We start from the raw sequence: 144,179 nt of genomic DNA, 5'->3' as shown, positions 1-144,179 counted from the left end.
TGTTCTGCAGAAGCAGACTTGTCCCACGCCGCCCGGAGTTCCAGCAGGTTGAATGGGAGCCGCTCCTGTTCCCTCCCCAGAAACTATTCCCTGGGGAGGTTGCAGGGGCTCAACCAGGACCCTGCGATCTCTCTTCAAAAATCCTAAAGATTTTTGAAGTTTTCGAGCCGCTTCTTAGTCGCGAAGCGGCTCTACAAGCGGCGGGGCTGGCGGAGCTTCAAAAGGCACCGCCGCCGCCGAAGACACGGAAACCGGAAGTGGTTCTTTAACTTGTTCTTCTTCCAGTTTCATCCCTAATAAATATCCATGTAGTTTTTTAATTACATGGTCCTCAGAACCCATTAAAATCTTATCTAAATTAGTCAAAACGTTATAAAAACCTTGTTTAGAGTCTTCTTCATATGTAGAACGTATTTGCATGTAAGAAAACTAATTCATCTTATATCCCTGATCTTCTAATTCTTGCTTTAGCTTAAGTTCACCCTTTTCATCTAGTAATTCACTGTATCTAACAATTTGTTCCCTTTTCAATACTACCGAGTAAGTGAAAGCTTCAATTGTTGATACCCAGACTGGAATTTTCAAATAATAATGTTTTTTAACCTTCTCCCAATTCAATAGTAAAGCTTCCCGTATTTGATGTCTTCTAAAATATCCCTGTATTTTTGCTCCTTTATACCACAAAAAAGCATGCCATCCCATTAGCAGATCGTGACCCTCCAAATTCAATAATCTAGTATTTCTCAAAGTTATCCACTCTTTAATCCACATTAAACATGTCGCTTGATAATATAATTCGAAATTGGGCGAGCCGAAGCCACCCCCTCATTTTAGCATCTTGTAACAGTTTTAATTTTATCCTTGCCTTTTTTCCCTGCCAAATGTATTTCCGTATCATTTTATTCAATTCTTCAAAAAATTTCTTGCCCAACTTAATTGGAATTGTCTGAAATAAATAACAACAATCTAGGCAAAACATTCATCTTAATAGTTGAGATCCTACCAATCAAAGATAACTGCAAGTTTCCCCATTTCACTAAATCCTGCCCAATCTGTTGCTTCAACTTATTGTAATTATTTTCTTTAAGTGCACTACATCTTGTCAAATGTATCCCCAAATATTTTACCTTATTTGTGACCTGTATCTTTGAAATCTCCATCAATTCCTCTTTTTGCCTTTTCAACATATTTAGTCATTATCTTTGTTTTATCTTTGTTAATTTTCAGGCCAGCTACTGTCCCAATCTCATCAATAGATTCTATCAATTTCTTTATTGTTGTTAATGATTCTTCAATAATAAAGACAAGGTCATCTGCGAAGGCTTGCAATTTAGATTCTTCTTTCCGAATTTTCATGCCTTTTATCTCTTTATCTTCTCTAATATTTCTATTTAGAACTTCCAATGTCAGAATGAACAACAATGGCGACAACGGGCATCCTTGTCTAGTACCTTTTTCTCTCTCAATCGGATCAGTCAATTCTCCATTTATTATTACTTTTGCAGTCTGTTTACAATATATAGTTTCAATTGCCTGGATAAATTTTCTACCAAAGCCCATCTCTTCCATTTGAAGTATCATAAATCGCCAATTCACATTGTCGAAAGCTTTTTGAGCATCTAAAAATATCAACGCCATCTGTTTTTCAGGATGTGCTTCGTAGTATTCTAAAGTGTCCAGAATTATTATTATATTGTCTCTAATTTGTCTTTTTGGAAGAAAGCCATTTTGATCTATATGTATAAAGTTATTCAAATATCTCTTAAGCCTTTCTGCCAATATTGATGCAAAAATTTTATAGTCTGAGTTTAGCAGAGAAATAGGCCTATAATTTTTAATTTGTTGTGAGTCTGTATCTTCTTTATGGATCATTGTGATATATGCCTCAGTCCATGATTTGAGTATTTTCTTCTTTGTCATCACTTTGTTCATAACATCCAGTAGTGGGAGACTTAAATGTTCTTAAATGTAGTGTCCTATAATATTCAACAGGTAGGCCTTATGGCCCTGTTGCCTTTCCATTCTTTTGTTTCTTAATTGCTTCTGTTAATTCCATCATCGTAATATTCCCCTCCAACATCTCCTCCACATCTTTAGAGAGCTGAGGTAATTTAGCATCATGCAAATATTTCATCACATTTTCATCTTCTATCATCTCTCTCTTATAAAGTTGCCAATAATATTCTTGTATTATTTTTCCCATTTCTTTATTTCCAAATTTCCTGTGCCCGTGGTCATCGATTAATTGCGTTATTTTCCTTGATTCTCTTTCTTTTTTCAGTTTGTATGTTAATCACCTTCCTGGTTTATTCGCATTTTCAAAATAGTTCTGTTTAGCCCTTCTTATTTTTTGGGCTAGTTCTTCCTTCTCCAATAAGTCCTTTTTATGCTTTATTATATCCATTTTTATTTTTATATCTTTCTTACATGGATCTTTCTGGAGTTCCATTTCAAATCTCTTATGTTCATCAATTAACATTTTAGCAGTTTGTCTTTTCTTCGAGTTTCTTTTTCTTATATAGTCCATTATTAGACCTCTAGCATAAGCCTTCATTGTATCCCATACATTTTGAGCCGATGTGTCTTCTTTCTTGTTTTCTTTAAAAAAGAAAGTCAATTCTCTCTCCATTTTCTGCATGAACTCTTTCTCTTTTAATATTGTATTATTTAAAGTCCATCTAGATTTCCTTTTCCGACCTTTCCAGGTAGCAGTCACAGGATTGTGGTCAGCCCACAAGTTTGTTTCTATTTCCACATATTCTATCTTCAAAGTCAAGTCCATTGTTGTCCAAATCATATCCAATCTAGACCAAGATGAGTGTATCAGAGTAAAAAGTATATTGTCTATTTTTCCCATTTCTGTCTCTCCATAGGTCTTTCAAATTAATTTCCTCTATCATCTTAAAGAAGGTTTTTGGTAATATCTTTCTGGTACGTCTTACTGGTTTAAGTGTATTATAATCAGGTTTTCGTCTACCACTCCATGAAAATCACCCATCATACATATATTTTCATATCCCATTTCAATTATTTTCATATGCAACTTTCTATAAAAATCACTTTGATTATTATTTGGAGCATATATTGCAACCAACAAAATTTTCATATTATTGTCCATTATTTCCACCATCAGCATTCTGCCCTCTGAGTCTGTATATATTTGTTTCGCGGGCAATGAATTTCTAATATATAAAACAACTCCTCTCTTTTTACTTTGTGGCAACGATAAAAAAGTTCTATCTAGTTTGGGCCATATCAATAGTTGTTCATATTGCTTTTTAATATGAACTTCTTGCAAGCATATTGTATCCAATTTTAATTTCTCTAATTTGTGAAACACTTTATTTCTTTTAGCTACTGAATTGAGTCCATTTATGTTTATTGAAATTAATTTCATTTCTTCCATGTTGATAACTTATATGTAGGTTTTGTTGTTCTAGTAGATCTTACTTCACATTGTTCCTTATGCTCTACCACTTCACCAACAGCGCCTTCTGTTGATTCAATCATAGTCAATTCTTCTTCTGTGAATTTTACTGGCACCATTGTAGTTGAAAATTCCATTTCGATTTCCACTTCTTTTCCTTTAAAAAAGTCTTCATAAAAGGCTCTCGCTTTATCAATTGTATCCAACCTGTATCTTTGAAGTTGCCATGTTAAGATTAACCCTTCTGGAATCGGCCATCTATAATTAATTCCTTTTTGTATTAAGATTTTGGTCAGGAACTGGCATTCTCAAGTCTCTCACCTTTCTTGGTATTTGTCTCAAAATCATCACTTCTTTCTCCTTATGTTTCAGGGTTTTTTCTCTGGCCACCTGTAGAATTTGTGCTTTAAGCGATTTCTTAGTAAATCTTATATGTACTTCTCGTGGCAATTTATTACGCATTGCATATCTGGTGTAGACTCGATATATCTTATCCACCCCTTCCATCACCTTCTCTTTAGAAATTTTTAGTGCCTCAGCCAGCATCCCAATCATAACGTCTGGCAAATTTTCTCCCTTTTCTTCTTCCATGTTTAGAAATCTAAGATAGATACTTTATCCATTTCCAACTCAATTACATTGCTTCCTTCTCGCTGAATCTCTCCCAATTTATGCTCTATATCTCTCATTTTCTCCTCTTTTTGCTCCTCCCTTTTCTCCAGTTTCAACAGCCTTTCTTCATATTTCAACATTGCTTGCTGAATATTGACCACTTTTTCATCCGTCTTAAGTAATTGCTTTTCCGTCCTCTGTACTTTCTCATCTGTCTTCAACTACTGTTGTTCCATCCTTAAAACTGTTTGTAAAATCGTTTGTATCGGTAAATCTTTCTCTTTCTCTTTTTCTCTTTCTTTATCTTGTTGCAGCATTGTCTGGATGGATTGTTGTCCTCCGGATGGTGCCGAAGAAAGTGTAGTTGCAGCCGATCCCACAGTCGCAATTTTCCTGCTCATTTTATTCCATAATAGGAGATTTTAAAAAAAGAGAAAGAAAAAGAAAAAAGGAGAAGGGAAAATTTTAAAATTTATCCAATTTTAAAAAAGGAAAAGGGAGAAGTAAAAAGAAACAAAAAAAAAGAGAGAAAAAAAGCAGATAAAATACCACCACTCTTCAGGTTCTTCTAAACCCTAATCCAATAGGTATAGAAAAGTCAACAATAATAATAAAAATAAAAATAGAAGTAAAAATAAAAATAAATCTTCGGGCTCTTGATTGCCTTAATCCAATTTTATATAGTTTCAGGCCGAGATGAAAAGCCACAAAAAAGGAAGGAAGATAAAAAAAAGAAGGGTCCATCAAATATAATTGTATCCAGAAAGCATACGGAGAGTTGTCTTTTAAGCAAGCCACAACGATAGAGAGAAAAGCAAAAAATCTTCTATAGTATTTCCAGACTCTTAGTTCAGCTAAATCCAACAAGAACACCTTTGAAAACAGTACAGATAGTTCCACTTCCTCTGGTGTTCTCACACACACTTATCAGCTCAAGATTCAGAGTCTCAGTTAGTTATGTCTACAATGTTTCCTCTGGTAATTGCTTAGAAAAAAACACAGCAACAAAGTATCTCCTCCAGCAGATGGCAGCAATACACACTCTCCTGTCTTTCCTGTGCTTTAAAATCTTTAAGATCCAAGTCTTCCTTATTAAAAGTTTACAAAGAATTTCAATAGAAGAAAAAAGAAAAAGAAAAAATAGAGAGGGTTCAATCACCAAAAACAAACAAACAAACAAAAAAAAACCCCCAAACCAAAGTCAAACATTCATTTTAAAAAGGCAAGCTCAACCAAATGTTAATGACTTTTTTTTCAATCCAGTCCCGGTCAGCAAAACAAAAAGGCTAATTTAAAAGTCTTCCAAATTAACTAATAGGGTATTAAAATCAATTCCAATTTAAGGTCGCTTATTTCATCTCCATCTTAAATTCAAAGTTTCTAGTTCCTCAGGATGTTCTTTTTATCAATTAAAAAATAAGATTCTCTCACTGCTCTAGTTCGCTGTCTTTCTCCTTTCTTCTCCTGAAGCTGTCCCAGCCTTGGCAGCCGATGGCTGCGACCCCGTTGCTGGAAAAAAGGGCTTTCCTGGATCGACCAGGGACTTTGCGATGTCCCTGGGATCGACAGGAGATGCCCTCCACTACCACAGTCAAAACTAGACTGTGGGGTCCCAGAAGGACCGTCCTGCAATGGGGCTATTGGCGGAGATTTCGGAGTTTCGAAATCTTCTGTCCGTTTCGCTCCGACTCCAACTTCCGGTCTCCCCCCTTTATTTTTCATTATTAGAGCTTACAGAATTTTTTTTGTTCAGTATCAGAACAGGTCATAGTGCAGATTATTGATGTTCTTTCCTGTAGTTTAAAATCAATCTTGTCATCTTCCAACCTACCTGTCAGGTTCCAGAACAATAATAAAGAACACAAACAAAACAAACCTGGTTTGCTGCTGTCACCTTTTATTTCTGGCACGTACTGACCATTCAAATGAAAATATTGTTAGGGCTATCTGCCCGGACTTCCCATCACCATTTATACATTTCACCCATGCATCCAACCCTCATTACCCAATCCCGAATGGCCAGCCCTCCCATGTGACCCGGAAATGTTGTGCTAATGTGGGTGCGCCTGGAATTCAGTCTATGCCTTGCCCCTCAGGGTAGGGTTGCCTGGGGACGAGGGCTCAGTTCATGCTTTAGCAATAGCCAGAGCTTGACATTGACAAAGAGTGATGTAGAGACGAAAGAGGGAGGCAGGGGGCGACTCTTATCAGCTTCTATTACTCCGCTGGTGATGTCATCACCGCGTGACCGCCTCCCAGCTGTATGGGATGACAGGAAGCCTTGTCGCAGTCCATCTCGGTCTCCAGCAGATCAGTGAAACAGCATGCAGCCTCCCCTCCTCTGTGGTTGTCTCTGAGGTGTCCCCCCCACCCCCCGGAATGGCAGGTCCAGGCTGGTTGGCATGCCGGAGCTGACATGCGGCCCCTCTACCATGGAGCGTCTTTCTTATTTATTTTATTTATTATTTATTATTTATTAATTTTATTTCTATACCGCCCTTCTCCCGAAGGACTCAGGGCGGTGTACAGCCTAATTAAAAACACAAAGACAGATAAAATTTAAAAATAATTAAAATTATTAAATAATAGGCCCAATTTGTAAAACCCCAAATTTAAAATCCCATTTAAAACCAATTAAAATCTTTACATTGATAGCCCAGCCTGGCGGAACAACATGGTTTTGAGGGCACAGCGAAACACACGGAGATCAGAGATTTTACGAATTTCTAGGGGCAGATCATTCCAAAGGGCAGGGGCTCCCACAGAGAAGGCCCTCCCCCTGGGTGTCGCCAGCTGACATAATTTGTCCGATGGCACCCTGAGGAGACCCTCTCTGGGAGCGAACTGGCCGGTGGGAGGCTACTGGTGGCAGAAGATGGTCTCGAAGGTATCCAGGTCCAATGCCATGGAGCGCTTTAAAGGTGGTAACCAACACCTTGAATCACACCTGGAAGACCACTGGGAACCAGTGCAGCTCGCGCAGGAGGGCGCAACTCGTAACCACCCGCGCGGCCGCATTCTGGACCAGTTGAAGCCTCCGGGTGCTTTTCAAGGGGAGTCCCATGTAGAGAGCATTGCAGTAGTTCAGTCGGGAGGTGACAAGGGCGTGAGTGACTGTGTGTAAGGCATCGCGGTCCAGAAAGGGCCGCAACTGGCGGATCAGGCGAACCTGATAAAAAGCCCCCCTGGCCACGGCCGTCATATGTTCTTCTAAAGACAGCCGTGCATCCAGGAGGATGCCCAGATTGCAGGCCCTCTCTGTGGGGGGTAAAGACTCACCCCCAATAGTCAGCGATGGCACCAGCTGACTATATCGCGACGCCGGGAACCATAGCCACTCGGTCTTGGAGGGGTTGAGTCTGAGCCTATTTCTCCCCATCCAGACCCGCACGGCCTCCAGGCAGCGAGACATCACATCAAGGGCATCGTTGGGGTGGTCTGGGGTGGAGATGTACAGCTGAGTATCATCAGTGTACAGATGGACTCTCACCCCAAAACCACGGATGATCTCACCCAGCGGCTTCACATAAAGGTTGAACAGAAGGGGCGAGAGGACCGACCCCTGCGGCACTCCCCATGCAAGGCACCTCGAAGTTGACCTCTGTCCCCCTGTCAACACGAACTGCGAGCGGTCGGAGAGGAAGGAGGAGAACCATTGCAAAATGGTTCCCCCTATTCCTAAACCCCTCAACCGCTGCAGCATGATATCATGGTCGATGGTATCAAAAGCCGCTGAGAGATCTAACAGGACCAGGACAGAGGAGCAACCCCATCAACCAATGCGACCAATGCCGTTTCCGTGCTGTGCCCTGGCCTGAAGCCCGACTGGAACGTGTCTAGATAATCGGCTTCATCCAGGTACTGGGGCAGTTGTCGCGCCACCACACTCTCGACAACCTTCACCACAAAACGAAGGTTGGAGACCGGATGGTAGTTGGCTAATTCAGCCAGGTCCAGGGAAGGCTTCTTGAGGAGGGGCCTCTCCACTGCCTCTTTCAAGGCAGCGGGAAAGGCACCCTCAGAGAAGCACTTATAATCCCCTGGAGCCAGCCTCGTGTAACCTCCTGGGAGGCCAGTACCAACTAGGAGGGACATGAGTCCAATAAACGTGGCGGCACTAATCCTACCCAGAACCCTGTCCACATCCTCGGGAGCACAGGATCAAACTCCTCCCAGATAATATTCTCAAGACCTACCCTCGTCTCCTCCCCTGGACTCATCCAGTTGGAGTCCAAGCCTTCCCGAATCCGAGCGACTTTATCATGCAGGAATTGCACAAAATCCTCAGCTTGACCCTGCAAGGGATCTTCCCGCACTACCCCCCGAAGAAGGGAGTGGGTCACCCTAAACAAGGCGGCTGGGCGGTTCTCTGCAGATGCTATAAGAGCAGAAAAATAGTTAGATTTTGCCGCTTTTATCGCCACTAGGTAGGTCTTGATATAAGACTTCACCAGTGTCCGGTCGGAATCTGATTGACTAGTCCTCCAAATGCTCTCTAGGCGTCTTTTCGAATGCTTCATCTCTCTCAGCTCCTCGGAGAACCAAGGAGCCAATTGAGGTCGGCATTGGGTCAGAGGCCGCAAAGGCATGATGCGGTCCAAAGCCCTGGTGGCCGACCTCTCCCAGGCGGCCCTCTCCCAGGCAGCCACCAGGTCTTCAGTCGAGTCGTGTGACAGGGTCTCAGGAAATGGCCCAAGCTCCGTCAGGAACCTTTCGGGATCCATCAGGCGCCTGGGACGGAACCATTTAATCGGTTCCGTCTCCCTGCGGTGGGGGGAAACGGCAGGAAAGTCCAAGCGAAGAAGAGAACGATCTGTCCATGACAAGGGTTTAATGTCTAAATCCCCTCTACCAAGATCATTCAACCACTGACCAGAGACGAAAATCAAGTCCAGAGTGTGTCCCCCTGTGTGAGTGGGGCCCTGAACTAATTGGGTCAGGTCCATGGCCGCCATGGAAGCCATGAACTCCCGAGCCACCTCTGACGCCTCACCTGCAGATGGCAGGTTGAAATCCCCCATGACAATAAGTCTGGGGGTATCAACCGCCACCCCGGCAATAACGTCGAGCAGCTCAGGCAGGGTCGCCGCCACATGGCAGGGAGCCAGGTACGTAGTCAGCAAACCCATCTGCCTCCCACGGCCCCACTTCACGAGGAGGGACTCACATCCAGCTATCTGAGGAACAGTGGTCTCTCTCGGACCACTGTTCCTCAGATAACAGTGACTATTGTCTTTCTGTAACAGAAAGACAATAGTGAGACAAAGGTTGAGTCATTGGTCCCCCCGGTTTCTCTGGATGCTTTCTATGGAATCGAGCAACCAATTTAGGAGCAGCTACATCTTTTTCAGGGACCTACACAGCTTCAGCAAGGGAATAGCACTTCCACAATAGTAGGTATTGGAGTTTTCCCCTGTGCCATCTCGTATCTAGCACTTTCTCCACCTCATAATGCTGCTCACCATCAACCAGTATCAGCGGTGGGGCCATGGTTCTCATCCCTCTGAGTGTGGAGGACATGGCAGGATGTAATAGACTGCAATGGAAGACAGGGTATATCTTCCCTAATAATTTGGGTAGCTGGAATTGTACAGTCACCAGGTTGATCACCCGTATTATTGGGAACGGACCAATGTATTTGGGTCTGAGTTTTTTACTTGGTTAAGGGTAGTTTCAGATATTTAGTAGATAGAAACACTCGTTGACTGATATAGAAGGGGGTTTCGGGATGCCGAGTTTTATCTGCCTGGTGTTTATACCTATCAGCTGCCTGTTTTAACGCGTCCATGGAGCCTTCCCACACCTGTTTTATTTGATTCACCCAATCTTTTATATTCGTATCCTCTGTGTCATATGGTGGATACTCAGGTATAGGTACGAATTCTTTTCCTTTGGTTGTTGGATGGAAAGCTGAGCTGAGCCCCTATTGGACTCCACCCTTTTTAGGAATTTCCTCCAAAACCTGGCAGTAAACTGTTCACCCCATCGGATATTATTTTCTGAGGTAGTCTGTTGTATGTATGGTCTTCCTAGCAGGCCCGCGTTTTGTACTACTTGGAGCAGGTGTTACTTTGATGAGTCCACCATCCGTACACTCCGCAGCCCTGTGTCCTGGTCTCCCACACCAAAAGCCCGTTATGACGGCTCTAGTTAGCTCTAATAGCTGTAGGAGGTATTGGCCGCAGGGATGGGCTCACCGCCGGAGTCGGACTAACCGTTCAAGGTGATTCGCTGGTCTCTGGCCACTCCTGTCTCTGGTCTCCGCCACTCTCTTCTCTGCTGAGTTTCTCTGAATTCAATGTCCAATTCCGTTGCCGCCTGAAACCAGGCTGCTAATCTGGGTGCAATACCCCTGCAGACACAGGCCTGCCGCCATGTCTTATCCAAACCACCTCAGAAATGGTGAATTACTAATCTTTCCGGCCAACCTCGCACCTTCCCTACCAATCTCCTAAATTCCTGGATATAATCTTTTATGGGTTTTCTTCTTTTTAAAAATTTTAACAAGTCCCCTTCCACTTGCTGTACCCAAGTATTATCCTCAAACCTCTCCTGTAAAGCAGATAGAAAATAACCTACGTCCCCCAACTCCGGGGCATGGTCACCGTATAAGTCATCTACCCACTCTGCGCGGTCTCCCCGTCCATGACTGTCGTCACTGCCACCACTATATCCCATTGGGAAGTGTATAATCTTTCATATCTATCAAAATGATTGAGAACTTGCCCAAAGAACAACACTTTCTCTGGGCTGCCATCAAATGATGCTCTTATGGCAGGCGGATCCCATCTTCCCATGACCACAGGGCCCGGTCCGGTCCCCAACCCCCTCGGAATGGACGCCGTCCTGTCACCAACCATTTGGGACCTCTCTTCACTGTGTTGTTCATGGGAACCCCTGGTTGGCCTATGGTCTTCCTGGGTATCCCTTTGTGAAGCCCTGGTAAGTTAACTCTGGATACCTGGCCTCCTTAGCAGCTGAGATCCCCTGTCCGGGCCCTCCATGCCCTTATCCCCAGGCAACGAAGGTCCGGGCCTCTGCCAAACATTGCCATAACCAGGGTCCCTGAACCCAACCATCCCATACAGTTCTTGGAGCACCTCGATGGTTTGGTTGCCAACCCCTGTTGAATAGCTCCAGTTGTCATCTTTGGAAATCCGACATTCTCTCCATTGAGTAAAATGCTCCCCCAAAGGGGTTAGCACGGGTCCTGGGCCCGGACACTTCCTTAATTCTGCAGGCCTAGCATTCCCCAACCACCAATCTCCAGAGTCACCCAGTCCAGTCTCTAGCAGTTGTAACTGGGCTGTCAATTCAGCCTGGTTGCCTGGCTGCTCCTTTGGTCGAACATCCATTTGTGCCTCCTCCACCTGGGGTGGCACCTCCAACAAAGTGGCTTCGGGGTTAGTTGTGTCACAAGTGTTTCCAGGATTGCTGTGGCTATCTGCCTACTCACAAACAGTATGGTTTCAATCAAGCCATCTACTGTTGCAAATTACCTGCAAGCCTTCCCCGCCCTAGTTAATTGCAGGTTAACTCCCTATATAAGCAAGGAACTTTTGCTTGCTACTCGGGCCTAGTCTTCTAGGCCTAAATGCACAGCTCCTGCAGGAAGCTTGGTGCAACGCCGCAGATGGGAGAAGAATGCAGATAAGGACTCCAGACGTCGTTACAGAGAGACTCCCACGGATGCTTGCCTTTTGCTGTTTTGTAGCACGCAAGCTATCATCGGGACTGCTGTTGCTGGACCTTCTTCCTCCCACAAGCTTCAAGCAATGTTTGCTGTTTGAACTGTTTTTACTTCAGGTGACTTTCAGCTGTGAAGCTCGTGCTGCTCCCATTATGATTGCCTTGATGATGTATCGACGCCGAAGCTGCTTACCTTCATGCTAGCTTTATTCTTTTGTGAACTGTTTCGGTATTGTGGAGAGGGATCTAGGGAGATAGCCTTGCTTCACATACCCAGATAAGACTTTGTTTTTAATGTGTTTTCTTAAAGACATAGTGCTTTTTAAATGTTTTAAAGTAAATTATATTTTTACACAAGACGCCTCTGTCAGAATTATTTCAGTCTCAGTGTGTTTACTCATGAGCTGGTTCACGGTCCGGGGTACCCCTCAACCCCATTTCGTCACAAGTTGGAATCCTCAAAGTCAGCTGCCTCCAACTCAGGAACCTTGCCTTCAGCCATGGGTAGTTTAAAGAGAGCCCTAACAATTCTGTCAGGTTCCAGAACAATAATAAAGGACACAAACAAAACAAACCTGGTTTGCTGCTGTTGCCTTTTATTTCTGGCACGTACTGACCATTCAAACGAACCATTCAAACGAACGGACTTCCCATTACCATTTATACATTTCACCCATGCATCCAACCCTTGTTACCCAATCCTGAACGGCCAGCCCTCCCATGTGATCCGGAAGTGTTGTGCTAATGTGGGTGCACCTGGAATTCAGTCTATGCCTTGCCCCTCAGGGTAGGGTTGCCTGGGGACAAGGGCTCAGTTCATGCTTTAGCAATAGCCAGAGGTTGGCATCGACAAAGGGTGATGTAGAGACGAAAGAAGGAGGCAGGGGGCGACTCTTATCAGCTTCTATTGCTCCGCTGGTGATGTCATCACCGTGTGACCGCCTCCCAGCTGTATGGGACGACAGGAAGCCTTGTCGCAGTCCATCTCAGTCTCCAGCAGGTCAGTGAAACAGCGTGCAGCCTCCACTCCTCTGTGGTTGTCTCTGAGGTCCGTCCCCCGTCCCCCACCCCCCGAATGGCAGGTCCAGGCTGGTTGGCACACCGGAGCTGACACTACTTTCTTTCAAGTTATTTTCAGCAAGCATTTCAAGACAGCCTTATAACCAGACACAAAGATGGTTTCCCCCCCATGTCATCACTCTGCTGAACACTTAATTCAGCATTGTCTCCTCATCTCATCTTTCCTACTATCAACTACTGTTGGTTTATTATGATTTATCAATTGTTGTTTGCAACTTAAAATGAATTATTGTAACTATGATTTAAGATCTATGATCTATTGCTGTTTATACGTACACTGTGAGCTTATGCACCAGAAACAAATAAAAGTATTCCATTTCATTCCATTCCATTCTCCCCTCCCCTCCCAGCTCTGGCTCAACCCTAGCAAAGTGGACTGGCTTTGTTTTTTTTTGTTTTTTTTTTCTGTACATGTCCTGATGTGTTAATTTTTGATTCTTGACTCTAACCACTTCCCTGGCTAAAGCAGGTTCACAATTTGATGATTTTCCTGGATTCATGATTCTTGCTCAAGGAGCAGGTGGCAGCTATGGCTAATGTGAACCTTTTTACAGGTTCATCTTGTACACCAGTTGTATCTATTCCTTGCTTTTTGATGCCTTTGTTGCTTCCCAATCAGACTACTATAAGGTGATCCAAATTAGATTGCCCTTGAAGAGCATTTGAAGTTATATCAGGTCCAGAATGTAGAGGTGTGCAGTGTTGAGTGCCTCCTTGTACTTTATGTCTGCATTGCACCACTGTTGCACATGCCATATTGGCTCTTAGTTTTTTTCTGGGTGCAATTCTACGTGCTGTTTTTTACCCTTAAAGCCTTTAACTTTAAACAGTCACTAAATGAATAGCTGTATATCAGGGACTATCCATGTTACTATTTGCTATAAATAAAAAGTTGATTGTCAGGCTCCAGATAATGCACCCATCATAAATCGTACTCCAAGGCATAAACTATTCCTCAAAGATCAAATTTATTTAGATACATCATGTTGGTACTACTGGTGAAAAGCCAGTACTAAAGTTCCTGGGCTTTTCACTTCAATATAAGTTTTCAGTTTCTCAAGTTTCCAAAACATTGGTCACATTGTCCAACCAAGATGGGAGCTGGTTGGTCAGCGACATCTCTCCTCCTTCTCCTCCAATCAGTAGATGGTGGAATGTGGCAGACTCATCATCTAGGAATGATGTTTTGACTGAAGGCTCCATCCCCTCTAGCTCCAAGCTGTGTCAAGCTGAATTCGTGCTAGGATGTCCAAAGAAACAGACAATCCCACACCCTAATCAAATTCACTGATGCTATAACTGCAATACTGCATCCTACTGCATGGAAAGATGTTGGAAGCTATTGCTTTTGGGGTTTATTCTTTTCTTTTTTCTCTTCCATATGTAAAAGGTTACATATATCCAGTGGTGGGTTGCTACTGATTCACTCTGGATTGGGCGAACTGATAGCGGTGGCGGTGGGAGGCTTCCCCCACCTGCCCGGACGCTTCTGCGCATGCACAGAAGTGGTTGCGCATGCACAGAAGTGTTGCGTGCACACACGAGCGAACCGGTAGCAACGGGTTTTGAAACCTGCCCCTGCATATATCCTATTTTCATGCACATAAAAGTTCTAGACAGAGTGTGTACATTTCTTGAGTATTTGGCATGTGACAAATGTGATTAAAAATATTATTCCAAGGTTCCCAAATGTATTGCAATTTTTAATTTTTTAAAATTTTATTGAAAATATTAAAATACAAACTCAAAAAAAGATACAAAAAACAAAGCTAAACAAGACTACACCAAAAAGTACATAAACAAACATACTAATTGTCCCCCGTAGTTGAATACTTATATATTTATTTCAAAGATAATTCCCCCCATCTTGCGAAGAAGGCATACAACTTTTAAATTACTACAATACTATTTACTCATTTAACCTGACATCTGTCTACTACATGAAAACATACCATAGTCAGCAGGTAAAAGTAACAGCTAAATTAAACATCTAAACCCTTTGTTAACAATCTATTTATTGTATTTCACTTGTAGAAAAGTCCACAACAGCTTCTGGTTTATCATAAGTCACAACAATAATTGTCTCTGGTCTGCCCAGGATCACATATCCTTGATTGAATTAATAAGGCTTTTTCTTAAAATATTAACAGGATCTTTTTTAACAATTATATTTTATTTCCCCAAAGCAGAAGTCTTTGTTTTCTGTATTTCCATAGTATTTGTTGTCCAAAAACTTACAATTATAGTATAAATTGTAAAATAAAATAAAAGTATAAATTATAAGATAACATCTCTTAACATTTGTTCTCCATAGTGGTGGAGATAGCATCCAGGAATGTGTTATCCTTATCTGTCCAGTTGAAGGACTGAGTCTGTCAAAGCTGTTAAGCTATGCCCTTGTTGCTAGGGCTTCCCAGCTTTTAACTCAGTCCTTCAGCCTGGACGGACGTGTCTTAGTTTTTTCTTGTAACTTTATTCCTGGATGCTTCTTCATTCCTAGAGTGAATTATTTCTGGAATTTCTTCTATTGGATGTTTATTCTGCTCATTTAACTTCATGAGTTTAACACCTGACTCCCATTCGAGTAGAGTCACTGTGTGGATTCCCAATGGGGGAGCTTCGGCTCTAGCTGTTGGAAGGGTTTCCTGTGGTCAGGCTAGTCACTCAGCCAAATCGCCTTCTCTTGAGCTGCAGGCGCTCCGGACAGGCTGTGGAGTCTAGCGCTCCCATTGTTACTGCAGTGATCACCGGACAGAAGAGCTTCGTGCTCCTGCTTTGGGCAAATCGGGTGGCCATTTCAAAACTCTTGCCACGCTGCCTGACAATTCAAAGGACTACTGGTGGAGTTTCACGCTCCCATCTGCCAGCCTGCATCTCTGGCAGTCACACAATCATCCTCCCACATTAGGCAACGGCTGAGGGGATAAGCCTTGCCAGCACTAGCCATTTGCCTTGGCAGGAGCCTCGTGTTCTAGAGACTGCAGTGCCGGAGCCTCGTGCTCCAAAGATTAAAAAACGTGCTGCTGCTGACAGGAGCTTCACGCTCCAAACTTTAAAATTAATGGTTGGGCGAAGCAGAGAGGCTCGGAGCACAATCTTATGGTCGTTACCGCCGCTGTCACCTTCTCCAGGAGCTTTGTGTTCCACTAACAACCACGTGGCCACCTTCCACTGGGACATAAAATTAGTGGCTGTGAATGGCGCATAGGGCTTGGAGCCCCTTTATTGCACTTGACCCTGCCATTTCAGGCACACTTAACCTAACATGAGATTTAAACTGTCACAGCCCTGATGCCCAAAGCCTTGCAAAAGACTAAAAAGGGCGGGAAAAGTGTGACAGCCAATATGGCTGATGCTGAGGCAGTTGGCAGTGGTCCTGGCTGGAACCCAGGCTGGAACCATTACTGATAAAGCCATGGCTCCCAAGTCTAAGACTCACAGCAAAGCTCCTAGCCATTCCCAGACCTCTAAAGCATCCCAAAGGGATGAAAGGTGCAGGGATCAGGTCCTACAGAAGCTCTGTGACAGGGCCAGTAAAGGAAAAAGCTCTGCTTCAGATAAAAACAGCAAAACCGGTGCATCTGACAGATTGCAATGCAGGGAATTGTCACCAGAGGGAGCTCCAGACTAATACTTTATCAGAAGCTTCCCTCTGACCATCTCCAGTGCAGAGCTATGGGGCTCTGCATCAGAATGGCCTAGATCAGTGGTCCCCAACCCCCGGTCCGCGGACCGGTGCCGGGCCGTGAAGTACCTGGCACCGGGCCGCGCAGCGGCCGGGGGACAGGAACGCTTCAGCACAAAGGCTCCTGGGCCGTGCGCAATGGGCCTGCGCAAAGGCTCAGGCTCCTGGGCCGTGCGCAATGGGCCTGCGCAAAGGCTCCTGGGCCGTGCGCAATGGGCCTGCGCAAAGGCTCCTGGGCCGTGGCCCCACCCCTGCGCGCGCTCAGCGGGCCGCGGCCCCACCCCTGCGCGCGCTCAGCGGGCCGCGGCCCCACCCCTGCGCGCGCTCAGCGGGCCGCGGCGATAAAAAGGTTGGGGACCACTGGCCTAGATCATCACAAGGCATTGTAGATACAAGTCTGAGTTCCAGACAGATTCCTTCAGCCATGTTCACCCCCATGGCCGCAGACCTGCACCCAGAGTTAAACAAGGAACTTGCATTGCCTGATAATATACAGGACATTATTGCAACAGCCATCAGGGATGGCATTGCTCGGGGTTTACAACAGCCCAAAGAGGCATATTCCGAGGTCTCTGGATCTGAATAGGAGGGCTTTCCTCCTTTTCAGGACCCTGGTTCCCTTGCTCCTTCTCATGAAACGTAGCCATCGATGTCTGAAGAAATAGAGCAAAGAGAGTTGGACCTGTCAGACGACAAAGATCTGCTATCTGAACAGCCCGCATTTACGGGGCTGTTTTCTCTGAATATTTTTAAATCCCTTCTTTTCAAGGCGACCAATGTGGCCCGCCTAGAGTTGTCATCTGAAGGGGCAGACACTCCAGCTGCCCAGGACTGTGCTTATCCACTTTTCTCAGAGCCTGGCAAAGTGACAGATTCCATCCCTTCTTCTTGCCTATTTGTGGACATTGTCCAACGACAGTGGACGTCTCCAGGAAGACCCCCATGCCTTCCTCGACCGACAAATGCTTTTTTAATGTTGGTTCTGAATTGGCGAAGGTGCTCCAAACACCATTTATGGATGCACCTGTGGCTGCCTTGATGTCATCCTCCAATATACCTGGAGAACCAGAGGAGGGCCTCAGATCAGAGGTCAGGCGATCAGATCAGTCACTACAAAGGGCTCACCAAGGGACTGCCTGGGCAATCCGCTTAGCCACTACTGCATCCTTCTTTAACAGAGCCACTCTTATCTAGAACCGCCAAGTTCAAGAAAAGATCCCGGTGTCAGATGTACGGATGCAGCAAGATGTCAACAAGATTGTGGCAGTGGTGCAGTTTTCAGCTGACGCAAGCCTAAACTCAGCCCATTTTGTATCCAAAGCCATGACCTATTCTGTGGCTGCCCAATGCCTCCTCTGGCTGAGGCATTGGCAGGCTGATGCTCACCACAAATGGCGCCTTGCCTCCGCCTTCCTTTACAGGGGAAAAGTTATTTGGGGAGGCGCTGGAACTCTTGCTAGTAGAAACTAGGGGCAAGTGCAAGGTTCTGCCATTTTCCCAGTGCTGGGGAGAATTTCGTTCCTCTCCCTTTGTCTGTCACCCGCCCTTTCGGGGATCTGACCTGGGTGTGGGACCTTCCCAATCACAGGGATTTTTTGGCCTGAGGCAAAGAGGCTTACAGAACAGACCAGCGAGTGGTAAACCATTTCAGGCCAAATGGCCCTTTCGAGGGTGACGAAGTCGTTCATTCCACTGCTGCGAGTAACTGCACGTCCATCCCTCCCATCGGGGGCTGCTTGGCCATCTTTGCCGAGGAGATTACATCGGACGCTTGGGTCAGGGAGATTGTAACATCTGGCCTCTCCCTAGAATTCCTCTCCACCACCTACCCCCCTGAGGTTTTTTCTACGCTGCCCAGTGTCGAGAGACGCTACTAGACGGGCCCTCATGGATTTGGCCATAAAACACCTACTGGCCATTTGGGCTATCTAAAGGGTGCCTGAAGACCAACTAGGGCAGGGATTCTACTCACTTCTTTTTGTCGTTCCCAAAGCCTCGAGTGGGTGGAGACCTATTCTGGACCTCAAAAATCTGAATCGCTACCTTATCTATAAGCGATTCAAAATGCAGACACTTCAATTGATTCTTGCTGGATTAGAGAAGGGCAACTTCCTCATTTCAATTGATTTAACAGAGGCCTACCTGCATATTCTGATTCTACACTTGCATCGGAAATACCTCAGATTTTGCTATGCAGGTGTTAACTATCAATATAGGGTGTTGCCCTTCGGCCTTTCATCAGTGCCTCGGGCGTTTACCAAAGTGCTAGCTGCCTTGGTGGCTCACCTCGGGGCCATATCCATGCGTGTCCAATGTTACCTGGCTGACATTTTAATCCGGTCCTTCTATCCATCAGTCAAGGGAGGACCTCCGTCCACCCGCCTGCTCCATATAGGAGCAGTTATATATTCCATTGCAGATAGGGTGTATTTGTCCCAGGAGCGACAGGACAGTATCAGGGACCTAGCACTTAGGATCCAAAGAGAGCGCAAAGTGCCTTTAGTACTACTTTCACAGCTCCTGGCCAAGATGGTGTCCAGCATTGCCATCACACCATGGGCACGCCTACATGCCAGAGACCTTCAATGGTTTCTTTTACCTTTCCAGAGGGCAGGCAAAAGCAACTCGCCAGTCAAGGTCCAGGTTCCTAAGGAGGTCCTTCATTCCCTCAACTGGTGGGGATCACCAGCCATCTCCAAGGGATGCCTCTTCCACGAGCCCCAGTGCCAGGTGGTAACAATGGACGCCAGTCTCTTCGGCTGAGGGTGTGCATTTCCAATCACAAGTGGCTCAGGGCAGATGGAGCCATTTGGCTCTACACCTGAACATCAACTGGCTGGAACTGTGAGCTGTACATCTGACCCTCCTCCAGTTTCGACAGTTGGTTGTGAATCAGCACATTTTGGTGCTTATCGACAATGTGGGCACAGAGGTGCACATAAACCGTCAGGAGGGCACCAGATCTAAACCCCTGATGTTGGAGGCCAGGAGGCCGGACCTCTGGGCAGAGCGACATCTGCAATCCTTGACAGCAGAGCATATCTCTGGGGTGACCAATGTGCAGGCAGGCTAGCTCAGCTGGACAGTCATCGACCACACAGAGTGGCACCTGCACCTGTCCCTCTTCCAGGACCTGATGGCCCATTTGGACTTGGAGGTGGACTTGTTTGCCACCCCAGAGAATTCGCAGCTCCCGACATTTTATTCCAGGTTTCCAACTCAAGGGGAGGAGGGAGTTGATGCCCTCCACAGCCCTTGGCCACCAGGGCTCCTTTACGCGTTCCTTCATCTTCCCCTTCTTCCAAGGGTGGTATGGAAGGTTCTGGACAAGATGGCGGAGGTCCTGCTTCTGGCCTCACGTTGGCCCAGGAGGTCTTGTTTTGCCGATCTCATGACACTTTTGGTGGCCCCACCCTGGAGGATCACTCAGCCAAGGGGCGTTGGTCCACCTGTACCCACTGTGGTTCCAACTGACCGCCTGGAGCTTGAGTGGCATGCTCTAGGGGGGACAATTTTTCCTTCAAGCCTCCCAACGACCTTCCACTGAGCATATCTACTCCACCACTTGGAGGACCTTTTGTAGCTGGTGTAGCAAGTCAGGTGTTTCTCCACTTGCAGTATCGATAGCCCAGATCCTGGACTTTTTGCAGCATGGACTAAATAATGAGCTATTGCCCAACACCATCCGGAGGCAGGTAGCGGCCCTGTCCTCTGTACTAACTTGCGGGTCTCTAGAATCACTTTCTCAGCATCCCAGTATCCGGCGTTTTATTAGGGGAGTGACTAATCTATGTCCCCGAGTAATACAAAGGTACCCTACCTGGGACCTGTCTAAGGTGTTGAGATCCCTCACTGGGGCCCCACATGAACCACTACAATCTGTCAGCCTCCGCCTCCTATCTTGTAAGGTGGCTTTCTTGGTGGCCATTACATCTGCCAGGCGGATCTCTGAGCTAGCTGCTCTGTCAGTAATGAGTGACCTGTGCGTGTTTCATGCAGATTGTGTAGTTCTGCGGTTGGACTCTTCTTTCTTACCCAAGGTAAACACTGCATTCCACAGGGTGCAGGAACTGATCTTACTCAACTTCTACCCTAACCCAGTCCACCCCTTAGAAAAATGTTGGCACACCTTGGATGTGAGGAGGGCCCTCTGCATCTACTTTAAGTGAACTGCCGCTCTGAGGAAGACAGAGTCATCGTATATTTCTTTCCAACCAGCTTCCTTAGATTGCAGAGTCACACGTTCCACCATTGGCCAGTGGCGTCGCCTGACCATCGCCAAGGCGTACGAGCTGCAGTCCCTGCCGAGGCCCACACGAGTGATGGCACACTTAATCTGAAGTGTGGCTACGTCGGTGGCATGGGCCAAACAGGCCTCTCTGGCAGACATCTGCAGGGCGCAACCTGGACGTCGCCTTCTCCATTTATTAAACGTTATAAGTTGGACATGTTCGCCTCAGCGGAGGCGGCATTTGGGTCTTTCAACGGGTCCATACGGATGGGGAGGTCTCTGACCAGACTGTGGCCTGCCCATGATACAAGGGACAGTCAGCTTTGGAATGTCCCATTTCTAGATGCTATCTCCACCCTATGAAGAAGGGGCGTTGGTCTTACCTGATACGTCCTTCTCGTTGCATCCAACCCCACCCTTTCACTTGTCTAGTCATCGATCAACGAGGACTATTGCGATACCAACATGTTGAGTCTGTCACTTTGTATTCGTCAAAAGTTGGGAAGCCGTAGCAGCAAGGGTGTTGCTTAACAACTTTGACAGACTCAGTCCTTCAACTGAACAGACGAGGACAACCCATTCCTGGATGCTATCCACCCAACAAGAAAGAGCGTATCAGGTAAGACCAATACCCCTTTTCTGATTGAATATAATAAAACCATTCCCCACCCTCCCTCAATCTTCTTAGAAAATTCAAGTTTATTACTGGTCAGTTCTGTCAGCTTTGAGTCTTTAGAATTCATGCCTTTCTTGGAGTCCTCTACCAACTTGTGTTTTCCCAGTCAGCTTCATTTTCAGGGCTGACGGCAGCAAGTTACATTCCTATCCATATGCTGTAAATCTTGCTGTACTGCTATACTTGTATCTGATTACCATCTTTTAAAATAGTTAACAGAGTTTATCAAACTTTTAATCCAAATTTTCAAGCTGTAAGTTGGAAAATATTCTTTCTGCCCAGCTTTCCTAGTAAAGTTTGTATTGCTTGCATTTTGACCATATTTTGATTTAATAGTAAAACTTTTACAGGTGGAATGTTTACAGCCAGTCATAAACATTTCCTCTTAGACAGGAAAAGCACTGTAACAACTAACCTCCAAAACAATGAGAAGAGCTTTCAGCAAAAAAAGAGAGATTTTTAAAATCAGAAGTTAATAAAAATTGAGACCAGAATTTTCTTAATAAATTTATAAAATACAAAATCTCTGAAAGTACAATAATTTAAGTACAATATCAAAAGTACGATATTGGTATAAATCAAAATATATCTCTTTCACTTCATTAAGTTATATATCTGCTTTAAATGAGTGTGAGATCTTCTGTTTTTTATAACTTGTCTGTAAAAATGGTTGTATAATTGTCATGTGAGCAACAGCTCATTAAAATATTAGGAAGAAATTAAATTTCAATTCACAGCAATTAATCCCATAGTAGTAAACACAATAATAATCTTTGTGTATAGATCTCCTTATATGAAATAGGCTGTTAACTATATTTTCAGTTAATGTAGCAAGGAATCACTATTTTCTTTTTTTAGTAAAAGAGTTGACAGGTTTTAGCTGGTCTCTGGTTAACTAGATATTTACAGTTAAAGAATGCATGCCTACAAGTAGTCCTTAAGTAACAATCACAATTGGGACCAGAAATTGTATTGCTAAGCAAGGCGGTTGTTAAGTGAGTTGTGTCCAATTTTACAACCTTTGTTAAACAAATCACTGCAGTTGTTGAGTGAATCACACATTGGTCATTAAATGAATCTGACTTCACCATTGACTTTGCTTGTTGGAAGCTATCAGAGAAGGTCACAAATAATGATTATGTGACCCCAAAATGCTGCAACCTTCGTAAATACATGCTGGTTGTCAATTGCCCAAATTTTGGTCATATGACTGGAGATGCTGTGTCAATTGTAAGTACGAGGACCTTTTTCAGTGATATTGAATTAAGTCATTTTTTCATGATATTGTAACTTTGAGTGGTCACTAAACAAGCGTTTGTAAATGGAGGGCCATCTGAACAGTCTTTATTATGAGATCAGCGTATTGCTCATTCCAGTTGAGATGAGAGCCTGTCTGTTTGCTGTAGAATCAAGTTGACATGAACTCAGACATAAATTGTAAGTGCAGGCATGCAAATGATTTTTTCCAGGACAAAACTGTCTGGGAAACCTGGTAAAGAAGGATATTCCACAATATACTAGGACCATGTTGGTTTACTGATTCACTTGATGCCAAAATCCTAGCTATGTTAATATGGGATTAATATGGGATATGGCAGTAAAATAAGTAAATAAATATTGGTTCATGAGAGAAAAGGCTGCTCATGTTGTATTAAAAAGGATTATTACATTTTAACAATAGGAAAAATGACTTTTTAAGGAAATTCATTAGGAAATTCATCTGTATTAATTTCTAAAAAGTGATGCAGAGATTTTCATGAGGGGTTGCTTTTGGGTATTCTATTCAGTATGCATTTGTAATGCGTAATTTTTAAAAAGCTTTTGTACGCAGAGTTATATGATGGATTTCTGTTTGATACTGTAAATATTCTTAGTTTTTTCTATTTTAGATGGAACTCTGCAAAGATACAATAGTCAGGGTGACAATAGATTTCCTTATTTGCATTTTTATTAAAGATGACAGTTTATCATATAGTGAGTAAGGTGTTGAAGCCTGGTAAATGTGGCTTTTTCCAGAGCCAGGCAGGTGTGGCTATTCTGGTATTGAGGTTGAAGTGATTCACACTTATGAAACTGGGAGTGCTTTCTCTATATTCAGGAAGAAACTGGGAGTTCATTTTTTTTTTTTATTCTGTAGAGATTTGTATATAGTCCACAGCAGCTAGATGCAACTTTGTGTAAAAATTAAATGAAGTTTTCTTGGCTAGAACTTTGCTGTTGTTTATGATCTGTTTTCTTTGCTTTTTTTCAGTTTCATCAGAATTCAAAATGCAGCAGTTGGTTTCTTGCTTGGGTGTGTGGTTTTTCCTCCAGCTTCCCAACCTTGGTTTTGGAACACGTGTTGTCTACAAAGTACAGGAAGAGCAGCCACCCAATACACTCATTGGAAGTCTGGCAGCAGACTATGGCTTCCCAGATGTAGGACATCTCTATAAATTAGAGGTGGGTGCCCCCCATCTGCGTGTGGATGGTAAGACTGGTGATATCTATACCACAGAAACTTCCATTGATCGGGAAAGCCTGAGGGAGTGCCAGCACTTGTTTCCAGGAGATCCTTGTTTTCTGGAGTTCGAAGTTTCTATCACAGACCTGATGAACAATAGCCCTCGCCTATTGGAAGGACAGATTGAAGTTATGGACATCAATGACAATACACCCAACTTTGCATCTCCTGTCATCACATTAGCCATTCCTGAAAATACCAATATTGGTTCACTTTTCCCTATTCCATTGGCCATGGATCGTGATGCTGGTGCCAATGGTGTTGCTTCCTATGAACTCATGCCTGGTTCAGATGCTCAGAAACTTTTTGGCTTGCAAGTAGCAGAGGATCAAGATGAGAAACAGCCACAACTAATTGTAATGGGAAACCTAGACCGGGAGCAGTCAGAGTCTTATGACTTAACTATCCGGGTTCAAGATGGGGGTAGCCCACCTCGTGCTAGCAGCGCTTTGTTGCGGATCACCATTCTGGACATGAATGACAATGCACCAAAGTTTGAGAAACCATTGTATGAGGCTGAACTTTCAGAAAATAGTCCTATTGGTCACTCTATACTGCAGGTGAGCCCCTTTTCAGTAGAAGAGTTCAGACATATATAATTCTGGATTTAGAATTTGATTACCTATTAATTTCAAAATATGAAAAGGATTATATATTTAGATATTTTGCATGCTTTAATTATTGCTTTACTTATTACTTTCCTAACATTTTAGAGACTTTATGTTATTTGAGGTTTGAATCAATCAACAGCTTTTGTCCATCAGTAGATGTGTTTTGCAAAAAATAGTCTGGGAGGATGGGAACTGGAAAAATGAGTTGGGAATTTCTGTAGTGAAATTCACTGGAATTAATGGAGAGGAAAACATATATTTTTCCTATTTCTCAACTTCTTCATATAGTTTACTGATCCAATAACACTTATAACTGCTACTTCCATCAACAATAGCACCTGATTTCACCTGTTTACATCAGAAGGCAAGGCAGTAAGATTCCATCCTTTAGCATAACGGGGATCACCAGCTATTGTTTTCTCTTCCTGCTAATCAATTCCATTAAATATGATTTTGTCCTTTGTATTATTTTTATCACACTATAAATGTATTAAATATGAGTAAATATTTCTCCTCTGAGGCTTATATATTCAGGAATAATAAATATTTTAGCCAGATAAGAAATAGTCCTAGCTGTCATTGGAATCAACTTCCTAATAGTGAGGAAAATTAAAAAGCAGAACAGCTTGCCATCAGAAATTGTGTGTCCTTCACCACTGGAGATTTTAAAGAAGAGACTGGACAGTCATATATCTGAAATGGTATAGGGAAGGGGTGTCAAACTCAAGGCCCATGGGCCAGATCCAGCCCGCGGGGCTGTCCTGGTCTACCCAACGCGAAGAGGAGAGATTAGGCCAGCATGGCTTTAGCCTGGTCTACACAGTGTGAAGAAGAAAGATCAGGCCAGCGTAGCTTTGGCCCGGTCTACCCAATGCGAAGAGGGGAAACATGCCAGCAGTTTGGGGAGTAGCATCAAGTTGGCTATGCCCACCCAATTGGTCACACCCACCCATCCAATCAGCCACACCCGCCTGGCCCCTGAAGTCAACCACAGCCTTGATGTGGCCCTAAATGAAATTGAGTTTGACATTCCTGGTATAGGATCTCCTGCTTGAGCAGGGGGTTGAACGAGAAGACTTCCTAGGTCAGTGATGATAAACCTTATAGAGACCGAGTGCCCAAACTGCACCCCAAAACCCACTTATTTATCACAAAGTGCCAAGATGGCAATTTAACCTGAATAATGAGGTTTTCTGAGGAATTTCAATCACTCTTTCAACTACTTGACTTCTCCCTGGTGGCACTGGATTTCTTTAACAGCACATCTCAGGAATGATGGGAGTGTAGTGCAGTAGTCTCTGGAGGGCCATCACATCCTCCTTCCTTCCTTCCTTCCTTCCTTCCTTCCTTCCTTCCTTCCTTCCTTCCTTCCTTCCTTCTCCCCTCCTCTGATTTCACCTTCCTTTAATCTTGGTTTGTTATTGTTAATTCCTTTAATTATGGTTCGTTATTGTTAGAATTTATTAAAGAATGCTGTGTAGTTTAGAAGCTCTCAGCAAAAATAATAGCAGCTGTTGTTTGTGGCTGAAGCTATCCTGGCCTGTTATTTTCAGACACATACACACCTATTTTTATTCCACTTTCCCTGGGTCCTTGGTGAAGGAATGGCATCTTTTCCCAATCCCCATCTTTAATAAGCCCTAACCCCCCTCACAGCCTTTTAGCTACTATTGTCCCACCTTGCTTCCCCCTCCCCATAAAACAAGACTAGGGAAGAAAAACAGGAGAGGGGAATCTAAGGGGGAGGGAAGAAGAGACCCAGGCCTCCCGCCCAGATTTCAACTGATTTCCTCTCCAATCCTCCTATGAACAGACCCCACCCCCCTTTTTGAACTCTGGACCTCTGGGCCTTTATTTTTCCAATTTATTGGGGGAAATTGGATTTTTATTGGGTCTTCCCCCACCCCACGCCAAAAGGAAAGCCAGCTGGGTTTCTCTTCCTAGAAGCCCCCCTACCCTTCTCCCTGCTCCCTTCCCCCTACCCTTCACTCAATCCCACTTCAGGACAGAGGAGCACGCGCTGGAAACGCGTGTTGGGGTGACGTGGGAGTGTGCTTTCTGACACTCAGGTGCTCAGCCTCCAACTCTCTGTGCTCTTCCAGGCCCGGCTTGCTGAGGAGGGGGGAGCAGCCCTGATGCCTCTGCTGCCCACCCTGGCCCCAGACATTGCTGCCCGGCTTCCTCAAAGGCGCAGCGCATTTCAAAGGTGGCAGCTTGCGTCTGGAGGTGCCAAACAGTGGGACAGCTGTGAGAGCTAGGCCAGGCCTCTCCACCAACCAACTCACTAATGGGGGTGCTTCTGTTGGGCCAGCCATCCCCCTCCCTGGACTTTTGTGCTCAGTGCTTGGCTAGGGGAGGGGAACACTTCTCCACGCCGCCTCTTCTTTCTCTTGGCCCCGCCGAATGAGGAAGAAGGCCAGGCTTGGGAGATGGCCCCCACCCCGCAAGATCCAACCACGCCATTCTCTCCCAGCCCTCTTTGCTGGAGGCAACAGCAAATGTAGCACGATGAAGGTGGAATCCTGTTACCATGCAAAGGCAAGTACAGGGGTGCTTCGCTCCCGCACTAAGGCTCAGGCCATCGCCATCCCCATGACAGGATGACAGCTCTTTCATCCCTCTGCTGTGACAGAGCGGCAGGGAGCCTCAGCAGAGAGGTGAAAGAGCCTCATGGGTCACATTGTGGCTCCGCATCATAACGGGCTTCAGGAGGAGGGGACCCCATCTCCCCCATTGTGAAGCGCGTGAGTGAAAAAGTTCAATCAATGCCAACTTCATGAGATCTTTTTCTTTCACAAGAAGTTGGCATTGATTGAATGAAATATAATGGAGAAACACGATTGGAGCTGGGCTGGGGAGATGGCGTGCTTGTTCACAGAGACGGCTCCGTGTGCCATGTCTGGCATGCGTGCCATAGGTTCGCCATCATGGTCCTAGGTCCCTTCCAGCTTTATTCTGATTGATTGACATTTGGCTAAACCAAAGCCACCTTTTCCTATCTTAAATCATTATCACAACTACTCCTTTCTTAGTGATTTTGAGACATAGGCATTCTGTAGGGATAACTTTAACTCATCTTATTCACCTTATCCATATTCAATGAGCCCTCCATTCATACACTTAAATACACTTAAGCCACAACTTCTGGAAGCAAGCCATTCCATTGAAAAATCGTTCTCACTGACAGGAAAGTTCTCCTTATGGATGATCTATATAGGTATGATCTCACTTTGATTATCCCAAAGGTGCTTTTTCAAGCTGAGAGAAGAACTGAAGAAGCTTCTTGGATCAGAAGTGAAATGTCTTTAAAGAAGAAAAAAACAGTTGCCTTTTGAAAAAGCACCTTTGGGACAACCATGACCTAGATGGCTGAGAATCTCCATAGACATTTCTGATTAGTTTCCATCCATTTCTCCTTGTCCTGCCTTCATGTGTTTTGGAGAATAGATTGACTCCCTTGTCTTTGTGGCAGCCCCTTAGACATGGTCATGTCTTCCATATATCGTTTTTTCATTAGACTATATATAACTACTTCTTGAAATTATTCTTCAGATGTTTTAGCTTCCAGTCCCCTAATCATCTTTCTTACTCTTTTCTGCACTCTTTCCAGAGTCTCAACATCTTTTTTATATTATGGCAACAAAAACTGAATGCAGTATTCCCCATGTCTTATTAAGATTATAAAGCAGTACAAACACTTCATGTGATCTTGATTCTATCCCTCTGCTCAAATTTGCAAGATTTGAGGGACACAAAACTGGGAGGAAATGCTAACACTTTGGTAGATAGACTCAGGATTCAGAACATTGGGTCCTATCCAGTGGTGAAATCTAAAATTTTTCCCTACCGATTCTGTGGGCGTGGCTTGGTGGTCATTTGACTGGGTGGGCGTGGCCAACTCAATGTCACTCACATCAAGGGGTGCCTCGTCTGGCCCCTCCCAGCCATTCCTTGTCACACCCAGCATCAACATATCTATAGTTCTGTAAAAATGTTGAACCTTTTTTCAACTTTATTATCTACTGTACATGCTATAGATGTACTTTAATGGATCACTAAAAGGAGGAAATGGCTCACATGCTTTGCCCAAGAGTGTGATAGGCAACAGGCTTTTAAGGGGCTGCTAGAAAGAAGGGGGGGGGGAATGGATTTTCCAAAGCATCAGAAGGCAAAACAAGAAGCAATGGATGGAAACTGAAGAAACAGAAGCAACCTGAAACTAAGAAGAAACTTCCTGACAGTGAGAACAATTAACCATGGAACTGCTTCACTAGAAAGGGCTTTCTTTTGCTCCAGGAGAAAATCAGAATAAAGAACTGGAAAAGCCTTCAATAGGAAAAAGCTTTTTTGTTCTGTTGTGGAAGAAAAATAGAAAAAACAGAGAAATCTACCCTGGAAGAGGCGCTTTGCTTTTGCTCCAGAGGAAGCAAAAGGCAGTTTCTTTTGAGGCAGTTTCTCAATTCAGGCAAGGTGGTTTGCAGTTTTGCAACATTCTGTAACGCCTGAACACCCAGACATCTCATTAAAGCTAGTATTCCTTTCCCTGGTTGGGGGTGGGAGGAGGAAAAAAAGCGGCAGAAAGTGTCCCTTAATTATTCTAGCTCAGCTGAGGTGGCAATTGCTCTGCTGCGCGAATCGGCTGAGCTAATAACAGAAATAGGAGAGGAGAGAGGAGGGGGAGGGCAGGTGGGCGGAGCCAATCAAAATTATCCTTACTAGCTCTCTGAACCAGTCAAATTTTTCCCTACCCGGATGGCAGAACCTGTCTGAACCAGTAGCATTTCACCCCTGGTCCTATCCAATAAAATGCAATTCAGTGGTGAGAAAAATAAGGTCATGCGTCAACATTCCTGTTTCAGCAGGCCGGCCTGGCCTAACTTTCCCTTTATATTGCTTTTTGATTTTATTTTAAACTGGGATGTCTTGAATTATCTAGGACCAGATTGTTTAGTATATTTTAATTGGTTTTTTTATTAACGTTTGTATTACATGTATTTTTATCGTTCGCTGTTCACCGCCCTGAGTCCCTTAGGAATAGGGCGGTATATAAATTTAATAAATAAATAAATAAATAAACAGAGGGATAGTGTCAAGACAATGAGAAGTAATAGTACCACTTTGCAATGTGCTGGTGAGATCATGCTTTGAATACTGTGTTCAGTTCTGGTCACCATGATACAAAAAAAGATCTTCAGATCCTGGAAAGAGTAACAAAGATAATAGAGGGTCTGAAGCATATTCAATGTATGATGAATGGTTAAGAAAGCTAAGTATGTCTAACCCAGTAATGGGGGGGGGGGGGGTTGTGCGCGTTTCCGGCCTTTGGAGGGCCTTGGGGGGAGGGGGTAAGGAAGGCCATTTTCACCCTTCCCAGGCTCCTAGAAAGGCTCTGGAGCTTGGGGAGAGCAAAAAACGGGTCTTCCAGTCCCACCAGAAGTCTGCAAACGGGCCGTTTCTCACCTCCAGAAGGCCTCCGGGGGGGGGGGAAGGTCATTTTCGCCCTCCCCAGGCTCCCAGAAACGCTCTGGAGCCTGGGGAGAGCAAAAAGCGGGCCTTCCCCCCCCCCCAGAAGCCCTCTGGAGGCTGGAAACAGCCTGTTTCCTGACTTCCGGTGGGCCTGAAAATCAGCTGGCTGGCAAGCACATGCGTGCTGAACTAGGGCAATGCTCGCATGCCCACCGATATGGCTATACGTGCCACTGGTGGCACGCGTACCACCGGTTCGCCATCACGGGTCTAGCCTATAAAATTAAGGATTAGAGTGAAATGTGATAATTGTCTTCCAGTACTTGAGAGGCTGTCACAAAGAAGAGGGGATTGACTTATTCTCTAAGACACCAGAAGGCAAGACAAGAAGTAAAGGGTGGAAATTAATCAAGGAGAGAACCAACCTTAGAACTAAGGAGAAATTTCCTGACAGTTAGAACAATTAATCAATGGAACGAAATTGTGGCAGCTCCAACAATTGGACAACCATTTGTTTAAAATTGTATAGGGTTTCCTACCTGAGTAGGAGGTTGGACTAGAATATCTCCAAGGTCCCTTCCAACTCTAGTATTCTGTTATTCTGCAGGCAATCTTATTCCGATTTTTTTGTGCTGTTCTAGATACTCAGTTATACTTTGTTTTAATCCTTCTTCTACTTTAGTTATAGGGCTTTGTTCTTTCTGAGGCAGTTCTGTCCAGGAATTCCAAAATTTAGTTCAGCTCTTGTTAACCAGGGCAACGACTGAGCTGGTGAAGATTTCTGTAATTTATGATCTGGCATACTTCTCACCTTTCCAAAGCATACAGGCCCCACAATCACGTCAAGGTAGTGCCTTACTACTACTATTATTATCATTATTGTTGTTGTTATTGGCATTGGCATTATCATTATTTCGTTGTGCAGTCATTCAGATGTTCACACTGGATTTGGCATTTTTGTCTACCTATGGGGTCCTTTCCAAGGTCCTGGCATAGACAGATTTGGATGTTTCATGGTGTGACAGATATTGTTGCAGGATGTAAGCTCTTCTGAGTAAAGCTGCCTTTTGCAATTGACTAATGACTAATGGAGAATTTGTCAACTTTTTTAAAAATGTTTTATTTTAATACAAACAATCCATCTTCCATTAAACTGTGTCATCTGGGTACAAATGTCTTGTGCAATAACAATTAAAATTTCCAGCTATATTCATTGTTTATCTACTTTTAACTTAATATCAATATACATTGCATGTCTAATACTGTAACAATTCTCTTCTTAACTTATTTCTATATTTCACTAATCTACTTTTATTTCTAACTTTCATATTTATTCTCTAGCCATCGGTAAAATAGTTCCCATACATTATAATATTTGGTTTGTTCCTTCTCTTTAATTGCAAATGTTAACCTATTCATTTCTGCACATTCTAATATTTTCCTAATCACATTCTCATCTGTAGGAATCTCTTCACTTTTCCAGTTTTGTGCAAATAAGCTGCAGTTATTACATGGATAATCAAATATACATTCTCTTTACTATAAGTTTCTGGTAAAATCCCCACCAGAAATATTTTGGGTTTCAGATCAATATGTGTTCTGCCCCAGCTACGGATCCCAAAGAATGTAGCACACACAAACTTCGACCAAAACTCAGTTTACTTCAAAACACAGTCTTTTGCAAATGCAGGCGGTTAATAAAACGTTCTTAACAACCTGCCAGAAATTCCACAGATAAGATAGAGTTTTACTAGAGTTGGCAGAAAGCCCAGAAGCCAGGTTTGCAGAGAATATTCAAAATCAATGATCAGCGAACGAACAGACGAACACACGTTGTTTCCTGCAGTTTTTTACAAGCTGTGTGCAAACTTAAATAGGCTAAGGGAGTGGCCAATTAGCCCCAAGCCTTACTCTCGAGGAGACCTCCTCCTGAGTAACCACTCCTGCCTTTTGGCAGCTCTTCGTGCTCATGCATTGAGAAGAGGCTCCTCCACTTCATCCTCTGCACTTAAAGGTGCCTCTGGAGGTTCTGAAGGCCCTGGCTGAATCCCTGCCTCTGGCACCACATCTTCTTCAGCCTCCTCACTGTCCGACTCGAGCGCCAGCTGCACAGGCTGCTGGCGTGACACCACACCAGCCTCCTCCTCGTCGGGATCAGCAACAATCCGCGCAGGCCGCTGGCTGGCCACAACAATATGTTGTATCATCTTCAACCATGTATGTATTTTTGTCCAGTATTTTTTGGCTTCTATGCATTTCCACCAGTATGATGATAAGACCCAGGTGTCTGGTGACATTTCCAACACATAGCTGATTTGTCTTTAAACATCTTTGCTAGTCTTGCCAGTGGAAAATGCCATCTATAAAACATCTTATACAAGTTTTCTTTATATGCGGTTGACATTGTTAATTTATAGTTTCTATCCTATAATTGCTGCCATTTTTCTAATTGTATTGTATAACCAAAATTTTTGGCCCATGCTATCATTGTCTCCTTCACTTGTTCCTCTTCTAGTTTAATCCCCAATAAATAGCTATACAATTTCTTTATCACCCTTTCTTCTGTTCCTGTTAATAATTTATCCAATTCTGCCAATCCCATATAAAAACCATGGGATTTAATATCTTTTTCATATCTAGATTGTTGTGTATACCAAGTCATATCAATCCCTTGCGCTTTCAATTCTTGTTTGGTTTTGAGCTCACCCTGTTCATTCAAGATGTCTTTATATCTAACAATATTTCCCATATTAATGATATTTGGATGAACAAGTGCTTCCATTGTTGAAAGCCAGACTGATATCTTCAAATAATGCTGTTCTCTAATTTTCTCCCAAACTAACAATAAAGCATTTCTTATATAGTGTCTTTGAAACTAACCGTGTATCTTACTTTTCCCATACTATAAGAAGGCATGCGGACTTCCAGTGGCACCGTTGGCGTTGGCGGTCGCTCTCTTCGGAGTGCCAGTCCCGTGATCGTGTTAAAGCCGCTAGAACAGCGAAAATCAGCTGTCTAACGGCTTGGAAACTTTCCCCTCGGGAAAAGGGGGGAAAGAGAGCAGCCGGGCGTGGGTAGAGCTCCCCAAGAGCCCCAGGAGTAATTCTGGGGCTTGAAGGGTGAGAGCTCCCTGGAAGCCCGACAGAGCTCCGGATCCGGGACGCTTCTGCTTTTAAGCAGAACAAGACGCCGCGACCACCCCTGCAACAATCTTTCAAAATACTGGATACAAAAGCAGGCAGGGCAAAGGCAGGAGTGATCATAATTGCAAGTACCAAACTTTTAACTCTGAATGTGTATTATATACTTCCTTCTGGATTATTAAGGAAGAAAGAGAAAGGAAATGGCGCCGGAGCTTTAATGGGGCATGGAAGTGAAAGTTAAGAGCAAAGTATCGTCTAGCGCTGACAGCCCCTGTTTAAAATTATTGGATTTTACTTTAAAAGAATGAAGATTTAAAATTGACTTTAGATGAATCAAAAAATTTACTGAGGACTGGAAATTAACTTGATTTAGTGGACTTATTGTTTTGGCTGTTGCAAAAGTTTAAAATTAAAATTGAAAATTAGAAAATGGCTTCAAGGCAAATAAAAACTGTTGTGACTAAAAGTGCTGGGGGATCACCAGCCCAACCATCTAAATTGCAATCTTTGTCAGCTCCAATGGAACCACAAATATTAACACTAGAAGCTTTGCAGGAAGCTTTAAAGACACAAGCCTCTGTTTTAGAGGAAAAAAATACTTCTGTTTTTGAAGAAAAAATGCTGGATGTGGCTGAAGAGATGGCAGAAATTAAAGAGGTAATTCAAATTCGAAATAAGGAAATCAAAGAAGATATTGTTTTGGCATTTCAGGGTCTGGCAAGCCATATTGAAGGGCTGGATGAAAGAGTGGAAGAAATTAATCAATCCAATGTGGATTTGGAAAATAAAATGGGTGAGGTCCAGAAAAAGATGGAGAGGGCAGACCTAGAAGTGACAATGATACAATATAGGGCGATGGAGTTTGCCCTGAGAGTAAGAGGCTTGAGAGAAAATAATCAAGAGAATTTGCGAGAGATCTTTGCAGAAGCTTTTGCACAGATAATTGGAGAACAAAAGGCAGATCTTGAATGGCAAATTGATAAAATTTATCATGTTAATTCATGGGTTGCCAGACAGAAACATTTACCAAGAGATATTGTAATTTACTTTACAACAAGGAGGATACGAAACGAAATTTTACAAGCTTCCTACAAAAATAAACTTCAAGTGGTAGGGCAGGAGGTTTTAATATTGAAAGAAATTCCCCCCAAAATGTTGAAAACCAGAAAGAATTATGCTTTTTTGGTGGAAGAACTTAGAATTCGCCAGATACAGTACAGATGGGAGGTTCCAGTTGGATTAGTGGTGAATTATTCAGGAGAAAGATATCGTCTCAATACAGTTTGGAAGGCAAGAGACTTTTACACAAATGTATTAAAGGTTGGATGCCCATCGTCCCCAGAAGCTAGAAGAAGAAAGGAAGCAGAGGAGGCAAGAAAGGGGGAGAAAGAAGAAATGCAGGCAGGCCCAAGGAGGGGTTTTGATTACTCAAGAAGATTTAATACAACTCTCGGGCACTGTTCAAGCTCCAATGTTATTGGAAAAAATAGAGGAACCAAGGGATCAGAGACAGACCCGAGTGGCAACTAAGCGCAGAGAAGAATTAAAGGTGCAGCAAATTCAGATGAAAACCCAAGAAATCACAAAAACAGAAGCAGTGGGAGGAGCAAGGCCGAAGAGGAAAATGCAGGAAGATTTTCAGCTGATGCTCCAAAAGCTTCAAGGTGCCAAGAATGGCAACTAGATTTTTAACTTGGAATGTCAATGGTTTAAATTCACCACAAAAGAGGAGGAAAATATTTCATTATTTGAAACAGTACAAAAATGAAGTAATTTGTTTGCAAGAGACACATATTAGAATGAAAGATGAATAATACTTGATAAATGCAAGTTTGGGAACACATTTTGTAGCATCTGCACCAGAAAAGAAAAATGGCATAGTTATATACTTAAAAAAAGACTTAATAGCTAGACTAATTGAAGCAGATGATCAAGGAAGATATATAGCAATTAAAATTTTAATAAAGGGGGAAAAATACTTTTAATTGGAGTAACCAACAAGAAAAATTTTACAAACTTTTACATACTAAATTAATACAATGGGATTACAAATCATGTATATTACTGGGTGATTGGAATGGAGTTTTGGATACTAAAAAAGACAAAAAAGGACCTTCGCAAAATATTCAAACGCGCGCTAGATTGCCTAAATCTTTCTTTGATATGATGGAAGATATGGAGTTAAGAGAAATCTGGCGAGAACGGAATGTTGAAGAAAAAGACTTTACTTTTTTTTCTGATAGACATCAATCCCTTTCTAGGATTGACTTTATATTAATTACTAATGATTTTCTTTCTAGGGTGAAGAAGACGAAGATATGTCCAAGAACATTAACAGATCATAGCCTGGTCTGGATGGAACTGGAACATGAAAAGGGACCCAGGAGGTCCTGGAGGTTAAATGAAAATTTGTTTAGATATGAGGAAAATGTGAAAGAATGTAAAAAACTTTTGAAAGAAAATTTTGTTATGAATATGCATAAAGGTACATCCATGGAAGTGGTATGGGATGCAAGCAAAGCATATATGAGAGGTATTTTAATATATTTGAATAATAAACTGAGACGTAGACAGAAAAAAAAACTGATTGATTTAGAAGAGGAAATAAAACAGAAAGAGCAAGTATTAACATTAAATCCAGCAGATAAGAAAACAAAAGAAGCAGTTAATTTATTGCGAGGGCAATTTAATATGTTGATGGCAGATCAGGCTGCAACTAGTCTGCAATATGCTAAACATAATACTTTCTGTAATGCTAACAAACCAGGTAGATGGTTAGCATATTTATTAAGGAAAAAAACAAAAGCTACGTACTATAGAGAAAATAGAATATAAAGGTAAAGAGGTGTATCAGCAAAATATGATTAAAAAAGCATTTTTAGAATTTTATACGAGGTTGTAGATAGATATTTACAGAAGGAGAATATTTCTGTAGTTACAGAAGAGCAAAGGGAAGGTTTGAATCAACCGATAACCTCGGAAGAAATTGTCTTAGCAATTAAACAGTTGAAAGTGGGTAAAGCTCCTGGGACAGATGGATTGACAGCTGTTTATTATAAAAACTTGCAGTTAGAAATGGTGGAACCACTTAAGGAATTATTTATTAAAATACAATCTGGAGGAGATGTACCCTCATCTTGGAGAACAGCATTTATTTCTTTGATTCCAAAAGAGGATCAAGACCATAGTCAGCCAAAAAAACTATAGGCCCATATCGCTTTTAAATACAGATTACAAGATTTTTGCTAAAATATTAGCAAATAGGTTAATGCTAGTTATGCAACAAATGATTCATGATGATCAAACTGGTTTTATAAATGGGAGACAAATGAAAAGTAATGTAATAATAGTTAACATATTGGAATATTTGGGGAAGAACAACCAAGTCCCTGCGGTGCTTATATTTTTGGATGCGGAGAAGGCATTTGATCGATTGAATTGGAATTTTTTATTGAGAATAATAGAAAAGATGCAGTTTGGAGAGTATTTTACACAATCTATTAAGGCAATATACCAGAAACAAACAGCATAAATAATAATTAATGGTAGTTTAACAGAAACTTTTAATATTGAAAAAGGAACAAGACAAGGATGTCCTTTGTCCCCATTACTGTTTATTTTGACTTTGGAATTTTTGTTGAATAAAATACGTGGTTCAGATAAAATAAAGAGAATTAAAATTAGGCATTATGATTATAGATTACGAGCATTTGCAGATGACTTGATTGTTACTTTAACCCAACCAGTACAATCGGTTATAGGTTTAATGGATATAATTAATCAATATGGACAAGTATCTGGATTTAAAATAAATGCAGGGAAAACAAAGATAATAAGTAAAAATATGACTATAAATCAAAAAGAAGAAATAGAAAGAGTAACAGGATTTGAAATAGTAAAGAAGGTTAAATATTTAGGGGTTTATATTGTGACTTCAAATGTGAAATTATACAAGTATAATTACGAACTGTTGTGGCAAAAAATACAGAAAGAGATGGAAAACTGGAAAAAACTACAACTGTCTTTGTTGGGAAGAATAGCAGCAGTAAAAATGAATGTTTTACCAAAGTTTTTATTTCTTTTTCAAATGTTACCAATACTTAAAAAAGACGCAAATTTGAAGGAATGGCAGAAGGGTATTAGTAACTTTGGGCAGGAAAGAGACCGAGAATAAAGCAAAAAATAATGCAAGATATACGTGAGAGAGGAGGTCTCAAAATGCTCAATTTAAGATTGTATTATGAGGCAGCTGCCCTTTCAGCAATTAGTGATTGGACTAATTTAACAGAAGAGAGAATATTGAATATAGAGGGATATGATTTGGTATATGGCTGGCATGCATATTTATTATATGATAAAAAGGTGGATAAGAATTTTAAAAGTCATATATTAAGGAATGCGTTATTACATGTCTGGAAAAAGTATCAATATAAACTAAACAATAAAATACCTATATGGGCAATACCCAGACATGCGATAGAGAATATAAGTGTAGAACAAGAACAAGATGTAATTACTTACAAAGAGCTTCTTATTATGGAAAGAGGCACATTGCAGTTAAAATCTTTGAATGTATTAAAAGAAGAAAGGATAAGTCAAACTTGATTTCAGTATGGACAGCTGCAAGCTAGATGGAAAGAGGATCAGAAAATTGGTATCTTGCAAAATGAGGAAAATTTGGTAAAACAAATTAGAGACCAAGGTCAAATGCACATAAAAAGATTGTATAATGTACTGATAGAAATAGATTCAGAAACGGAGTTAGTTAAAGGCTGTATGATAAAATGGGCACAAAATATTGAGGAACCAATAATGATGGAAATGTGGGAAAAAATATGGGTTAGAAACGTAAAATTTACGCAAGCCCAGAACTTGAGAAAATTTTTTATAAAATGTTTTATAGATGGCATCTAGATCCTAAAAAGTTAGCTTGTATGTATCCAAGTTTACAATCCAAGTGTTGGAGATGTAAGTGTGATGATGCCACGTATTATCATATATGGTGGACATGTAAAAAAATCAAGGCATTTTGATGAAAATATGGTGGATTATGCAAAATATTTTTAAAAAGAAGATAAAGTTTACCCCACAGTTCTTTTTATTGGGCATAATTACAGATTGTATGGTTATAGAGACTAATTTGATTTTGAATTTAATAACTGCAGCCAGACTTTTGGTGGCGCAGCACTGGAAGAAGGAAGATCTACCTACTATTGAAGAATGGACACTAAAAGTAGTGAATCTAGTGGAGATGGCTAAAATTTCAGCATATTTGAAAGATTACTCAGATGAAAGATGTATATTGGAATGGAGAAGATGGATTGACTATATTCAAAATAAATATGGGACTAAAAAGTTTCAAATAGCTTATGAATGAAAAAAAAGATATTTAAGGGAATTCTTATACTTAGTCATGTAAAGGGGAGTTAAAGTGTAAGAGGGAGATAGTAGTCTATAGATAGTTTGCATATGTTAGCTTATGTTTGTTAAATGCTATACCCTGTATTTTGCTCTGGGAAGTCTGGGGGTTGGGGAGGAGGGTTGGGCTGGGAGGGGGGAGGAGGGGTGGGAAAATTGTTTGTAAAATTTTTTTTTAAAAAAACTTTTCAATTAAAAAAAAAAAGGAGGCATGCCACCCCAGTTGCAGATCGTGTCCCTCCAATGTCAATAGTCTTGCATTTCTTGATAATATAATTCCCAATTTGGTAATCCAAAACCACCTCTAGTTCTTTGTATCCTGTAACATTTTTAAATTAATTCTTGCTTTTTTCTCTTGCGAAATATATTTTAGTATTATTTTATTAAGATCCTCAAAGTATTTTTTCTCCAATCTTATTGGAATTGTTTGAAACAGATACAATAGTCTCGGTATTATATTTATCTTAATTGTGGCTATTCTTCCTATCAATGATGATTGCAAACTTTTCAATTTTTCTAAATCTATCTTAATTTTTTATATCAGCTTATAATAGTTATCTTCCTTAATTGTTACACATCTCGCTGTTAATTGAATCCCTAAATATTTTACTTTCTTAATAATCTGAATATCTAATCTCTTCATTACATCTTTTTTCTGTTTCCCTGTAATATTGTTACTAAGATCTTAGTTTTTTCTTTATTTATTTTCAGTCCTGCCACTTCGCCATACTCTTCTATTCTTTCTATTAATTTTGGCCCTATTTATTGTGGATCTTCTAAGATCAACAGTATGTCAGTACAAATAACAATGGTGACAGGGGACTTTCCTTTCTTGATGTTAATCTTTTCAGTCATATCTCCATTTACCATCACCTTAGCAGTTTGTTTATAGTATATTCCTTTATCATTTTAATAAATCTCTCCCCAAAGTCCATTACTTTTAATTGTGTCAGCATAAATTGCCAAATGTCTTCTGTGCATCCAGAAAAATCAGCGCCATCTGCTTCTCTGGATGTGCTTTGTAATATTCCAATGTGTTCAAAATTATTCTCATGTCATCTTTAATTTGTCTCTTAGGCAAAAAGCCATTTTGATCTATATGTATAAATTGGTTTAAAAATCTCTTTAATCTTTCTGCAATTATTGAAGCAAATATTTTATAATATTTATAAAAATATTTTATAGTTTTTTATCCGACGTAGGTCTGAGTCGTCTTTCAGTATGAGAGTAATATATACTTCCATCCAAGAGTTCAGTACCTTCACCTCTAAATGTCAGCTTTGGAAGCCATATTAGGCTGGTAGCTTCAATGCTGCCACCTTCTTGTGTGGGAAAGTAGGAGGGGGGGATTAAGGAGAGGGGTTGTTAGTAGACATAATAGCATTCTTCCTGTCGGTCGAGGTCAGGGCGATCCAGCATCTGGAGAAGGAGTGGTCAGGGAGCTGGGTCGAGATGGAATGGATGTTGATTGGAGCATGTGATCGACTGGGGAGAAAGGGGATGGTTTTGGGAGCTTTGACTTACTGAAGGAAAACCCGGGCTTTTCAGATTCGGGTTTTCCCAGATGTGCCAGTTTACCTATTCTAGTAAAGAGAACATTAGGAAAGTGCTTGCTTCCGTGTTTTTACTTGGAGTTGGGGTTTTTCTGGAACGCTGACATTAACCCGAATCTCCTTTAAAACCTAATGGCACCCCGTAAGGGAGCTATCGGAGGTGCTGAGCCCCAGCATCTACCTAAACCCCAGGTGGTGCGAAGACTCAGTGAAGATGGAGGAGAGAGGTGCTTACTGTGCTGGAGGGAGAGGGGCACTCCAGCCAGCTGCTGGATTAGTCCCCCCACTAATCCAGCAGCCGGCTGGAATGCCTCCCCTCCCTCCAGCACAGCAAGCAGCTCAACAGCCGGGCCCCCTCCCGCAGCAGCCGACAACGTTGCCCCCCCTTTCTCCATTGAGAGTGGAGACAGCAGCCAGCGTGGGTAGTGCCCATCCAATCAGCTTGAAGGACTGAGCCTGCCAATTATTTTTAGTCCCGCCTGTTGCCGGGAGACCCCGCTTTTGGCTCAGTCCTTCAGCGCTGGCTGGTGTGTGGGACTTCTCTCTGGCTAAAATCCTCCTTTTATTTCTTTCATGTTGGATCTTTTCAAATTCTTTGACTTGGACTGTTTGACTGTGCTCTGGTGATTCGAATTGATTATTGACTGTTTTTTCCGGCTGACTTGGACCGTCCTGACATCGAGTTTGTGAGTAAAGAAACGGACCTTCGTTAACTGCGGTCACCCCTGGCTCTGCCAGGGGCGTGGGGTTTTCCTTGCCCTCGATCCCCTCAAGGGAGGACTTTTTTTGGGCATTGATCTTCGAGGGACATCCCCCCCCGTTGCAATCTCCTCACCCTCCTTTGATCATCGGCAGTTTCGGCGGGCATTCTACAGCGGCACCCGCCATTTTGAGCCAAAAGAGTTTCCCGCCGTTGGGGGAGAGCGCTAATTAGCGGCCGGCCATCCTTCCCTATCCATTCCTGCTGGAACGCTCCTTGTTGCGATCGTTCTCCACAGGCTAATTTAAATTGAAGCGTAGCGTGGCGGGCTGCGTGATTCTTCTGAGGAGCTTCGCGCCCCCGCCTCTGCCCTATTGTGGCCAGTATCTGCAGCCCTTTTTTCAATTACCTCATGGCCGCTCTAAGCAGACTAATCAGATTGTTGACTGCATGCTGGCAGCTGAGGAGCTTTGCCCCCCCCTCTGTGCTTCAGTGGCCCGAATCTGGAGGCTTTGCAAATTGCGCCTAGTGGAGCTTCACGCCCCCTCTCCTGTTGCAGCATTTGCTTGTTAGGCGCTGGCCACCATTAAAGATTAGTGGAGTTTCGCGCCCCCACCCGTGTTCTGCTTTACAACGGTCTTCCTCTGGATCTTTGGACCCGATGTTCGCGGAACCAGCTAGGCCTATAACATCCGTTCCTACTCCTCTCTTTCTGGACGTAGTGAAACGACAGTGGGAATCCCCGGCATCTGCTCCCCTACCTTCGTCTAATGACAAAAGGAACTTTCATGTATCCGCGGATCTTGAGACTCTTCTTCAAATTCCTTCGGTGGATGCCCTGGTTGCAGCTCTTCTTCCTAACTCCAATGTTCCGGGCGAGCCGGACGAAGGCCTCCATCCTGATGAACACAGATCTGATCAGGTTCTTCAAAAGGCCTTTCAAAGCTCCTCCTGGGCGATTAAAGCAACCACTATGGCATCCTTTTTCAATCGAACAACGTTGCTTTGGTTGCGTCAGTTGCAAGAAAAGCTAGCCCCCAGAGATACTCGTATCAGGCAAGACCTGAATAAAATTGTGGCTGCCGTACAGTTTTCAGCCGACTCTACCCTGAATGCTGCCAGGTTCTCCGCAAAATCTTTGGCTTCGTCAGTTACGGCTCGTCGTTTGTTGTATCTCCGTCACTGGCAGGCTGATGCCAGACACAAGTGGCGATTGGCTTCGGTTCCCTTTAGGGGCACGAAGCTTTTCGGGGACGCTTTAGATTCTTTCCTCACAGAAACCAGGGACAAAAAGAAGGTGTTAGCAGCTGTTTTCCGGAGGGGAGCGCCCCGTTTCTCACCTTACCCTTCTCGTTCTTACTCCAGAGGTGCGGATGGGGGGTCCTCCTCTTCTTCCCCCTTTTCCACATTTAGGAGAGATGGGTCTTTCGGCAGGCAGCGGGGTTCCTCCGATAGGTCATTCAGGGGGCGTCCCTTTAACTTTAAGCAGCCCTTTCAAGGGGGAGGAGGTCCTTTCGCCCATCGCCGTCGCCGATTGCCTTTTGGATCCTCCCATTGGCGGTAGATTGGGTCTTTTTGCCGCTGTCTGGGAAGAATCCACCTCGGACAAGTGGGTCCATGCCACCTTAAAATCTGGGTTGGCCATTGAATTCATTGCCCCCCCACACCTTTGTTCGCTGCCCGATTTCTCGTAATCCCACCAGGAGGACCCTTATGGATTCATCGGTTCAGCATCTCCTGACTATCAGGGCTATCCAACCTGTGCCTCCCGGTCAGGAAGGTTCGGGATTCTATTCAAGGGTGTTTCTAGTCCCTAAATCTTCGGGGGGGGGGGTGGCGTCCTATTCTGGACCTCAAACATTTAAACAGATACGTTGTGTACCGGAAATTTAAAATGCAATCATTGAAGTCTATTCTGGACGGTGTTCGGAGGGGCGATCTCCTCTCTTCCATTGACCTAACTGAGGCCTACCTTCATATCCCTATCCTCCCATCCCATAGACGGTTTTTGAGGTTTTATTATGACGGAGCACAATACCAATATAGGGCTCTCCCATTTGGACTTTCTTCTGCCCCTCGCACCTTTATGAAGGTGCTGGCTGCCTTGGCGGCTCGGCTCCGTCTCCGTTCAGTCCGCCTCCTGTGTTATTTAGATGATATTCTGCTGTTGTCTCCTTCTGTGCAGCAGGCTGCCTTAGATATTCGTCTGACGGTTGAGACGTTAGTGGCTCACGGCTTCTCTGTTAATTTGGAGAAGAGCCATCTCTCTCCCTCCACTAGATTAGTGCACTTGGGTGCCCTGATTGACTCCCTTCAGGTCAAAGTTTTTCTTTCCCCCGATAGGCAAACTAGTTTGAGGCAGTTGATTTCCCGGGTTGAGGGGAGTCGGGTGGTTTCCCCCTATGTCTTGTCTCAACTCTTAGGTAAGATGATATCTGCGATAGCTATTGTTCCCTGGGCTCAACTTCACGCCAGGGAGCTCCAATGGTTTCTCTTGCCTTTGCAGAAGGCGGGCAGGGGCACTTCATCGAAGCCAATCCCTCTTCCTCTTGCGGTACGAAGATCCCTCCGGTGGTGGCGTTCTCCCGCTCTCTTGGCGGGTTGTTTCTTCCTCGAGCCCTCGAGGGTGGTAGTGACGACAGATGCCAGTCTCCTGGGCTGGGGAGCCCATTGCCAAGGTCAACTGGCTCAAGGGACTTGGACACCCTCGGAAGCTCGGCACCCCATCAATTGGCTGGAACTGAAAGCGGTCTTCCTAGCTCTAAAGTCATTCCGCCATCTAGTCTCCGGAGCCCACGTCCTCGTCCTCACGGACAACGTCGCCGCGAAGGCCCATTTGAACAAACTGGGAGGCACCAGATCAAAGTCTCTTCTGACCCTGGCAGTCACGTTGGGTATCTGATCAGAGTGCCATCTGTGCTCCCTTCGGGCGGAACACATCTCCGGGGTACGGAATGTTCAAGCGGACTGGTTGAGTCGCCGGCGGATAGACAATGCGGAATGGCATCTCCTCCCGCTCCTCTTCCAGGAACTGTCTCTTCACTTCGGCCGTCCAGTGATCGACCTGTTCGCGACTCACGAGAACTCTCAACTTCCGCTGTTCTTCTCGCGATACCCTCATCGAGCGGCCGGTGTCGACGCTCTTCGAATTCCATGGCCATTGGGCCTTCTGTATGCCTTCCCCCCGATGGCCCTCCTTCCCAGGGTCATCCGCAAGATTCTATCCGAGCGAGTGGAAGTGATCCTTGTGGCACCTCATTGGCCTCGGAGACCCTGGTTTGCGGACCTCGTGTCCCTATCGGTGACCCCATCGTGGCACATTCCTCTCTCGGACAATATCCTCTAGCAAGGCGCCCTGAAGCATCCAGATTGGGCCTGGCTCAATCTAACCGCCTGGAGATTGAGCGGTGCACTTTGAGGGAGGTACAAGTTCTGGCAGATGTTGTGCATACCTTGCTATCCTCCCGACGGCCTTCCACGGAACGCATTTACTCTGCCACCTGGCGGAGTTTCTGTAACTGGTGTAGTCAGGTCGGTGTCTTGCCTCTACAACCGTCTATTATACATATTCTGATGTTTTTGCAGAAGGGCCTCTCCCAGGGTCTCTCTCCTAACACTCTCCGCCGACACATTGCAGCTTTATCTTCGGTTCTTACCTGCGGCTCCTTGTCGTCTCTAGCTCAACACCCTTTGATCCGCCGTTTTCTTCGGGGAGCAAAGAACTTGTGCCCTCCTGTGCTGCATCGCTACCCTACCTGGGATCTTCCCCTGGTCTTGCAGTCTCTTACGAGTCCTCCATACGAACCACTTCGGACTACCAGTCTCAGACTTCTCACCTGCAAGGTTGCCTTCCTGGTGGCCATCACTTCGGCTCGCCGCATATCTGAGCTCACCGCCTTGTCCACTCGTCCGGACCTTTGTGTTTTCCACGCAGACCGAGTGGTACTCCGTTTGGACCCGACATTTGTGCCGAAGGTCAATTCTGTTTTCCACCGTGCCCAGGAGCTTGTCCTACCAAATTTCTGCCCCCGTCCTACTCATTCTCGGGAACGTCGTTGGCACTCCCTTGATGTCCAGCGGGCACTGAGAATTTACCTGAAGAGGACGGCTCCTTTCCGTCATTCGGAGTCGCTTTTTGTCTCCTTCTTACCTACCTCTCAAGGCAGTAAGGTCTCGCCTTCAACCATCGGTCGTTGGATTCGCCAGACGATTGCCACAGCCTATGATGTTAGATCCCTTCTGCGCCCTTCAGGTTTGACTGCTCACTCCACCCGCAGCGCAGCTATGACGGCAGCTTGGGCGATACAGGCTTCCTTGCTGGAAATTTGTAGGGCGGCCACGTGGACTTCTCCTAGTCCTTTCATCCGACACTATAAACTCGACCAGTTTGCATCGGCCGAAGCCTCGTTTGGTCGCCGGGTTCTGCAAAGGGTTGTTGCCGGAGAGGACAATGCGGTCCAGCGTGATCCCCCCCTGACATCGGGACAGTGAACTTGGGTATGTCCCACGCTGGCTGCTGTCTCCACTCTCAATGGAGAAGGATCGTTGGTCCTACCTGATACGTTCCTTCTCGTTGAGTGGAGACAGCAGCCAGACCCTCCCCTTTTTTCTTCAAGCTGGACCGGCAAATTTTTCTGTTTTTCTGTCTTTGGTTTCTTATTGTCCCACACACCGAGTCTGTCTTCCAGTCTTCGCCAAAGCGGGGTCTCCCGGCAACAGAGGCGGGACTAAAAATAATTGGCAGGCTCAGTCCTTCAAGCTGATTGGATGGGCACTACCCACGCTGGCTGCTGTCTCCACTCAACGAGAAGGAACGTATCAGGTTGGACCAACGATTCCTCTCCAGCCCAGCAAGTCTCGCAGCAGCCGGCTGGAGTGCAGCAACCAGGAGCAGCCCTGCAGCTGCGGCTGGGCCCCCTCCACCCGCGAGGACAATGCCACTCCACTTCAGAGCAACCTTTGACGGGACGCCAGCCAAACTAGATTATTTCCTCAGCAGGGTCTGGGTTCACGTGGATCAGTACAGGGACCAATATGAATCAGAACAGGACTTGGTTTCGGCAATCTCAGATGGGATGAATGAGGGAGAGGCTTTTGAATGGATAGCCCAGCTGCACAATGAGGGCACTGCAGAACTGAATGATGCCGATGGGTTTATTACACTGCTCCGTTCCTAATTTGAGGACCCAGACCGTATAAATGAAAGCGAAGCCACGCTAAATGTCATGAAGCAAGGTAATCGACCTATAAAAAGACTTTGTATGGGACTTTAGATGGGCCGCAGGGAATCTAGGGCATTGATCTGTCCCCGTACCCACACCCACACAAACACAGCCAGCCGAGGGTTAAGGAAACACTTTGGAACGCACCCAGTTTCTTTATCTCCCACTTGGCAGCGATAGACACACCGTCTGCCAAGTGCCTTTATTTTCACAGTAAAACAGAAAGATAAATACTCAAGAGTCCAAATGTCCAACAAGAAATCTTTCTCTCAGCAATTCCAGGCGAGGCTTTAGTGACTATTCAAGGTTTGCTTTGTTCGTCACAAGGATCACTGACCACCACCCTCTATTATATAGTCTCTGGGGTGTGGTCCAGTCACTCAGTTCTAATCCCTAGCACACCTCCTAAGCTGCTGCAAACGTTTATCACGCCTTCGGAGGCGTGCGTCCAGGAATGATGTTTCTTCGTCACTCTGATCCGAGCCACCTGTCTCCCTACTGATCTCCTCTCCCTCGGCCGGCACCTGAGACAATGCCAGAGGGGAGGGGCCTGGAGAGGGAGGCCTGGCTGACTCCTCTTCCTCATGCTCGGAGCTTTCTTCCTCCGATGGGACAGGCTCAGAGGGCAGGGCCACAACACTATCCCCCACCGCAGGGCCCTTCCCCCGGGTCTGACGGTCGGGATGGGGTCGAGGCGTCGTCCTCGTCGGCTGCGGCTGGGGGGGCAGGCATCGGCGGGCGGCGGAGATGGCTCACGGGGGCCTCAGGGACCAGGAGGGACCGATGAAAAACAGGGTGGAGCCGCATGGAGCGGGGTAGAGTCAACCGGTAGGCCACCGGATTGATGACCGCCTCGATAGGGAAGGGACCGATAAAGCGTTGGACCAGTTTCCTCACCGGCCGGTCCGTGGGGAGGTGTTTCGTGGACAACCACACCCGATCTCCTACTTCCAGCAGTGGCGTCGCCCGGCGGGTGCGATCGGCGAACCGTTTATAATCCTCTTTCGCTTGGATCAGCTGCCGCCGCACTAGTTGCTGCACTGCCTGCAGCTCCGAGAGGAAGTCCCGGGTCTCGGGAACAGGGGAGTCCATGATGGTCAACAGGAAAAGCCGTGGATGGTATCCGACGTTGGCATGGAACGGGGTCATCTGGGTGGAGGTGTGTTGGGAGTTATTAAAAGCGAACTCCGCCAGGGGAAGGTACTCTGCCCAGTTGTCCTGCTGCTGGTTGACAAAACAGCGGAGGTACTGCTCCAATATGCCGATGACCTTCTCCGTGCCCCCGTCAGTCTCCGGATGGTGCGACGACTACAGGCACACCTGCACCTCCAGCGTGGCCATCAGGCTTTTCCAGAAGCGGGCCGTGAACTGGGCCTCGCGGTCCGAAACCACCCGGTCTGGCAGGCTGTGGAGGCGGAAGATATGTTGCAGGAACAGGTGAGCCGTGGTGCCGGCCGAGGGCAGGCTGCGGCACGGGATGAAATGTGCCATCTTCGTGAGCGCATCCACCACCACGAGGACGGTCGTGTACGTAGCGGACAGGAGCAGGTCTGTCAGGAAGTCCATGGAGATGGCTCCCCACGGTCTCTCCGGTGTCGGCAGCGGCTGGAGGAGTCCAGGAGGGGGGCCGGACGCGGCTTTGGCCTGTCGGCACGTCACACAGGACGTCACGTAGGTGTGCACGTCGTGCCGTACCCGAGGCCACCAAAAAGTCCGCGTCACCAAGTTCAAAGTCTTAAAGAAGCCGAAGTGCCCTGCCGCGGGATTGTCATGGCACTGGTTCATGACGAGTGCTCGGAGCGGACTCGTGGGCACGTACAGCCGACCCCAGTGTCTGAGCAAGCCCTCCTCCACGGTCCATGGGGACGCGGGGCCGACCTCCGCTCTCCGCTGCTGCGACCAGTCGTCCCGTCGCTGCGCTTCTAGCACCTGAGCCCGCAGGTCCACTGGTTCCTGGACCGCGGTCAAGGAGTCCGCTGGCAGCACCGTCCGGGGGGAAAGGGAGTCCTTGGGGCAAAAGTATTCCGGCTTATGGGATAGCGCGTCCGCCCTCTGGTTGAGGTTGCTCGGAATGTATGTGACGTGGAAGTTGAACCGGGCGAAAAACAACGACCACCGGATCTGCCGCTGGTTCAACTTCCTGGCCGTGGTGAGGTGCTCTAGGTTCCGATGGTCCGTCCGCACCTCCACCTGGTGTCGGGCCCCCTCGAGGTGATGTCGCCAAGCCTCGAACGCGGCCTTGATGGCCAGCAACTCCTTTTCCCAGATGGTGTAGTTGCGCTCGGAAGGGTTGAGTTTCCGGGAGTGGTATGCGCAGGGTAAAAGAGTGCCGCCATCCACTGGAGCCTGTAGCAGCACCGCCCCAATTGCCACGTTGGACGCGTCCATCTCCACCACGAACGGACGGTGTGGATTGGGGTGCCTCAGGACTGGCTCCGTGAGGAAGGCCTGCTTGAGGACCTCGAAGGCCTGCTGCTGTGGGGGCCCCCACTGGAACGGGACCTTCTTCCGAAGGAGCTGGTTCAACGGCAAGGTCAGGGTGGCGAAGCCCGGAATGAAGGTCCGATAGTAGTTGGCGAATCCCAACAGACGCTGGACGTCGTTCACCCGACGCGGGGGTTCCCAACTGCGCAAGGCCTCCACCTTGCGCGGGTCCATCGCAATGCCCTCGGGGGTGATGATGTGCCCGAGGAACTCTATGGAAGTCTGGAAGAAGTAGCATTTCTCCAACTTCGCATAGAGCTGGTGCTCCCGCAGGCGCTGCAGGACCTGGCGGACATGCTGGAGGTGACTTTCCGGGGTCTGGGAATAGATCAAAATGTCATCCAAGTAGATCACCACAAACCGATCCAGCATGTCCCGGAACACGTCGTTCATCAAGTGCTGGAAGACCGCGGGGGCGTTGGTCAATCCGAACGGCATGACGGTATACTCGAAGTGTCCGTACCGAGTGCCGAACGCCGTCTTCCACTCGTCCCCCTCTCGCATGCGCACCAGGTTGTAGGCCCCACGGAGATCGAGCTTAGTGAAGATCGAGGCCTCCCGCAACCTCTCCATCAGCTCCGGGATCAGCGGCAGTGGGTAGCGATTTCGCACTGTGATGGCATTCAAGCGCCGGTAGTCGCAACACAGGCGCAAGTCCCCCGTCTTCTTTTTAACGAAGAGGACCGGGGCCGAGAGCGGGGAGGTCGAAGGCCGGATGAACCCACGGGCCAGGTTCTTTTCCAGGAAGTCCCGTAAGGCGGCCAGCTCGGGCTCCGACATGGAGTACAGGCGTCCCGAGGGCACGGGCGCGTTGGGCATTAGGTCCACCGCACAGTCGTAGGGTCGGTGCGGGGGGAAGCGGTCCACCTCCTTCTCGCTGAACACGTCGGCGAAGGGCGTCAGCTCTGGAGGCAAGGAGACGTTTGGGGCAGAGACGTCCTGGCCGGCGCAGGTGTGGCGAAGGTGGTCGACACACTGCAGGCTCGGGAACGAGATGGCGTTTCTCGACCATGCCACCAGAGGGTCGTGCGCCCGAAGCCAGGCCATCCCCAGGACCAAGGGAAAGTGCAGATCCGCCGTTACGTAAAATTGGATCGCCTCCTCATGGTTCCCAATGGCGAGGCGCAAGGGCTGGGTAGCTGATTTGATGGGCCCCACCACGAGTTCCCACCCATCGATAGTCTCGACCCTCAACGGAGGGTCCACTGGAACCAAGGGGACTTTGTAATGGGCCACAAAGGCCTGGTCCATAAAGTTCGTGGTGGCCCCCGAGTCCACCAGCGCGTGCGCCTGGAGCCCCTCCGACCGGTTAGCCAACAAGACCCGGGTGTTCAAAATCTAGTGCCGAGGGGGCTCACAGTCCACAGCCGCTGACTCCGGCGGGGCATGGTCACGTGCCTGACCCAGAGTTTCCCCTAGGCCAGGCCTGGCCTGTTTCCGGCTGGTCACGCCGAGACTCCGGAACAGGCTTGAGCGGTCCACTCCGCTTCCGGGGACACGAGGCGGCAAAATGTCCCGCCTCGCCGCAATAGAGGCACAACCCCCCTTGACGTCTCCGCATCCGCTCCTGGGCCGTCAGTTGAGGTCTGGCTGCTCCGAGCTCCATGGGCTCCTCAGCCGTCGCCACAAAACGCTGTGCGATCCGGAGCGCTGTCGGTGCGAAACGCGGGGGTGCCGACGCTGTAGGTAGTTCCGGAAGAGCCCGACGGGGCCGTCGCCGTTGCAGGCGGGCGTCGATGCGCAGGCATTGGGTCACCAGCGCATCGAGGATCGGTGGCGCCTCCACACGAACCAGCTCATCCTGCATCTCGTCGGAAAGGCCATCCTGGAAGGCGTCCATCAGCGCCACCTCATTCCAAGCCGAATCCTGGCCTAGCAGTCGGAACTCTGCAATATAGTCCTGCAGGGGGCGCTTTCCTTGGCGGAGGTCCTTGATGCGCCTCGCTGCTGTCTGCACCTGGAGGGGGTCCTCAAACATGGTGCGCAGGTGTTGTAAAAAGCCCTGAAAGTCCAGGAGCAAGGGGCTATCTTGCAACAACAGGGGCGTGGCCCATCGGGCGGCAGTGCCAGAGAGGGAGGTGATAACAAATGCCACCCGAGCCCGGTCATCTGGAAAATCCTCCGGCCTCATCGCCATGAACAGTTGGCATTGTCCCAAGAAGGCTGGAAACATCTCCTGCTGCCCAGAAAACCTATCTGGCACGTTCACTGGGCATCTCGGACAGGGAGTGGGAGGAGGTGGAGCTGCAGGAGCATTTCCCAAAGCAAGTTGGGCAATTAGCTGTGCTACTTGCTGTTGCAGAAGCTGATTGGCCTGCAGTATCTGCTGTAACTGCTGCTGCAGCTGTTGGTCCATCGTGGGTTAACGATGGAGTATGGGGTGACGAACAAGATGATCTGTCCCCGTACCCACACCCACACAAACACAGCCAGCCGAGGGTTAAGGAAACACTTTGGAACGCACCCAGTTTCTTTATCTCCCACTTGGCAGCGATAGACACACCGTCTGCCAAGTGCCTTTATTTTCACAATAAAACAGAAAGATAAATACTCAAGAGTCCAAATGTCCAACAAGAAATCTTTCTCTCAGCAATTCCAGGCGAGGCTTTAGTGACTATTCAAGGTTTGCTTTGTTCGTCACAAGGATCACTGACCACCACCCTCTATTATATAGTCTCTGGGGTGTGGTCCAGTCACTCAGTTCTAATCCCTAGCACACCTCCTAAGCTGCTGCAAACGTTTATCACGCCTTCGGAGGCATGCATCTAGGAATGATGTTTCTTCGTCACTCTGATCCGAGCCACCTGTCTCCCTACTGATCTCTCCCTCGGCCGGCACCTGAGACAATGCCAGAGGGGTGGGGCCTGGAGAGGGAGGCCTGGCTGACTCCTCTTCCTCATGCTCGGAGCTTTCTTCCTCCGATGGGACAAGCTCAGAGGGCGGGGCCACAACAGGCATTGGCCTGACCGCATACGCCTACACTACTTTAAAGAAGCTATTGACCCAGAAGTCAGAAAAGCCTGTTGGATTCGGGGGGTGCCTGAGCGTCTCCACGACTGGTATACCATTCCATAGCTCTAGACAGAGAAGTCCATCCCCACAGCACAACCCCAGAGAGCAGCCGCCTTGGAGAGCGTTATCTAGAAGGCCCATTTCAAAGGCTACTAATATCACCACCCCTAACCGGGGGGTGGGGCGATTAAGTGCTATTGACTTAATCAAACAGGACATCGAGCTTCTGAGTGCCTGGCCCCTGCCCCAGTTCCACAACAACGTCCTGCCACAGCTGCAAGAGGCAGGAGGGCTCCAAGGAAAACCCCAGACACCAGCCGATTCGCCAGACAAGCCGTGGAAATTCCCCTCCCCACTGAAGAGAGTGAATACCCTCCAGCTAAAGAAGCCCCTCCCGGTGTGGCTAGTGGAGATGAAGACCCGATGGTAAGTGCACCCATCCCCCCCTTCTCAATTAAAGTAAAACTGGTGCTGCCAGAGACAGGGAAACAAGCAGAACTGCCAGCTATAATAGATACCGGCTGCACAGAATCCTTGGACTACCTGGGATACAGGGTGTCGTGTCAGGGAATCGAAATGGACCCAGGGAAGGTGAGGGCAGTGCTGGACTGGCAGCCCCCATGAACCTGTAAGCAACTCCAAAGCTTCCTGGGATTTGCAAACTTTTACAGACAATTCATCCCCTCCTTTGCTGAGGTCGCACTCCCTTTGACAGAATTGCTAAAAACCGGCCTGTCTCCCACCAAGCCAAAACCTAGCCAACCCCTAACTTGGACAATGGACTGTCAAAAATCTTTTGAACGGTTGAAACGCCTATTTGCAGTGGAGCCGATCCTACAGCATCCTGACCCAAATAAGCCATTTGTGATTCAGGCGGACACAAGTGATGTGGCGGTGCCTGCTGTTCTACTGCAAAGGAACGCTCAAAACAATCTAATTCCATATGCTTACGTATTGAGAAAGTTAACGGACACTGAGCGCAGATAGGCGGTATGGGAAAAAGAGGTGTTTGCGGTACGATGGGCTCTCCTATCCTGGAGACACTTCCTAGAGGGGGTTAATGAGCCTTTTGAGGTGTGGACTGACCATAAGAATCTCGAGGCGCTGAAGTCCCCGAGGAAACTTTCTCCCAAGCAGGTTCATTGGGCTCAATATTTCAAACGCTTTTAACTTTAATCTGAAATACATCCCAGAGAATAAAAACCTTTTAGCTGACGCTCTCTCCCGTAAGCCCCAGTTTGACAGCCGACAGGAAGAAATAGTTCATGCCATGATCTCGGAGACTCAGCCAGCCGCCCAAGCCCGCACCAGAGCGCAAATGCGCCAGGGTTCCAACCTCGCCGAAGACAAGTTGACAGCGGAGCTAAAAGCGGTGCTCTCGACTGATTCCTGGTTCAAGGAAAACCAGGCAGACCTAATCCTAAGAGACGGGTTGGCATGGAAGGGGAGTAAACTTTGTGCCCCGCAGCCTGCGACTCCTGGTGCTAAAGAGGAGTCATGATTCTCGACTAGGGGGCCACTTTGGATTTTTTAAAAAAACCCATTTGACTAGGAGACAATTCTGGTGGCCAAAGATGAAAGCTGATGTGGAAGACTATGTGAGGAGCTGCGCCACCATGAAATCCAGACCAGGGAAGCCCTCTGGGCTTCTCCAGGCTGTGGCCGAACCCACCAAGCCCTGGGAAGAGATTGCAATGGACTTCATAATTGAGCTCCCTCAATTGAGCCCCCTCAATTGAGTGGGGGTAACAGGGTTATTTGGACTGTTACTGATTTATTCTCCAAGCAAGCACACTTCACTGCCTGCAACGGATTACCCTCAGCCAAGAAACTGGCAAAGCTGTTTGTGAAACACATCTACAGGCTACATGGAGTCCCAAGGAGAATAATATCGGATTGTGGGGTCCAATTTACCGCTAAGTTCTGGAGAGAGTTCCTACAATCCATTGGGTCGTCCCAGGGGCTTAGCTCAGCTTTTCACCCATTGACTAACAGATCGGCTGAAAAATTGAACTCAAAGGTAGAGCAATACATTAGGTGTTATGTAAATTATCAACAAGAAAACTAGGCGGACTTGCTACCATTCACATAGGTGGCTTATAATAATGCAGTACACAGCAGTACTGGGTTGACTCCTTTTCAGATAACTACGGGTATGGATTTTGTGCCGAAGCCTAAGTTACCAAGAGAGCCACCCACTTCAATGTCCCTAACGGAATGGATGACCTCGTTGCAAAAGGGTTGGGAGAATACTAAGAAAGCTTTAGCAGAATCAGTGCAAAGATATAAGGCCCAGGCCAACAAACGCCCGGTCCCTCCAACCACCTTTCGGTGTTGCGGTGTATTTGTCAACCAAGTACCTAAGATTGAGGTTACAGAGCAAGAAGTTTGGACCCAAATTCATAGGTCCCTTCCCTATAGTGAAAGTTATTAACCCAGTGACTGTCCAACTTAGCCTCCCTTCCATATTAGGGAAAGTACACCCTGTTTTCCACAGTAGCTTATTAAGACCGGCCAGAGAATCTAATCTAAGACCCTTGCCAGCTGCTCCACCCCCTCCTTTGGTAGTACAAGGGGAGACTCATTATGAGGTGAAGAAAATCCTGGACTCTAGACTTTACAGGGGTCGCTTACAATATTTGGTACATTGGAAAGGTTACCCTTTAGCTGAAGCTACTTGGGTGAAGAGTTGGGCGATCCAGCATCTGGAGAAGGAGTGGTCAGGGAGCTGGGTCGAGATGGAACGGATATTGATTGGAGCATGTGATCGACTGGGGAGAAGGGGGATGGTTTTGGGAGCTTTGACTTACTGAAGGAAAACCCGGGCTTTTCAGATTCGGGTTTTTCCAGATGTGCCAGTTTACCTATTCTAGTAAAGAGAACTTTGGGAAAATGCTTGCTTCCGTGTCTTTACTTGGAGTTGGGGTTTTTCTGAAATGCTGACACTAAAATTAATTCATTAAATACTTCCAACACTGAATTGCCTATAGAGTTTTGTAATATTTTATATAGTTCTGCTGGTATTCCATCCGGGCCTGATGTTTTGCCATTCTTTTGTCTTTTAATTGCTTCTGTTCATTCCATCATTGTTATTGTTTCTTCCAATGTTGCGTTAACTGTTTCTGGTATTGTGGGTAGTTTTACTTTTTCTAAGGATTGTTTTTTTTTTATCTTCTGGAACTATCTCTTGTCCATATAGTTTTTCATAATAATCATGAATTATTTCCTTTTTATCATCATTTAACATAATCTATTAATTGATGAATCAATTTCTTTTCTTTCTCCTTTCTCCAGTGTACTGGAAGGCTAAGCCAATCATGTGGGTTGTAGACTTCTCTTCCGCTTTGGAGACTGAGTCAATCAGATCCTTGATCCCGCCTTCTCCTACTGAGCATGTCCAGAATTTGACTCAGTCACCGAGCGAAGGAGACATGCAAGGGTGCTGGTGCAAAGAAAAGTGAATTCAGGAAACTGTAAGCCCGGCTCCATGTGAAGCCACTCACACTTTGTGAAAGGCTAATGGTTTCTGTCTTGTAAGGGCTGCAACAGTGCAGCCCAGGGTGCTTGTTTGGGGGGGGGGGCACAAAGGGACGCCGTGCCTGATTGAGAGAGGCTGGGGGTTCCTTCTAAGGAAAAATATTCAAGCCGCTCCAAAAACACTGAGCTGGGGAGTTAAAATTCATTGTCTGCCTGTAGATGAGCTCTGTTGAAACAGACAAAATTAGTCTGCCAGCCTAGTCTGAACAGCTTCGCCAAAATTCAGCCTGGAGCAATTCCTTAACGGCTAAATGGTTAGAAGCAAACAGGGAAGATAGCCGGGACAGCAGAGATCCTTTGTGTCCGAGCCTGTCATAATCAGTGGGGCAAAACAAAGCATGGCTGATTTTTCACTTTCTCCAGACCAAGTCCAGGGAGATAAATCCCTCACCAAAGGGGCAGCTGAAAAATTAAAAGTGAGAGCCATTTCCTCTAGGAGAGTCACCAAGATAGAAGAGGAAGATGCTCTGAGACGCCATAAAGCTATTAGCAAGACAATAGCTAAGGCAGAGAGAGAGGCAGAACAAAGGAAAGAGGAAGGACGCCCTGGGGAAAGGGAATTTGAGTCTTCCCGCGTTTCCCTGGCTAAGCAAATAAATCAGCCTATTGAAATGGAGCAGCAGATTCCTTTCTGCTAAGCAGGGCCACTAGATGGCATCGGAGATCCACTTCAGCAACCATTGCTTTGTTCAGAAGGCAGTGATGGGATAGCACAGGAAAGATCCTTGCAACTAAATACACAGGGTGAACCTAAGGCAAAGAGAATGAAAATCACTCCAGAGGCCACATCTTCAGTCACAGCCGCCCCAGATTCAGAATTTATGGATCAAATGAAAAATCTGATCTCAATATTATCACAGGCCATTAACATAGGTCATCTACAATGGCAACAGGCAGACACAAGGACACAGGAATTTTCTAGTGGTCAGGATCAGTTCAAATCACTGCAACAGCAAGAAGAGATGAAAGCCCCACAAGGGACACGCTCAAATTTCTCTTCCACGCAAAGCAAGGCTGAGGCCTCAGGGGAAGAGGATCAGAGGGATTCTGACCTCTCAGAAGATGAAGGGAGGAACCCAGAGACCCCTGTGTTTACAGGACTCTTTCGGCCAGCCCTTTTTAGTTCATTGCTGTTTAAGGCCAAAGCAGCAACAAATATGATGACTGGCCTGGCCACAGCAGAGGCGGCTACTCACCAGATAGATCCACAGGAGCTCCTATTCCCAAAGCCCTCTAGGGAGACCGAAGAGATTCCTTCAAATAATTTTTTCTGTAATATAATTCAGGGGCAATGGGACAAACCAGTGGTGTTCACTACACCAGGGTGTTCTGATAGGAGGCTTTATAATATGGCCCTAGACCTAGCTGTGGATCTTCAATCTCCAGCGATAGATGAACCAGTAACAGCCTTAACTTCCTCCACCTTATTACTTAATTACGGGGAAGACTCTGTTAAGGCGGAGGATAAAAAGGCGGAAATGACACTCCGCAGAACACACCAAGTGTCTGCCTGGGCGATAAGAGTTTCCATGGCCGCGTCATTTTTTTTTAAATAGTTTTTATTGAATATAAATATTAAAAAAGACATACGTAGCATATACACAACGAACATTTATACAACATATACACATAAAGAGTGTAATTTCTTCTTAAGCATTTTTTCAGAGTGACGTTCTACAATTCTACTTATAATATATTCCTTCATCTCTCTTTAATCTAATAATATTTTTTATTATATATATATATATATATATATATATATATATCAATCGGTAATATATCTCCTATATTTTTTGTATATTTCTGATTTTTAACCAATTATACCAATTATTCCATATTTTATAATAGTCTGATTCTTCTCTTTCTTGTAATTCTTTGGTTAACCTATCCATTTCAGCGCATTCTAAGATTTTCCCTATTACTTCTGTTTCACTTGGTATTTGTTCTTGTTTCCAATTTCTTGCGTAAGTTATTCTTGCAGCAGTTAATATGTGAATTGTAAGATATTTGATATCCTTAGGGTATGATTTGTTAAAGATTCCTAATAAAAATGTTTCTGGTTCTTTTTCAATCTGTGTTTTTGTTATTTGTTCCAACCATTTTTTGATGTTAGACCAGAATTTCTTTGCTGCCGGGCACGTCCACCATAAATGATAGAAAGTCCCTTGCGCCTTTTTGCACTTCCAACAAATTGGGCTATTTTTAGGTTGTATTTTTGCCAATCTGGTTGGAGACATATGCCACCGATAAAACATTTTCAGTTGGTTTTCCTTGTACGCCGTTGCCATCGTTAACTTTAGATTTACCTGCCAGAACTTTTCCCATTTTTCCAAAGGTATTGTGTGTTTGATATTTTGAGCCCACTTAATCATCGTTTCTTTGACTGTCTCTTCTTCCAATTTATAGCGTAGAAGAAGCTTTAGCAGAAGATGTTGGGCAACAAAATCACACCTTCAACCCTAGGTCGGTGGATTCAAGTTTGTATCACCAAAGCCTACGAGACCCAGGCCCTTCCATTGCCCAAATGGGTAACAGCTCATTCGATTAGAAGTGCGGCCACGACGGCCGCATGGAATATGCAAGCCTCTATTGAGGACATTTGTAGGGCAGCAACATGGTGTTCTCCATCCCCATTCATAAGACATTACAAGCTCGATGTCTTTGCCTTGGCCAAAGCAGCCTTTGACAGATGTGTCTTGCAAAAGTTACACACAGAATCGGGGATTCAGGACCAGACCACTTCCCACCCTTAGGACAACCGGCTTTGATATGTCCCACGTGATTGGATTAGCCTTCCAGTAGATTGGAGAAAAAGCGTTGGTCTTACCTGATACACTTCTTCTCAGTGTACTGGAAGGATAATCCAATCCCACCCTGGCAATGGTCTAGTCTAGAGTCCCAGGGACGTAGGCACCAGCACCAAAACAAAACAAGTCAATCAGGTTGTCTTCATCAAATTCTGGGCATGCTCAGTAGGAGAAGGCGGGATCAAGGATCTGATTGACTCAGTCTTAAAAGCGGAAGAGAAGTCTACAACCCACACGATTGGATTATCCTTCCAGTACACTAAGAAGAAACGTATCAGGTAATACTGTCAAGTATTTGCAAGCCATTGGCACATGTGTCATATAGACACCAGTGGAGGCAGAGAGTGCCTCCACCCCTATGTGGAAAGGAGGGGCTTACCCTGAGTATAAAACCCCCTACAACCTTTTCTACCATGCTCTCTCTTTTCGTGTTTGTTCCCCATGAGATTTGATCTCTGATCAGGGTAATCACACACACCGTGTGCCCCCTATCCTATAATGAATACTAAGACAGCCTTTGTACATAGTTAATATGCTTTATTATAGGAATAAATACATTTAAGACATTTATTCATGCATCTGCCTCTGGACTCTTCTATGCTCCTGGGTGTTTCTACGATCCCAATTCCACAGAATGGTAGCAGAGGGAATGGTAGCAGAACTCCACTCCAGGAGCTGTTGAAAAGGCAAGATGCCCTCCAAAATAACCCGTGAGAGAAGCTCTCCTGTTGTGACCAGAGGCCTTCAATGGAGGAGACCTTCACAGCAGCCCGAGTCTGAATCGCCGATGGAAAACATTGAAGGGGGTTTCCATCCAGCTACATCCTGGCAGCCAGAGGCCACCCAGATGCAGCAAGAGATTCCAGGGGCTGAGCCAAGCGATGCTGGAGAAGGCTTCTTCAGCACTGATGACAGAGGGCAGAAGGACAAGATGAAAGCCTGGAGAGGCAAGTGGCTGAGATGTCAGAAGAGGAGTGCCGAGCAGCGCTCGCCTCCCTCCTGAAGACAAGGGCAGCAGCCAGAAAGAGGCCTGAGGAGGCAGCACCAGAGATGCCTGCCATCCCGGTAAGGACTCCCCTGCCTGATCTCTTCAAGATGGCACCTGCCGCCAGAGAGACTCCCCACCCACCCAGTTTCCCACCAAACAAAATGGCCACCAGCCCCCTTCTGGAGCCAACTTCCTCCAAGATGACGGCACTTTTGCCAGAACCACGAGCCAGGCCTACCCCAGCTCCACGGTCCAGGCCTATAATGCCAGCCAGTCAGTTCAGCACTCCAGCGGCCCAGAGGACCACTCCAAACCTACAAGCCCCTTGCCACGCCACGCCTGCCACAGCAAACATCAAAGATGCCATAGAGACCCTGGTCGCTGCCCTGGAAATTAGGGAGCAACCACCCACCAGCCACACTGAGGTCCCAGACCCAGCTGCCCACTTAAGAAGGATCCCAAACACAGCCTCCCACCCCCGGAGGAACCCAGATGGGCCTGCAGCCTTCCACTCCCCACTGCAGAGGCACTTACCATTCGCTTAATGCTTCACGGAGGCCCACACTGAGGCCTCCGCACCTTTCCAGTGCTGCTGGGATGATCCGGAGCTGCAATCCTGCTCCTCTGATGGAGGAGGAGATGGATCTGAGGAGATCCAGAGACATTTTCATGCCTATCCAGCCCATAGACCTCATCTGATGGGCCTCCAGTCTCCAGAAAGATCTCCAGGCCTTCTTCCCGCTCCTCCAAGTTTTCCCTGCCGCACAGCTGATTTTCGGGCCTATGCTGAGGTTTCAGCCAGACCTGACTTCAGAACCCAGAGAGGGAGATCAGAGCTCCAACAAGAAAAGGCTTTGAAGCATGCTCCATTTCCTGCACGTGCCCAGTTGCTTCAAACTACAGAAAGACTACAAGAAGGAGCCAGACCTAAGCAATCGATCCCAGGGTTAGGGATCCCAATGCCATTCACAACAGGCTCTTTTCAGCCCTTTGAATAATAATAATAATAATAATAATAATAATAATAATAATAATAATAATAATAATAATAATAATAATAATAATAATAATAATAATAATTTTATTTCTATACCGCCCTTCTCCCGGAGGACTCAGGGCGGTGTACAGACTATTAAAAGCACAAAGATAAAACATCAATTAAAAATAATTAAAATTATTAAATAGTTTTGGCTCAAATTTAAAACCCCCAAAATTTAAAACACCTAATTTAAAATCATTACATTGATAGCCCGGCCTGGCAGAACAGCACAGTCTTGAGGGCACAGCGAAATACACGGAGGTCGGAGATCTTACGCATTTACGGGGGCAGTTGATTCCACAGGGCAGGGGCTCCCACAGAGAAGGCCCTCCCTCTGGGTGTCGCCAGCCAACATAACTTGGCCGATGGCACCCTGAGGAGACCCTCTCTGTGGGAGCGGACTGACCGGTGGGAGGCTATTGGAGGCAGAAGTCGGTCTCGAAGGTACCCAGGTACTATGCCATGGAGCGCTTTAAAGGTGGTAACCAGCACCTTGAATTGCACCCAGAAGACCACTGGGAGCCAGTGCAGCTCGCGCAGGAGGGGTATCACGTGGGCACAACGGGTTGCGCCCATAACCACCAGCGCGGCCACATTCTGGACCAGTTGGAGTCTCCGAGTGCTCTTCAAGGGGAGCCCCATGTAGAGAGCATTACAATAGTCCAGCCGGGAGGTGACAAGGGCGTGAGTGACCATGCGCATGGCGTCCCAATCCAGAAAGGGCTGCAACTGGCGAATCAGGCGAACATGATAAAAAGCCCCCCTGGCCATGGCCGTCATATGCTCTTCTAAAGACTGCCGTGCATCCAGGAGGACGCCCAGATTGCGAGCCCTCTCTGTGGGGGGCAGAGATTCACCCCCAATAGTCAGCGATGGCACCAGCTGACTATATCGGGACGCCGGAAGCCACAGCCACTCAGTCTTGGAAGGGTTGAGTCTGAGCCTATTTCTCCCCATCCAGACCCGCACAGCCTCCAGGCAGCGAGACATCACATCAAGGGCATCGTTGGGGTGATCTGGGGTGGAGATGTACAGCTGAGTGTCATCAGCGTACTGATGGACTCTCACCTCAAAACCACAGATGATCTCACCCAGCGGCTTCACATAAAGGTTGAACAGAAGGGGCGAGAAAACCGACCCTTGCGGCACTCCCCATGCGAGGCGCCTCAAGGGCGACCTCTGCCCCCCTGCCAACACAAACTGCGAACGGTCGGAGAGGAAGGAGGAGAACCACCGCAGTACAGTGCCCCCTATTCCTAACCCCCTCAACCGCTGCAGCATGATACCATGGTCAATGGTATCAAAAGCCGCTGAGAGATCTAATAGGACCAGGACAGAGGAGCAACCCCTGTCCCGAGCCCTCTGGAGATCATCCAACAATGCGACCAATACCGTTTCTGTGCTGTACCCCTGCCTGAAGCCCGACTGGTACGGGTCCAGATAGATAGCTTCATCCAGGTGCCGGGGAAGCTGTCGTGCCACCACACTCTCAACAACCTTCGCCACAAAACGAAGGTTGGAGACCGGACGGTAGTTAGCTAATTCAGCCGGGTCCAGGGAAGGCTTCTTGAGGAGCGGCCTCACCACCGCCTCTTTCAAGGTGGTGGGAAAGGCACCCTCACTCAAAGAAGCACTTATAATCCCCTGGAGCCAGCCTCGTGTAACCTCCTGGGAGGCCAGTATCAACCAGGAGGGACACGGGTCCAATAAACACGTGGCGGCACTAATCTTACCCAGAACCCTGTCCACATCCTCGGGAGCCACAGGATCAAACTCCTCCCAGATAATATTCTCAAGATCTACCCTCGTCTCCTCCCCCGGACTCATCCAGTTGGAGTCCAAGCCTTCCTGAATCCGAGCGACTTTATCATGCAGGAATTGCACAAAATCCTCAGCTCGACCCTGCAACGACCCTTTGAACAACTCCCAATGCAGTTTAATGGCAATAATTTTGTAACTTTGCCAAATAATTTTGAAAAATTACATTTAAGTGGTCAGAATTTTTAAAAAATGGTGTAAAGAGATTCAGATAATTCTCTTAAGAGAAAATACTCTGGACATGATCAAAAGACCACCTCTTTTACCTTGGAGCCCTGAAATCGAGTTCCTGCATAAAAGAGCTTACACAACCCTGTTAAGTTCTATAGACACAGCTCTTTATGCCAGTCTTTCAGATGGCCTCACAGCTCAGGAAGTTTGGACTGCCTTGTATAATTTGTTCCATAGTGACAATATGGCTGCAACCAGCAGATTGTCAAGAATTTTTCACAATTATAAACTCAAACCTGGTGTCAAAATGGGGGAACATTTGGCAACGCTTAAAGCCATGAGGGATGAGCTTACACAGAGGGGGGAGCCTGTTCCTGAATCCACTTTAATTAGTGTAATGTTGAACTCCCTAGACAAATCCTGGAGTCCCTTCATTATTTCTCTAGAAGGGGTTTCTAGGGAACAAAGAAATATAGAATACTTTTCTGGTCGCTTTTTTTTTTTATTAAAAAGTTTTATCAAGTATTACAACAATTTTTTCCCATCCCTTCTCCCCCCCTTCCCTCCTCCACCCACCCCCCCCATCCCTCCCCCCCTCCCCCCACCCACCCACCCCGGACTTCCCAGAGCAAAAACAGGGTATAACATTTAACAAACATAAACTAAAATATGCTAACTTTCTGTAGGCTCCAAACTCCCTCTTGCTCTTTAACTCCCCTTTCAAATAACAAAACATAATTCAAAAAGAAAAAATTGGTTTCATTCATAGGCTATTTGAAACTTTTTAGTCCGATATTTGTTTTGAATATAGTCAATCCATCTTCTCCATTCCGATATATATCTTTCATTTGAATGGTCCTTCAAGTATTCCGAAATTTTTGCCATCTCTGCTAAATTCACTACTTTTAATGTCCATTCTTCAATAGTAGGTAAGTCTTCCTTCTTCCAATACTGCGCCACCAAAAGTCTGGCTGCTGTTATTAAATTTAAAATCAATTTAGTCTCTATGACAGTACAATCTGTAATTATACCTAACAAAAAGAACTGTGGAGTAAATTTTATCTTCTTTTTGAGAATGTTTTGAATCCACCATATTTTTATCCAAAATGCCTTAATTTTTTTACATAATAATAATAATAATAATAATAATAATAATAATAATAATAATAATAATAATAATAATAATAATAATAATAATTTTATTTCTATACCGCCCTTCTCCCGAAGGACTCAGGGCAGTGTACAGCCTATTTAAAAACACAGACAAAACAGCAATATAAAATTTAAAATAATTAAATAAATTGGCTCAGATTTAAAACCCCAAAAAATTTAAATACCCCAATTTAAAGCTATTATGTTGATAGTCCGGCCTGGCGGAACAACAGGGTCTTCAGTGCACAGCGAAACACCCGGAGGTCGGAGATCTTACGAATTTCCGGGGGCAGTTCGTTCCACAGGGCTGGGGCTCCCACAGAGAAGGCCCTCCCCCTGGGTGTCGCCAGCCGACATAACTTGGCCGATGGCACCCGGAGGAGACCCTCTCTGTGGGAGCGAACTGGTCGGTGGGAGGCTATTGGTGGCAGAAGACGGTCTCGGAGGTACCTGGGTCCTATGCCATGGAGCGCTTTAAAGGTGGTAACCAACACCTTGAATCACACCCGGAAGACCACTGGGAGCCAGTGCAGCTTGCGCAGGAGGGGTGTCACATGGGCACAACGGGTTGCGCCCATAACCACCCGCGCGGCCGCATTCTGGACCAGTTGGAGCCTCCGGGTGCTCTTCAAGGGGAGCCCCATGTAGAGAGCATTATAATAGTCCAACCGGGAAGTAACAAGGGCATGAGTGACCGTGCGCAGGGTGTCTCGATCCAGAAAGGGCTGCAACTGGCGAATCAGGCGAACCTGATAAAAGGCCCCCCTGGCCATGGCCGTCATATGCTCTTCTAAGGACAGCCGCGCGTCCAGGAGGATACCCAGATTGCGAGCCCTCTCTGTGGGGGGCATGTCCACCATATATGATAATACGTGGCATCATCACATTCGCAACTCCAACACTTAGGTTGCAAACTTGGATACATACAGGCTAGCTTTTTAGGATCTAGATGCCTCCTATAAAACATTTTATAAAAATTCTCTCTTAAGTTTTGGGCTTGTGTAAACTTTACATTTCTAACCCATATTTTTTTCCACATTTCCATCATTATTGGTTCTTCAATATTATGTGCCCATTTTATCATACAATCCTTAACTAGCTCTGTTTCTGAATCTATTTCTACCAATGCATTATACAACCTTTTTATATGCGTTTGACTTTGGTCTCTAATTTGTTTTATCAAGTTCTCCTCATTTTGGGAGATACCAATTTTCTGATCTTCTCTCCATCTAGCTTGCAGCTGACAATACTGAAACCATGTTTGAATTATCCTTTCTTCTCTTAATTGATTCAATGATTTTAGTTGTAATATACCTCCTTCCTTATTAAGAAGCTCCTTATAAATAGTCACATCTTGTTTTTGCTCTACACTTATATTCTCTATCGCGTGTCTGGGTATTGCCCACATTGGTAACTTATCGTTTAATTTATACTGATAGTTTTTCCAGACACGCAGTAAAACATTTCTTAATATATGACTTTTAAAAGTCTTGTCCGCTTTCTTATCATATAATAAATAAGCATGCCAACCGTAAACCAAATAATATCCCTCAATATTCAATATTCCTCCTTCTGTTGAATTCATCCAGTCACTAATTGCTGATATGGCAGCTGCCTCATAATATAATCTTAAATTGGGCATTTTGAGGTCTCCTCTTTCACATATATCCTGCATTATTTTTTGTTTTATTCTCGGTCTCTTCCTTGCCCAGACAAAATTATTAATACCCTTCTGCCATATCTTCAAATTTTCATCTTTTTTAAGTATTGGTATCATTTGAAAAAGAAACAAAAACTTAGGCAAAACATTCATTTTTACTGCTGCTATTCTTCCTAACAAGGATAATTGTAATTTTTTTCCAATTTTCCATCTCTCTCTGTATTTTTTGCCACAACGGATCATAATTATGCTTAAATAATTTCGCATTTGTTGTCATAATATAAACCCCTAAATACTTAACTTTTTTTACTATTTCAAATCCTGTTAGTCTTTCTAATTCATCTTTTTGATTTGTAGTCATGTTTTTAGTTATTACCTTAGTTTTCCCTGCATTTATTTTAAATCCAGATACTTGTCCATATTGCTTTAATTATATCCATTAAACGTACAACCGACTGTAATGGTTGGGTTAAAGTAACAACCAAGTCATCTGCAAATGCTCGTAATCTGTAGTCATACTGCCTAATTTTAATTCCATTTATTTTATCCGACCCACGTATCTTACTTAACAAAAATTCCAAAGTCAAGATAAACAATAATGGAGACAAGGGACATCCTTGTCTTGTTCCTTTTTCTATATTAAAAGTATCTGTTAAACTACCATTAATTATTATTTGCGCTGTTTGTTTCTGATATATTGCCTTAATAGGTTGTGTAAAATATTCTCCAAACTCCATCTTTTCTATTATTTTCAATAAGAAATGCCAATTCAATCGATCAAATGCTTTCTCCGCATCAAGAAATATTAGCACCGCAGGAATTTGGTTGTTCTTCCCCAAATACTCTAATAGGTTAACAACTTGCCTTACATTACTCTTCATTTGTCCACAATTTATAAAGCCAGTTTGATCATTATGAATCATTTGTTGCATGACTGTCATTAACCTATTTGCTAGTATTTTAGCAAAAATCTTGTAATCTGTATTTAAAAGTGATATATAGGCCTATAATTTTTTGGCTGGGTGTGGTCTTGCTCCTCCTTTGGAATCAGAGAAATAAAAGCTGTCCTCCAGGATGGGGGTACATCTCCTCCAGATTGTATGTTAGTAAATAATTCTTTGAGTGGCCCCACCATTTCTAACTGCAAGTGTTTATAATAAGCAGCTGTCAAACCATCCGTCCCAGGAGCTTTACCCACTTTCAACTGCTTAATTGCAAACATAATCTCCTCAGTGATTATTAGTTGATTTAAACCCTCCCTTTGCTCTTTTGTAATTATAGGGATATTCTCTTTCTGTAAGTCTCTATCTATATCTATACTTTGAATTTTATCACTAGCGTACAACCTCGTATAAAATTCTAAAAATGCTTTTTTAATCATATTTTGCTGATAAACCTCCTTACCTTTACATTCTATTTTCTCTATGGTCCGTGACTTTTGTTTTTTCCTTAACAGATATGCTAACCATCTCCCTGGTTTATTAGCATTGCAAAAAGTATTATGTTTAGCATATTGCAAATTAGTTGCGACCTGATCTGCCATTAGCATATTAAATTGCCCTCCCAGTAAGTTAATTGCCTCTTTTATTTTCTTGTCTGCTGGGTTCAATATCAAAGCTTGTTCTTTTTTTTAAATTTCCTCTTCTAAGTCCTTCCTTTTTCTTTCTTGTTTACGTCTATGTTTATTATTCAAATATATCAAGATACCTCTCATGTATGCTTTATTTGCATCCCAAACCATTTCCATAGATGTACCCTTATGCATATTTATAATGAAAAATTCTTTCATAAATTTTTTACATTCTTTTACATTTTCCTCATATCTAAACAGATTTTCATTTAACCTCCAAGACCTCTTAAATGCCATTCCATACTCTAATTCCATCCAAACTAGACTATGATCTGTTAAAACTCTTGGGCAGATCTTCATCTTCTTCACCCTAGAAAAAAGATCATTAGTAATTAATATGAAATCAATCCTAGAGAAAGATTGATGTCTATCAGAAAAAAAGGTAAAGTCTTTTTCTTCAGAGTTTCTCTCTCGCCAGATATCTCTCAAATCCATATCATCCATCATTTCAAAAAACGATTTTGGCAATCTGGCACGCGTTGAGATATTTTGCAAGAGCCCCTTCTTATCTTTTTTAGTGTTCAAAACTCCATTCCAATCGCCCAATAAGATGCATGATTTATAATCCCATTGTAGTAACTTGGAATGTAAAAGCTTATAAAATTTTTCCTGTTGTTGGTTCGGTGCATATACTCCATTTTTTCCTCCTTTTATTAAAGGTTCAATTGCTATGAATCTTCCTTGATCATCTGCTTCAATTAATTTAGCAATTAAGTCTTTTTAGGTATATAACTAAACCATTCTTCTTCTCGGGAGCAGATGCAACAAAATGTATACCTAACCTTGCATTTATTAAATATTTTTGATCTTTCCTTCTAATGTGAGTCTCTTGTAGACAGATTACATCATTTTTAAACTGTTTCAAATAATGAAATATTTTTCTCCTCTTTTGTGGTGAATTTAAGCCATTAACATTCCAAGTCAGAAATCTAGTTGCCATTCTTGGCCCCCTGAAGCTTTTGGAGCATCTGCTGGAAATCTCCATGCATTTTGCTTTTTGGCCTTGCTCCTCCCACTGCTTCTGTTTTTGTAGTTTCTTGAATCATCTGGAGTTGCTGCACTCTTAATTCTTCTTGACGCTTGGCTGCCCCTCGGGTCTGTCTTTGATCCTTAGGTTCTTCTATTTTTTCGAATACCTCCAAAGCTTGAGCAGTAGTCGAAAGTTGTATTAAATCTTCTTGAGTAATCAAAGCTCCCCTTTGGGCCTGTGCCAACAATTCTTCCTTCTCCCCCTTTATTTATTTATTTATTTATTTATTAAATTTATATACCGCCCTATTCCTAAGGGACTCAGGGCGGTGAACAGCGAACGATAAAAATACATGTAATACAAACGTTAATAAAAAAACCAATTAAAATATACTAAACACTCTGGTCCTAGATAATTCAAGACATCCCAGTTTAAAATAAAATCAAAAAAGCAATATAAAGGGAAAGTTAGGCCAGGCCAGCCTGCTGAAACAGGAATGTTTTGAGGGCACGGCGGAAAGTGCGCAGATCCGGAATCTTCTGTATCTCTGGGGGGAGCTCGTTCCAGATGGTGGGTGCCCTCACAGAAAAGGCTCTCCCCCTGGGGGCCGCCAGTCGACAATGTTTGGCTGACGACACCCTGAGAAGCCCCTCTCTATGGGAGCGTACTGGGCGGTGAGAGGCTATTGGTGGCAGAAGGCGGTCTCGTAAGTACCCCGGTCCTAAGCCATGGAGCGCTCTAAAGGTGGTAACTAAGACCTTGAAGCGCACCCGGAAGACCACAGGGAGCCAGTGCAGCTTGCGCAGGGGGGGAGCCACATGGGAGCGCCATGCTGCTCCCATAACTACCCGCGCGGCCGCATTCTGGACCAGCTGGAGCCTCCGGGTGCTCCTCAAGGGGAGCCCCATGTAGAGAGCATTACAGTAGTCCAGGCGTGAAGTGACGAGGGCATGAGTGACCGTATTTAACGAGTCCCGATCCAGAAAGGGACGCAACTGGCGAATCAGGCGAACCTGATAAAAAGACCTCCCGGCCACAGCCGTCAAGTGTTCTTCTAAAGACAGCCGTGAGTCCAAGAGGACGCCTAAGTTGCGAACCCTCTCCGTGGGGGGCAATGACTCATTCCCCAATAGTCAGTGATGGCACCAATTGACTATATCGGGACGTCGGAAACCACAGCCACTCGGTCTTGGATGGATTGAGCCTGAGTCTGTTCCTCCCCATCCAGATCCGTACAGCCTCCAGGCACTGGGACATCACTTTAAGGGCATCATTGGGGTGGTCCGGGGTGGAGATGTATAGCTGAGTATCATCAGCATACTGATGATATTTCACCCCAAAACCACGGATGATCTCACCCAGCGGCTTCACATAAATGTTGAACAGAAGGGGTGAGAGAACCGACCCCTGTGGCACCCCACATACAAGGGGCCTCGGGGTCGACCTCTGCCCCCCTGTCAACACAGACTGCGACCGATCAGAGAGAAAGGAGGAGAACCACCGCAACACGGTGCCCCCCACCCCTAACCCTTCCAACCGGTGCAGCATGATACCATGGTCGATGGTATCAAAAGCTGCTGAGAGGTCTAATAGGACCAGGACAGAGGAACAACCCCTGTCCCGGGCCCTCCAGAGATCATCTACCAATGCGACCAATGCCGTTTCCGTGCTGTATCCCGGCCTGAAGCCCGACTGGAACGGATCTAAATAAGCCGATTCATCCAAGTACTGAGGAAGCTGTCGCGCTACCACACTCTCAACAACCTTCGCAACGAAGCGAAGGTTGGAGACTGGACGGTAATTAGCCAACACTGCTGGGTCCAGGGAAGGCTTCTTGAGGAGAGGCCTCACCACCGCCTCCTTCAAGGCGGCAGGGAAGACACCCTCTCTCAAGGAAGCATTTATAATCCCCTGGAGCCAACCTCGTGTAACCTCCCGAGAGGCCAGCACCAGCCAGGAGGGACACGGGTCCAATAAACATGTGGCCGCGCTCAGTCTGCCCAGTATCTTGTCCACGTTTTCCGGAGTCACAGAATCAAACTCTTCCCAGGTAATATTCTCAAGACTTGCCTCCCTCCTCCCTCCCGAATCTACCCAGTCAGAGTCCAAATTTTCCCGAATCTGAGCGATTTTGTCATACAGATATTGTACAAAGTCCTCAGCTCTACCCTCCAAAGGGGTCCTCCCGCGCTTCCTGGTGGAGCAGGGAGTGGGTCACCCTAAACAGGGCGGCTGGGCGATTATCTGATGATGCAATAAGAGCGGAAAAATAGTTACACTTTGCCGCTTTTATTGCCACCAGGTAGATCTTAATATGAGACCTTACCAGTGTTCGGTCAGACCTTACCTTTCTTGCCCCCTCTGCTTCCGTCTTTCTTCTAACTTCTGGAGACTGTGGGCATCCAGCCTTTAGTACATTGGTATAGAAATCTCTTGCCTTCCACACTGAGTTAAGACGATATCTTTCTCCTGAATAGTTCACCACTAGTCCAGCTGGAACCTCCCATCTGTACTATATCTGACGGTTTCTCAGTTCTTCCACCAGAAAGCCATAATCCCTTCTGGCTCTCAACATTTTTTGGGGGGGGGGATTTCTTTCAGTATTAAAACCACCTGCCCCTGCACTTGAAGTTTATTTTTAAAAGTGACTTGTAGGATTTGATTGCGTATTCTCATTGTTGTAAAATAAACTACAATGTCTCTTGGTAGATGTTTCTGTCTGGCAACCCATGAATTGACATGGTAAATTTTGTCAATTTGTCATTCCAGATTTGCTTTTTGATCCCCCATTATCTGTGCAAATGCTTCTGAAAAAATCTCTCTCAAATTCTCTTGCTTATTTTCTCTGAGGCCTCTTATTCTCAAAGCAAATTCCATATCTCTATATTGTATCATTATCACATCGGCCTCTGCTCTTTCCATCTTATTCTGGAACTCTCCCATTTTATTTTCCAAATTCTCATTAAACTGCTTAATTTCTTCCACTTTTTCATCTATTGCTTCAATATGGCCTGCCAGACCTTGGACTGCCATGATAATATCTTCTCTAATTTCCTGATTTCGTTTTTGAATGAACTCTTTAATTTGAGCCATCTCTTGAGCAACATCTCGAATTTTATCCTCAAACACCGAAATAATTTTTTTTTCTGTAACAGAGGCTTGTGTTTTAAGGGCTTCCTGCAACATTTCAAGTGTTGGTAGTTCCGTTGGAACAGAGAGAGATTGCAATTTGGACGTTTGAGCTGGCGAGCTCCCAGCACTTTTAGGGAGAATAGTCTTTATTTGTTTTGAAGCCATTTTTAATTTCCAATTTGAATTTATTCAGCAACCAGAACAACAAATCCACCAAATCCAGAAATTTCCAGTCTTTAAATAATATCAATCCATTTTTAAAAAAACACTGCTATAGTCTTTTTAGCCTTTAATCATCTTTCTTTCAAAGGAAAGATCTCTAATTTTAGACAGGGGCTGCCAGTGCTAAACGACACTTTCCTTTTTAACTTTCACTTTCATGCCCCATTAAGGCTCAATCGCCATCTTTTTTTTTTATTGAAAAGTTTTATAAGAAATACAAACATTTTTCCCCCCCATCCTTTCCCCCTCCCCCCTTCCCCCCCCACCCCCCTCCTTAGACTTCCCAGAACAGGCACAGGGTATAGCATTCACAAACATAAAGCTAAAATATGCTAACAAATTATTGCATTCATATTCTCCCTAGCTCTTTAACTCCTTATAGCTCAAAAACTATAAACTTAAACTACTTAAAAATATTTCATTCATAAGCTATATGAATCTTCTTGTTCGGGTACTTTTTTTGCATATAGTCAATCCATCTTCTCCATTCTGATATGTATCTTTCATTTGAATGATCTTTAAGATATGATGAAATTTTTGCCATCTCAGCCAGATGCACAACTTTTAATGTCCATTCCTCAATGGTAGGTGGATCTTCCTTCTTCCAGTACTGTGCCACCAGTAACCTGGCAGCTGTTATTAAATTCAAAACCAACTTAGTCTCTATTACAGTACAACCCGTGACTATTCCCAACAAAAAAAACTGTGGTGTAAATTTAATTTTTTTCCTTAAATTATTTTGAATAATCCACCATATTTTAATCCAAAAAGCCTTAATTTTTTTACATGTCCACCATATATGAAAATATGTAGCATCTTTCACACTCACATTGCCAACACTTGGGTTGTAAATTTGGATACATGCAAGCTAGTTTTTTTGGGTCTAAATGCCATCTATAAAACATTTTGTAAAAGTTCTCTCTTAAATTTTGAGCTTGTGTGAATTTTACATTTCTAACCCATATCTTTTCCCATGTATCCAACATTATTGGTTCACCTATATTTTGTGCCCATTTTATCATACAATCCTTGACTAGCTCTGTTTCCGAATCTATTTCCACTAATACATTATACAACCTTTTAATATGCATTTGACCTTTATCTCTTATTTGCTTTATCAAATTCTCATCCTGCTGCATAATACCAGTTTTTTGATCCTCTCTCCATCTGGCCTGCAGCTGAAAATATTGAAACCAAGTCTTAATAATTCCTTCTTCTCTTAATTGCTCCATAGATTTTAATTGTAATCTAACTCCTTCCTTATAAAGGAGTTCCTTATATGTAAACTTATCTTGCTTTTGCTCCAAATTTATATTCTCTATCACATGTCTGGGTACTGTCCATATTGGTAACTTATTGTTTAATTTGTATTGATACTTTTTCCAGACACGCAATAAAGCATTCCTTAATATATGACTTTTAAAAGTCTTATCTACTTTCTTGTCATACAATAGGTAAGGATGCCAGACATAGACCAGACCGTATCCTTCAATATTCAGTATCTCTTCCTCTGTTAAATTTATCCAATCTGTAATTGCTGAGAGGGTAGCAGCTTCATAATACAGTCTTAAATTGGGCATTTTAAGACCACCTCTTTTTTTTTTTTTTAATTTGATTTATATGCCGCCCTTCTCCGAAGACTCAGGGCGGCTTACAATGTGCTCAGCAATAGCCTTCATCCTTTTGTATATTTATACAAAGTCAGCTTATTGCCCCCACAAACTGGGTCCTCATTTCACCTACCTTAGAAAGGATGGAAGGCTGAGTCAACCTTGAGCCTTGGCGAGATTCGAACCCTGCAGTAATTGCAGGCAGCTGGTCTTAATAAGCTTAATAACAGGGTGCCTTAAACCCCTGTACTACCAAGGCTCTTTCTCGAGTGTCTTGCATTATCTTTTGATTAACTCAAGGTTTCTTCTCTGCCCACACAAACTTGTTTATGCCCTTCTGCCATTCCTTCAAATTTTCATCTTTTTTAAGTATAGGTATCATTTGAAAAAGAAATAAGAATCTTGGTAAGATATTCATTTTTACAGCGGCTATCCTACCCAGCAAACACAGTTGCAATTTCTTCCAATTTTCCATCTCTTTCTGTATTTTTTGCCATAACGGTTCATAATTATGTTGATATAATTTCATATTTGCAGTCATAATATAAACCCCTAAATATTTAACCTTCTTAACTATTTCAAATCCTGTTAGCCTTTCTATCTCTTCCTTCTGGCTTCTGTCCATGTTTTTAGCTATTATCTTTGTTTTAGCTATATTTATTTTAAAACCAGATACTTGTCCATATGAGCAGATTATATCCATCAAGGCTGTAATCGATTGTACCGGTTGGACTAAGGTAACCACCAGGTCATCCGCAAATGCTCGTAACTAATATTCATGCCGTCTAATTCTGATTCCCTTTACTATATCAGTCCCACGTATTTTATTTAATAAAATTTCCAGCGTCAAAATAAACAATAACGGAGACAAGGGACAGCCTTGCCTTGTTCCTTTTTCTATATTAAAATTATCTGTTAAACCACCATTGATTATTATTTGCGCTGTTTGTTTTTGATATATTGCCTTAATAGATTGTATAAAATGTTCTCCAAATTGCATCCTTTCTATTAGTTTTAATAAGAATTGCCAGTTCAATCTGTCAAAAGCTTTTTCAGCATCCAGAAAAACTAGCACTGTGGGGACCTGGTTGTCCTTCCCAAATACTCTAATAAGTTAACAATTTGCCTTACATTACTTTTCATTTGTCTTCCATTTATAAAACCAGTTTGATCATGATGAATCATTTGCTGCATAACTGTCATTAATCTGTTTGCTCAATCGCCATCTTGGTTTCACTTTCTTCCCTTAGTAACTCAGAAGGAAATAATACACATTTGGAGTTAAAGTTTAGTACTTGCAAATCTAATCTCTCCTGAATTTGCTCAGCCTGCTTCCAAATCCAATGTTTTATTCAAAGTGTTGTTTGCAGGGGTGGTCGCAGCGTCTTCTGCTGAAAGCAGAAACATCCCAGATCCGGAGCTCTGTCGGGCTTCCAGGGAGTTCTCATCCTTCGAGCCCTAGAATTGTTCCTGGGGCTTCTTGGGGAGCTCTACCTGCACCCATCTGCTCTCTTCCTCCCCTTTTCCCGGGGAGAAAGTTTCCAAGCCGCTAGACAGCTGATTTGCGCTGTTCTAGCGGCTTTACGCGATCGCGGGGCTGGCGCTCACAAAAGGAGTGTCTTCGGCGCCTACGGTGCCACCGGAAGTCCTCTGGTCGTTTTTTTGAGGAAGATTTAAGGTGCAGAGATGAGGAACAACAAGAAATGAAGGAGGCATACCACAGGCCAAGGCCTCAGAGGAGGCGCCAGGACACAAGTGAAAGGATTAATACCCTTCCCCTTGCTTTGACTGTGGCATGCAAGGTCATTTTAAAAGGGAATGCCCTCGCTCTAGGGCCAACACAGCTGGACCTAAGCATAATAAAAATAAAAGAGGCTGTGGAAGAGGGGGAGGTGGTCATAAAGGATACCAATTCTGTAGTGTCACAAGTGACAATCCCACCTCCCAGGTACAGGATGCTGAGGGCCTGTGGCTTCTTGATTCAGGTGCATCAACGCATATAGCTAACAAGAAGCAACGATTTAAGATTTTACACCCGCTCAAGTCCTCAGTAAAAGTTGCCACTGGGGAGAAGGCAGAGTTAACTGGGGAAGGTGTGATCAATGTGCCTGGTATAGGAGATGTTACTGGGGCACTGTATGTTCCCTCAATCAAGAACAACCTTCTAAGTATTTTAAAATTGACTGAGGATAAACATGTAAAACTGTTATTTGAGAAGGGTGGAGGTTATGTTTTCAAAAGGGGGGTTGTTGGTGATACTGTAAAAATCAACAATTTGCCTTATTTTTCCCCAAAAGCAAAGGTCAAAAGGCACAAGACACCTAATAAGAGGGCACAAGGGGATAGCGCCCAGATAGAGCAGAAACCTCCTGTGCCAGCCCCCAGGTTCTCCAAACTCAAGGATGCTGGACCTAATACCAATGTAGCTCCTAAACCGGCTCCTAGGACATCCAAAGCCATTAAATCTGAGCCTGTTAAGATCACAACTCCTCAGCCAACTCTGAGGAAGTCTAAGGTGACCATTAATCCAGTGCCTACTGTCATTACTGCACAGACCAAGACTGGTAATAGTAAGATACATAAGGTTGACAAAGTGTGCATGGGTAAACCTTTACATTTGGATTGTGCACATATATTACACCGCAGGCTCGGCCATGCCAGCTTCTTGGTTATTAGGAAAATGCAAGATTTCTCTAATGGGCTTAAGATAAAGAATTGTAATACCTATTTGGAATGTGCCATCTGTAAGGCAGCAAAATCAAAAACTGCTGCTATACCTAAGGTCTCTTCCCAACATGCAAGGTACCCTTATCAGCTGGTACACATGGATTTGGTTGGTCCTTTTAGAACCTCCCTTGGCAAGGGGCATTATTTTTTAACGGTAGTCAATGATTACTCTTGTTATGGCCATGTATTTATTTTAAAGGACAAAACTGAAGTCTTTACCAACTTCAAATATCTTTACAACCAGATCCAAACGCAACACAAGGTGTGCATTGCTCAGGTGCAAAGCGATAGGGGGACTGAGTTTACATCCAGGACTTTTGAAAAGTGGATGAAGGAGAGAGGTATCCTCCATTTTAAATCATCGCCTCAAACTCCTTCGGAGAATGGCATTGTAGAAAGGAGAAATGGCGTGCTGCAGAATGTCATGAACTGCTTACTTGCAGATGCCGACATGATCCAAGTTTTTTGGGCAGAAGCGGTCAAAATGGCTAATTATCTAGTCAACAGGACATGGAGTAGTGCCATTAACCAAACCCCATACTTCCTGGTCCATGGAAGGAAACCTAGCCTCTCACACCTGAGAATTTTTGGTTCCTATGCCTGGGTCCATATTCCTGTCAAGCTTCGTTGTTATCTCCAAATAAATGAATTTCCAAACACCCGATCTTTGAGGAAATTTTTCTCTTTATTGAGCATAACGAACTGACCCTGACTCAATGCATAGTTAGCACTGAACTTTGGCCCCCACAAAACCTCTCTTTCCGGTTCCCAATTCTCTGCATCTCATTGGCCAACTTCCAAGCCACCCTACTCCTCCCATCTCTGTCATTTCACAGGAACACCCCCCTCCCATCCCATCTCCGTGGAGACAGTTCTTCAGGGGAAAAAGTAGGTGAAAGTTCAAGCCTCTCCTCTCTTCCTTATGACAGCTTGGAAGATGACATTCCCAAGCACCTCAGAAGAAAGGGGTGCAAGGCATCGAGGAGGCTCAGATTTATAGGTTATGCCACCGGCAGCTAGGTCTCTAGATTTGTAGACAAAAATAACCTTGTCATTGTCTCAAGATCAGCTTCCTTTGAGGAGGGGTCAAATTGGTCAAAAATTAATTGCAATGAACCCGGTTATTCCCCTATTAAAAATGACACTGAACTACCAGCACCACCTAAAGAGGATGAACCAACACACTCCAAACAACAGACCAGCGAAGATCCGGATGGTGTTGAATCCCTAACTGACTCTGACGATTTGAACAAGCAATCCCTGGGTGACTTCACATCTCCTTCTTCACCAAAACATCCATATCTTCGCAGCGCCTGGGAGAGAGGCCCGCCTCATTTCGATTGGAAAGATGCATCCGGCAGCTCCAATTCTGACACCGATGCTCCGGATGACAGTGATGACGGTGAGTGGCAATTCCCCAGACGGTCAAAACGCTCCAATAAAGGGGTGCCACCCAAAAGGTTGGACATTGGCTGTGTTGCCTCGGTCAACAGCGTTACCATGGCCCCTAAAACATACACAGATGTCCTCCAGCTTCCTGAGGAAGAACAGCGCAGGTGGAGGGTGGCAATGGAGCGGGAAATGGACAATCTCAAAAAATTGAAAGTCTTCATCCCCATGGAAGTCCCCAAACAGAGGAAGGCAATTGGCACCCGTTGGGTCTACAAGGTCAAGCCAATGCCCAACAACAAACTCCTTTATAAGGCCCGGCTGGTAGCACAAGGCTACACACAGCGCTACTTACAGGACTTTGATGAAACATACTCCCCCACAATGAAAGCGGAAAGTGTGAGGGCTGCTTTGGTCACCGCAGCAGCACATGGGGACCACATTTTTCAATTTGATGTGCAAACTGCTTATTTACATGCACATCTAAAAGAAAAAAATTACGTCAGAGGTGCCCCTGGATTCCAGCAGCAGGAAGGCCACACCTGGCTTCTGAAGAAAAGTTTGTACGGCCTCAAACTATCAGGCAGAATGTGGTACAAATGCCTGACTACAACACTCAAATCACTGGGTTTCCATCCATCTCCAGCTGATAAATGTACCTTCACAAGGGATACCAAAGGGGGGCTGGAGAAAGTCCTAGTGTATGTCGATGACCTTTTATATATAGGGCCTGACAAGGGCGGATGTAATATATTTGCCAGGACCCTACAAAAAAGGTTCACTCTAAAGTCTCTAGGATATGTGGACAAGTACCTAGGCGTACAAATCATCGCTACACCAAAAGGTTTTGCTCTCTCCCAAAAGAAGATAGAGGAACTTTTGGTGAAATGTAAAATGGAAGATAGCAAGCCAACTGCTATCCCAATGCAGACCGACTATTATGGATTGGCACACAAGGATAGCCCAGAGTTCCAAAATAATACTCTATTTAGGTCAGTGGTCGGCTCATCATTATATATAAGTAATTGGAGCCGTCCAGACATTGCCCTGGCCGTGAACCTGCTATCCAGACAAGTGGAACATCCTACCCAGTTCCACTGGCTGGCCATTAAAAAGCTATTAAGGTATCTCAAAACCACAGCAGAGTACGTGCTTTGCTTGGAACCTGAGGATAGAGACAAGGCCCAATTAGAATGCTTCACGGATGCAGACTGGGCGGGAGATACCAAGTCTTGGCTCCATCTCTCATCTGGTCCAAATAGTGAAAGAAAAATAACTCAAACCACGAAAGAACATTAACACAGGTTTACTTTTAAGTTCCTCAGCAACTCAGCCAGAAGAAAAGAACAAGCCAGCATACAGGTTTCTTTTAAATTCCTCAGCAAGTCAGCCAGAAGAAAAGAACAAGCCGGAATACAAGTTTAAAGTCAGCGCTGCACGCAGTCGCCGTGCAACGCTATTTATAACCCTCTGTGCCGTATTAGCTATCATCCGGCACATAAGAACCCAAACACCCCCCCCATCATCTGTTCCTTGGCTTGACAATCGGCGCTGCACTGACGTCACTAGAGGGCGCCAACGACTTGGTTCCTGATGCTGCCGGTGCCTGTAGCTCATTGTCAGGGCTCCCACCAATCCACAAGTTAGATGCCTGGATGACGGGGCTCCACAGGTTAGATGCCTGGACGACGGGGCTCCAACCTTCCACACACCCCCATCGATGGCGAGTCCCAGCTGGGCTCGACAGGCGGCTCCCCTCTATCGGGTCCACCTGCGAAATATAAAGCAGAAGGATTAGACACAGCAGATACAGTTCCTGAAGGTCCCGGTTTATCCGGATACTTGCGATGGTACCGGTGTACAAGACGGGCAGCGTGTACATCTGTAGACGCCACCCAGGAGGCCTGCACTAAGGGACAGCCTTTCCATCGTACCAGATATTTGAGCCTGCCCCTACGATGTTTGGAGTCTAAAATTTTATCTATTTCATACTGATCTGTATGTACTGGGCCTGGTGGGCCAAGTGAATCACTAGTCCTGTCTACAGTAATGGGTTTCAACAAGCTACTGTGAAACACAGGATGTATTTTACTTAATAGAGGGGGTAATTTAAGAACCACAGTCACAGGATTGATCACTTTGGTTATTGGGAAAGGACCTAAGTACTTTGGGCCTAGCTTCTTACTCGGAATTTTAAGTTTTAAATATTTAGTAGACAAATAAACTCCATCTCCCACTACAAACGGTTTCGGGTTTGCCCTCTTTTATCAATATACGTCTTATATTTGTCCGCTGCCTTTTGCAGAGCTGTCTTAACCTCCGGCCATATACGGTGGATTTTGTCTGCCCAACCAGCCGGCATATCTAAGCCTATAGATGGAGGTTCTACTTCTGGTATAGCTGAGAATTCTCTACCATATACTATCTGGAAGGGGGAAAGACCCGTGCTACGATGAGTTATGTTGTTGTAGGCAACTTCTGCGAAGGGGAGGAGATCACACCAATCTGTTTGTTGATAAGAAACATACCAACGAAGGTATCTGTGGTCGACAGGTAAATCCCATTATCGTTTTAAAGAGACAAAGACCAAAATAATCCTGGAACAAAGTTTATTCTTTGCAAAGGGCCTTTCTCTCTAAAGTAGAGAAAGACGAAAATAAAACAATTTACACAAGTTTTTATAGTCTTCAGGAATATCAGAATACACGTCACTAAAGTACCTTGGGAATCAGTTTCAGATCTTACATAACATCTTATATAACATATGCAGTACATAATTCCACCCTGGAAATTCCCCAATTCCCAACAGAAATACCCCTCAAAAACATCAATTCCGTACTTCCTTTAATTAATGAGGGCAAGTTAACCCAGGAACATATTTCCTGCAAAACAAACATCCTCTAAAAAACACAGGAATTACACATTTCCTTTCTCATGTTCTTAAATGTCAGCTAAATTATATAATCAGGTTATACAAGGTAAAACAAAACCTTAACATGATTTCAAAATGGCGTAACTCAGGTTATGCTTTTACAGGAATAATTCTTATTTTTCTCACAATCCCCAATTCTCCTCTTCATTATCTTTTATTCCTGTAAACTATGAATATCCTGTAACAATATAGAAACTCTTCTCCATACAATAGGTAATTTGGGCAATGCCATGTTATCACATAAAAACATTAACTTGTAAGGAACTTGTATCCTTAGACATAGAAAATGTAACCCTTCCTCCAAAATCCAAAACTTCTTGTATGAAGGTATATAATTACCAAATAGCTCAGTGCATTGCTTATATAAAAATTCCATTCTATTTGTAAGGCCAATGTATTGAGGAACTATCTCATATGTACATTTGCACTTGGCACACACCATCTTCAAAAGATGACTTAATACATATCTCAACTTCCTCAGTGGTGTCTATTAGGGTTAGTGGTGTTTCTATAAAAGAATAACGGTGCTCGAATTCAGTATGGAAACATAGCTGCTACCATGTTATAGGGTAACTAGGCAACACAGCCAAAATCCCCATTCCTATCCACACCTGTAGAATAACAAACATTACCACAAAAAACCCCATTATTCCTAGTCAACTAGCTCCCCCAACATATTGTTCAAAGAGATAAAAGATTATTATCTTACCTCCAATACATCAATCAATCAAGGAGAACTTACATCCACTGGATACCAAAACATAGATTTACACCAATCAATAATATCTTTCCTCAATACAATCAAAAACACAACAAGAATTATTACCACTCCTAGCCAAATACAAAATTCTTCATAAAACTCTTCTTCCATCCATTGGTCCCCAATCGTCTAAGGTTTGTCATCAAAAAGTCAATTTAAAAGGGTTTGCAGGTTCCGTAGCAACTGTCCTTCCATAAGGCAAAGCCACCAGTCTCTCGACTCTGGAATAACATACCCAACCTTGTTCCTTAGTCCTTACAGCCGATTCAGTAGTTAGCAGAACTTGGAACGGTCCCTTCCACACCAGCTGCAACTTCTTCTCAGTAATGGCTTTTATCGGACCCAGTCTCCACTTTTGTATTCATGTGCTTGGAAATCAAGAGGTGGATTCTGTCCTTTTTACCTTAAATGAGAAAAACACTGGGACAGTCCCTGTATATATTTTCAGAAAAAACATCCTTCAATTCTATCCTAGGCATTCCAACTTTCCCCACATATGACAATCCAAACATCATTTCATACATAGATATCCCCAGATCTTTCCTAGGACTAGTTCCTATTCTTAATAGAGCTAAAGGCAAACACTTCATTCAAGGTAGTTGAAGCTCTAACATTAATTTTTATGACATAGATTTACTTATCTGATTAGCACATTCACAACACCCTATAGGACTTAGCATAAACAATAAATGTAATTGCCAATCAATTCCTAATCGTTCCATAAGCTTCATCACCTTGGACAATGAAATGTATACCCCTATCACTATCAATAAGATCAACCAATACATATTTGAGTATTATTCGCTCCAATATGATTTAACAATCTTCTGAACACCTATCTTTACACAAAGAAAGGCTTCAACCTATTCAGTAAAATAATCCACTATTATTATTACATATATCAATGGTCACACCACCAGCATTTCAATGTAATCTACTTAGATTCACTGAAAAGGCCAAATGGTCAAATCTCTACATATATTTTACATACACAATGTATTCATTTCCATACCATTTATATAACTATTATATACACACCCCTAGACACATATATGCATATACATTTAATAAAATCGATAAGTGCTTGCGTTCCCCAATAGGTTCCCTCATGCACTCATTCAATCACATTCCACATCACAACTTTAGTAAAAATTTTCACTCCATCTTAGTAATCCATTTCCCATTCACTTACACACCCCTTCATCCACTATTTATATAATATCAAGTTTAGAAGGATCCTCAGCTGCCTTTAAAACAGCTGTGATAAGTTCCACCTATCGCAATTCCTTTTACTAAATATCAACCCCCTTTCAATCCAGATTATCCCAAAAGTATGTAAGATACCATAAGCATAGTTTAAATAAGCATAAATATTCCCTACCTCATTAATTAATATGTACAATGCTTACAATAAAGCAAAAACCTCACATATCTGCACTGACCATTCAAACGGTAACTTTCCAGCTAACCAGACCAAAAGTCATCTTTACCTTCTACCAATAATTCTTCCCTCAAGGGAACATCCCTTATCTAGACAACACTAAGCTAAAATAACATAGTCAGCTATTCCCCAGACTATCCAGTATCTAAAAATCTCCTTCTCAGCATTCAAAATCATTCAAAATACACAGACACAAAAACATAAAAGAGGGTAATAAAAAACTTCAAAAAGCAAAAGAAAATCACCTAATAGAGGTACTCCGGATCTCTACTCCCAAAAATAATTGTTTCAAACTTTCAATGTCACTTCTCTAAAGCAGAACAGGAAATACATCTGCATAGCTGCCAATGCAGTCAAAAACAATGCAGGATCAAATCACCCATTCGCCCCTCCTTTCTCTCAGACAAACTCAACAAAGGAAAAAAAATGTGTAAAAGGGAAAACAAACCGCACCTTCCCTCCCCCCTTTCTTACTTCTCTTGTTCAGAACAAAAAGACGGGGGAAATATAGAGAAGAAAAATACTACTCCTGTCTCTAATTAACATCGCAAATACCTCTACCTAATCCTACTTCTCCATAGGATCTCTCTCATCTCTCACTTGCTCATTCAAACACTTGCTATTACAACATAACAACAACTACAACAACAAACTCTTGCCACTCACTATTTCAATATACAAAGGGAGATTTCTCAGGTTCAACGCACAGGCATTCACAAATATCAGGATCACCTTACCACCCCCATTTAAGGGCTTACCACACACACTCATATTTATTCTGCAATCAGACCTTTTAGTGTATTCCAACACACACATGCCTTTTCCCTGCCAATTAGTCAGCATAAATACTTCAAGGAACTTTATTATCATTCTCAGTATTATTATTTTACAAGACAATGAGCTCTATTGCCTAAACAACTCTCATTACACACACATACCATTTAACAACATTTGCAAACCTAGAATAAAACCTGGAAAGGTTCCATCCCTTCAGATACCCATTTCATTTTCATCCTTGACATCTTGTAGCCCATTCCTCAAGCAGTGGAAAACCTCAGAATGCGGTTTTTAATCAAAAACTTGATTTCGGGCCCTAACCACACCTGTTCTCCACAGCTCCAGGCTTAAGCCAAGAAGGTTACTTAATTAGCCGGCACACACATATCACCATCACATCACATTAATCAAAGACAAAATATTCGCATTCAACCTCAGGTAAGAAGAACAATAACCCTTCCTTACCACATTCTTACAGAGTTTTCTGCCTCATCCAAGAACAATAAAGATCTATATACCAAGCTCACATCCCAGAAGAGACAATGCATCTCTCCCAAGCAGATTGAGACCTACTTCTAGAACAAATATCACATCCAAACATATAATACACTTTCCACAACTCAATTTCACATTCTTCAACAATGGCACATCAAAAGGTATACCCTTGACACCCCTTATCTTAATAGTTACACCGTAGGATGCACTCCTCTAGGCAATTTACAAATATAGATTCTAGTCACACCCGTATCTATTAGAAACACATGATCTTCCTCTTCTGGACCCACTAATCATCCTCTTCTCAGGACAAATTCTAGCAAAATGCCTCTCCTTTACACACACAAAGCACTTCTTGCTTTCAATCCACCAACACTAGACTTTTTTCCACTGGAGTAATCCTCTCCCAATTCCAGGACACTGTTGCCACATTACAACCAAAGTTTCACAAAACCTTTTCCTCTTCTACCTAACTCCTTTCCCTCTCCTGTCTGTTGCAACCCAGACACCATCATTTGACTTTTCTTTCTTTCTTTTTCTCTTCTAGTCTTGGCCTCGTCCCTATTCACATAGACCTTTCGAGCTTCTTTCAACAGAGCAGCAATATCAGTAGTAGCTTCTGTATGTCTGGCCATAAATTCGTCACAAATTTCATTTTCATTAAGGACTCATAAGGTGGCGTTTCAGGAGAAAGACCAGTGTGCTTATTCAAATTGTCCTTAATATTTTCCAGAAACACAGACGGTGTTTCTTCCCACAACTGTTCCACCTCAAAAACTTTTGTTAGAGTTTCTTCCTTGAGGTACAGCTGTCTTAACTCCCTCCATTTGTTCCCGATCAGCTAAATTATTATTATTCCAACCAGGATCAACTAATGGAGACTTAACATCTGCGGCAACGGGCTGAACGGCTCCCACTTGGGTTTTATCCAAAAAAAAAGCCATAGCTGCCTTTCGAATTTGTGACCTCTCCTCAGGGGAGAACAAATAACCCAATATATGCTGTAACTCTACAAAAGTATACAGATTGGTTCTCAGGAATAAATCCAATGACTCAGACAACTTGATCAGATCCGCCTAGAAAGATGGCATGTTTCTTTTATAATCTTCCAGATCAGAAGATGTCAAAGACTCATTCACAAAAGCCGCAATACCATTCGGCATTCCTCTTAAAGGAAACATTCCTTTAGTTTGTGAACATGTAACATGAGGAGAAGTGGATGGATTCTGTTTCACAATTACTGACAATTCACCCAACTCCTTCTCCAGCTACCTATATTACTGCCCTGCTGAAGTCTCTTCCTCTCTGCTCCCAGCAACAACATCAATTTCACCCACAACTTCGATTATACGAAGGAGGGGGAGGTGGGCATGTAGCATAAGCTAAAGGATCCCAACCTTCCTCTTCTTCTTCCTTCCCATACAAAACTCTAGAACTTCTCGGGGAAGAGGAGTTCTAGAGAACTAGGAGAACTACTGAACATGGAACTGAGGTCAATATATAACAATTGAACTTTCAACTTCTTCTTTCACCAAAACTTTCTTCAAAGCATTGATCCAATATGGGTCTGACTCCCCAACTTACTCCACCTATAATTAGGCTGTATCAACACAAACGTCAACCAAACCTCCTTACAATAATTAATCATAGTCACCTTATCTAATACCTTTGTACAAGCTTTCAACCAATCCTCATACAGGCCACACACACACACAAACATACACAAATCCCAACCACCAAAAAGAAACCATATACTCACTCCCGGTGCACCGAAGTTTTCAGGAACGTTCCTCTCTGTCCAGGCATTCAGGTCTCTGCCTCAAGGTTCATAGAAAAGCAATTCCGGCTGGAAAGGAAATAACCCCATCTCACTGAAATCAGTGTTTGTGCGCACGTATCAGGGAATTCCATTCCAGACAGAATGTTTTCAGTCCCTTCGGGCGCCAATTGTGGTCAACAGGTAAATCCCATTATCGTTTTAAAGAGACAAAGACCAAAATAATCCTGGAACTAAGTTTATTCTTTGCAAAGGGCCTTTCTCTCTAAAGTAGAGAAAGACGAAAATAAAACAATTTACACAAGTTTTTATAGTCTTCAGGAATATCAGAATACACGTCACTAAAGTACCTTGGGAATCAGTTTCAGATCTTACATAACATCTTATATAACATATGCAGTACATAATTCCACCTGGAAATTCCCCAATTCCCAACAGAAATACCCCTCAAAAACATCAATTCCGTACTTCCTTTAATTAATGAGGGCAAGTTAACCCAGGAACATATTTCCTGCAAAACAAACATCCTCTAAAAAACACAGGAATTACACATTTCCTTTCTCATGTTCTTCAATGTCAGCTAAATTATATAATCAGGTTATACAAGGTAAAACAAAACCTTAACATGATTTCAAAATGGCATAACTCAGGTTATGCTTTTACAGGAATAATTCTTATTTTTCTCACAGTATCGTTCTACAGCGGCATTGGCCCATTCTCTGCGCCATTAGTACTGGGGTAGAAAGCAGAACTCAAACCTTGGGTAGATCCTATTCGGTTTATAAAATATCGCCAAAATTTAGCAGTAAACTGGACTCCCCGATCCGAAATAATCCGTCTCGGAACTCCATGGAGGCGATAAACATGATGGACGAACAGATCAGTCAATCTCCATGCAGACGGTAATCCTTGGCAGGGCATAAAATGGGCCTGCTTCGAGAACATATCCACCACTGTCCATATTACTGTATATCCATTACTGGTGGGGAGATCGACAATAAAATCCATAGCGATCTCCCCCCACGGTCTACTAGGATCAGCTACCGGTTGTAATAATTGGCTTGACAATCGGCGCTGCACTGACGTCACTAGAGGGCGCCAATGACTTGGTTCCTGATGCTGCCGATGCCTGTAGCTCATTGTCAGAGCTCCCACCAATCCACAAGTTAGATGCCTGGACGACGGGGCTCCAACCTTCCACGCCCCCCCATCGATGGCGAGTCCCAGCCGGGCTCGACACCAAGACACATAGGAGTACTTCGTGCTTCTTAGTACTGTTAAATGGGGCACCCATCCATTGGCATGTGGGGCAACAGAAATTTGTTTCGTGCTCCACCGCTGAGGCTGAATTTGCATGCCTATCAGAGGCAGGGAACTATCTGATATGGTTTGATGCCTTAATCTCTAGCATCTGGACACCACTGACTTTGCCCATCCAAATTATAGAAGACAACACCGGGGCCATAGGCATTGCCAAAGCCTATGCAGTGGGGAAAAGGTCCAGACATATTGATATCCATTATCAAATGTTAGACAACTAGTAGAGATAGGGTTTATATCTTTAACGCACTGTCAGACCAAACATCAAACAGCTGACATTTTCACAAAACCTCTACCGGCGGATAGGCACAAAGATCTGTGTAAAAAGTTATGTCTCACAGGGTAAAATCTGTTGTGCATTGCATTAATGTGTTTGCATGCCATTGGCTCACAAGGAGGGGAACTGTCAAGTATTTGCAAGCCATTGGCACATGTGTCATATAGACACCAGTGGAGGCAGAGAGTGCCTCCACCCCTATGTGGAAAGGAGGGGCTTACCCTGAGTATAAAACCCCTTCCAACCTTTTCTACCATGCTCTCTCTTTTCGTGTTTGTTCCCCATGAGACTTGATCTCTGATCAGGGTAGTCACACACACCGTGTGCCCCCTATCCTATAATGAATACTAAGACAGCCTTTGTACATAGTTAATATGCTTTATTATAGGAATAAATACATTTAAGACATTTATTCATGCATCTGCCTCTGGACTCTTCTATGCTCCTGGGTGTTTCTACGATCCCAATTCCACAAATACCAACACTCTTTTTCAATCTATATGCCAACCATCTTCCTGGCTTGTTTGCATTTTCAAAGAAATTTTGTTTAGATCTTTTAATTTTTTGCACTAGCTGTTCTTTATATATTAGGTTCAACTTGTGTTTTTTAAAGTCCATTTGATTTTTTATATTCTTTTTTTTGCGGATTTTTTTGTAGTTCCATCTCCAACCTTCTATTAATTTCAACCAACCTTTTAATTTCTTTTGATCTTGTCTCTTCTTTTTGTTTCTCTTTCCCATATATGTTATGGTTAATCCTCTGATGTATGCCTTTGCTGTATCCCATACATTCTGTAGTGAGGTTTCTTCCTTTGTATTCTCCTTAAAGAAAAAGTCCAATTCTCTTTCTATAAATTGAATAAATTCCTTTTCTTTTAATATTGATTGATTCATTGTCTATCTTGACTTCTTCCTTTGTCCCTTCTATATAACTTTTATCAGATTATGGTCTGCCCAGCTACTTGTTTCAATGTTTATTTCTTGAACATTAGACATTAACTCTGCTGACGTCCACATCATTGCTATTCTGGACCAAGACATATATCTATTTGAATAAAATGTATATTGGTTTTTCTCATGATGTATTCCTCGCCAAGCATGTTGAATGCCTAATTCTTCCACCATTTAAAAAAAAAGTTTTTGGAAGTACTTTCTTAGCTTTTTTGTTTGTTTTTCTGGTCTTATAGTCCAATTCCACATCTACAATTGCGTTGAAATCTCCTACCAAACATAAATTTCATACTCCAACTCTATTATTTTCTTATGCAATTTACCATAAACCTCTTGGTTATTACTTGGTGCATATATTGCCACTAAAAACACCTGTTTATCATTCATCGTTATCTCCATCATTAAAATCCTCCCTTCCTCATCTGAGAAAATTTGTTTAGCCTTTATTGACTCTTTAATGTAAAGCCTCTTACTTTGGGAGAGAGAGGATATAACTTCCCAATTTTCGGGTATTCCAAAACTTTATTGTGTTGCTTTTTGATGTGAACTTCCTATAAACAAATTATGTCCAATTTTAATTTTTCTAGTTTGCTGAAGGTCCTTTTCATTTTTATTGCCGAATTCAGTCCATTTTATGTTGATTGATATTAACTTTATTTCTTTTTCCATAGTTTTACTTATAAATGGGTTTTGCTGTTCTAGTTGCTCTTATCTCTCTTACTTCTTTTGGTTTTGCTCCTTCTCTTATTGCTATTTCCTCCTGATCTCTTACATCTCCTTTTTGTTGTACGTCTCTTTCTCCAATGGATTCTTCTTGATGCCTATCCTCTCTTTCCTCTCTTTTTCTCTCTCCCTCTTGCACTCCAAAGTATTGATCATAAAATTGCTTCGCCTTCTCTGTTGAATCTAGTCTATGTCTTTGCTCCTGCCAAGTCACCAATATTCCCTCTGGTATTGAGGGAGGGAGAATATGTCAACATTGATGATCTTCAAGTGTGGTCCAATTATTTTGGGATTGCATCCAAGGTGCCTATTACTATTGGAACTACTTTTGCTTGCTTTTGCCACAGTCATTTGATTTCTGTTTACAGGTCTTTGTAATTTGTTATCTTCTCCATTTTTTTCTCTTCTATTCTGCTCTCTCCAAATACTGCCACGTCCATTATCCAGATTTTTTTTCTTTCTTATCGACAATTATTAAGTCTGGGATGTTAGGTGGCAGCTGTTGTCTGTTTGAATTCTAAAGTCTCAGAGCAATTTAGCTTCTTCAATATCTATGATTTTCTCTATTTTAGGGTCCCACCAGTTCTTCCTGGCAGACAGATGATATTTCTTGCAGATCTCCCAATATACCATTGTTGCTATTTTGTCATGCCGTTGCTTCTAGTCAGTCTGTGCAATCTTCTTGCGCAGGTCTTCTTACCAGATAGTCCACTGTTTCTTCAGATTCTTTGCAAGGGGGCACTTATTGTCTCTTGCTATCTTCTCAATTCTGGTTTTGTATGCATTTGTTCTTAAAGCTTGGTCTCGTGCAGCCACAATTATTCCATCTGTCTCTGTTTTCAAAGTTCTTTCTCTTCCCATGCCTCCATTATTATTTTATCATTATTTTTCTTCATTTTGTCTTTCTTGTAGGCCAGTTTGGTCTCTCCAGTAGTCAGTAAGCCCTCTTGCTATACAGGTATTGGATCAGAATAGAGCTGGAAGGGACCTTGGAGGCCTTCTAGTCCAACTCCCTGCTCAAGCAGGAAATCCTATATCATTTCAAACAGGTGGCTGTCCAGTTTTTTCTTAAAAACTTCCAGTGATGAAGCACCTATAACTTCTGAAGGCAAGCTATTCCAATGGTTAATTGTCTTCACTTAAGGACATTTCTCCTTAATTCCAAGTTGCTTCTCTCCTTGATTGGTTTCTATTCATTGTTTCTTGCCTGCCTTTGATGCTTTGGAAAATAACTCGACCCCCTCTTCTTCGTGGCAGCTCCTCAAATACTGGAATACTGCTATCAACTCTCCCCTAGTCCTTCTTTTCTCTAGACTGGCCATACCAATTCCTGCAAATGTTCTTCATATGTTTTTGTCTCCAGGCCCTTGATTATCTTAGTTGCTCTTGTTTGCATTTTTTCCAAAGTCTGAACATCTTTTTTGTAGTGTGGTGACCAAAACTGGATGTAATATTCCAAGTGTGGTCTTATTACAAATTTATAAAACTGTAGTAATACGTCACGTGATTTTTATTCTATGCCTCTGTTTATACAATCAAGGATTGTTTTAGCTTTTTTGGCTGCTGGCTCATGTTTAAATGATCATCCACTAAGACTCCAAGGTCCTTCTCACAGTTACTGTTTTTAGCCAGGTTTCTCCTAATCTGTACTTGTACCTTTGGTTTTTTCTGCCTAGGTGTAAAACCTTACTTTTCTCCACATTAAATTTCATGTTGTTGGATTGGTCCCATTGTTCAAGTTTGTCAAGATCTTTTTGGATCCTGAGCTTGTCTTCAAGGGTGTTGGCTCTTCCTGACAGCTTAGTGTCATCTGCAAATTAGATGAGTTCCTCTTCTATTCCCTCATGTAAGTCATTTATAAAGATATTGAAGAAGTACTGGGCCTAAGACAGAACCTTGTGGTACCCACTGCTTACTTCCCTCTGTGTAGATGGAGTACTGTTAAGGACTACTTATTGAGTATGGTTCGTCAGCCAGTTACAAATCTATCTGTTGGTGATGCTGATCTGTTTTTAACAAACCTGTGTTGGCTACTACTTATAACTTTGTTTCTAGATGTTCACAGATCTATTTTTTGATTATTTTTTTCCAGTATCTTCCCAGGTATTGATGTTAGGCTGATTAGTCTGTAGTTTTCTTGGTCTGTTTTTTTCCCGTTTTTGAAGAAAAAGTCTTAAATTCTTTTTTGTAAGTCTTAAATCCTCGATTTAAATCCTCCATCGCTGCATTTTGGAGATGTATACGACTGCAGATCTTCTTGCGCTGCGAGATTCCCCCTTCTCGCAGATGTGGCCCTCCTCACTATCGAGGGCCCACCTCAAGGAAGGGTTTTGGGACCCAGAGAGGTGGCATGTGAAAACAAGGGGATTGAGGGGTTTTCTAACAAAATTTTTAGTCAAATTTTTAAGGGGTCCTAGGGAGGGGGAGGGTCAGATTGGAATTTGGGCTGTGGGTATGGGGGAATAACCCACAAGGGGGAGGGTCGGGTCTGGCAGTGAAGCATGGCGTGGGGGATGGGGGACCCGGGATCGAGGGGGGGGTTAGACCTTGTCCAGATAGCTTTTTGAACATCAGTACTGTAGGTGGGAGGGGTAGATATGGCGGGAGCAGGGGGCCATATCATGTTAGGGGAGTGCGCACTCGCTGTCTACGAGCGGTGGCGTGCTCCGGCCCCCAAGGCTCTACTCGCTCCTCAGGTTGCATAGTCCCTCAGGACCCAGGCCTTCGGCTGATGCTGTGCAATGCCAGGTCCGTAGTAAATAAAGCCCCCCTCATCTGTGATCTTGTTCAGGAAGGGGGTGCGGACCTGGCAGGTATTACAGAGACCTGGTTGGGCCAGGAGGGGGGGGTTCCCCTCGTTGAAATGTGCCTGCCAGGTTTCCAAGCATTCCATCAGCCGAGGTCACAGGGGAGGGGCGGGGGGTAGCGGTTATCATTAAAGAAGGTCTGAGACCGAGGGAGGCCACTGTTCCTCAGACGGCCGGCTGTGAATCCCTTTTTGTGAAATGGGGTCATGGGGTTCAAATGGGTTTGCTGATCACGTACCTGGCTCCCTGCCATGTGGCAACAGCCCTGCCCGAGCTACTCAACGTCATCGCCGCGGTGGCGGTTGATACCCCTAAGCTTATGGTCATGGGGGATTTCAACCTGCCGTCCGTGGGTGAGACATCAGAGATGGCTCGGGAGTTCATGGCATCCATGACAGCTATGGACCTGACCCAGTTAATTCATGGCCCTACCCACACAGGGGGAAACACGCTGGATCTGGTTTTTGATCTGGACAGTGGTTGAGGGATCTTGATATAGGGGATATAGTTACTGAACCCTTGTCATGATCAGATCACTCTCTCCTTCGTCTCGACCTTCGAACCGCTGCACCCCGCCGCAGGGAGGTGGAGCCGGTAAGATGGTTCCACCCCAGGCGCCTGATGGAACCTGATAGGTTCCAGACGGAGCTTGGGCCATTTCCTGAGGTTCTGGCACACGCCTCGACTGGAGACCTGGTGGCCGCCTGGGATAGGGCGGCTGCTGGTGCTCTGGATCGGGTCGTGCCTTTGCGGCCTCTGACCTGGCACCGATCTCAATTGGCTCCTTGGTTTACCGAGGAGTTGAGGGAGTTGAAGCGCCGGAAAAGACGCCTAGAGAGTAGTTGGAGGGCCAGTGTTTCTGAATCTGACCGGACACTAGTAAGATCCCACATTAGGAATTACTTAGTGGCGATAAAAGCAGCGAAATGTAGTTATTTTGCTGCTCTTATTGCGTCATCAGATAATCGCCCGGCCGCCCTCTTTAGGGTGACCCGCTCCCTGCTCCACCAGGAAGCGCGGGAGGACCCCTTGGAGGGTAGAGCCGAGGATTTTGTTCAGTATCTGTATGACAAAATCACTCAGATTCGGGAAGATTTGGACTCCGACTGGGTAGTCTCAGGGGGAGAGACAGGGGCAGGTCTTGAGAATGTTATCTGGGATGAGTTTAATCCTGTGACCCTTGAGGACGTGGACAGGATTCTGGGTAGACTGAATGTGACCACTTGTTTATTGGACCCATGTCCTTCCTGGTTGGTACTGGCTTCCCGGGAAGTGACACGAGGCTGGCTCCAGGGGATTATAAATGCTTCGCTGAGTGAGGGTGACTTTCCCACCGCCTTGAAAGAGGCGGTGGTGAGGCCTCTCCTCAAGAAGCCTTCCCTGGACCCGGCAATGTTGGTAAATTATCGTCCGGTCTCCAACCTTCGCTTTGTTGCGAAGGTTGTTGAGAGTGTGGTCGCACAACAGCTCCCCCAGCACCTGGATGAAACGACGTATCTGGATCCATTCCAGTCAGGCTTCAGGCCCGGGTACAGCACGGAAATGGCATTGGTCGCGTTGGTTGATGATCTCTGGAGGGCTCGGGACAGGGGGTGCTCCTCTGTCCTGGTCCTGTTAGATCTCTCAGCGGCTTTTGATACCATCGACCATGGTATCATGCTGCACCGGTTGGAAGAGTTGGGGGTGGGAGGCACCGTACTATGGTGGTTCTCCTCCTTTCTCTCCGACCAGTCGCAGTCTGTGTTGACAGGGGGGCAGAGGTCGACCCCAAGGCCCCTTATATGTGGGGTGCCACAAGGATCAGTCCTCTCGCCCCTTTTGTTCAACATTTATGTAAAGCCGTTGGGCGAGATCATCCGTGGTTTCGGGGTGGAGTACCATCAGTATGCTGACGACACCCAGCTGTACATCTCCACCCCGGATCACCCCAACGATGCCCTTGAAGTTATGCCCCGGTGCCTGGAGGCCGTACGGATCTGGATGGGGAGGAACAGGCTCAGGCTCAACCCATCCAAGACTGAGTGGCTGTGGTTTCCGACGTCCCGATATAGTCAGTTGACGCCATCACTGACTATTGGGGGCGAATCATTGGCCCCCACTGAGAGGGCTCGCAACTTGGGCGTCCTCCTGGATTCACGGCTGTCTTTAGAAGAGCACTTGACGGCCGTGACCAGAAGGATTTTTCATCAGCTTCGCCTGGTTCGCCAGTTGCGTCCCTTTCTGGATCGGGACTCGTTACGCACGGTCACTCATGCCCTTGTCACCTCCCGCCTGGACTATTGCAACGCTCTCTACATGGGGCTCCCCTTGAGGAGCACCCGGAGGCTCCAACTGGCGCAGAGTGCAGCCGCGCAGGTGGTAATGGGAGCGACATGGCGTTCCCATGTAACACCCCTCCTGCGCGAGCTGCACTGGCTCCCGGTGGTCTTCCGGGTGCGCTTCAAGGTTCTGGTTACCACCTTTAAAGCGCTCCATGGCTTAGGACCCGGGTACTTGCGGGACCGCCTACTACCACCAATAGCCTCCCACCGGCTGGTACGCTCCCATAGAGAGGGGCTCCTCCGGGTGCTGTCAGCCAAACAATGCCGACTGGCGGCCCCCAGGGGGAAAGCCTTCTCTGTGGGGGCACCTACTATCTGGAACGAGCTCCCCCCAGAGATACGGAGGATCCCGGATCTGCGCACCTTCCGCCGCGCCTTAAAGACCTTACTATTTCACCAGGCCGGCCTGGCCTAATTTTCCCCCTCTTTTATAAAAGATTTTTAAAATTTTAAATATCTTTTAGTATTTTATATATTCAATTTTAAATTGGTTTTAAAAGTTTGGGGTTTTAAATTTGTCGGGGCCAAAATTATTTAATTTGATTTTATTCTATTTTTTAAATTTTGTATTGTATGTGTTTTTATTGTTTAGCTATGCACCGCCCTGAGTCCTTTGGGAGTAGGGCGGTATAGAAATCTAATAAAATGAAAATGAAATGAAATGAAATGACTGATGACCACATCCAAGCCCAAAATTTATGCTGCTATGTGAGACATTTGTTAAGTGAGTTTTGCCCCATTTTACAATTTTTCTTGCCACTGTTGTAAAATGAATAATTATAGTTGTTAAGTTAGTAACTCATTTGTTAAGTGTCAGAAGGTCACAAAAGTTGATCACATGACCTGGGATACTGCAACCATCATAAATATGAACCAGTTGCCAACCATTTGAATTTTGATCACATGACCATGGGGATACTGCAACAGTCGCAAGTGTCAAAAACGGTCATAAATCACTTTTTCAGTGCTGTTATAACTTTGAATAATCACTAAATGAACTGTTGTAAGTCAAGGACTATCTGTACTGACTTCAGTGCATTGTCTTCACTGTCCTTCAGATATTCTTCAAATGCCCTTTTTTCTTCTTCAACCATCTGAAGTACTTGCAACATTCCACATCTACATATTTTCCTTGTAAGTAAGAGTCTGGCAATGTTGCTGCGGGGATGAAGGACATGACTGTCATTATTTTTCTGGTCTTTCTCTTGTGCGCTGCTTAGAGAGTCCAAGCAGTGGACTCATCTGATTGGCCAGAGACTGAGTTAAAAAAGGCATAAAGACACCTCCTTCCTCCTTGGAGCTCGAGTTTGTTAACTTAGTCGGCCAAGAGAGACTTGTTTCTTTCTTAGCTCCACTGCTTGGACTTTCGAACTGACTTTTGAGAATTAGGATTTCTATCAGCTGCTGTGACTTTATTGAGAGCCTGTGGCTTTGGGGTACTTCCCTGGCCTTGCGCCGATCAGCTGAGCCGCGGCATTCCGGGCGGCGGCAGCTCTTCACAGCCAACGGCCTGCACAGAGTTTGAATTCAAGAAGACAGCTCTTCGTGAGTTTTGCAGCCGGATTGGCGTGCTACGAGCCATAGTGTCGGCTCTGCGTTGTTGTGTTCCATCGGCGATCTCTCATACTTTGATTCCTCAAAGCTTGGCAGACAGAGAGCCTTGGCGTCAGCCCAATGCCACTTAATTCTGCCTACATTCAATCTCTCAACTGGTATCTAGCGTGTGAAGGGCCGTGGTGTCGGCCCTGCGCAGTTGTGACAGAATTGATTTTTTACAGCCGGCCTGGTGATTTAAGAGCTGTGGTGTCAGCTCAACGTCCTTTATTATTCTGACAGTGAATCTGGCGGCAGCATTTGCGCATGTGAAGCCGTGGTGTCGGCTTAGCGCATTTCTCTCTACTCCTCAGGGGCTGCAGGCCTTGGCATAAAACCTTTCACATGCAACGAGCCATGCTGTCGGCTTGGCGTTTATTCCCCTGGTCAGGAGTATCATTCTTACCGGCATCGATCTTGGTGTCGGCCCTGTGCATTTGGTATTCGGAACAGGATCTGTGGTGTCAGATCCCTAGTTCCCTGGCCTTACAGTGGCAAATTGGGCGCTTGGAACTGTTGTGTCAGTTTCCCGCCATTTTATGTGCTCTCCACAGATTAGCAGTGCCTGCCCTCCATTTATGATTTAGGGCCATTGTGTCAGCTTCTGCATTTCTTTTGTTTTTGGGTTTTCCAGCCACCTTCAATCCACTGGGCCACACAGACTTTTGTTTCTGTTGGATCATCTTCATTTTCATACTTAAATTTGGTTGTCCAGAGGGATTCTTTTTGAGATTCAAAATGGCGGATCGCAGTCGCTCTCCCTCTCGCACCTTCGCCTCCTCCCCTCTCAGGCATCGTTATCTGAAACCTCATCCAACAAAACAGGCAGATCTTGTTCCAGGGGATAACAGTCTAGGCCTCAACCATCTGTGTCGGCCTCTTCCTCTGCTGCCTCTGAGAGGTATGCTCAAAGGCGCCAACACGCCTTGGAGAAGCAATTTGATAAAGCCTAAAAGAGGGCAGAACAGGCCGAGAATTCTGCAATCCCTGAGTGCAGCAGGAAATCAGTTGCCTCCTTCGACAAGGATCTCTGATCCAGGAGGTACAACCAGAGTAGCTTGGCTGGTGTCCTAATGCCTCTGCTGACATGCAAGATCGGCAGGACTTAAACCAAGATCATACCTTGGGGTCTCACATGCCGGAATCGGGATCTCTCCATTTCCGCAGATCTTCCCCATGTTTCGGCCACATTTATGCCTACTGCGGCGGGGCTTCGCCAGGAGGAAGGCGTTGGCCCCTCTGTCACAGGAAATGTGTGATATGATAGCCCAAACCATTTCCAAGAGCATTGATGCTGCCCTCATTCAATGGGGCATTTTGGGGCCATCACAAGCGACTGAGCCTGTTTTACGACCCATTCCAACCTTGGGTCACGTAGGCAGAGAGGGCATATTGGAGCCTCATTCTCCTTCACCTTCACAACATTCTGATATGTCATATCTCTGTGAGGAAGAGATGACTGACTACAATCTCTCAGATGATGAAAGGATCATTCCCAACAAACCGGCTACCATGGGTCTGTTCCGTCATGACCTCTTTCACTCTTTACTGCACAAGGCCAAAACTATGGCCAACATGGGGCACTTATTGGGCAACAAGAGGGATCTTTGGACTCTCTAGACCCCACTGCTCTTCTTTTCACCGAACCAGTCACGGAACAGGAAGCAAATTCCATCACCAAGGCTCTTCGTTAACATTATCCAATGCCAATGGAGTCAACTGGGATCCATCACTACCCCCAGTTGAATGGATCGGAAGATGTATACGGTGGAGCAAGAGCTTAAGGAGCTATTCAAATTGCCCACCATGGATGCTCCGATGGCCAATTTGGCCTCACCCAATGTCCTTCCTTCAGACTCTGCTGAAGGTTTGAAAGCTGAGGATCGCAGGGCTGAACTCGCGGCCCGTAAGACCCATCAAGCAGCCACCTGGGCCATCTGATCTGCCACGGCGGCGTCCTTTTTCACCAGGACATCCCTCATTTGGTTTCACCAAATGCAATCTCAGGTCTCTCCGGATGACATCCGTCTAAATCAAGACATAAACAAGTTGATTGTGGCTGCCAAATATTCCTGGGATGCCACCCTTACTTCTGCCAAATTTGCCTCCAGGACCTTAGCGTCAAATGTCACTTCCCGGTGTCTCTTATGGCTGAGGCATTGGCAAGCAGACATGAAATCCAAATGGCAACTGGCAGCGGCGCCTTTCAAAGGAGGTTCTCTCTTTGGAGAAGCCTTAGATCACGTCCTTGTCGAACGCAAGGACGAAAAAAAAAGTGCTTCCTCATGCATACTGGCGGACAGATAGATGGTCAACCTTCCCTTTCCGCAGGCAGTCCTTTCAGGCCTCAGCCCAGGGTTTTCCGAACCCGGGTTATTAAAGATCCTTTCCTCAGCCCACTGATAGATCGCTTGACAAACAGCCCTTTCAGGATCGCTTTTGTCAATCGCAGGCCAGATGCCCTTTTCGGGGAGCCAGCTACCAACTCTACCACCAGACCAAGTGGCTGCACCGACGGAGACCCTATTGGTCGCCTTCACCAGTTTCCCACTGCCTGGCGAAGAACAACTACCGACGCCTGGGCCTTACAAACTATTTCACTCGGCCTTACCTTGGAGTTCACTTCCGAACACCCTCAGAAGTTCATACAATGCTCGGTATCCAGAGACGTCACCAAAATGTCTCTGATGGAAGCTGAAATCATACACCTGTTAGCCATTCAGGCCATAGAATTTGTGCCTCTTCAACATGAGAGGTTCAGCTTCTATTCGATCCTTTTTCTGGTGCAAAAGAAATCGGGGGGCAGCAGGGACATCCTCGATCTAAAGAAGCTGAATGTACATATAAAGTACAAGCGCTTCAAGATGCACTCCCTGCATACTATTCTGGGCTGCCTAAGACAGGGAGATCTTTTAACATTGATCAATCTACGGGAGGTTTATCTCCATGTGCCCATCAGACCATCTCACAGGAGATTCCTCCAGTTCTGCTATGTGGGGGGCCACTTTCAATACAGGGCGCTGCCCTTCAGCCTCTCCTCCACCCCAAGGACATTCACAAAACTTCTCCATGTGCTGACCGCCCACCCGTGGGTACAGACCATCCATCTGTTGTGCTATCTAGACAACATATTGATCATGTCGCCATCCCATCAGCAAGCACACCTGGACCTCCAGGTCACGATCTGAACCCTCCAAGACCATGGGTTCACCATGAATTGGGAGAAAAGTCACCTCACTTCCTCCACCCCCTTGGTCCATCTCGGAGCATGAATCAATACTCAGACCGCCTTCGGCTTCCTTTCCAGGGAGCGCCTGTCCAGCATCCATGCCACCGTGAAACAGGTCAGGTCCCGCCAATGGGTTTCCTTGGTGTTTCTTTCGTGGCTGTTAGGCAAAATGATCTCCTGCCTAGCAATTGTGCCTTGGGCAAGGCTTCATTCATGGCCTCTCCAGTGGCTTCTTTTACCCAATCAAAAAGCCAGCCTCAGCAATGCCAATTCATGAATGCGGGTTCCTCCAAAGGTGCACAAATCCTTGGAATGGTGTACATCAGCAGCCATGGAAAAGGTTCCTTCAGGGAACACTCCTGTCTCATCCTGACCACGGATGCCAGTCTGTTTTGTTGGGGCACCAACTTGCAATCTCAGGTGACCTAGGGTCGCTAGTGATCAACCGACCTCCTCAACAATATCAATTGGCTGGAACTGAGAGCTGCACACTTGGCGTTACGGCATTTCAAACACCAACTGTCAGGTCACCATGTGCTGTTGTTAATGGACAACGTCACATCCAAGACGCACATGAACCACCGGGGGACACACGTTCCAGAGCGCTGAGGAAGGAAGCAGAGGCGCTGGGTCTGTGGGCAGAGAAGCACCTTCTATCACTGCAAGCGAGTCACATCTCCGGTGTCTCCAACACCCAAGTGGATTGGTTGAGCAGGACAACCATCAATCACACAGAATGGCAGCTTCACCCATACCTCTTTCATCAAATAGTGGGCAAATTCGGTCTTCCAGTGATGGATCTTTTTGCAAGCTCATCCAGTGCCCATCTTCCATGGTTCTACACCCGGTTCCAGACACCAGGAGCCGAAGGTGCTGATGCCCTCAGATGTCCATGGCTACAGGGCCTGTTATATGCCTTCCCCTTGACCCCACTCATACCAAGGATCGTCAGGAAGGTCCTGGACACGGGTGCAGAAGTCCTTCTCGTGGCACCTCACTGGCCTTGTTGATCTTGGTTTGCGGATCTCGTGAATATCTCGGTCTCTCCGCCATGGAGAATTCCTCCAGACACGATCACCCTGTGCCAGGGGGCCATTGTACATCTGGAGCCTCAGTGGCTCCACCTGGCTGTCTGGCACTTGAACGGGAGACCCTACAAAAGGACTACCTTTCTGGAAGTGTAATTGTCACCATTTTGGTGTCTCGTCACCTGTCGACATCCTGCATCTACAACGCCACATGAGCTTCCTTCTCCCGCTGGTGTCTCTGGAAAAATCTCACCCCAACATTGGCAGACATTCCAGACATCCTGGATTTCCTTCAGGATGGACTAGATGCCAGTCTGGCCATCAACACGCTACGCAGACAGATTGCTGCTCTGGCAACTGTTCTGCCTGGGGCTGGAGCGGAATCCCTCTCCCGTCATCTGAGGGTTTGTAGCTTCCTAAAAGGTGCAGCCAATCTACAACTTCCACCAGTACACAGATATCCTTCCTGGGATCTTTCCCTTATGTTATAGGCTCTAACCTCCTCTCCATTCGAGCCTTTGGGAACCGCCAGCCTCAAGCTCCTGACCTTTAAGGTCGCCTTTCTCGTAGCTATAACGTCTGCTAGGAGAGTTTCGGAATTGGCGGCCCTATCTGTTCACAAGGACCTGTGTTCATTTTATCCTGACAGAGTTGTTCTCTGTATGGACGCCACATTTGTTCCGAAAATAAACTCCTGGTTCCACAGGGCCCAGGAGGTCATTCTACGTGACTTTTGTCCATGGCCCAAACACCCCAGGGAATGGCAGTGGCACTCCCTGGACGTACGCAAGGCTCTGCGCAAATACATGGACTGGACAGCTTATTTTCGACAAACGGAATCATTATTTGTCTCCTTCCAACCTAGCTCCCTGGGCACAAAGGTGTCCCCTTCCACCATCAGCCGTTGGCTCAAGGCTTGTATATTCCTGGCCTACGATCAGAAGGCCAGGCCTCGGCCGTCTCACATCATGGCTCACTCAACAAGGAGCGCGGCCACGGTGGCAGCCTGGGCCACTCAGGCTTCAATCCTCGAGATTTGTCAGGCGGCCATCTGGACTTCACCCTCACCCTTCATCCGCAATTATAAGATTGACAGGTTTGCCTCGACTGAGGCGTCCTTTGGGTGGCAAGTACTACAACAGGTTATCCCAAATGAAGGGACCCTGGACGTTTCCTTTTCCCGCCCTCAGGATACTTAGCTTGGGTATATCCCACTGCTTGGACTCTCTAAGCAGCGCACAAGAGAAAGAATGTTGTACTTACCTGAACGTTCATTCTGTGTGCGCTGCGCGAGGGTCCAAACCCTCCCATTTTTCATGAGGGTCCAGGGTCTAGGAGCGAGTGTCTTATTTCTTGTTGCAGGTTTCATCTTCTCCAGAACCAGACCTCATTAGCAAACTGGAGCTCCAAGGAGGAAGGAGGCATGTTTATGCAAATTTTAACTCAGTCTCTGGCCAATCAGATGAGATTAAACCCACTGCTCTGGAATGAGCTCGCCCCGGAGATACGGAGGATCCCAGATCTACGTACCTTCCGCTGCGCTCTCAAGACCTTTTTATTCCATCAGGCTGGCCTGACCTAATTTTTTCCCTTTTTTCCCTTTTTAAAATGCAAATTTTAATCCATTCTTCATTATTGGGGTGTTTTAAATCTGTCTTCGGCCAAATCGTTTAATTCGGTTTTATTCTGCTTTTAAATTCTGTTCACCGCCCTGAGTCCTTCGGGAGTAGGGCGGTATATAAATCAAATAAAACTAAAACTAAACTAAATTTGGACACTCATGCAGCGCGCACAGAACAAACGTTCAGGTAAGTACAACATTCATTCTGTCCACAGCTTTTAATTCTGCTTGAGTGCAGTCCACTATTCCAGCTGTGTATCTAATGACTTACCCAGCTCTTTATTGCGTTGATAGTATTTCCTCCACTCAGTTTGGACTTTTAAAAGTTTCTTCACTCCTTGAAGGATACCCAGGTATTTATAGTGATCATCTTCATCTAGACTCTTCAGTTTTCATTATTTTTCCCCATTTTCATTGTGAGCGTGGCACATTTGTCCAGTCCAAATTCCATTGCAATATCTTTGCTATATATATGGACAATGCTGAGCAGTGATTCTATATCAGATGGTGTTTTTCCATACAGCTTCAGATTGTTCATGTAACAGAGGTGGGATAGTTTGGAAGATGTTTTTGGTATTTGATAGCCATAGCCTGAGTTATTCAGTATTGTTGACAGAGGAATCAGTGCAGTGACAAATAATAGTGATGGTAGTAAATTTTCTTGAAATATTCCTCTCTTGAGACTAACCTCTCCCGTTTGCTTACTATGGACCTGGAACTGTGTCTTCCATTGTGCCATCGATCTTTGAACAAAGCTTCTGATGTTTCTACTGACTCCTATTATTTCTAGGCACCTGATTATCCAGTTATGTGGCAGAGAGTACTTTTTGTACTCAATCCATGCTACATTTCAGTTTATTTATTTATTTTTATTTATTTTTATCATACTGATATGCCGCCCTTCTCCCGAAGGACTCGGGGCGGCTCACAACAATAAAACAACAAGACAGTAAAATGAATACTAAAATAATCCAATTAAAATCCCCGACAGTTAAAACTAAAACCCCCTTCAGATCAGGAGATTTGTTGAAAAAGCCACGTCTTCAGGTCACCGCGGAAAGAGCGGAGGTCGGGGGCCGTCCGGAGCCCAGTGGGTAACTCGTTCCAGAGAGTCGATGCGGTCACAGAGAACGCCCTCATCCTGGGCACCAACAGGTGACATTGTCTGGCCGATGGCACCCGGAGGAGGGCAGTCCTATGTGAGTGCACTGGGCGGTGGGAGGCCGGTAGGAGGTGGTCCTGCAAGTACCCTGGGCCCATGCCATGAAGGGCTTTATAGGTAAGCACCAGCACCTTGAAGCGGATCCGAAGGACTACCGGCAGCCAGTGCAGCTCGCACAGGAGAGGTGTAACATGGGAGTAACGGGAAGCTCCCGTAACAACCCACGCGGCCGCATTCTGGACCAGCTGGAGCCTCTGGGTGCACCCCAAGGGCAGCCCCATGTAGAGGGCATTGCAGTAGTCCAGATGAGAGATAATGAGAGCATGAGTGACTGTACAGAGGGCATCCCTATCTAGGAAAGGTTGCAACTGGCGCACCAGGTGAACCTGCACAAAAGCCCCCCTGGTCACGGCCGTCAGGTGGTCAACTAAGGACAGCCGCGAATCCAGGAGGACGCCAAGATTGTGAACCCTTTCAGAGGGAGTAAGCAACTCCCCTCCCATCAAGAGTGATGGGGTCACTAGATCAGGGGATGCCGGCTTCCACAGCCACTCCGTCTTGAAGGGGTTGAGTTTGAGCCTTTTCCTATCCATCCAGACCTGTACTGCCTCCAGGCACTTAGACATCACGGAAAGGGCATCCCTGGGTTGGTCCTGGGTGGAGATGTAAAGCTGGATATCATCAGCATATTGCTGATACCTCACCCTGAAACTATGAATGATCTCACCCAGCGACTTCATCTAGATGTTAAAGAGCAAGGGGGAGAGAACCGATCCCTGAGGCACCCCATAAATGAGGGGCCTTGGGGAGGATCTCTGTCCCCCTGCCCAGACAAATTGTGTGCAACCCGAGAGGTAGGAGGAGAAGCACTGTAAAACGGTGCCCCCCACCCCCAACCCCCCGAGTCATCGCAGTAGGATACCATGGTTGATGGTATCAAAAGCTGCTGAGAGGTCAAGTAGGACCAGGATAGAGGAATAACCCTATACCTGGCCCGCCAGAGATCATTCATCAGGGCGACCAATGCCATTTCCGTGCTGTGTCCGTGCCTGAAGCCCGATTGGTACAGGTCTAGATAATCTGTTTCCTCCAGGAATTGTGGAAGTTAGTGTGCCACCACGAACTCAACAACCTTCACTATAAAGCGAAGGTTGGAGACGGGACGAAAGTTGTTCAAGGAGGCCGGATCCAGGGCAGGCTTCTTGAGAAGGGGTCGAACCACCGCCTCCTTGAGGGTGGCGAGGAAGACCCCATCCCTCAATGAAGCGTTAACAATTGTCTGGATCCAGTCTCCAGTCACCTCTCTGGTTGCCGCAACAAGCCAGGAGGGACATGGGTCCAGCAAACACGTTGAGGCTCCCAATCTTCCAACAATCCTGTCCACTTCATCTTTGGATACAGGATTAAAGTCAACCCAGATGTTGCCTTCAAGACTTCCTCCCATCTCCTCGTCAGACCCTGCCCAGTCAGAGTCTAAACCTGTCCAGATCTGAGCAATTTTGACTTGCAGAAATTGAACAAAATCCTCAGCACTGCCTTGCAAGGGGTCTGTCGAGTCCTGCCGGAGCTCGCCATCAATGGGGGGTGTGGGAGACCATTTGTGGACCACCTGCCCTGCAGACTTCCTTTGACGGAAACCCTGAACGAGTGGCTATTTTCTTAAGCCAGGTGATAAGCCATATGGACCAATATGGATAGTGGTATCCCTCCCAGTGGGCTATGGTGGTTGCTGTTACGGGGGTCCTGACGGGAGAAGCGGCTGAGTGGGTGGCAGGCCTCCATGCTAAACATGCAAGGGAACTCGTGGACCTGGGACGATTTCTGGAGGCTGTTCGTGCCAGATTTGAAGACAAAACAAGCGCCCAGGTTGCAGAGGGGGATTTGTTTGCGCTTAAGCAACGGGGCGTACCAGCAAAGGAATATGTACAGGAGTTCCGAAAGATTGCGGCTCGGTTGGTGGGGTGGCCAGAACGTCTTCTGGTGCACCAATTCCATAAAGGACTAGACCGTGATTTATGGCAAGCCTGCGTGTACCGGGGCTTGCCCCCCAAGTTGAGTGTGTGGTACAAGGCAGCCATCGAATTGGACGTCGGTCTCCGAGAATTCCGTATACGGGGTGAAGGGGTTGCAAGTCAAGGAAAACGACCAGCAGAACGCACACAAACACCCAAGGAGACTAAACCGAATGCTGGCTCCGGCTTGGGGGAAAGGATCCAGCAGCCTGCGTTTCGTTGCTTCAGATGTAATCGCCTTGGTCATCGAGCAGCCGACTGTCTTCATCCCATGCCCCGCAACTTGGACCAAAACCCCCCTCCTAGAGCTGTGTTGAGAGGCAGAGGCCGACCAACATCCGAACGGTCCCAAATGACTCGAACATCCTGTATGGAGAGGGATCCCCTGGCTACAGATACTAAGAAAGTGGTGGCGGAAAAGTTCCCGATTGTGGCTGGGGATAGTGATGACGACGATGAGGACCCACACGACCCGATGGTGAGCGACCCCATCCGACCTTTTGTGGTACCAGTCGTACTCCGAAACCCACGGGCCACCACTGGACGCCGATATGAGGCATTGATTGATTCAGGGTGTACTCATTGTTTAATTCGTAGGGCAATAGTTGACGAACTTGGGCTGCGGGTTGTGCGGTTGAGAACCCCTATTACCTTTGAACAAATGGATGGTTCATTGCTGGGAGGGGCACCAGTGACTCATATAACAGAAAAGGTGCACCTCGATATTGGGGAGCACACCGAAACTATTCGGTTTATTATAGTGGAGAAAATGTTAGAACCAGTGATTTTAGGATTAGCATGGTTGGACAAGTGGGCTCCTACGATATGGTGGGAAGGGGGTTTTCGCAAACTTCGATTACCATTGGGACCTCCCCCTACCAAAGAGGAAAAGGAGCCAGCAGGGGGACTAGAAGCAGAGAGCCCACCAGCAGACACAATGTATCCTAATGTGTATAGGGATCTCGCCAGAGTCTTTAGTGAGGAGGAATGTGAGACCCTGCCCCCTCACCAGCCTACGGATTGCAGTATTGAGTTAATACCCGGGGCGAAGCTACCCAAGCCCCGGATGTATTCAATGACACAACCCGAACTAAAAGAATTACGAAAATATATAAACAAGAACTTGGCCCGGAGTTTTATCACACCTAGTTGATCAAAGATGGCTGCCCCTGTCCTGTTTCGTGGGAAGAAAGACGGGGGTTTACGCTTATGCGTTGACTTCAGAGGTCTCAATGCAGTGTGTGTGGAGCCCCTCTATCCACTTCCCTTAATGAAGGACCTGTTAGCTGCCCTAGCCACCGGTCGTATCTTTACGAAACTCGACCTACGTGAAGCGTATTATAGGATACGAATCAAACCAGGGGATGAGTGGAAAACAACATTCAATTGTCCCTTGGGAAGCTATCAGTTCCAGGTCATGCCGTTCGGACTACAGGGCGCCCCTGCGGTGTTCATGCAGTTCATCAATGAAGTGCTGCATGAACATCTGTACAGGGGTGTCCTTGTATATTTGGATGACATCTTAATTTACACGCAAACTGAAGAGGAACATATATCTCTGGTCCGACAGGTCTTAGACAAATTATTAGCTGCTAAGCTGTACGTGAAACTATCCAAATGTGAGTTTCACAAAAAGAGGATAGATTATCTAGGCTATAGAATATCAGAGAGCGGGGTAGAGATGGATCCCAGAAAAGTCCAGGCAGTGCTTGAATGGCAGGCCCCTAGAACCAGAAAGCAATTACAGAGCTTTCTAGGCTTTGCAAACTTCTATCGGCAGTTCATTCCCAGATTTGCTGAAATAGCCCTACCACTAACGGATCTGTTACGGACCAAACCGGCCACGGCTAAACCAAAGCCGGGACAAGCGTTGACGTGGTCGTCAGCGTGTCAAATGGCTTTCGAGCAGTTAAAAACACTCTTTGCTCAAGAACCAGTACTCAAGCATCCAGACCCAACGCAGGCATTCGTAGTCCAAGCAGATGCTAGCGACGTGGCTATAGGAGCAGTACTCCTACAAAGAACACAGCAGGGAGGGTTACAACCTTGTGCCTATACGTCTAAAAAGTTAACCACGACAGAGCGGGCATGGGCGATCTGGGAAAAAGAGGCATTCGCGGTCCGTTGGGCGTTGATGACATGGCGACATCTCTTGGAGGGGGCGTCTCATCCTTTTGAGGTATGGACGGACCATAAAAACTTAGAAGCCTTACAAACGCCCAGGCGACTATCTCCCAAACAGATAAGGTGGGCACAATATTTTCAGCGTTTCTCTTTCCAGTTGTGGTATGTTCCTGCTGGGAAAAACTTCCTGGCTGATGCGCTGTCCCGGATGCCACAGTATAATAGCAAGCGAGAGGAAGTGATAGAACCTCTAATTGCACCTTCCCAAACCCCATTAAGACTTACAGAAGTAGATGGTCACTTACGTACCGAGTTTAAAACAGCTTTACAACAGGATCAATGGGTAATCCAAAACCCCTCTATGGTTAGCTATAATGATGGAATAGCGTGGAGGGAGAATAGAATATATGTTCCAGAATGTTTACGGAACGTAGTGTTATGCAGGTGCCATGATGCCAAATCAGCAGGCCATTTTGGGTATTTAAAAACTCTACACCTTGTGAGGAGGCAATTCTGGTGGCCACGAATGGGTAAGGACATAGAAACATACGTAAAAGGTTGCACAACCTGTGCAACCGCCAAACCCTGGTCTGGACGACCGTTAGGACTATTACAGACAGTCGCGAATCCTAGCAGGCCTTGGGAAGAGATCGCTATGGATTTCATAGTCGATCTCCCCCCTAGCCATGGCCACACTGTAATTTGGATGGTGGTAGATCTGTTTTCGAAATAGGCCCACTTTGTGCCATGTAAAAGCATACCATCCGCACGACAATTAACCGAACTCTTTTTGCAACATATCTATCGTCTCCATGGAGCACCTAAGAGGATTATATCCGACCGCGGTGTTCAATTCACCTCTAAGTTTTGGAGACGATTTGTCCGTTTAATTGGGTCCTCTCAAGGGTTAAGTTCAGCATTCCACCCGAGCACTAACGGGGCGGCTGAACGGGCCAATGCCATGGTCGAAAGATATATCAGATGCTACGTTTCATACCAGCAGACGAATTGGTCAGGACTCCTGCCTTTCGCCGAAGTGGCATATAACAACATACCCCACCGCAGTACTGGGTTCTCCCCTTTCCAAGTAATATATGGCCGAGAGTTTTCAGCCATTCCAGAGTTAGATCCCCCTATGACAGACGGTGACATGCCACGCAGTTGGACCGATAAAATTAGTAATGTATGGCCAAGTGTAAAAAGAGCATTACAAAAGGCAGCAGACGAGTACAAAAAATATGCAGACAAGAAAAGAGCTGATCCAAAACCATTCTGGATAGGAGACAAAGTATACTTATCTACGAAATACCTTAAAGTCCGACTGCCCAGTAAAAAATTAGGACCTAAATATATAGGATCATTTCCCATAACACAAGTCATCAATCCTGTAACCGTAGCTCTTAAACTTCCCCCTCTGTTCAGTAGGAACATCCCGTATTCCATAGCAGTTTGGTGAAACCGGTGACGATAGAAAGGCCAGGTACCTCAAGTACTCCACCGGGTCCCGTGCATACCAACCAATATGAGATAGACCGAATATTGGACTCCAGGGTTCGTAGGGGGATGTTACAATATCTTGTGCGGTGGAAAGGATACCCTGTAACACAGGCCTCGTGGGTGGCAGCACCCGATGTTCACGCTGCCCGATTGATACAACGGTTCCATCGGAAATACCCAGACAAACCTAATGCAGGATCGTAACAGTGACTAACATCTGTATGCTTTCTATTTATAGGTGAGCTCCTGGTAGGGGGGGCCGCCTGTCGAGTCCTGCCGGAGCTCGCCATCGATGGGGGGTGTGGGAGACGAAGGAGTGGAGATAAGCAGCCGCAGCGAACACACAAACAGTTCCTGGATAGCAGCATTCAGGGCGATGATTGATGACGTTGCCGGGCCTCTCCGATTCTGCTGTCCTCGCTGCTCTGGTGCTCGCAGCTGTTACTGTTAAGGGAGTGGGGGGTGCTTGATTGATAATCACCGGATGTATGTTTAAGGGGCTGAGTTTTTGTTAAATAGCGCTGTGGTGTGATTACACCCAGCGCTGACTTTGAACCAAAACACCGACTTGTACTTTACTTTTGACTGCAAGCTTATCATTGCCAAAGTAAACCCTGATTCTCTCTGTGTTACTGGTGATTATTTCCTATTGCAGTTCTGAACGAACGACAAGCCGAGAGGGTCCTCCCTCGCTCCCTGATTAAGAAGAGAGCGGGTGACTCGGAACAAGGCTGCTGGGCAATGAGAGCGGCGAAATAATCACGTTTCGCCGCTTCCACTGCCACAAGATAAGACCTAATATAGGTTCTTAACTGTGTTCGATCAGATTCGGAGCGGGAAGATCTCCAACAGTCCTCTAGGTGTCTCTTTTGACGCTTCATCTCCCTAAACTCCATGGAAAACCATGGAACTACCTAGGATCACTGTCGGAGGAGAGGCCGCAAAGGAGCAATTTGATCCAGTGCCCTGGCGGCAGCCCGTTCCCAGGCGTCCACCAGGATCTCTGGCGAATCGCGGGATAGGTATGTGGGAATTGTCCCAAGCTCCGTCAGGAACCTATCAGGGTCCATCAGGTGCCTGGGGCGGAACCAACGAGTCGGTTCCGCCTCCCAGTGGTGAGGGTTGGCGGAGAGAAAGACTAGCTTAAGGAGGGAATGGTCGGTCCATGACAGGGGTTGAATGGAAAGTACTCCGCTACCCCGAGCATTAATCCACTGCCCAGAGATAAAAAACAGGTCAAGTGTGTGTCCACCATTGTGAATTGGGCCCTGTACAACTTGAGTCAGGTTCATGGCCATCATGGAGGCCATGAACTCCCGAATCAGCTCAAATGTCTCGCCGGCTGACGGGAGATTAAAATCTCCCACAACTATCAAGTTGGGGAGCTCAACCATCAGTTCGGCTAAGACTTCGAGCAGTGCCGGCAGAGCTGAGGATACGCAGCTGGGAGACAAGTACGTAATCAACAGACCCAACTGTACCCCAGGGTTCCATTTCAACAGTAGCGATTCACACCCACCTATCTGAGGGACAGTGACCTCCCTAGGCTTAAGACTTTCCCTAATGACAACCGCCACTCCCCCACCCCTTCCGTGAAGTTGCGGCTGGTGTAGCACACGGAAATCTGGTGGACATAAATCCACCAGAGAGAGGAACCCCTCCCTCCGGTCCCAACTAGGTCTCCGTAATGCAAGCCAGATCCGCGCCCCCCTCGTTGATCAGATCACGCACGAGGGGGCCTTATTCACAATGGACCTGGCATTAACATACATCAGCCAGAGTCCCGGATTCCGCACTCCCAACCCCCCAGGGGAGCAGGTAGAGCTAAGAGCGCCAGGGCATGGCACCGCCTGCAAGCAACGGGGACACGTCCCCCTGATGTCATAACACACTCTGCTCCCACTACCCCTCCGCCTCCCAACCACCATGATGACACAATGACCCTCGCCCCCGTACCCCGTCTGCCCCCCTCCCCGCTCCCCCCACCGCAACTGTCCGACTGGCTAACTCGCTGATCTGTAAGGACCCCCCCAGGTCCATAACCCATCCCCCTCCCGGAACCCCTTAAAATTTTGGCTAAAAAATTAAATAAAAAGCCCCTCAACCTCTCTTCGCAGCATGCCACCTCTCGGGGTTCCAAAACCCGTCATCAAGGTAGGCCCTCGATAGTATGGAGGGCCAGGCCTGCGAGAGGGGGGAGTCTCGCAATGCAAGGAGCTCGGCCGCTGAGTACATCTAGTAGCCAGGGGTGATGCTGGTATATGGCCAGGGAGACAACAACAAAGTCAAAGTTTTTAGAGAGAGAGATGTAGATCTAAGTGCAGGTAGACTAGGCTCCACTGTCCTCTCACGACAGTGGGAGGAGTCTCATGCCGATTTGAGCAACTGGGGAATAACATCCAAGGCCACCCTCTCACGGTGGCTGGCCAGAAGTGAAAATGGCAATGGAATCTGATGAATCGTCCCCTCCAGTGGTGAAACAGCAGCCAAGAACCGGTTCCTTCAGTGCCCGTATCATAGCTGCCGACTCTCCGTCCTACTAAAAGGGACTGATGGAATGCAGAGCCAGTCCATGGAATCAGGCCAGTGGTGATGTCATAGGAGGATAGAGATGGAATACAAAAGGGAGATATTTTGCAGTAGGAAGAAACTCGCCAGCATAAGGTCTAAAACCAGGCTGGGGGGGGAGGAGGAGAGAGCAATGCAAGGCAACCGGGATAACCACTCCTCAGTCGTCTGCCAGCCCCTCCAAACTGTCCCCAGATCTTTTTCCAGTCACGTGGTTCACGCCCCAGCCTCCACCAGGTCTCAGTGGAGGTCTCCGGTCGCTGCAGGGGCTGCTCCACCAAAAGTTGAGGCAGACACCCCGCGGCAGTCCAGGGAGTTTCAAGATGGTAGTCGCCAAAACATCCCCCTGCCATATCACTAAAGGCCGCCAGGTTGCTACTGCTATCAACGCCGTTGTCCAACGGTCGCCACCACATCCGCCACCACTGCCGTCACTGCCAGCGCTCCTGTCACACCATGGAGCCTCCAGGAACTCCCGGAGGCAGCCAGGGCCCCAACGAAGACCACCTCGGCGGTGCCGCTGCCGCCCCAGCCACCGCCATCAACCGTCATCAACAGGCCGCCACAGTCCAGGCCGCCGCTGCCGTTCTCCCCGCAGTGCCTACAAACGCCGACTCCGTCCCAGCCAGGGTGCCCCTGGAGAGCAGAGAGCTCTCAACTGGCCAGTGGGAAGCCCAAATAGCCGAAACGGGGCCAAGGATGGCCAGCTTAGCCCCCAAAGACCCCCAAAAGGCCAAGAAATCACCCCGTCGGCATCAGTGACTCAGGTAAACTTAGCCATCTTGAGCATGCGTTGGTGAGGAGCCACCAGTTGGTCTTCATTCTCTTGCAGTTTTCCAAAGTCATCTCGTCTATTAGGAGTTGATCTTTTCTTCCTCTGCTGTTTGGGTGATTTCTTTTCTGCTCGGGTGGAAAACGCCTATTTTCAACTAATGCTGTTGAACTGCATTAGCTATCACACTAAGTTAGTAATTTGAAAGTTGTTGGTCAGCTGGTAATTGGCCTGTAGTTGCCTAGTACTGTCCCTTTTGCTGGATCTTTCTTTGTCAGGTAGGTTTTGCCATATGTTAACTTCAATTTTACCTCCTTGCAGTATGTTATTAAACTACTTGGCAATGAGTGGGTGTAGATCAGTCCAACCAAAAACCATGCAGTTTATCTTTACCTGGTGTTAACCAGTTCTTGATCTTTCTTGCTCTTTTCTCTACCATTTCTGCATAGTTTGTTCATTTCAACTTCTTTTTTAGTCTTACTCATCTCCTTTAACCAAGCTGCATCCTTGTATTTCTTTGGATTATTCCATATCTGCGCTTAGAACTGCACTGTCCCTTCATTTCACATACCGACTGATTTGCTGCTATCTCTCCATTAATGGATAGGAAGAATGTCTCTGATTGGATTGAAATTGGAGGTTCTACCTATAATTTGCAATTTGAACTTTGTAGCTTCTGATCTTCTTGGCTATAACTGTTATTAGTTGCTTTATTATTTCCACTGCTTCCTTTATCTTCCTTGTTTCTAAGTGATATTTCTTGATTAGGTTTTATTTGGTCTTTGTTCTTCAGCTTCTTTTCTTTCATCTATTCTAATTTGCTTGCATCTGTTCTCAGCTTGCTGATCTTATTTTGCAGCCTTATCTTCCATTTTGGTGGCACACTGTTTGGCTGCTTTTTTCTTCTTTATTGATTTTGCATCTCAGGTGTTCAGTTATAACTGCAGCTGTGCTGTACATTAAGTGGTTTGTTTCTTGCAGTGAGCTGGTGCTTATATTTGACATTGGGGTATTTGCATCTTTTAATACTTGTGCTAGCTGTTTCTTTGGAACAAGCTTCAATTCAGGCAACCTTATTCTGATATTTTTGTGCTGTTCTAAATGCTCAGTTATTCTTCGTTTCAATTCTTCTACTTCTTTAGTTAGAGGCCTTTGTTCTTTCTGAGGCAGAGGAAAGGGTGCCTGGTTTTCAAATGAAAACAATTCTATATCTCTACTGGATTCCTCTATTGCCAACTCCCCCCTGGTTTGCCTCTATTGTCTGAGTTACTTCTGACCAGATTTTGATTTTTTGGCTATGGGTAGAGCTTTGCATTTCATCCAATTCTGATTCTGTGAATACTTTAATATTATAAATTGACTTTGATCGGCTAGTCTCTGTTTTGTTATTTTTGATTTTGAATGTTGTACTTTCCAGAACAGGTTCATTCGTTTCAAATATCCTCAATTTATTGGACATGATCATTATTTCTTTGTTTTCAGTCACTGTATATTTGCTACGGTAAGTACCTTGCCTTCCAGTAGTTCTGCAGCTGCTGGCTCTGGTTGCTCAGCCAACAGTCCTGAGTTCAGCAGCCCATTTTTCACCATATGTCCTGGAACTCCAACATCTAGTGCGAGCCTTGCTAATATGGGCTACAACCGAGCTGGTATAGATTTCTGTAATTTATATCTCACCATACTTTTTTTTTAAACAAGTTTTATTGGTCTCCCCCCCCCACATTTACCCACATCTTTTTTGAACAGAACATTGGCCATATCTTATCTTATACAATTAATCAAATTCAAATACATTTTACTCAATTGCAGTTTTTGCCAAAATCTTTCCCCCCCCCCCTTTTTTTATCATGTCTCAATATTTCTATGCTTGCTTACATAAACATCTTCATTTGCCCTTAAATTCTAATTATTGCTATTTATTCATATTTGTTCTCTTTTATTCTTTAAACAATTCATTTTTTATCTTAATATCTTTATATTTGTTTGGGATTGTCTTTCTTCCATTTCATCTCTTTTATTGTACCGCAATCTTTCCTCAAACCTACCACCTCTCTCTTTTCTTTCCTTCTTACTTTCTCTTCCCCTCCTCTTCTTCTCCTCCCTACTTCCCCTTCCTTTCTCCTTCTTCTCCTCTCTTCCTCCCTCTCTTACCCTCACTCCTACTCTAATTTCCCTTCCCTTCCTTCCTCCCTTCTCTTCCTTCCCTCTTTTTCCTTCCTTCTCTCTTCCATCTCTCTTCTCCTTCCTTCATCCCTCTCTGTTGCTGTATTCATTTTCAATTTTATATTTTCCACTATGGAGTCCAGGCAACCCCGATCTTTCTTTCATTTATCAAGTATATTTCTCAAAATTTCCCCTCATCTTTTTAATTATTAGCAGTGTATTTCATCTTATTTCACTTTTTCTTATAAATCTTTACTCAAACAATCTTCCAACCCTTAGACTTTTAACTTTTAACAATATATTTTTTCTACTTTACTTCTTACAAGTATGTTATTTAAATCATTTTTTGCATTTCAATTTGATTCAATTTTATATTTAATTTCCATTTTCCATCTTAATTTCAATTAATTCTTATATTATAATTTATTCTCCCCTTTTAGTGCTTCTTCCAAAATCATTCTTTCTTTCACATTACATTGTTCTATTTTTCATTTAACAGCATTTTTACATACAATTTCTACAACTAGCATCCTTCTCTTTATTGACAAATTAACATTTTCACTCTCTTAACCATTTTCTCTTAGTCTCTCCACAGTACCCTTTCTTGATGTTTTCCTCTCTTTCTCCCATTTCTTTACCTTCTTCTTTTTCCTTTTCTTATTTCTCCCCTTCAGCCTTTTTCCTTTAATTTTAACTCTGTTGCTTTTCATTCTCAATCTTTCCCCATTTATTTCTCTTCTCTTCATATTTGAGGTATATTTTCCCTTATCCATTTTTATTCTATCACTGTTGAACCCAGTGTAATCATCTTTATCTTTTTTTTCAATTATTTCCTTTTCAATATTATCTCCTTGTCTCTCTTGCTTCTCATTCATCTTTTCCCTTTCTCTCTTTCTTTCTTTCTTTTTTTTTTTTTGGCCATCTAACCAATCCTCTGCTTCTTTATTTCCCTTAAATGCTTCCCTTATTTTTTGAAACATCTCCCTTAGTGTCTCATATTCATCCTCCCAATTCTCCATATTTTCAATTTTAAAAGGCTAGGATTTTTAAGCTTGTTCTTTTCATTTATATACTTCAGGTTTCAAAGTCCGTATAATGTCTCTTTAAAAAAAATGTCCACTTCAAATATTTACTTGAGTCAGCACAGTTTAGTCTTTGTCTCTTTAACCTTGCTTCAGCTGCACAAATATGCACACCCACGCCTCTCTCTCACGTTCTTTCCGCCGACAAATGTCTTTCTCCAATTCACTAGTCTTCTGGCAACAAAATCTCCATTTTATAATCCACAAGAAAGCTTACTTTCTGTTTTCCAAATTAAATCCTTTATTGTTTAAAAAAATGTTTTTCCATCTCCTTTTTCCTTGTCTTATTCTTATTTTTTCCAAATCCAATTATAAATCCAGGTGGACGATTCCTTTGAGGGCTTTAGGTTTGATTTTAAAGTTCCTTTTTTTCTCTGTCTTCACTTAAATTCCCCCTCCAGCAGCTGTTTCTCCGATTCACAATTTCCATAACAAAATAGCCATCTTGCAATACACAAAAGCATTCACTCTTTAAATTAAATTCTTCTGCTGTTTAAAACATTTTTCTGTCTCCTTTTTCCTTGTCTTATTCTTTTTTTTTCCAAATCCAATTATAAATCCAGATAGAAGATTCCTTTTAGAGCTTTAGGTTTGATTTTAAAGTTCCTTTTTTCTCTTTCTCCGTTTTAAGTTCCCCATTGCTAATTACCGCCAATTTCCGCTGGGATTTCTTTCAAGCTGTCAAAAGTTTTTTCCTTTTTACCTGTGAGTTGGCTAATTACTCACCCAGCAACAATACTCTGTTCAATTACCGCTCTGACATTCCCTCTTTCTGATCGTGGCTGTTCTGGCTTGTGACAGCTCCTTAATGGCTGCCTTCCTTCGCTGACGGGTCAAAGACTAATGCCGGCACTTCAGGGAACTTGCTCATCCCCTATCCATGCCAGCCAGCGTCTTCTTTCTTCGCTGTCTCCACAAGACAGCTATGATCCCTGGGGATCCCCAAAATCGGTTAGGACATCGGTGTTCTCCTGGAGTCCCAGAATCCACACCGTATTGCCTGATGCCGGTCACGCCCCTCCATCTCACCATACTTTTTATGAGAGGGATGCTCTTTGTCTAACACTTCTAATGAGACCAGTCCAGTATGGTTGAACCTCTGGCATAGTTCTCCATAGTGTGGTAATGGGAGGTGCCAGGCTGGGTTATTCTAGGTTCTAGCCATATGGACTGAGTTGAATCTTTTGAGGTTCCGCCTCCCTGGTGATGTTCCTCAGTTTTTTCAACTCAGTCTCACCTTATGGACGCCTTTTCCCTTTGCTCCATAGCTTTTGAGCTGAGCTTTGAAATTATTCCCTGGACTTCTCATTTTTTCTTCTTCTTTTGTCTTTATTTTTCTTTCCTTTACTGTTTCGCTGTGCAGCTAGGGAGGGCTCTCCGTGGCTACGGATTAGAGCTGGGGGGTGGCCCTCTTTGGCCCATCCCCCTGTCCCTCTGCTTGCCTTACTGGGTGTTTTGGGGTGCTGCTTTGCGGGGACTCGCCGTTTGTTGCAGCTGGGCTCCGCTGCCTCAGAGCGCCTGGATTGAAGCCACAGGAGCCACGCCAGCCTCCTAGAGCCTTGGTGCGGTCTCCCTTGTTCCGATGTGGATTGGCGATGATCAGCTGTAGAGCGGGCTCGCTCTCTTGCTGCTGACATTTTCCGGAGCGTCCATGGCAGGGGTGGGTTCTAAAATTTTTTACTACCGGTTCTGTGGGTGTGACTTATTTTGTGGGTGTGGCTTGGTAGAGGGTAATGTGACTGGATGGGCGTGGCCAACTTTTTTTTTTTTACTTTTAAAAGCATTTTTTCTTCAACCTTAAGACGATCAGGCAACTCAGCTGACGATCAGGCAACTCAGCTGGGATCACCAGAGGCTTTTAAAGGCATTTTCAAAAGCCTCTAGCGATCCCAGCTGAGTTGCCTGATCGTCAGAGGCTTTTAAAAGCATTTTTTTCCTGCAACCTCTTCGGCCTGGACCTGCCACTGACAGCGGGGAACAGGATGATTTCCTGTTCATTGAACAGGATGTTGAGGCGGACACTATTCCTATTCCAGGGATGTTTTTGGAGATGATCCGTCGACAGTGGGCTGCACTGACCTCAGCATCTCAGGCCACTGGGCAGAAGAACCTCCTTTTCTTTTCTTTTTTTTTTTTTGTAAAAATTTATAAACTTTATTAATACAGATAAAGAAAAAACACAGTAAACATAAATGACAAAAACAAAACAAAAAACAAAATATACATTATACAATAAACAGTTATAAGTAGTCAATCATTTGAAGCGTCTGTTTTGTAATGGTCTTTTCAGTAATACAGTTTTCTTATTCCCTTAAATCCTAAAATAATAGTTTCTTATTACTTCTTTATTCTCTCCTCTCTTTTACTCTCTAAGACTTCTGGTCTGTATGTTATATGTTTAAATTATACCTTCGCATTCTGAGATTCTTTCTGAAGGTTTATTCGCCCATAAGGAAGTAACTATATTCACATTTGTACTTCTGTTCTATCTAATTTCTGATTATATTTCTTCCGTAACAGCCCTATGCCATTGATACCATTTATTCCAGACTATAAAATTCAGTGTCTTCTTTTTCCTTTAACTCTTTTGTCAGTCTGTCCATTTCCGCACATTGTGTAATTTTATCTATTATTTCTTCTTCCATTGGGATTTTTTCCGCCTTCTAATTTTTAGCATATATTATCCTTGCTGCCGTTAAAATGTGTGTTAACAAGTATTTTATTTGTTTGGGGTAAGATTTTGTGAAGATTCCTAACAGAAAGGTTTCGGGTTTCTTATCTATTTGTAGTTTAGTGATTTGATCTAGCCATTTCTTGATAATGGACCAAAATTTTTTTGCCGCAGGGCATGTCCACCATAGATGGTAAAAAGTGCCTTGTGGATTCTTACATTTCCAACACACCGAACTATTTTTTGGGTTTATTTTGGCCAATCTTGTAGGTGACATATGCCACCTATAAAACATCTTTAGCTGGTTCTCCTTGTATGCCACCGCCAGTGTTGTTTTTATATTCGTTTGCCAAATTCGTTTTATATTCGTCTTCCCATCTCTCCAATTCTATTGAGTATTTAAAATTTTGCATCCATTTGATCATTGTATGTTTAACTATTTCCTCCTCCATCTTATAACTTAACAGAAATTTGTAGATTTTACTGATTAATTTCACTCCTGAATCTAATATAATTTTGTCTAGTTCCTGTTTTTCTTTACATATTTCATACGTTTTTATATAATCCTTGTGTTTGGATTGTATCTGAGAGAAGGTCCACCAGTCAATTTCTCTATTTAACTCTATCTCCAATTGTTGTTTGGGTTTCAGTTTCCCTTGATGGTCAATTAAATCTTTGTATCTAATTATATTTTTGGGTTCTGTTAGGTTTGGGTGTTTTAGAGCTTCTGAAGGTGAAAGCCAAATTGGGATTTTTGCATATTGTTGTTTTTTAGTTTTTAACCAAATTAATAATAAAGCATTCCTAAGTATATGTCTTTTAAAATAAGTGTGTGTCTTATATTTTTCATCCTATAAAAAGGAATGCCATCCTGTCTGTAAATTGTGGCCTTCAATGGTTAGTATTCTACTGTTAACCAACTCCATCCAGTCTTTAACCCACACTAGTCCTGCTACTTGGTAATAAAGTTCCCAATCCGGGAGAGCTGTTCCTCCTCTTTCCTTGGAGTCTTGGAGTAATTTTAATTTTATCCGTGGGCACTTCCCCTGCCATATAAATTTAGAAATAGTCTTATTTAAATTCACAAAAAAAAAAAATTCTAATTTAATTGGAACAACCTGGAACAAATACAGCAGTTTTGGTAGTATGTTCATTTTGATAGTGGAGATTCTTCCCATGAATGAGATATGTAAATTCTTCCAAATGTCCAGATCTTTTTTTATCTGTGTTATTAATTTGTCATAGTTATTTTTTTTTATAGAGGAGGTTCTTGGTGACAACCAAATGCCTAGATATTTAATTTTATTAGTCACTTAAATTTGTATACTTTTTTCCAGGTCTATCTCCTGGGTTTTTGTCAGATTTTTAACTAGTAACTTTGATTTGTTTCTATTTATCTTTAAACCTGCCACCTCTCCAAAATCTATTTTCTTAAGGAGTTTTGGTATTACTTCTAGTGGTTCTTCAACTATAAGTACAAGATTGTCGGCAAAGGCCTGAGTCTTGTATTCTTCTTGTCTCACTTTTAATCCTTTAATTTCTTGATCCTCCCTAATTTTTTTTAACAGGATCTCGAAAGATAAGATATACAATAGAGGAGAAAGTGGGCAACCTTGTCTGACCCCTTTTGTTATGTCGAATTGGTCTGTCATATCATCATTCACAATTACCTTCGCTGTTTGTTTTGTGTATATTTTCCCTATAATATTTTCTAAATTTGGTCCAAATTGCATGTTCTTTAACTGTTCTTTTAGGAATTCCCAATTTAGATTATCGAATGCTTTTTGGGCATCAAGGAAAACCAGCGCAGATTGTTTCTCCGGATGGGCTTCATAGTATTCAAGTGCGTTTAATATCACTCTCATATTATTCCTAATTTGGTGACCGGGTAGGAATCCATTTTGGTCCAGATGGATGTAATTATTCAATACTTTTTAAAGTCTTTCAGCTATAATTATGGCAAACACTTTGTAGTCTGTGTTTAGTAAAGATATCGGTCTGTAATTCTGGATTAGTTGAGGATCATTATCTTCTTTAGGTATGATAGTAATTACTGCCTCCGTCCAGGTCTGTGGGATTTTTGCCTTCTCTAGGGCCTCATTATATACGTCCAACATGATTTCTCTATTGTTTCTTGCACTGATTTATATAATTCCCCCGGAAGTCCATCAGGTCCCGGAGTTTTGTTATTTTTTAATTTTTTCAGTACTGTATGCAATTCCAACTTAGTTATCGGTCTATTTAATATTTCTCTTTGTTCATCTCTGATGGGAGGCATATCTGATCTTTGTATGTATTGTTTTATCTTTTCTATTTCTACTTCTTCTTGTTTGTATAATTTAGTATAAAATGTCTGGATGATTTCTTTTTTCTCTTTCCTGTTGTCGTGAATTTCCCCGTTTGAATCTCTAAGTTGGTATATCATTCTTTTATCTCTGTTCTTTTTCAGTTTGTAGGCCAGCCATCTTCCTGTTTTGTTCGCAAATTCAAAATAGTTCTGCTTGGCCATTTTTATTTTCTGTGCCACTTCTTGTTGGTCCATCAAATTTAAATTATGTTTTATTGCTTTCCACTCTTCCTTTATCTTTTTATTTTGGGGATGCTGTTGGAGTTTATATTCTGTATTTTTTAAATCTTCCTGAAGTTTATTTAGCTGTTGTTTTCTTTCTTTATTCTTTTTCCCTGTATACGCTATCGTCAAGCCCCTTATAAACGCTTTTGCAGTGTCCCATGTATTCTGAATAGAGGTATCCTCTTTCTTGTTTATTTTAAAAAACCAATCTAATTCTTTTTCTAACATTCCTTTGAATTCTTTTTGTTTGCAAATTCTTTGATTCATTGTCTATCTTCTGAATCTTTTAACTCCTTTCCAGTTCACAAGTATTGGATTGTGGTCTGCCCATTGGTTCGTTTCTATTTCTATTTTATCCACCCCATTTCTGATAATTGTGGTCATCCATGCCATGTCGATCCTTGACCAGGATTGGTGGGGGTGGGAATAGAAAGTAAATTGGTTCTGATCTTCATGGGTTTCCCTCCAGACGTCTCTCAAATTTAGTTCCCTGGTCATGTCAAAGATTTCATATATACCTTGTCACTAATTGATCTTTTTGAGAATCTGACGTGTACTTCTCTTGCCAGACGATGCCTCCTTATATAGTTTGTATGGACATGATAGGTTTCGTCTATTTGTCCCTGTATATCTAGCTTGTCTTTTTCTGTTATTTCTGCTATTATCTCAGCTATTTTTCCACCAAGATCCTCATCTCTCTCTCCTGCAATATTTTGGAACCGCAGGAAGTATGAAGCCTTTTATATCTCGAGGGTTGCTAAGGAGTTGGACAATTCTTTATTAATTTGAGCCGTTTTCTGTTCCATTCCCTCTACTTTCGTCTCTACTGAAACTATTTTGGCTTCTGCTATCCTAATCCTTTGTTCATTTTCGGTTATTGATTGTTGTATGTCTCCAATTCTGTCATTCATATTTTTAATATCCCCCCCAACTTCTCCAATTTCATTTTTAATTTCTGTGTGAAGTAATCTCATTTCTTCCTGGTTCTCTGCTAATTTTTCTTGTGTTTTTAGTAACGTTTCCTGTATCATCGAGAACATGCTTTGCATGGTATTTAAAGTCATTTCAGTTTTTTCTTTCTCCTTTTCTTTCCCTACCATACTGTCTAATGTTTTTTGTTGCATTGGTGATGCCACCGTTGTAGTATTTACAGCTGGTTTTTTCCCTGTTTTTCTTCCCTGAACGCTGACACTGTCAGTAAGTGAGTGACCATCATTAAGTGAATCATCCCTAAAATTGGCATCAATTCTGCCCCAATTTTGCTCTGCAAAGCTAGCAGGCCTGGAAATTACTATCCTTCTGCTCCCATCGCTAAAGCGATAGCTCTTTGAGACAGGCTCATAGCCTTTAAACCTAAGCTTTCTAGCCTTTGGTTTTCTTTTCTTCCTGATTGTTTTTGGAATATGCACCCATACATTGCTTCCAAACACCCTTAAATGTGCCAGAGATGGCTTTCTCCCATATAGCACAGCATATGGAGTATCATTAATAGAGGAACTCCACAGCCTATTTATTAAATAATTAGCAGTCAATATGGTTTCACCCCAATACGACCTGCTCAGAACAGAATCCTTTAGCAGTCTTTCATTGTTTGTAAGACTCCATTCTGTCTTTCAACTACACCATTCTCAGCTGTTGTGTATGGATTAGTGTCTATGTTTTATTCCTAACTTCCCCAACTTGCTGTTGAAAACTTGCTGACATGAATTCTGAACCTCTGTCAGTTTGCAGCTGGCATACCTGTTGTCTATATCTTCTTTCTACGAAGCTTACCCATTGCTTGAATTTCCGTAGCACCTCTATTTTACTTTTCAGTAAATAGCAGAAACCAAATCTGCTGTAGTCATCTACAATGACCAGCACATATTTTGCTCCTCCCAAACTGGCTTGTATTGGCCCAACCAAATCTGCATGTTGTCTGCCTTGTGCTATTCTTGCTTACTGGGAATGCCTTAGACTTCAATGATTTACATACTGCACTGTCTAAGTATGCCTTACGCCCTTTCAAGATTAATCCTTCTCCAAACTGTTGCATCTTTTGCAACACTTTGAAGCTGGCATGGCCAAGCTTTCTGTGCAAGAGATGAATGCATGAATCATGTTGTGCCATATTTCCAAATGTTTGGGCACATTGAACCTTTAGTCCCTGTAACACATAAAGATTATCCTGTTTTATACTCTATGCACATACACTCCCATTTCTTTTTATGAGACATCATAAAATGTCTCATATCTACAAATGTGATCTCAAACCCTTGTTTTTCTAGACTGGAGACACTCAACAAATTATGCTCCATTTCAGGCACACATAATATATTATTAAACTTTTCCTCCAGATGTGGAATCAGCACACTGCCTTTTCCTATGACTTTAGCCTTCTGGCCATTTGCTAAGGTTACTGCATTTCCTCCAGCTGGATCCAATCTGAAAAAGAACTTAGAATTATTAACAATTGTTTGACTAGCCCAACTATCTATTTGTCTCTGCTTTACAATAGCTAACTTTTGCAACAGCAGCTTATCCATTTGGTTGTTTTCTTCCTTGTAAACAGTCTTTCTTTAAATGAGTCTTATCCCTACAGATAAAACATCTCCATTTTTCCTGTGCTTTCTTCTTGGGAATTCTTAGCTGAGATGTAATCCAATCTCCTCTGTTGCTTTGTTTCCTGTAGACATCCAGTCTGTTGCTTTGCTCTCTCTGCTCCATGGACGCCCACCTCAGGAATTTTTCCTTGTGGTTTCTTCTAAAATGGTGTTTTTGTTCTTCAGAAATCAAACAGACTTCAAAGGCTTCCAGACGTAATTCCTGTTCTGGTTTACATTCAAAAATGGCTGAAACGATGTCCCTCATTTCATCAAGACTATTTAATACCAACAGCACCTTCTAAGATTTAGGCATCTTCATTCTATGCTGCTCTAATTCGACAAACAGTCTGCATGTGCAGCAAATGCTTTTCTACGCACTCTTGTGGCAGCAGCCGGGCTCTGTACAATTGTCTCAATAATTGCACAATATTTCATGCTGACTCACTCACATGCACACTTTTCAATTTCAGCCAAACCTCCTTTGCAGTTTTTAAATCAGCTACATTTAAGAATTGTTCATCTTCCAAACTTAAAATGATGTAAGCCTGTGCCTTATAATGCTGCTGTTGATCTGCAGCTGCTAATGGCTCCGGGTGTGTGTGTGGGTGGATTAATAATGATATCCCAGAGCTCCTTAGCCTTCAGGAAGCATTCCATTTTTGCAGCCCAAATAAGATAATTCTTCTGTCCCAATCGAGGCAGAGAGCTCTCCTTGAAATCAACAGCCATCTTGCAAGCCTTCTCTGCCTTGTTTCCTTTTGTTTATAACAGAGGCAGTCTATCAGCTTAATTACAGTTCCATGTGCCTGGGTGTGATCTGGGCCCATAACCTGTTAGTAATTGTTGTTTCACCTAGCACACATTTACAGAATTGAGCAGGATTCATAATATAGAAAAACTTCTTTATCTACAAAAATATAAAAACATGATACAAGCAAACAATACCTATCCAACTCTTGCAACATGGCGGAGAAAAGAACAAACTCAGAACACAGAATAGCTAAGCTACACCCAGACCTAAAACTGCTCACATGGCTCTCACAGCAAGTCCTGTGTCTCAGTAAAAAAACAGTTCCCATTGGTTGGCTTGTTGCCAAGGCTATTCCAGTTCATAAATTCTTTATACATTGAGAAACATAAGTGTAAAAAACAGACTAGAAATAAAAGTTAAAATAAACAAAAAAAATGGTAAAGGAATATCTGTCTGATCTTCATGAATACAAATCATCGGGACCTGATGGATTACATCCCAGAGTTCTAAAGGAGCTGGCAGATGTCATCTCAGAACCACTGTACCACATCTTTCAAAAATCCTGGAGCACCGGGGAACTTCCAGAGGACTGGAAAAGAGCTGATGTGTTGTGGCCTGCCAGCAGCCTGCGTGGATCGTGGCTGATCCCGACGAGGCTGGTGTGAAATTGCGCCAGCAGTCTGTGCAGCCGGCGCTCGCGTCAGACAGCGAGGAGGCTGAAGAGGATGTGGTGCCAGAGGCAGAGACTCAGCCAGGGCGTTCAAAACCTCCAGTGGCTCCTTCATGTAGAGAGAGCGAAGTGGAGGAGCCTCTCCTCAATGCTCAAGCATGCAGGGCTGCCAAAAGGCAGGAGTGGCTACTCAGGAGGTGGAGGTCTCCTCAAGAGTAAGGTTTGAGGATAATTGGCCACTCCCTTAGCCTATTTAAGTCGCACGCAGTTAATAATTTCTTGCTAGAAACAACGTGTAATTATTACAGAGCATTTTTAAAGAGTGAGTGTCTTATCGTATCTTGTTTTCTGGACTGGTTGCCAACCTTTGCCGGACTTCGTTTATTCTTGGTACGTTATAACTTTGATAAGGACCGTTGGTGTGTGTCACAGTCCTTGGGAATTGGGAGCTGGGGCAGAACATGATGTGGTTCCCATCTTCAAAAAAAAAGGTGGGGGGGAAGCAGATCCAGGAAACTACAGACCAATCGCCTAACAGCAATACCTGGGAAGATACTGGAAAAGATAATAAAAAAAAACAGATCTGCCAACATCTAGAAATGAATAAAGTAATAACTAACTAGGTCAGTCTGGGTTTGTTAAAAACAGATCATGCCAAACCAATCCTATTTCATTCTTCAACATAGTGACTAAATTAGGGTTAGGGTAGGGCAATCTTAAACACTCAAAGAGCCATTTGGACCCGTTTCCCACAGAAAAGAAAACACCAGGAGCCACAAAACCTGGGTGGTTGTGGCCAACTCGATGTCACTCACTCCCAGTCACTTGACCCCCTAGCTACACTTATCCAGCCGGTCATTAGGGCAGAGAGCCAGTTGTTAAGAAACACCAGGAGCTACAAAACGCTTTGACATCTCCCCCCTCTCTCTCCCTCTCTCTATCTCTCTCTATATGTCTCTCTCCCCTCTCTCCCTCTGTATCTCTCTATCTCTGTCTCTATCTTTGTCTCTGTCTCTCTCTCCCTCTCCCCCCTCTCTCTATCTCTCCCTCTCTGTGTCTCTCTCCACCTCTGTATCTCCCTCTGTGTCTCTCCCCCTCTCTCTGTATCTCTCTCCCTCTCTACCCCCTTTCCCTCTCTATTTCCCCTATCTGTCTCTCCCTCTCTCCTCCCCTCTCTCCCTCTCTATCTCCTCCTCTCTCCCCTCTCTGTGTCTCTCTATCTCTCTCCCCCCATCTTTCCCCATCTCTTTCTGTCTCTCCCTCCCTGTCTCTCTACCCCCCTCTGATTCTGATGAGGCATTGGGCAGGCCATGAGGCACACTCGCAGTGCCTTGCACAGCACAGTAAACTATAGCACATTTCACAATGGGGAAAATGGGGTCCACTCCTCCTCCTGGACCCCATTATGACATGGAGCCACAATGTGACCCTGCCCTACTCGCCCCTAGCAACAGGACACTGCTTACAGCTCTGAGCCTGAAGCAGCGGGAGGCGAGAGCTGCCTTGAGCACAAATGTGGCACGAAGGCCAGTACAAGGCCATTTCACTTCTGCACTAAGGCTTCAGTGACCCTCCTCCTCCTCCTCCCCCTCCTCTTGTGACCCCCTGGCTAGGTGTGGTGGGGCCGGGAGGGTGCACATGAGCGGGGAAAGCCTCCTCAATCAAGTGGCAGGGCTTGGCCAAAGTGCAGTGGATTGACCAGCTGACAAGTGTCTTTGGCGAGGGCACCCCAAGTCTGACCCCCCAGGGTGGACGTGTGAGGTTCAGCAGGGCCAGTCCCCTTTTTCCCGCAGCCCTGAGTTTCTTAAAGCCATGGCTGGTCGCTGTGGGCCCATCCCCCTTTCTGTTGTCCCCATCCTCCCGGATCCCATTCCCACCCTGCCAGCTCTCTTGTTAGCGAGGCTGGTGTCGGTTCTGGCCAGGTCGGGCCAGTGTCTCTGGACGGAGAGCAGATTGTGCGTCTTCCCAAGCAACCAAGGCACGCCCTGCACCAAGGCTGGAAGAAGATCCAGCAAGAGATGAGGCGCCAGAGAATCAGCCCCAGCCGCTTCTCCATCCCCTGCTGTCGCCCTTACCTTCTCAGGCGAGGAATGACTGGGAGAGGAGGATGGGGGCGGGGCCAGCCAGTGGTGGGTTCAGCCGACAGGGAGCCACAGCAGAGAGCCCAAAGAGCCGCATGCGGCTCTGTAGCCAGGGGTTGCTGACACCCGGGTTAGGGTTAGGGTTAAGATTTAACCCTAGCAATTTTAAAAATTGTACTAGATTTGTTTTTTTTTTTTCCTATGAGTGACGTGTTTCCATATGTCTTCTTTTTCCTCTAAGGGGTCTATTATTTTAGAAGTTATTTGATCATTACTATGTTCAATTTGGGCATATTCTTTTTGCAAGGTTTGGGGTTTCTCATTTTGTAGGTTGAGTTTCAGAGTGGTTAGAGTTTCCTCTAGACCAGTGATGACTAACCTTTTTGCCATCACATGACAAAAGGGGGAGCGCAGGGGAGTTGCGCGCACATGTGCCCACATCCATAATTCTATGCGCCCCACCCCCTGCGCATACATGCACAACACCCCCGCACTCCCCCCATTTTTGGCACGTGATGGCCCGGTAGGCCTGTTTTTTGCTAGGAGCCTGGGGAGGGCATAAACGGCCTTCCCCACCCCTCCCCTGGAAGCCGGAAACGGCCCATTTGCCGACTTCCGGTGGGACCGGAAGGCCCGAAAATCAGTTGGCATGCATGTGTACCAGAGCTGAGCTCACGTGCCCACTGATATGGCTCCGCATGCCACCTGTGGCACACGTGCCATAGGTTCCCCATCACGGCTCTAGACCTTTACTTTTTCTTCTAGTAGCTTGATTAGTTTACATTTGGTACATACAGTAGTAGCCAAAATTGTGGAAACCTTTTGGGTAAAATATTTTCTAAAACCAGCTAATAACACCACTTTTTTTTGGAGTAGTACCATAAAATTATATATCAATGGAAGGATAATTTAATCAAGAATGTAATGCAATAATTTTTATGAAGGATTTGCTATTAGAATAGCAGTTACAGTAAAAAGAAGAAAAATGAAACCCATAGAAAAAATGAGATCTACAAAAATTATCACCTTGTCAGTTAATAGGTAATCTTTAGCATGAATTATGGCCTTACAACGTCTTCCCATGGAGTGAACCAAGTCTTTTAGTTCTGCAGCTGTTATAATGTGAAACCCAGATTGAATGATTGCTTCTATTAACTGGGTTTTATTGCTGGGTCGCTTCTTACAAGTTTCTTTAGTCCGCTCCATAGATTTTCAATTGTGGTAAGGTCTGGACTATTCCCAGGCCATTCCAGCAGTGGAATATGATTATCTTGAAACTCCCCCCAAAAGTGGTGTTATTAGCCATCAAACCTCCAAAATACACTTTTCCCAAAAGGTTTCCACAATTTTGGCCACTACTGTATATAGTTTGGGTATTCTATGGGCATAAGTGTCTACATGGAACATGTTCTGCAGATCACAATAGTGTCAGTTTCTTTTTCCATGAGTGGGTTTTAAAAAAGAAAGAAAGAAAATGATAGTGTAGAAGGTTTTACCACAGATTTTTAAAGGGAAAAATGTCCAATTTAGAATTTTGATATTCTAACAGATCATTTAAAATTTATCATGGGGTGGGGGGGAATCTAGCTAAAAATTAAAAGTTCTAACAGTTAAAAAATGTCTAGTTTAAGGATTTAAAGTTCTACAGTTAAAAATTGTCTAGTTTAAAAATTTAAAGTTCTAGCAGATCATTTAAATTGTCCAATTTTAAAATTTTCAGTGTTGAGTGGGCTTAAGTGCGAGGTTTGTTCTTGACCTGTACTAGAATGTTCTATAATTATCCCTTTTCTCTCTTCCTTTTTATGATCCTTTCCTCCCCTGCCTTCTTGTGGGCTTAATTTATCTCTTCTCTGCCTTTATATGTTCCGTACTTGCTATTGTCTACTCGCCTTTGATTTTTTTTGCCTTGTGTCTTGTGTTGTCTTTTTATCCTGTTTTCCTGTTTGCTTTTTTCCTACCACTACTGGGTATTCAGCTCTCCCTGCTTTTCTCAGTTCAGGACATCCCTCCCCCCCACGCCCCCCATATCTGTTGGTCTGCCACACTGCTCTGTTGCTGTTATCAGTTACCAGTTTGCTGATCCGCTGTGCTGTAATGCTCCACCACCACCAACAGCCTCCGGTTCCACCGAAGGTCAAGATAGCTCAAGACAACTTTGATTGTAATTCAAGGTGCTCGTCATCACCTCTGTATGGAACAGGGTCAGGCTACCTACATGAACGTCTTTTTCTAAAGAGAGCTACCCATCACCAAGTTGATCTGTCCCCGTCCACACACACACACAAACACAGCCAGCCGAGGGTTAAGGAAACACTTTGGCACACACCCAGGTCTTATCTCCAACTTGGCAGCGATTTACACACCATCTGCCAAGTGCGTTTATTTCCACAAAACAGAAAGATAAGATACTTAGCGTACAAAAAGTCCAATCAGAATAATATTTCTCTCAGCAGTTCCGGACGAGGCTTTAGTGACTATCCAAGGTTTACTTTTGTTCGTCACAGGGATCACTGGCCACCACCCTCTATTATATAGTTTCTGGGGTGTGGTCCAGTGACTCAGTTCTAATCCCTAGCACGCCTCCTGAGCTGCTGCAATCGTTTATCACGCCTTCGGAGGTGTGCGTCCAGGAATGATGTTTCTCCTCCGCTCTCATCCGAACCACCTGTCTCCCTGCTAATCTCCTCTCCCTCGGCCGGCACCTGAGACAGTGCCAGAGGGGAGGGGCCTGGAGAGGGAGGCCTGGCTGACTCCTCTTCCTCATGCTCGGAGCTTTCTTCCTCCGATGGGACAGGCTCAGAGGGCGGGGCCACAACACTATCCCCCACCGCAGGGCCCTTCCCCCGGGTCTGTCGGTCGGGATGGGGTCGGGACGGGAACTGTTCATGGAAAGCTCGCACCAGGTCAGGGGCCTGAACGGCAGACGTGTCCACCCAGGTGAAATCCTCGGGCCCGTACCCCTTCCAGGCGATAAGGTATTGGAAGCGCCCCTTCAGCCAACGGGAGTCCCGGATACTGTCCACCTCGTACGTCGAGGCGTCGTCCTCGTCGGCTGCGGCTGGGGGGGGGCAGGCATCGGCGGGCGTCGGAGATGGCTCGCGGGGGCCTCAGGGACCAGGAGGGACCGATGAAAAACGGGGTGGAGCCGCATGGAGCGGGGTAGAGTCAACCGGTAGGCCACCGGGTTGATGACCGCCTCGATAGGGAAGGGACCGATAAAGCGGTGGGCCAGTTTCCTCACCGGCCAGTCCATGGGGAGGTGTTTCGTGGACAGCCACACCCGATCTCCAACTTCCAGCGGTGGCGTTGCCCGGCGGGCACGATCGGCGAACCGTTTATAATCCTCTTTCGCCCGGATCAGCTGCCGCCGCACCAGTTGCTGCACCGCCTGCAGCTCCGAGAGGAAGTCCCGGGTCTCGGGAACAGGGGAGTCCATGATGGTCAACGGGAAAAGCCGTGGATGGTATCCGACGTTGGCATGGAACGGAGTCATCTGGGTGGAGGTGTGTTGGGAGTTGTTAAAGACGCGGCACGGGATGAAATGTGCCATCTTCGTGATCGCATCCACCACCACAAGGACGGTCGTGTACGTAGCGGACAGGAGCAGGTCTGTCAGGAAGTCCATGGAGATGGCTCCCCACGGTATCTCCGGTGTCGGCAGCGGCTGGAGGAGTCCAGGAGGGGGGCCGGACATGGCTTTGGCCTGTCGGCACGTCACACAGGACGTCACGTAGGCGTGCACGTCGTGCCGTACCCAAGCCCACCAAAAAGTCCGCGTCACTAAGTTCAAAGTCTTAAAGAAGCCGAAGTGCCCCGCCGCGGGATTGTCATGGCACTGGTTCATGACGAGGGCTCGGAGCGGACTCGTGGGCACGTACAGCCGACCCCGGTGTCTGAGCAAGCCCTCCTCCACGGTCCATGGGGACGCGGGGCCGACGTCCGCTTTCCGCTGCTGCGACCAGTCGTCCCGTCGCTGCGCTTCCAGCACCTGAGCCCGCAGGTCCACCGGTTCCTGGACCGTGGCCAAGGAGTCCGCTGGCAGCACCGTCCGGGGGGGAATGGAGTCCTTGGGGCAAAAGTATTCCGACTTACAGGATAGCGCGTCCGCCCTCTGGTTGAGGTTGCTCGGAACGTATGTGACATGGAAGTTGAACCGGGCGAAAAACAACGACCACCGGATCTGCCGCTGGTTCAACTTCCTGGCCGTGGTGAGGTTCTCCAGGTTCCGATGGCCCGTCCGCACCTCCACCTGGTGTCGGGCCCCCTCGAGGTGATGTCGCCAAGCCTCGAACGCGGCCTTGATAGCCAGCAACTCCTTTTCCCAGATGGTGTAGTTGCGCTCAGAAGGGTTGAGTTTCCGAGAGTGGTAAGTGCAGGGAAAAAGAGTGCCGCCATCCACCGGAGCCTGTAGCAGCACCGCCCCAATCGCCACGTTGGACGCGTCCATCTCAACCACGAACGGACGGTGTGGATTGGGGTGCCTCAGGACTGGCTCCGGGAGGAAGGCCTGCTTGAGGACCTCGAAGGCCTGCTGCTGCGGGGGCCCCCACTGGAACGGGACCTTCTTCCGAAGGAGTTGGGTCAACGGCAAGGTCAGGGTGGCGAAGCCCGGGATGAAGGTCCGATAGTAGTTGGCGAATCCCAACAGACGCTGGACGTCTTTCACCCGACGCGGGGGTTCGCAACTGTGCAAGGCCTCCACCTTGCGCAGGTCCATCGCAATGCCCTCAGGGGTGATGATGTGCCCGAGGAACTCTATGGAAGTCTGGAAGAAGTAGCATTTCTCCAACTTCGCATAGAGCTGGTGCTCCCGCAGGCGCTGCAGGACCTGGCGGACATGCTGGAGGTGACTTTCCGGGGTCCGGGAATAGATCAAAATGTCATCCAAGTAGATCACCACAAACCGATCCAGCATGTCCCGGAACACGTCGTTCATCAAGTGCTGGAAGACCGCGGGGGCGTTGGTCAATCCGAACGGCATGATGGTATACTCGAAGTGTCCGTACCGAGTGCCGAACGCCGTCTTCCACTCGTCCCCCTCTCGCACACGCACCAGGTTGTAGGCCCCTTGGAGATCGAGCTTAGTGAAGATCGAGGCCTCCTGCAACCTCTCCATCAGCTCCGGGATCAGCGGCAGTGGGTAGCGATTTCGCACTGTGATGGCATTCAAGCGCCGGTAGTCGCAACACAGGCGTAAGTCCCCCGTCATCTTTTTAACGAAGAGGACCGGGGCCGAGAGCGGGGAGGTCGAAGGCCGGATGAACCCCCGGGCCAGGTTCTTTTCCAGAAAGTCCCGTAAGGTGGCCAGCTCGGGCTCCGACATGGAGTACAGGCGTCCCGAGGGCAGGGGCGCATTGGGCATCAGGTCCACCGCGCAGTCGTAGGGTCGGTGCGGGGGCAAGCGGTCCGCCTCCTTCTCGCTGAACACGTCGGCGAAGGGCGTCAGCTCCGGAGACAAGGAGATGTTCGGGGCAGAGACGTCCTGGCCGGCACAGGTGTGGCGAAGGTGGTCGACACACTGCAGGCTCGGGAACGAGATGGCGTTTCTCGACCATGCCACCTGAGGGTCGTGCGCCCCAAGCCAGGCCATCCCCAGGACCAAGGGAAAGTGCAGATCCACCGTTAAGTAAAACTGCATCGCCTCCTCGTGGTTCCCAATGGCGAGGCGCAAGGGCTGGGTAGCGAATTTGATGGGCCCCGCCACGAGTTCCCGCCCATCGATAGTCTCGACCCTCAACGGAGGGTCCACTGGAACCAAGGGGACTTTGTAGTGGGCCACAAAGGCCTGGTCCATAAAGTTCGTAGTGGCCCCCGAGTCCACCAGCGCGTGCACCTGGAGCCCCTCCGACCGGTTAGCCAACAACACCCGGGTGTTCAAAATCAGGTGCTGAGGGGGCTCACAGTCCACAGTCGCCGACTCCGGCGGGGCATGGTCACATGCCTGGCCCAGAGTTCCCCTAGGCCAGGCCTGGCCTGTTTCCCGGCTGGTCACGCCGAGACTCCGGAACAGGCTTGAGCGGTCCACTCCGCTTCCGGGGACACGAGGTGGCAAAATGTCCCGCCTCGCCGCAATAGAGGCACAACCTCCCTTGACGTCTCCGCATCCGCTCCTGGGCTGTCAGTTGAGGTCTGGCTGCTCCGAGATCCATAGGCTCCTCAGCCGCTGCCACAAAACGCAGTGCGGTCCTGAGCGCTGTCAGTGCGAAAAGCGGGGGTGCCGACGCTGTCGGTGGTTCCGGAAGAGCCCGACAGGGCCGTCGCAGGCGGGCGTCGATGCGCAGGCATTGGGTCACCAGCGCGTCGAGGGTTGGTGGTGCCTCCACACGAACCAGCTCGTCCTGCATCTCGTCGGAAAGGCCGTCCTGGAAGGGGTCCATCAGCGCCACCTCATTCCAAGCCGAATCCTGGCCTAGCAGTTGGAACTCTGCAGTATAGTCCTGCAGGGGGCGCTTGCCTTGGCGGGGGTCCTTGATGCGCCTCGCTGCCGTCTGCACCCGGAGGGGGTCCTCAAACATGGTGCGCAGGTGTTGTAAAAAGCCCTGAAAGTCCAGGAGCAAGGGGCTATCTTGCAACAACAAGATGGCCCATCGGGCGGCAGTGCCAGAGAGGGAGCTGATAACAAACGCCACCCGAGCCCGGTCATCCGGAAAATCCTCCGGCCTCATCGCCATGAACAGTTGGCATTGTCCCAAGAAGGCCGGGAACATCTCCTGCTGCCCAGAAAACCTATCAGGCACGTTCACTGGGCATCTTGGACGGGGAGGGGGAGGAGGTGGAGCTGCAGGAGCATTTCCCAAAGCAAGTTGGGCAGTTAGCTGTGCTACTTGCTGTTGCAGAAGCTGATTGGCCTCCAGCATCTGCTGTAACTGCTGCTGCAGCTGTTGGTCCATCGTGGGTTAACGATGGAGTATGTGGTGACGAACAAGATGATCTGTCCCCGTCCACACACACACACAAACACAGCCAGCCGAGGGTTAAGGAAACACTTTGGCACACACCCAGGTCTTATCTCCAACTTGGCAGCGATTTACACACCGTCTGCCAAGTGCCTTTATTTCCACAAAACAGAAAGATAAGATACTTAGCGTACAAAAAGTCCAATCAGAATAATATTTCTCTCAGCAGTTCCGGACGAGGCTTTAGTGACTATCCAAGGTTTACTTTTGTTCGTCACAGGGATCACTGGCCACCACCCTCTATTATATAGTCTCTGGGGTGTGGTCCAGTGACTCAGTTCTAATCCCTAGCACGCCTCCTGAATTGCTGCAATCGTTTATCACGCCTTCGGAGGTGTGCGTCCAGGAATGATGTTTCTCCTCCGCTCTCATCCGAGCCACCTGTCTCCCTGCTAATCTCCTCTCCCTCGGCCGGCACCTGAGACAGTGCCAGAGGGGAGGGGCCTGGAGAGGGAGGCCTGGCTGACTCCTCTTCCTCATGCTCGGAGCTTTCTTCCTCCGATGGGACAGGCTCAGAGGGCGGGGCCACAACACAAGTCAGATAGATTGGGCTGGTTCCTTTCCCCCAAATATTGTCAACTAATGGGTGCTAGGAAGCAAGCCTTTTCTGTGGCAGACCCTGCCCCTGCGAACATCTTGTCCCCTAAAGTTGAGCAGGCCTTCAAAATCTAGCTTTTCCCCCAGGCATTGGGAGATTAGATGATGGAAAGTCAGTATGGCTGGGCACAGTTTTTTGTTCTTTTTAATGTTTTATGTTTTAACCAGTGGGTGAAATCTAAAACTTTTCGCCACCGGTTCTGTGGGCGTGGCTTGGTGGGCATGGCCAACATGACATCACACTCTCTCTCACTCTCACTCTCTCTCTCTCTCTCTCTCTCTCACACACACACACACACACACACACACACATACACACCTGGTCTGAGCAGCGGCTGCTGCGGGAGAAAGAAGAAAGTGTTCCAGGAGGCCGGGCAGGCAGCCCTGCCCGGAAGTGGTGTGTCCCCCATCATGGGCTGGATGCAGGCAGCAGGACCCGAGGCGAAGGGGAAGGCAAGTGGGCGGCAATCACCCAAAGGCCCCGCGGAAGCCAAGCGCGCCAAGCCCAAAAGGCAAGCAAGCCTCGCCATGTTCCCCCGAGGCGGCTCTTTGGCTGAGCGCAGTGGGTGTCCCTTCCCCACTGCCAGTGTCGTCCTTACATCTGCCCGCCTTCTCTGGGCTGCCCATGCACAACCCAGCCGAGCAGCAGTCTCGGCTCCAGCAGCAGTGGCTGGAGAAGGAAGAAAGTGAGCGGCTCCTCTCAGCGCCAGCGCCACCACCCATCTCAACCCCAGCACAACGGTTGCATCTCTCCCAAGGGCTGCCGGGCCAGCAGGAAGCAACTCTCTTCCACACAAAGGCTGGATTCCTGCCGCGAGTGACAAGAAAAACTAATCAGTCCTCAGGTGGGATGGGGAGTGTTTCTCTTCCTTCCTCGTGAATTAAAAACCCACGTTAGCGCTGTGGAGGAGGAAGAGGGGGGGCTTACTGCACAAAACCCCTAAAGGCCATGCAAAGTTGCAAACCTCAGGCGAACTTGCAAAACAAAACTCAAATGAACCCCGCAAGGAGGAGGAGGAGAAAGTTGTGGTTGCATTGCCTTCCCTCTTGCCGGTCCAAGCCCTGCCCAGCCTCAAAGCTGGCAGAGGAGAGGAGGAGAAGGAGGGCTGCTTGGTATGATGCCTGCATTTCCCCCCCCCCCTCACGGGCAGCAACTTGGCCTTGTAGCTGCTGTGGTCTACCCTGTGCAAGTCGCGGGCATTGCATCGGGGCGGTGGAGGCGAGCGGAGCCGCAGAGCAGTTTTGCAGAGGAGGTAGAATAGCACACCAGCAGCTGTTCACGCCCTGTTTCTTGCCACCCAGACAAGAGAAAGGGGGAGAGGAGGGAGGGAGGGGGCGGCTGGATCTTCCTGGCCTTTGCTGGGTGCTCTCCCACTCCCAATTGTTTTCGAAAGATGTGAGAGGCGTTTCGGGCGAAGGTAGCAGTTGCTGCGTCTCCCTCAAGGGCATGGGGGTTAGGGTTAACTGGACACTGACCTCAGAAGGCAAGCGGGCATGGGGGACCTCCGGGAAGGCAACGTGGAAGGCAGGCAAGCATGGCAGGGCTTTGGGGAAGGGAGTAAGTTGCTAGCTTCTTCTCCGCAGCTCTGCCATGCTTTCCTGCCTTCCATGTGGCCTTCTGTTTGCCTGCCTTCGCAAGCTGGCCCGGGAATGCCAGGAAGGCCACATGGAAGGCAGGAAAGCATGGCAGGACTGCGGGCCGCAGACCAGTTCGGGGGCGTGGCCAGCCAGCCATTGCTACCGGTTCAGCGAACTAACCCCAATCTCAGCTACTGGTTCTCCCGAACCAGTCCAAACCGGTAGCATTTCAGCCCTGGTTTTTAACTGATTCTGGTTTATAGCTGCATACTGCTAGTTTATATTCAAATGATCATCCAGTAGGACTCCAAAATCCCTCTCACAGTTAACTGTTTTTGATCCAGGTCTCACCTAATCTGTACTTATATCTTTGATTTTTTTTGCCTAAATGTAAAATTTTGCTTTTCTCCACATTAATATTCATTTTGTTGGATAAGACCCATTGTTCAAGTCTGTCAAGATCTTTTTGGATTCTCAGCTTGTCTTCAGGGGTGTTGGCTATTCCTGCCAGTTTAGTGTCATCTGCAAATGAGTTTCCCTTCTATTCCCTCATTTAAGACATTTATGAAAATATTGAAGAGTACTGGGCCTAAGACAGAGCCTTGTGATACCCACGACTTACTTCTACATGTGGATGTAGTACCATTAAGTACTATTTGTTGAGTACGGTTTGTCAGCCAGCTACAAATCCATCTGGTGGTGATGCTGTCTATTCCACATTTTTCTAGCTTACCAACAAGTAGGTTGTGGTCTACTTTGTCAAATTTACTGAAATCTAAGTATACTATGTCCACAGTATTTTGCTGGTCGTCTAATTTAGTGACTTTAGCAAAGAATGAAATAAGATTGGTTTGGAATGATCTGTTTTTAACAAACACATGCTGGCTACTAGTTATAACTTTATTTGATTCTAGTTGTTCGCATATCTGTTTCTTGATTATCTTTTCCAGGATCTTCCCAGGCATTGATGTTAGGCTTATTGGTCTGTAGTTTCCTGGGTCTGTTTCTCCCCTCCCCCCCTTTCTTTCTTTTTCTTTTTGAATTTTTTTTATTTTTAAACAAACATACATACAAATATAAAACCATCTTCAATTACACACAGTGTGTCTGTTGGTTACAAATCTTTTGTGCGTCTTCACCATATTCATAGCTTAGTTTACCTAAATTCTTATATTATTGATCTAATATATATCTATGTATGATTATCCTCATTAATCACTTATTTAACTATAGCTATTCTTCCCTCATTTTGTACAAAATATTCTAAGATTTGAGTTAATTTATATTATAACAATCATTTCATCATCCTGAAGCGATCCAATAATAATACATCTTTATGTTATATTTTATATAGTTCTACAATTCATGTATTATAAAAATCTCTATCATATTTCATTTCCATATTTATTGTCTAACCATTGATAAAATAAATCCCATATCTTATAATATTGTTCATCTTCTTGTCCTCTAATTTCAAATGTCAATTTACTCATTTCAGCATTTCCCCCCACCCCCCACCCCCACTTTCTTGAAGATGGGAACCACATCAGCCCTTTTCAGATCCTCAGGTACTTTCCCAATGCTCCAGGATTTTTGAAAGATATGGTACAATGTTCTGAGATAATATTTGCCAGCTCCTTTAGGACTCTGGGATGTAACCTGTCATGTCCCGGTGATTTATATTCGTCAAGCTCAGATAGGTGCTCTCTTACCATTTTCTTGCTTATTTTAATTTTTATTTCTAGTTTGTCTTTTACAGTAGTTTTTTTGGTACGTTGGGCTGTAATTTATTTTTGCATGAAGACTGTTGTAAAGAATGAGTTAAGCACTGCCTGTTATTTCCTTGCCATCTTCTCTCTTTAGTGGACCTACTGTTTCCTTTACTTTTTTCTTGTTATTAGGGTCTTTTTGCCTAGGTTTTTTGGCAACACCAACACTTTAGCCAGTGGTTTATTTCTAGAATTCTTTTTCCCCTCAATGGATCACCTTTTGTTGGGAGTACTAATGAGAACACTACTTGTGCTCCTAGCTCCTTAACGTTAATTGCCTACTTGCTTATAATCTCTCAATATTGTACTCAGGTTCTGTTGTATCTTTTGTCCCAATGTTAAGGAAGAGGAAAGGGTAGTAATCTGTGGGCTTAATTATTTTGGTTAGGTTCTCAGCCACATTTTTGATTTTTGCTCCAGGGATACCTCCCTAGAATATATATCCGGTCTGCAGATGGCTGGTTCTGTTCCTTTGAGAATAGAATCTCACTCTCGCCTTCTTGTTTTAGGGGATGCAATCTGGGCTGCTTTTCTGTTTATCTCAGGTGTGTTTGTTGATTTGACTTTTTAAGGGATATTTGATGATGTTTCTTTTCTAGATGTTTGCATGTTTTCTTTGAGGGGGAGTTTGTGGGTCTGAGTATTTTCATCTAGGGGAAGAAATCGGTTGCTCAGTTTTAATGGGACTGCTTCTGATTGGGTTAGATTGGGCATCAGGGGTTTGTTAGATGTATGCTGATTCTTTCTTTGATTATTGTGTTTCCTTCTATGCGTGACCTATCTCTCTCCAAGGGTTTATCAGCAGGGTAAATCCTCTTGGAGTTATTTGTTCATTATTTGGTTCAATTTGGGCATAGCTTTCTTGCATAGATTGGAGTTTGGTTAGAGTTGCCTCTAGATCCCTTACTTTTTCCTCTAGTAGTTCACATAGTTTATATTTAATACATGTATAATTTGGGTGTTTTGTATACTATTGTATACTACAATAGTATCAGTCATCTGTTCCATGAGCTTGTTTCTTTTTGCTGGTTCTTTTAAGGGTAAAAAAATTACGTTTCTTTCTTTTTTTTTTCTATCCTTTTTTCTGCCTTTTTCTGCTCATTTTTCTACCTTGTTATTTATTTAACTTGCTTACTGTTACGTTAGTTTTATTTATCCTTTTCTTCCCTATATTTTTTTTAAGTTTTTGAGCTCTAGTTCCTCCCCATCTTATTATTTAAAATTTGCTTTATTTATTTGATTGATCTTTATTAATCCTATTCTTCCTTGGTTTCTAATTTTCCACTCCTGTCCTTATTATTTGCCTAATTATCTTTTATTTTCTGTCCTGTATTTATTTTTATTCTCTACTGGGATCTTCCCTCCCTGTCTATTGGAACCTCAGGCTTAATTTTTTGCCTTCTGTCGTTTGCTGCTCCAGCCTCTTGTTGTTTTCTCTGCCAGCTTCCTTTTGTCCTTTGGTGCTTAGGCCTTTTCAGCCTCATCCCTGCAGTGGTCAGCTCTCTCGGCCTGCCATTTAGCTTTCCGGTCTACTCAACTCCATTGTCTGGTCTGCTTCACTCAGCCCTCCACTCAGCTCCACCGTCGCTTTCCCCGTTGCTCTCTGCGCTGCTCCCAGGCTTTAGCTCACTGTGCTGCCCTGTGCTGGCTCTCTCTCCTCCCTGTTGCACTGCTGCTGCTTTTTGCTCTGTAACTTTCCTCTGTAGCCGTTTGCTTGTCCATTGCACCAGAACACTGCTTCCACCAGCAAACAGGATGGCCTGGATGGTCCCCAGCAAGCTTGTCTCTGCTCTCTTTCCTTCCTCCCTGTTATACTCTCATTTGGCATTTTGGCTTGATCTCCAATTTTCCTATTGTCTATTTGGCAGGGCTATGCTTTCTTCCTGTCATCTGTTAGATACCTAAGAGGAAGAGTTGATGATGACTGAATTCACACAACTGATCCCTTTCCCCCTACTCCAGATTCACTTGTGATTTGTTTCCATGTCCACTGCTTGACTCTTCAGAACCAGATGTAAATGTAGGAACTAGACATTAGAGGATGCATGATACAGAAAGGGCAACATTCCTGCCAAAATCTTAATTCAGTACTGTTTTCAGGAGTTTGTTTAGGTACATAACTTACATGTGTAAATTTTAGGTGATCATTAGACGAATCAGGCGCAGGTTAAGTGTCCCTTTTTTGTTAATATTATTCAAATATAAGGGAATCAAAAATCTCTTATTAAACTGCTCTATATTGAAAATATATTCCAGTCATCTTTATGCTCACTCATTAATTATAACTTGTATGGGTGAACCATAAACAATAGATCTAGTGCCCTAGTGTTCCTGAAATTGGTGAGGTTTACTTAGTTTTAAATGTCACTCAATAGCAGGGATGGACAACCTTTTCAGTTCTAAATGCTGCTTTGATTATTGAGTGGGGATCAGGGGCTGCACATTTTAAGAAGGATGCTGGATCATGGGCTTTCTTAAAGGGAACAAGGAAGATTGCTCTCTATTTTTGCCATAAGGGAAAACCAGCAATTTTTGCCAACCAACTCAGTAATAAAAAACAAGTAGGGGTCTTTGATGTTTTGTAGACTATAGTATTTGTTGCATTAGTTATTGAAATATATTGTCTATTTGGTTGCCCAATTCTGCACTTTACGTTACATAGTAGTGAAGTACAAAATTGATCGGGTCAAGGCTCCCACTTGCCTTTTGAGTGGATTCCAAAAAATACATTCTCTCCCCCAAAAAGAGAGTGGGATCAGGACAAAAATTCATTGTAAGTGTAATATTATGTAATCATTTATTTAATAATGTCTGCTGCTGTTTAATTGTAATTAGGTCATAATATTTTAAATTCCCTGGAAGTAGCACCCAAAATTTGAAAGCACTGAGTATTATCTGATTAGATTCTTTTTTCATTACAGGTGAAAGCCAATGATTCTGATCAGGGTGCCAATGCTGAGATTGATTATTCCTTCCATCAGGCTTCAGATGTAATTCATCGGCTGCTACGCTTAGACAGAGCCACTGGACTCATCACAGTACAAGGTCCTGTTGATCGTGAAGATATTAATGTGCTCAAGTTCTCAGTGTTGGCTAAGGACAAGGGAGCTAACCCCAAAACTGCCCGTGCCCAGGTAGTGATCAGTGTCAGGGATATGAATGATAATGCTCCATCCATTGAAATTCGTGGTATTGGTTTGGTGACTCATCAGGATGGCATTGCCAATATTTCAGAAGATGTGCCAGTTGAGACACCTGTGGCTCTGGTACAGGTGTCTGATCGGGATGAAGGTGAAAATGCTGTTGTAACCTGTGTGGTGGCTGGTGATGTACCTTTTCAGCTGCGACAAGCCAGTGATACTGGCAGCGATAGCAAAAAGAAATACTTTCTACAGACCACTACACCGTTGGATTATGAAGCAGTGAAAGAGTATACCATTGAGATTGTAGCTGTGGATTCAGGTAATCCACCCCTATCAAGCACTAATTCCCTAAAAGTGCAGGTGATGGATGTCAATGACAATGATCCAGTGTTTAGCCAGAGCTCAACAGAAGTGGCATTTCCTGAGAATAATTCCCCAAATGACTTGGTGGTAGAAGTGAGTGCTACTGATGCAGATAGTGGATCTAATGCTAAACTGGTCTACTCACTTGCTGGAGAATCTTTATCAAAAGACACCTTCTCAATTGATCCAGAATCTGGTGAAATTCATGTAAAAAATGTGCTGGACCGGGAACAGCAAGAACGCTATGAATTCTTAGTAGTTGCAACTGATAAAGGTAGCCCTAGCCGCAAAGGAACTGCCTCAATTGCCATCAATGTCATGGATCGCAATGATAACGATCCAAAATTCATGCTCAGCGGCTACAATTTTTCTGTCATGGAAAACATGCCCCCACTGAGTCCAGTGGGCATGGTGACAGTTATTGATGCAGACAAAGGAGATAATGCTGTCATTCGACTCTCAGTGGAACAGGACAATGGTGACTTTATCATCCAAAATGGTACTGGAACCATTCTCTCCAGTATATCTTTTGATCGTGAACGACAGAGTACTTACACTTTCCGGCTTAAAGCTGTGGATGGGGGAGACCCACCTAGATCTGCTTATGTGGGGGTGACAATCAATGTATTAGATGAGAATGACAATGCTCCTGTAATTATATCTCCATCCAATGCTTCCTATAAACATATTCTGCCTAACACTAGTCCTGGGCAACAGGTTATGAGTGTCGGAGCCGAAGACATTGATTCTGGGATCAATGCTGAATTACTATTTAGAATTGCTGGGGGAAACCCCTTTGAACTCTTTAAGATTTCATCTGTAAGTGGAAATATCACACTAGAAAAAGAGATTCTCCGCAAGCATCATGGACTTCACCGCTTGGTTGTACATGTAAATGACAAAGGGAAACCTTCTCACCATGGCACAGCATTAGTTCATTTTTATGTGAATGAAACATTGGCTAACCGGACACTGTTGGAGACTCTAGTAGGACACAGTTTGGACACACCTATTGACATTGACATTGCTGGTGACCCAGAGTATGAGCGCAACAAGCAGCGCAGTAATATTTTGTTTGGAGTCATTGCAGGCATAGTGGCTGTCACCTTGATAATTTTGCTTGTTGTGCTGGTACGCTATTGCCGTCAGAAGGAGGCCAAAAGTGGTTATCAAGCTGGCAAAAAGGAAACTAAGGATCTGTATGCTCCCAAACAAAGTAGCAAAGGGAACAAAGCCAAAGGCAAAGTGAAAAAAAGCAAATCCACTAAGCCACCAAAACCAACTGAAGATGAAGAAGAAACAGGTCTGCAGAAATCACTTAAATTCAACCTTATGAATGATTCAGTAAGTGACAGTCCCCGCATCCATCTGCCTCTTAATTATCCACCTGGAAGCCCTGACTTGGGTCGCCATTACCGTTCCAATTCACCTTTGCCTTCCATTCAACTGCAACCCCAATCACCATCTGCCTCCAAGAAGCATCAGGTAGTACAGGACCTCCCAGCCACCAATACATTTGTGGGCACTGGGGACAGCAATTCTACAGGCTCGGAGCAGTATTCAGACTACAGCTACCGTACCAACCCTCAGAAATACACCAATAAACAGGTAGGAGAGATTGTGCTGCACCCTCCCACCATTCCCTCATGCTACAACAGGGCCATATGGACAGAAGTGTGGGAATGAAATGGACTTGGCGTCGATTGCATGAATAGATTGGCAGGATGCAGGTTGGAGGACTGCAGTGTCCAGATGCATGTTACATTCATAGTACTACTTAGAAAAGAGGCTTCCTTCAATCCAGCAAATTAAGGGAATAAGGGTGCGAGTGGGGAGAAGATTATATGATTGTGGTAAATCAGAGCAGGCTGATGGCATTTAGGGAAATGAATCCTACCATTTGGGTGCAGCATGAAGGGTTGGATTGTCAGTGGTCAATGATCCATGCACCAAGATGTATTCAGTTCTGATGTTTCATGTTCATTACTATAAAACAGGTGTTAAAGTCCTAGAGCTGGGTTTGTTTATGGATCCCATTTTTCAGTCATACTTCCATTCAGATATCATTGATCTGAATCATTGAAAGCATTGATTTCTTCTGTAGAAACTTGATGCCACTAGAGCCTTAGTACATTTGCAGATACAGTATGGTAAAATTGAGCAATTTTAATAGAGTGACATGGTCCATTGATATTAGATTTTTGCATGCAGAAATGGAATTGACTCTATAGCTAGAATGGCATAGGGAATCTTTGGTGTGGGATTAGATTATGAGCACATGCAGATTACTGCTGCTGGAATTCAAAGCAAGGAAAACCATCTGCTTCAAAACATTTTGATCTATGATAAACAACATAGCAGAATAGAAAAATGATATATAGTTTGCAAACTGAGTAGTATTTGGGAAATATTCTTAACCACTGAGGCTTAGGTACAATTTTGGATGCCATGCTTCAAACTGGTTGCAGTTAGTTATCAATAAAAATATGAAACATTCAAGGAGTAGTGTTAATCTTCCTTCCATTGTGTCATTATTTCCTTGCTTTTGGGGCTTATTATATATGCTAATTTTTCTTCTCAGCTTTGTTCAGGTAAAGTTACTTTACCCATGATGTGATGTCAATAAATGTTTCCATTGTTAGATGATGTGCTATGATGTGTTGATCACTGACTTTTGTGTAGCAATCTATAGTGCAGTGGTGGGGAAACCAAATGATGGGGAGGCAGAGAGGAGAATGGGCATGATGACATTGCTTTTGGAGATCGTTGTTTTAGCAATTGAAATTATGTTAAATTTTTAGTTACCATAAATGAAAAAAGCAAATCAAGGGAATCAGTGGTAGGTTGCTACCGGTTCGCCCCAGATCGGCAGCTCTGCCCGCCAGCCCAGATGCTTCTGCACATGCATGCGCACACACTCACAAGTGAACTGGTAGTGACAGGTTTTGAAACCCACCCCTAAAAGGAACAATATGAATTTCATTCAAATGTATATGAGAACCAAATTGGAATGAAGTTATCACAGAAAATTTTATCTTTCATATTTTCAGAGAGATTTAGTGTGCTGATTTAAAAACAAAAGATGTCTTTTTGCAAAAACTTGCACTTTTTAAAACTATCTCAGGGCACACCAATTATAGCAGTGATTTTGTACATATTGTAGTACTTAACAATGTCTGTAGCATATTGTTGGGATTTTTAGAAGGTTTTTGCCAATCATTTTGATTAATTAGGCTCCTAGAAATATTTTTTTACAATTTTTATTATAAAATATTTATTATAAAAGTTTGTATTATAAAATACAAGCTCCTAAAAAAATACAGAAAACAAAATGAAACTAAACAAGATTACACAAAAAAGAGTACATAAAAAACAAAACAAAACAAAACAGACATATACACAAATTGTTCCCCCTAGTTGAATACTGATAAATATACCTCAAGGATATATGCCTCCTTTGCAAAGCAGACACACAATTTATAAATTTCTAGAACAATATTTACCCAATCCTGACCTCTATCTACTATATGGAAAGATAGTTAATAGGTAAAACCAACAACCAAATTAAACTTCAAAACCCTCTGTTAAGGGTCTATTTATTGTATTTCACACAAAGAAAATCCACAACGGTTTCTGGTCTGTTATAAATTACCACAGTCATTGTTTCTGGTCCATCCAGGATCAAATATTCTCAATTGATTCTTAATAGTGAGCCTTTTCCTTAGGATTGTAATCGGGATCTTTCCTAACAATTGGATTTTATTCCCCAAAGGCACAAGTTCCTATTGTGTATACCTCCAAAGCATTTGTTGTATTAAAAATGTCTTCTGTAAATTGTAAATTGCCTCTCTTAACATTTGTTTTCCGATTGGGAATGATAAATCCATTCCTGAATATCTTTCAATCGTCTTGAAAAAAAAGAGTTCATAACTGATCAATACTATCAACTTTGAATCTTTAAAATCCAAATCTTTCTCAGCTTTTCTTCTCTTGCCAACTTGCATTTTCCAAGTCCAGCTCATCTTTCAGATCTGCCAGCAGCAAATTATATTCCAATCCATGAGGTTGGAAATCTTCTACTGCTTTTACTTGAACTGTTTATACACCAGAAGATAGGCTCAAGATCCAGAACAGTGAGCCCTATTTAACATAATGAAAATTCAATGTGGATAAAAGTAAGATTTTACACAGGCAAGAAAAACTATTTGTACAGATAAAGGTTGAATGAAACCTGGCTAAATACTAGTAACTGTGAAAAGGGTCTTGAGTCCTAGTGGACAATTACTTAAATATGAACACACCTGGTGCAGGTCTCTGTCAAGGCCCTCTTTGAAATAGTAAACAAGCTGTTGTTCTGACCAGCATCCCTGCAACTCTTCGAAACTCTCAAATGTATTCCTTCACTGGCCGTCCCCTTTGCTTTAGCTCTCGTATCTCTCCCTCTGCCTGTTGGGCCTTCGCCTCATCTTTGAACCTCACCCACAGCTCCCGCAGGAACATCCCAGCAACCCTCTGCTTGGATGCTTCATCATGAAGGGTGGTCACCCATTCTTCCACCTCCCCCTCGAGGTAGGCCACCATCACATTTACCATTGCTCTCTGAGTTGGGTAGATTAAGGTGTAACGGTCTAGGTGGTCCAGCACATG

General features: G+C 44.9%; 1 protein-coding gene across 1 annotated transcript; it reads left to right on the top strand.

Moving 5' to 3' along the window:
• Positions 1–23,668: 23,668 nt before the first annotated feature.
• Positions 23,669–141,218, top strand: PCDH1 (protocadherin 1). Its single transcript, XM_070939169.1, has 2 exons — positions 23,669–24,463; positions 138,948–141,218. Exons 1-2 carry the CDS (start codon positions 23,669–23,671, stop codon positions 141,216–141,218), a joined length of 3,066 nt encoding a protein of 1,021 aa, XP_070795270.1.
• Positions 141,219–144,179: the final 2,961 nt, after the last annotated feature.

Source organism: Pituophis catenifer, unplaced genomic scaffold, assembly GCF_029215685.1.
Source record: "Pituophis catenifer annectens isolate HBS135680 unplaced genomic scaffold, rPitCat1.0.hap2 SCAF_3, whole genome shotgun sequence".
Lineage (NCBI taxonomy): Eukaryota > Metazoa > Chordata > Lepidosauria > Squamata > Colubridae > Pituophis > Pituophis catenifer.
Note: the sequence above shows the minus strand (reverse complement) of the source record. Positions and strands in the feature narration are given on the sequence as shown.

Bases quoted from the DNA above. Each gene is read 5' to 3' on its own strand.
- PCDH1 (XM_070939169.1), top strand. From the start codon at position 23,669: ATGCAGCAGTTGGTTTCTTGCTTGGGTGTGTGGTTTTTCCTCCAGCTT. The intron at 24,464-138,947 runs GTGAGCCCCTTT...TTTTCATTACAG, and splicing joins TTGGTCACTCTATACTGCAG to GTGAAAGCCAATGATTCTGA.